The sequence below is a fragment of the Schistocerca piceifrons genome, chromosome 2 (assembly GCF_021461385.2).
Source record: "Schistocerca piceifrons isolate TAMUIC-IGC-003096 chromosome 2, iqSchPice1.1, whole genome shotgun sequence".
Lineage (NCBI taxonomy): Eukaryota > Metazoa > Arthropoda > Insecta > Orthoptera > Acrididae > Schistocerca > Schistocerca piceifrons.
The window spans coordinates 1,030,751,742-1,030,860,190 of record NC_060139.1 but is presented as its reverse complement, the minus strand read 5'-3'; the positions used below and the strand labels follow the sequence as shown (position 1 = coordinate 1,030,860,190).

Genomic DNA, 108,449 nt, shown 5'->3' with positions numbered 1-108,449 from the left:
CCAAGCCAAGCCGATTGCGATCCCCAAAAGGTTCAAGGACCCTACAGTCCCCACCACCAACAGGCCCATCAGCCTCCCAAACACTATAGCGAAGGTCCTTGAATCTGTGATCCCTCACCGACTTTCCCAACCTCTTGCGGCAGCTGGGACGATCCGTCCTGAACAGTTTGGATTCACTCTGCACTTTTTTGCTGAACTTCAGGTCCTACGCATCACTGAACACATCAGCAAAAGCTTCAACACTGCCAAGTCGACAGCTGCCGTTTTTCTGGACTTGCAAAACGCCTACGACAAGATCTTCTGGCATTTACTCCCCTCAGTAGAACCAAGCCAAGCTGATTGCGATCCCCAAGAGGTTCAAGGACCCTACAGTCCCCACCACTAACAGGCCCATCAGCCTCCCAAACACTATGGCGAAGGTCCTTGAATCTGTAATCCTTCACCGACTTTCCCATCCTCTTGCGGCAGCTGGGACGATCCGTCCTGAACAGTTTGGATTCACGTCGCACCTCTCTGCTGAACTTCAGGTCTTACGGATCACTGAACACATCAGCAAAGGCTTCAACACTGCCAAGTCGACAGCTGTCGTTTTTCTGGACTTGCAAAACACCTACGACAAGATCTGGCAAGACAACCTCGTACACAAGATGCTGACACAGACTCCTATACCGGATATTTATGTCAAGATCGTGGATGACTTCCTCCGTGGTAGGACTTTCCTAGTGGCTGAACGGGGAATGCCTTCTGGCATTCGCCAATTGTCGGCAGGCACTCCGCAAGGCTCGGTGCTATCTCCCATCCTTTTTAATATCTATGTCAATGATATGCCGGTCATCCCCGAGTGCCACCTTGCACAATACGCTGACGACACAGCACTATACACCACTGGCCGCATTACTGACGCCGTCGTCGCCCGCCTCCAGCGACAAGTGGACACCACTATCACCTGGTGCCGGACAAACAAAATAGCTCTCAATGCCGCCAAAACTACGGCAGTTTACTTCACGAAACGGCGCCCAGTCCTCCGTCGCAATATCTCGGTTGCAGGTGTGCAGGTGCCCTGGTCCCCGACAACCACCTATCTCGGGGTCCAGATGGACCACAAGTTGCTCTTCCACTGTCATGCGGAGTATGTCACCAACAAGGGGCAAAAGCTAACCAGGGCTTTGTACCCGCTCTTTCGCAGTAGGAAACTTAACCTGCATACCAAGCTCCGCATTTACCGAACGGTTATCCTGCCTGCCCTCACGTATGGATCTGCTGCATGGGCCACGATTAGTGTCACCAGGATGCGGAGATTGCAGCGCCTGCAGAACAAGGTGCTCAGGTGGAGCCTGCACGCCCCGCCACTCACGAGAATTGTCACTCTCCACGAGGAAGCGGATATCGTCCCCCTAAAGACGACCATACGCAACAACGCGCGGCGGCTCTATGAGAAAGTGGATGCCTTGCGGGACACTGTCCATGGGTTACGCCAGTTTGGGACCACACTTCCACGCCGCTGGCATCGACATCCGGTTCCCCTAACCATCCTAGAGGAATCGGATTCCGACCATGGCTAACGATAGGCCTGGCACGCCCACCACGGACGCATCCTTTGGCGGGACTAGCCCCCATTCTACACGTCCAATACTTTCCAATCATACCTGCCCACGTTAGGCTAAATTTTTCTGCCTGACTCATGTAGTACTGTCACCGTCAGAGGGTGGTACAGGACTACAAGTCCCACTGCCACACCTCCAAAGTGAATTGCAGTGACGCAGTCACTGCCCTGTGGATAAATTTACTGCCTCCCCAACACAGTTAGGCCGCAATAGACCGGTGACGCTGTATTGTAACATATCACAAAAAAAGGTAAGTCGTTAAAGCAATCAGCTAATCGATTTACTACAGCAAATCGTTCGAAGGGTATAAGGAATACCATAATGAGTGGCTCACCACTGCCACGTGGAAATCAAACCACTGATTTCATATGTGTACAATGAGTTTTAGACAAGAACTAAAGAATGTTACACTGATGGAAGAGTGCCTACTTGTGATGGAATGATTATAATAACCATTGAATTCAGGAAATGTTGTTGGAAATTAGATCTGTAATAAAAGTTATTAAAGCAGTTAATGCACATCATCCTCTTCTGTTGATGGTATCTCTGACGGATCGGTCTGTTGGCCTTACGGTAGCTGGAGGGGAGCCTAGTGTTACGGTAGTTCGCCGCTTCAGTTGTAACAAAGAGAGGAAGTATTCTCCATCTCACTCCACTCGATCTATCAGCAGTGTAGGTGGTGTTCGACCATTGTTGGTGAGCATGGTGCATGATTGCCCTGATTTTCCTGAATGCTATCTGTGGATTACCTGATCTCTCTCTCTCTCTCTCTCTCTCTCTCTCTCTCTCTCTTTTCCCCCAATCTCTCTCTTTCTCTATCTGTGTATCTGTCCACAGTAAACTGTGATTCCCCAACCATAAGCAGTTACGATATATACAGGGTGAGTCACCTAACGTAACCGCTGGATATATTTCGCAAACCACATCAAATACTGACGAACCGATTCCACAGACCGAACGTGAGGAGAGGGGCTAGTGTAATTGTTAATACAAACCATACAAAAATGCAAGGAAGTATATTTTTTAACACAAACCTACGTTTTTTTAAATGGAACCCCGTTAGTTTTTTTAGCACATTTGAACATATAAACAAATACGTAATCAGTGCTGTTTGTTGCATTGTAAAATGTTAATTACATCCGGAGATATTGTAACCTAAAGTTGACGCTTGAAACCTCCGACGTTCAGTTGCGTGTTGTAACAAACACGGGCCACGGTCGGCGAGCAACATCTGCAGGGACATGTTTACGATGACGACCGTGTTTACGAGTGTGGCTGTAGTGCATTGTTGTGGTTTGGTCTAGCTGTCGCAGTGTCCGCATGTAGCGCTTGCTGCTATTGTTATTCTGCATTCGTCTCCGCACGCAGACCAACTGTAGTACACCGTTTTACCAGACGTCTGTGATAGTGTAGTGTTGTAGGAACTGTGACCATGGTTTATTCGAACTCTGAAAAGGCGGAGATGATACTCACCTATGGCGAGTGTCGACGAAATGCAGCTGAAGCCGGCAGGGTGTATGCAGAACGGTACCCGGACAGAGAGCATCCAACGTGCCGCACATTGCAAAACGTCTACCGCCAACTGTATGCAACAGGTATGGTCGTAGCACGCTAACGGGTCCGTAACAGGCCCGTCACAGGAGAAGTGGGTGCAGTTGGTGTGTTAGCTGCTGTTGCCATGAACCCACACATGAGTATACGGGACATTGTGAGAGCCGGTGGACTGAGTCAAAGTAGTGTCATGCGCATACTGCATCGACACCGCTTTCATCCGTTTCATGTGTCGCTACATCAGCAATTACATGATGATGACTTTAATCATCGAGTGCAATTCTGTCAATGGGCATTAACAGAGAATGCGTTGCAGTTCTACCTGTTTACCGATGCAGCGGGTTTCACAAACCACGGGACAGTGAATCTACGGAACATGCATTACTGGTCCGTGAACCATCCTCGCTGGCTCAGACAGGTAGAGCGACAGCGACCGTGGACTGTAAATGTATGGTACGGAATCATTGGCGACCACCTCATTGGTCCTCACTTCATTGCAGGGGGCCAAACAGCTGCAACATACATCGCGTTTCTACAGAATGATCTGCCAACGTTGCTCGGAAATGCCCCACTGGAAACTCGTCGACGTATGTGGTATCAGCATGATGGTGTACCTGCACATTCCGCAATTAACACTAGGCTGACCCTTGACAGGATGTTCGACGGGCGTTTCATAGGTCGTGGAGGACGCATAAGTTGGCCAGCCCGTTCTCCTGATCTTACACCTCTGCACTTCTTCCTGTGGGGTACGTTAAAGGAGAATGTGCCTACAACCCCAGAGGATATGAAACTACGTATTGTGGCAGCCTGCGGCGACATTACACCAGATGTACTGCGGCGTGTGCGACATTCATTACGCCATAGATTGCAATTGTGTACAGCAAATGATGGCCACCACATTGAACATCTATTGACCTGACATGTCGGGACACACTCTATTCCACTCCGCAATTGAAAACGGAAACCACGTGTGTACGTATACCTCACCCCTCATGGTAATGTACATGTGCGTCAGTGAAAAAGACCAATAAAAAGGTGTTAGTGTGGTGTCACCGCCAGACACCACACTTGCTAGGTGGTAGACTTTAAATCGGCCGCGGTCCGTTAGTATACGTCGGACCCGCGTGTCGCTACTGTCAGTGATTACAGACCGAGCGCCGCCACACGGCAGGTCTAGAGAGACTTCCTAGCACTCGCCCCAGTTGTACAGCCGACTTTGCTAGCGATGGTTCACTGACAAATTACGTTCTCATTTGCCGAGACGGTAGTTAGCATAGCCTTCAGCTACGTCATTTGCTACGACCTAGCAAGGCGCCATTATCATTTGCTATTCATCTTGTGATGCATGTACCGTCAGACCGATGTTCATCAATTACGGATTAAAGTTAAGTATTCCAGAAGCTACGTACTTTTTTTACTAGACTCCTTTAACTGTTCCAGACCTCACGCCAGCCTGCGTGAGCTTAAACGCGTGCCTTTCGGCTATCTCATAGTGGCTTGGCTATCTTGCCAAGTCACAACAAGGAGAATATCTAAAAACTTTGTCAATCAATGCTAAGCAGAGTATCCTGTTGCATAAGGGCCAGATGTGGATCAACGCGTTATTGACTCCTCTTGAATAAATCTTTCAATTTTTCTGAAGTTGTAATCATTTGTCTGTACATGTCCATTACATCTACTGATTTCTTCCCATTCGGAAAATTCTTTCGTTGCGCGTTTCCTTTTTATTCGTAGAATATAGAAGCTCTTAAATTGTAGTGATACAGAAGAATGTTGAAGATTGGATGGGTAAATCCACTAACTAATGAAGAAGTACTGATCGAAATGCGCAAAAAACAAATTTACGGAACATATTCACGGAAAGAAGGGATCAGTTTGGAGATATCCCGAGGCATCAAAGAATTGGCAGTTTGGTACTGATGCGGCTTGAGAATAGTACAAAAAAGGAGACATAGGCTTCAATACCATATGTCAGTTGAAATGAATGCAGGTTGCAGTAGTCACACAGAGATGAGCAGGCTCCCACGGGTTAGGCTAACGTGAATAGTTGCAGAAAACAGCCTTTGTGCTAAATACAATAACAAAAGCAAATGTAACATAAAAATATGTTGACCCTAGAGCGTGTTCAATATATGTGTACGTGTAAGTAATTTGTGCATTTTATCTGCATAAGCAGGAGACGTTCCATCTCAGTTAGTAGTCACGTTTTGGCACGTTATGCCCAATATGAGCTGCGAATCGTTACCCTGCCGACACTGACGTGAACCCAGCTAATCATCGGAAACTAGAACCAGCTGTTTAAAAATCTGAATTGCCGTCTTACAAATTATTAATGAATAATTAACGTTTTAGGGTTGTTGGTGAACAAGGTGCCAGCCATATCATAAGCCTTACCTCAGAAAGGAAGAAAGTCCAGTAGATTGTATTCGACGATTGAAATAAATTCATCGATTACCTGCGAAATTTTTCGTTGGAATAAGACTAAATTTTGTACGTTACCTCTTACAGCATTCAAAATCCATACCATAAACGATGATCCAGAAATGTAGTATCATTTTGACTGTCTAACTGAAAGTTTGGTTGTGTAGAAAAAAATGACGCTCACTGTTTAACAAAAGGCTGTTTATTCTTTAAAGCTTTTCCGCTAATACAACAGTAACATAGCATTACTATTCTTACCCTAGCACATCTATACAAACGTTAGCAGATGGCAGCAGGACCTTGCTTTGTCTTAGAACGGAGTGCCAGTCGGTAATACAATTATATCGCGCACCTGCAACAGGAATTGAGAATGGTGTTAAGAGCTTGCAAATGATTAAGAATTACACTTTTCTTTTTATACAGAATAGATTGGCCTTCTGACATGAGGCGTCGTCTCACCGCCAGTCTCTCAAAATGCGAACGTAGCACAGAGGCGATAAGGAAACATTGCATGATAGTCATAGTTTTTTTCTTAATTCTTCTCTCTATTAGTGAAATCCACTAAAGAAGCCATTTTCCTCTCCATATGTTTTCTCATAATCCGCTGTATTCACAACTGCACGCTCTTCGCAGCCATTCGTCCATAGAAAATTACTTACCTTACAGACGAATAACTGTATGAACAATGCATAGCCACAAGCAGAAATGTTGTTGCATACGGTATGGATGACAGAGTTTTCGAAGACTATTACAATCAAACAGAAAAGACAAAAATTTGTCTGGTACCGCCGAGTATTACAGTGGTTAAGTAATCGGTTACCAGGTCATTATGCTGAATAGATGGTTTCCAACATACCCCACGAGTTTTGGTAATAGTTTTCCGCCCGATGCGCCTCCATATTAACGAAGCTATTAGTCGAATTGCGACTAACGCCTAACAATGCTCTAACGAAAAGCGGTACGGCCGTTTTAAGGGCAGACGTAGGCAAGAGTGTGAAAAAATTCGATTTTTTTTGTTGCGTAATTCATTAGATTGATTCTTTAAGAATAACATTGCACAGTTTCATAATCGAATTCTGGCTAGATGTATGTTTCAAATAAGTTTGTTTGGGCGTCTGCGCCTGCCGAGACCCTTCTTCCTGTGATCCATAACTTCTCTACGCCAGAAATTTTTTGTGGGTTAATTCTTCGTTTCCGCAATCGAAACTAACTGCAGATGAGTTTAGAAGGTTGTGAGAAGATTATCTTCGCTTGTTGTTTTGCTTACATCGTGGTTTTTAGAAGATGGAAAGCAGCTGGGAGATGTTGACAGACTGACAAGGAAATTCACACTTTATTATATTCACACTTTATTATATTACCTTTGTATACATTATGGGAGAGGCAGTGATCAATGTGTTACAAATATTTATTATTAAAAACAGTCTTGATCACGATTTATATTTATTAAGGTGACCGGTTTCGACCACTCTGTGGTCATCTTCAGACCTACAAGTAATATTCAAAGCTTTAATTAGAGGGCTACATACATTAAAGAAAATACATAAAGTTATAAAGCTATAAAACGATGAATTACCATTGAGTAGGAACCCCTTTCATCTGGAGAATCACTATTGGAGAAACCAGTGCACGTCTTACTATATACACTCCTGGAAATTGAAATAAGAACACCGTGAATTCATTGTCCCAGGAAGGGGAAACTTTATTGACACATTCCTGGGGTCAGATACATCACATGATCACACTGACAGAACCACAGGCACATAGACACAGGCAACAGAGCATGCACAATGTCGGCACTAGTACAGTGTATATCCACCTTTCGCAGCAATGCAGGCTGCTATTCTCCCATGGAGACGATCGTAGAGATGCTGGATGTAGTCCTGTGGAACGGCTTGCCATGCCATTTCCACCTGGCGCCTCAGTTGGACCAGCGTTCGTGCTGGACGTGCAGACCGCGTGAGACGACGCTTCATCCAGTCCCAAACATGCTCAATGGGGAACAGATCCGGAGATCTTGCTGGCCAGGGTAGTTGACTTACACCTTCTAGAGCACGTTGGGTGGCACGGGATACATGCGGACGTGCATTGTCCTGTTGGAACAGCAAGTTCCCTTGCCGGTCTAGGAATGGTAGAACGATGGGTTCGATGACGGTTTGGATGTACCGTGCACTATTCAGTGTCCCCTCGACGATCACCAGTGGTGTACGGCCAGTGTAGGAGATGGCTCCCCACACCATGAAGCCGGGTGTTGGCCCTGTGTGCCTCGGTCGTATGCAGTCCTGATTGTGGCGCTCACCTGCACGGCGCCAAACACGCATACGACCATCATTGGCACCAAGGCAGAAGCGACTCTCATCGCTGAAGACGACACGTCTCCATTCGTCCCTCCATTCACGCCTGTCGCGACACCACTGGAGGCGGGCTGCACGATGTTGGGGCGTGAGCGGAAGACGGCCTAACGGTGTGCGGGACCGTAGCCCAGCTTCATGGAGACGGTTGCGAATGGTCCTCGCCGATACCCCAGGAGCAACAGTGTCCCTAATTTGCTGGGAAGTGGCGGTGCGGTCCCCTACGGCACTGCGTAGGATCCTACGGTCTTGGCGTGCATCCGTGCGTCGCTGCGGTCCGGTCCCAGGTCGACGGGCACGTGCACCTTCCGCCGACCACTGGCGACAACATCGATGTACTGTGGAGACCTCACGCCCCACGTGTTGAGCAATTCGGCGGTACGTCCACCCGGCCTCCCGCATGCCCACTATACGCCCTCACTCAAAGTCCGTCAACTGGACATACGGTTCACGTCCACGCTGTCGCGGCATGCTACCAGTGTTAAAGACTGCGATGGAGCTCCGTATGCCACGGCAAACTGGCTGACACTGACGGCGGCGGTGCACAAATGCTGCGCAGCTAGCGCCATTCGACGGCCAACACCGCGGTTCCTGGTGTGTCCGCTGTGCCGTGCGTGTGATCATTGCTGGTACAGCCCTCTCGCAGTGTCCGGAGCAAGTATGGTGGGTCTGACACACCGGTGTCAATGTGTTCTTTTTTCCATTTCCAGGAGTGTATAATGGAGGTTGCGCCCACTTCTGACGGCATGATGTCATTACTAACCAATGAGTTATAAGTCGAATAACAATGTAAATTTTTTCTTAGTTAAAGAACATTGTCAAGAAATAAAAATAAACACACACTAAACTTAGCTTATTGAACAGCTATTGTCAATTAAGAAGCGTTAAAAATATTTAAATATGTAAGATAAATGAACTTCGGTTTGGCAGTTCATGGGTTGCCCTCTCAAGGCCTGTTAGTGAACCATTTGGAACCACTGGTTGCCATGGTGAAGTTGGACGCCGTTCCAAAGATGAGGCAGCAAGCTTCTTTCCACTAAAGTTGTAAATTTGATATCCGAACTAGTGGTTGTCATGGTGAGGACAAACGCCAGTGCAAAGATGTACCAGCAGGCTTCTTTCTAACGAAGTTGATGCAAAAGTGGAATGGCGAAGACTGTCATCGTCAGACGATGTACATTGTGCAGCAACATGTCTTTATTGAAACGATTTTCAGTGAGTAGGTTGCAATAATCTTTAGCTGACATGTATACTACATGCTGCACAAATACGATACGAAGTAGTTGTCCATATTTATGAAATATTGTCTATGAAGTTCGTATGTAGATTGCATTTTTTATTACATGTGACAATTTTTAAAAGGCATTGGTGTTCTTTAAGTTGTATGCCAGTCTTATAAACAAATAAAAATAATAAAAAAATGGAAGGAATATAAAATTATAATACTATGAGCCGTAAAAAATAAGGATGTGAATTAGCAATATGCAGTCTAAAAGCTTAAGCAAACATTCTAAAACAGATACTCAGTCATAAAATAATGTTTGGTGAAATAGAATTGAAAAGTAAAGATAAAATATTTCTTAAAGTCTTAATAATTTTAAAAAACATAGGACTGAAGAGTGAACATTCTAAAGCAGCTCATCGAAAAGCGCAAAGAAATGTTTGCCTTTGAACTGAACTTGTTCGTTTAAAACAGATAATGGATTACTTTTGTGAAGTGAAAAGATTTTAATTTCTTCTAAAGTATTTAGCAGTAGTCCTTTTGGCACAGTATGTAATATCTTCAAATTGTTAGAAATGGAACCCTCAGAATGATAGTATCACTCAAGATGATGACCAAATATTGATTTGGTACGTGCAGTACCAGTAGTATGTCCTTTAAAACGTGTTAGAAACTTACGGCCAGTTTGGCATATATACTGTTTCTCAGTCATTACATATTATTTTCTAAACGCCTGACTTTTGGTAATATTTGATTCCCCAATTGTGTGTTTCAGTTTCATCTGTAGTGGGTTATTGGTTTTAAATGCTATTGTCACGCTTGTATTCTTAAATAATTTATTTATTTTATCTGAAATAGGTCCCATGTATGTCATTTTTGTAAATCTCTTCTTGAAATTTATAACAGCATCATTTGTTTCTAGTACTTTTTGATATAAGAGATCAACCTGATGGGAATTATAATTGTTAGCAACTGCTATCTGTTTTAATGTATCAATTTCCTTCTGGATTGCATCAGGTTGAAGAGGTAATTTCAGTATCCTATGTATCACAGTTTTAAGAAAATGCCATTTTGTATCTTAATGGATGGCATAGTGTAGCATTTATTATTACATCGGTTGACGTGGGTGTTCTATAAATAGCGATATTATGTTTTCCATTCTTGTTTGCAATTGTGAGGTCCAGGAAATTAGTATTATTGTTACTTTCGTGTACTGCTGTAAATACAAGTTTTGGATGTAAATTATTTAAGTTGTTAGCGAAAGCATCAATTTCTTCCTTAGAACCGTTATATAATAGCAATGTGTCATCAACATATCTTATGTAGTACATAATTTTATTTGTTATTTCTGGATTATTTTTGAAAAATTGAATTTCAACATAATTGACCAAGATATCTGCTATAGTGCTATTATATAACTGATCTAAGGAAGAAATTGAACAAGATTTTAAGGGAGGTTCAAGGGAGATTTATTCACAATAAATTTCAGCTGCACCACATTTTCTTGCAACCGGTGACAATCGAGATCTAAATATTTAAAAATTGGCTAACTTCGCTTGTATTTACTGTGTTGTGTCGAAGAGCATCATGTTTTGGAGTAACTTTACAAACAAAGAGAAAGTCTTTAGAGAACAAAACCTTGTAGTAAGAATCTTGGTGTAAGTTCATGAACAGCATGACGAAACTTATACAAAGAATTGGATATAGTCACTTCTGCTTCTTAGTATATTTATTCCTTACCGACTTTTGCTGTAAGTAACATGTTTATTTTTCCAACCAACAGCTCAACACACTGTAACAGTACCAGGAATAAAAACAAGCGACATAAAGACTTGACGCAACTTATTTTGATCCCAAAAGGGGTCCAGTATTTAGGAACACATAGTTTTAGATGTTGCCAGCAGCTATTAAGAGCGTTGGCAAGTGCGGGCAGGTGAATATTACACCAAGAGTGCCATCTAGTAGCCGTAAATATAAGTAGGCACCTTAACATTTAAAATATCGACAGCTGAATGTTAAAATGAACAGTATTTAGTACATGAACCCACAGGCAAAGTTTTGTATGACAACAGCAGACGTGGTAACTTTTTGCTCATGTAGAAGCATAGAAATACAGTGTGAAACTGATTAACAGTACAAGAAGAAGCAGTACTTACACCTCATGTATAAAATAAATATTTAGCGAAAAAGCTTTAGTCACAATTTTAAAGTAAAGTGCGTGGAAAGCGAGCCTCTACGGGCTGCTCGCATATGTCGAGCTACAGGTAGCATCAGCCCCAAAAACTTCGGTCTCAATGTCAAATTCACAAACCTAATCGCCCGATACGGCCGATATCTAATAGTATGAATAGCGCGTACCATGATTTGGCCAAATTTCTGCATGAAACTCTAAAAAAAAAAAAATCATTGTTTTCCGAGAACAATTATTCCATCCCCAATAGTCACACCTTAGTCCATAAAATAAAAGATTTATAATGCAATTCAGACACCAAGTTATTTTCATTAGACACCAAAAATCTTAATCTAACGTCCCTGTGCAAGAAACGCTTACAATCGTAGAAAAAAATTAACATCATTTCAAAAATGATCTTTCAGGTGAACAAATCACGGACATCATGAATCTCATCACAGTTGTTGTCATAAACAACAATTTTGAATTTAATGAACTAATGTACCAGGAATCCGACGGTCTCGCTATGGGAAATCTCTTAGCTGGTATTTTTGTCAATATTTTCATCCACTCTCTAGAAGAAAAGTTTTTCAACTGTTATACAGTTACAGCATTGGGCATTCTCTCCTATTTCAGATACGTTGATGATATTTTAGTCTTCTACAAGGGACCTGCTGATGGCACTGAACGAATTTTGAATCTCTTCAATGAACTTCATGAGAAAAAACCTTTCACCATCGAACCAGAAATCGAGACCCGCCAATTAAAGTTTCTTGACTTGGTGCTTACAATCTCATAAAACCACTTTCTTTTACTCTGCCATTCAACGAGCTACTTCTATTCCACTTTCGAAAGAAAAATTCAATGATGAAATCAATTTACTCGAAACGATAGCAGTTAATAACGAATACGAACACGGCGTAGTAGATGACATCCTTAAAAAGGAAACTGTTAAATGAATTACTACGCTCGGCACCTCTATCATTGAATCTAACCCAAAAAAATATTCTTGGGGCCCATCTCCTATCAGATCCAACGCCTTCTTCGTAATAAATACAACTGCAACGCTGGCTTTTCTACCAATAATAATTTAAAAAAAAAAATTCTTTCATAATTTAAAATCGACTCGTTCCCCTTTAGAAAGTTCTGGCGTCTATAAGATTTTCTGCGACACCTGCTCTTCTTACTACGCAGGACAATAGGACGCGCCTTTACAGTCTGATACAAAGAACATCTTTTAAGAAAAAAATGACACTAGCACCCAAAACTCGTCTTTTGCCGACTACCTTGTGATTACAGGTCACGCGCCTCATGCTAGTGACGATATCAACATTTTGCACACCGAGAAGAAAAGACGTAGATTAGATATTCTTGAAGAATTAAAAATTTTTAAACATCTTTCTCGAAATGACAGCCTCATTCTCAATGAGCAGCTGCAGTTCTGTAATAAAAATATCTTCAACAATATAAAGCCGTTACTTGACGTTTAATTTCGGATCTCCTCCTGCTCTTACCGAAATCTTTTTTCCATCTAAGTCAACTCATAATTTTTCGTTTATTAAGTGGATTATTTGCTGTACTTAATGTTGTATCGTTTTCTACAAGCTGTGTCATTCAGCAGTTTTTGTATTTTCTATAATGATGTTTTCATACTTTAAGGTGTACTTCTAAGCTCTGATGTAGAAAAAATGTTACTTTATCTGCCGCTGTCAAACAAAATATTGCCTTTTACATCATGTACTGAATAATGTTCATCATAATATTCGTTTGTCTATACCCACAATTCCCGCCGTTAAAATATTTCATGTTACACCTACTACTTTGATGATCCCTGTCTCCTAAGTCGTACCAAGTGATACTACATCCAGGTAGAGTGTGGTGGCTATCTTAGAGTTGCCGAGTGTTGATGGGTTTGGTTTTCTGGAACTTGCTGTTAGTCCAATTAATTGAATAGCGGAGGCCAAAGCATAGTGATAAAACTACGCGAGCTAGAGCCGCTACACACAACTCCCACATAAAACTTTGTAGCTGGTACATGATAATTATTAAGCAAAAGAAGAAAAAAAAGTAGAAGTGCTCGATCTGAGCTATTAGATCACTTCACACTAGGTAGTCACCGTTCAAACATCTTATTACAGAGATTACTGGGTAAACATGGATGAAGTCCCGAATTATTTTAAAGTGAAATTATCAGTCTACACGGAATGAACCCGAACCTCCACTCCATCGATTCTATAGCGCATGGTACACACCTGAACGCGAGGATGCTGGGACAACATATAAAGAACAGCTCCTGCTACGTCTTCTGATTCCAAAGAAGGTATATCGTTCAATTTGGAGAAGAAATCGTTTCCCTTCGGAGCAGCAGCCGCTACGTTTGTTATTCCCTCAGTTAGCACTAAACCTGGAGAAACTTCCTGTAAGAAAACATGTGTCGCAATAAAAAGTATGTGCAGTCACAGAAATGAAATTTTGAAAAACACGCACGCACGTACACACACACACACACACACACACACACACACACAAACACAGACACGCCTGTGCTCATACATGTTTATACACAGAAAGATTAACACTACTCATCAGTACATTGGCAGTTCAGAGTAATCACAATTAACATTCTCTCTGTATACGATCAGCTATCCGTGAGTATAGTTACTACTGCGCGTGTAAAAAGGTAGTGTATGTGGGGAAGCAAATGAGGCTTCCTCATAGCTGCCATCTGTTTACACACAACTGACCACTCTGTCAACCGTCCATATCAAGATTCCAGTGATGACATCACAGCCCATTGTACATTCATTTTAGAATCGCTAATAAAAACTTGTGCAGTAAATATTACACGGTCAATGCAAGAAGCGCACCAAGAAAGCAAATTTCGACAAGTTTCTTCAAAATTGAGCATGTACTTAACGAGATATTAGCGACGGCGTTGCCTCAGTGGATACACCAGTTCCCGTCAGATCATCGATGTGCTGTCCGGGCATGGCTGGCTGTTGGATTGGTGACCATCTGGGCCGTCATGCGCTGTTGCCACTTTTCGGGGTTCACTTAGCCTCGTGATGCCAATTGAGGAGCTACTCGACCAAACAGTAGCGGCTCCGGTCAAAGAAAACCATCATAACGACCGCGAGATCGGTATGTTGACCACACGCCTCTCCTATCCACATCCTCACCTGAGTATGACAGGGCGGTCGGATGGTCCCGATAGGCCACTTGTGGCCTGACGACGGAGTGCTTTAACGAGATATTGGGGTTTTTATCGATATGATCATGGCTGCTAGAAAACGGCGTTAGAAAGCAGTAATTCAACAGCAATGTGTATGTCATATACAGCAAGCATTTCTCATGCCAACTTAGAAATATCACAGTTCTTTAATTAATGACTTCACTAAGTATAGTATAGCCTGTTCAGAATAACTGCCCTCCATTTTAAGCCCTCAGTAAATAGAGACTGTTAGAACATGATACTGATAAAATTTGAGGGGTTGTAGATGGTGTTGTGAGGAACAAATTGAGAATAGGAACCTGTGCCCGGAAACGTCATCCAACGAACGTACAGAGTGTTGAGGTTATAGGTGTTGGCGCCTGCTGATGGTCACCCCTTCAGCAGCAAACGTGACTTTTCAGGCTGACGGACCATAGGCTGAACGTCTCGCAATGCTTGTCGTTCTGGAACTGCGACTGATTGCCACGATCGCCAATGGAGAAGATGGAGCTAACTGCTATCTACATCTACATCTATACTCCGCGAGCCACCTTACGGTGTGTGGCGGAGGGTACTTATTGTACCACTATCTGATCCCCCCTTCCCTGTTCCATTCACTAATTGTGCGTGGGAAGAACGACTGCTTGTAAGTCTCCGTATTTGCTCTAATTTCTCGGATCTTTTCGTTGTGATCATTACGCGAGATATATGTGGGCGGTAGTAATATGTTGCCCATCTCTTCCCGGAATGTGCTCTCTCGTAATTTCGATAATAAACCTCTCCGTATTGCGTAACGCCTTTCTTGAAGTGTCCGCCACTGGAGCTTGTTCAGCATCTCCGTAACGCTCTCGCGCTGACTAAATGTCCCCATGACGAATCGCGCTGCTTTTCGCTGGATCATGTCTATCTCTTCTATTAATCCAACCTGGTAAGGGTCCCATACTGATGAGCAATACTCAAGAATCGGACGAACAAGCGTTTTGTAAGCTACTTCTTTCGTCGATGAGTCACATTTTCTTAGAATTCTTCCTATGAATCTCAACCTGGCGCCTGCTTTTCCCACTATTTGTTTTATGTGATCATTCCACTTCAGATCGCTCCGGATAGTAACTCCTAAGTATTTTACGGTCGTTACCGCTTCCAATGATTTACCACCTATGGCATAATCGTACTGGAATGGATTTCTGCCCCTATGTATGCGCATTATATTACATTTATCTACGTTTAGGGAAAGCTGCCAGCTGTCGCACCATGCATTAATCCTCTGCAGGTCCTCCTGGAGTACGTACGAGTCTTCTGATGTTGCTACTTTCTTGTAGACAACCGTGTCATCTGCAAATAGCCTCACGGAGCTACCGATGTTGTCAACTAAGTTATTTATGTATATTGTAAACAATAAAGGTCCTATCACGCTTCCCTGCGGTACTCCCGAAATTACCTCCACATCTGCAGATTTTGAACCGTTAAGAATGACATGTTGTGTTCTTTCTTCTAGGAAATCCTGAATCCAATCACAAACCTGGTCCGATATTCCGTAAGCTCGTATTTTTTTCACTAAACGTAAGTGCGGAACCGTATCAAATGCCTTCCTGAAGTCCAGGAATACGGCATCAATCTGCTCGCCAGTGTCTACGGCACTGTGAATTTCTTGGGCAAACAGGGCGAGCTGAGTTTCACATGATCTCTGTTTGCGGAATCCATGTTGGTTATGATGAAGGAGATTTGTATTATCTAAGAACGTCATAATACGAGAACACAAAACATGTTCCATTATTCTACAACAGATTGACGTAAGCGAAATAGGCCTATAATTATTCGCATCTGATTTATGACCCTTCTTGAAAATGGGAACGACCTGCGCTTTCTTCCAGTCGCTAGGTACTTTACGTTCTTCCAGCGATCTACGATAATACGGTGCTCTGTTGCCTTACTGGTTGGGTGGCGTCCAGTTTTGTGGGTTGGAGGGGGCATGGAGTTTGTGCCGTCAAACAGAGTTTTTGGGGTTCTTCTGATTTACTGCCGACCCAACTGGTCGCTCTAGCGCAGGTGTGGCGCCTTAATCATGGGAAACATGCGTCGGCGGAACTGGGATAGGCAGAGACACTCTGAGGTCTGCGGTGGCAAAACGACATGACTTGAAAGTAGCATGAACCAGAAGCCATCTCTGGATCCTGTCAGGAGAGGCAACAGATTATGTGTGTTATCAGTCTATGCAGGACATGCCATTGCGTCCTGTTTACATCATGGAGTTATTGGCTGTGAGAGATAGCCACCGAAAAGTGGAGCCTGGACAGACTGCTAGAGGTTCGATGCACAGGCAGGTGATAGCAGGTGGATATAGTGGTAGCTGTAGGGAGTGGAAGCTGCCACAGCAACTTGAGAGAGTACTGGGGGTGGGGGGGGGGGTGGGGGCTATGGCCAGACGATAAGCCTTGAGTTCCATGCCAGGCCTAACAAGGCGGATCTGCTATGCTCATCTTTTTCATTAGCATAGCTGGCCAAAGGGTTGGCCACAGTCGTCAGATGAGGGCACTGCAGTGGAGCGGCAGTGAATTTACGCTAGCAAACGAGACGGACCCTGGAGAAACAGTCAGTGCAGTGGAGTCAGAGAGACTGGTGGAGGAAGGAGAGCACTGGGACTGCAGTGGTTAACAAGCGATGTGGCCAGCTGTCATTTTGACATTTGGCTGGCGTAGCAAATGGTGTTTCCTCGGTACATTCAAAAAATACAGAAGCTTGGACTCGGGGAAGGATTGCAGAAGAAAGGTTCCATTACGACGACTGTAAAGCACTGCACTCCCTTCAGTGTGCCCACAGCAGTATGGGTGCTGTCATTAATGTGTGACAAGGATTTGAAATGCCAAGACACAGTGATGTCGTGTTGCTCCTATGTTGGCGGAGCTGGCTTAGATAGTGGTACTTGAATTGAGAAGGTACAGCGAAGCTGTGGTATATTCTGATTGTATTGTAGGCTGTGGTGTATCTACAGGGTGTTTCAAAAATGACCGGTATATTTGAAACGGCAATAAAAACTAAACGAGCAGCGATAGAAATACACCGTTTGTTGCAATATGCTTGGGACAACAGTACATTTTCAGGCAGATAAACTTTCGAAATTACAGTAGTTACAATTGTCACCAACAGATGGCGCTGCGGTCTGGGAAACTCTATAGTACGATATTTTCCACATATCCACCATGCGTAGCAATAATATGGCGTAGTCTCTGAATGAAATTACCCGAAACCTTTGACAACATGTCTGGCGGAATGGCTTCACATGCAGACGAGATGTACTGCTTCAGCTGTTCAATTGTTTCTGGATTCTGGCGGTACACCTGGTCTTTCAAGTGTCCCCACAGAAAGAAGTCACAGGGGTTCATGTCTGGCGAATAGGGAGGCCAATCCACGCCGCCTCCTGTATGTTTCGGATAGCCCAAAGCAATCACACGATCATCGAAATATTCATTCAGGAAATTAAAGACGTCGGCCGTGCGATGTGGCCGGGCACCATCTTGCATAAACCACGAGGTGTTTGCAGTGTCGTCTAAGGCAGTTTGTACCACCACAAATTCACGAAGAATGTCCAGATAGCGTGATGCAGTAATCGTTTCGGATCTGAAAAATGGGTCAATGATTCCTTTGGAAGAAATGGCGGCCCAGACCAGTACTTTTTGAGGATGCAGGGACGATGGGACTGCAACATGGGGCTCTTCGGTTCCCCATATGCGCCAGTTCTGTTTATTGACGAAGCCGTCCAGGTAAAAATAAGCTTCGTCAGCAAACCAAATGCTGCCCACATGCATATCGCCGTCATCAATCCTGTGCACTACATCGTTGGCGAATGTCTCTCGTGCAGCAATGGTAGCGGCGCTGAGGGGTTGCCGCATTTGAATTTTGTATGGATAGAGGTGTAAACTCTGGCGCATGAGACGATACGTGGACGTTGGCGTCATTTGGACCGCAGCTGCAACACGGCGAACGGAAACCCGAGGCCGTTGTTGGATCACCTGCTGCACTAGCTGCGCGTTGCCCTCTGTGGTTGCCGTACGCAGTCGCCCTACCTTTCCAGCACGTTCATCCGTCGCGTTCCCAGTCCGTTGAAATTTTTCAAACAGATCCTTTATTGTATCGCTTTTCGGTCCTTTGGTTACAATAAACTTCGTCTTGTTGCAACAACACTGTGTTCTAGGCGGTGGAATTCCAACACCAGAAAAATCCTCTGTTCTAAGGAATAAACCACGTTGTCTACAGCACACTTGCACGTTGTGAACAGCACACGCTTACAGCAGAAAGACGACGTACAGAATGGCGCACCCACAGACTGCATTGTCTTCTATATCTTTCACATCACTTGCAGCGCCATCTGTTGTTGAAAATTGTAACTACTGTAATTTCGAAAGTTTGTCCGCCTGAAAATGTACTGTTGTCCCAAGCATATTGCAACAAACGGTGTATTTCTATCGCTGCTCGTTTAGTTTTTATTGCCATTTCAAATATACCAGTCATTTTTGAAACACCCTGTAATTGTGGGCACTACAGTGGAGTCGAGTGACAGTGAATTTACGCTAGCAAACAAGACGGACCCTGGAGAAACAGGCAGTGCCGTGGAGTCAGAGAGACTGGTGGAAGAAGGAGAGCATGGAGACTGCAGCAGCTAACACACGATGTGGCCAGCTGTCATTTTGACATTTAACTGGGATAGCAAACGGTGTTTCTAGCACCATTTTAAGCTTGACTGTGCGTTGGCTTATTCTGCAAGTGTGCAATGTGCTATTCATATGTGTTGTCGCTCTGAGTGATTTTAAGGCGAGGGTTGTAGTTGGGTTTTGTTGTAAATTTTCCTAAACTAGCGTTGTTGTGCAAGAATATTTCTGTAGCCCCTGCAAAGCTACTTTCTGTTGGTTGGAGCTGATACGTATACATGTATCTTAACTGCTGCTGTATGTATTTAGTACCTCTTTTAAACTGTTATTATTTTATTACTGTGGGAAAATTACTTTTCGTAAGTATTGTGCCATTTGCAGCTATTGACTCGTAGCCGGGGTGCAAATATCAACTTCCTTATTTATGCATATACTCTGCATCGTAAATTGTTATTGTCATAATAAAACATTTATTCAAAAACCCATGGTTACACAGCATCCAGCCTAACACAGTTCCCACGAAAATCCTGTGCTGCACAATAAATTCATTACATGACGTGAAAACTTCAGTCGCACAATTCAATCACATAGAACAACTTTGGAATGGTCATGCAGAGGCTAGCTTTGTAAGATGAATGGCAGTCACGTCACATGGAGCACACAGCAATGATAAATGACACCACAGTTCGTTGTATGTGTAGTTCATTTGCTGAGGGTTGCAAAAATCCGCAAGAGTGTTATTTTACTTGCAGTAAACTATCTAGAATGTCTAGTGCATAAGGTGCTCTGCAGCTTGTGGAAAGTTTAAATAAATCATATTAATCATTAATTGTTTGACATAAGTTGTTGCCCGCATCTCGTGGTCGTGCGGTAGCGTTCTCGCTTCCCACGCCCGGGTTCCCGGGTTCGATTCCCGGCGGGGTCAGGGATTTTCTCTGCCTCGTGATGGCTGGGTGTTGTGTGATGTCCTTCGGTTAGTTAGGTTTAAGTAGTTCTAAGTTCTAGGGGACTGATGACCATAGGTGTTAAGTCCCATAGTGCTCAGAGCCATTTGAACCATTTTGAACATAAGTTGTTTGTTGGTAGCAGTTTATTTAACAGAACTAGTTTCTTTAATGATAACACACGTGTTTGTTCTTCTAAAAAAAGCTAATACAAATTAGAAGTGGTGTTATATATTCTATTATGTATAACAAAATCATTTTCGCGTTTACAGCAGTTACCAATGATAATTCTGTATATATTAGTAAAAAAACCTTATGCTGATTACATATATTTACATACAAATCCCAAAATGCGTTGTTACATGGATACTACTAAATACTGTTATTGGCATACGCTAGAGTGCATTACCATACTGGAAATCACTTTACAAAGAACTGAAAAGTCACATGTGCATAAAACACTACTATGCAAACCATAAGTAACGCATTATAAGAAATATGTGTCTTTTGTGTAGTAGAGAGAGCCTCGATGGTGGGCAACGCCTGAGACTAGTCCCGTCAAATAAACTACTGCCTACAAGCAGCTTATGTCAAAAAATTAACAGTTAATATGACGTATTTGAAACAAACTGCTCTATTTTTTATGTGGTGAACATAAACAGCATACTACACTCATCCTTCATTCAGAACTGTGTTTCCTTGTACAATTAACCTTGTGTCAAGTGTCTTATACTTTCGAAAAGTACGTTCTATACGACATTTTAGTTTTTTGATTGTAATCTGAGTTTTCCTTGTTTTATGAGAACCAGCGTACTTTTAGGAGATAGTTATATGCTACATTACTAAGGATGGCTGGAATATGAATATGTGAAAAACAAGTTGTGTCAGAAAAACAGAAAACGATAAAAGTACTCGTAACAGTAGTGATATGGAAATATAATTGACATGAAAACGACTGATATAGACCTGCTAGCCATGTACCACATGTAATGGATAACTTACCCCAACTCGTATCTTGCTACCCTTGCTCACGAGATCCTTTCTCAGCCCTTCGAGCAGGACTTTTACGGCGTGCTTGCTGGCAGCATACATCGCTTTACCATCTGTAAGCTGCAGTGTGTGTCCTGCAACACTGAAAATTAGGAACCAGATTGCAACATTAGATACTAGTTGCAACTTCCCAGGTGAATTGGAAGTCAGTATGTGCAGCATTACTTTGGATGATTAATCTCAACTAATAGTTTAATAGTGAAACACACATGTGATATTTATCTGCCTATTTTGTAGCGTGCTACTTCTTCACGCATCTTCCCCATCTTTCTTACTGTTGCTTTGATTTCCTTACTTTCCTCAAACTGAAGATACCACATCATTCAACGGTGATGACTTGCTGAACTGTGTTTAGATTTTTCTAGGCAATGTAAATAAACTCCACAGTCATAGCAATTCATATGACTGACAGGGAAAAATTACGTGAACTTAGCTTCCATGTTTGCCACACATTTCGACAAACACTCTCGTATGCAACCTTGCACCATAACCTGAATGTTCATGTAACGATCTAACATTAGCTTTGCTTACTGCTGGGCCAAATGTTTCAACAGAAGTAAATTCGATACAGTGGAAGTATGGGAGCAAAGTTCCCTTTGATGTTATCTTCGTGAAAAATGTTCTCGATCTTCTTGCGGTATTAAACTGGGGTAGAAAATCGAGCTTCTTGTTATTACCCGTAATCACCTTCATCAGGAGTAACGTCTACTGACGTGCCAAGAAGACTGAGAGCATTTTCTCACACCATAGTCACTACGGGTTGTTCAAAAAGCCTCTCCGCAGTGCCGTATGATTGTTCTCCTGCCTGGGTTACTTCCCTTCAAGAGGACTCTCCCAAATCCCACTGTTTCGTTTATCTCAGCCAGCGTCTGTAGCATCGTTGGTGTGTGTCGTTACGTGTTTACGTGAACGTTTAAGTTTAGTTCCTTTGTTCGTTTGTTTCGTTTTTGTCACTGCTGACATGCTAAGCATTGAAGAACGTGTGTTTTTAGTCGAACAAGTGTTCAAAGATGGCGGCAAATACACAGTTTCAGTTCGTCAAACATTTCATTCAGTTTCCCTGTAGACAACACTCCCACATCGCGATACTGTGCGAGATTTGATTAATAAATTTCGAAGTTCGGATTGAGTGACAGATGCACTGAGAAGTGGTCGACCTAGCGTTTTGTCTGAGGATGAACTACTCGATATTTCCAATGAAATGTCCATGAGGCCGAACACGTCAGTAAGAAAACTTGCCCAAGAAATCGATATTCATGTCGGAACGGTCCACACAGCTGTAAGGAAAAAAGTAGAACTTTTCCCATACAAAGTCACAGTCGTGCAAGAACTGAAAAATTCTGATCATGGCAAGAGACTGCATTATTGTCAATGGTTCCAAAAATTTCGTTCAACAAATGGAAGGGATATTCTTAATGAAACCTTTTTTCACTGATGAGGTGTGGTTTCATTTATCCGAGTACATGAACTCGCAAAATCCTCGTATGTGGAATACTGCAAATCCATTGTGTATTCATGAGGACCCACTTCATTCTGTGAAAATAGAAGTTTTAGATTGCATTTTCCAGACGTCGGATTGTGGGTCCGATATTTTTCAACGAAACAATAAACGCAGTGATATTCTGTACCCATTCATAGGGTAACTTGTGTTAAGTGAAATACTGAACGGCTATTTTCAACAAGATGGTGTAACCGCGCATACAGTTCGCGTTTCAATGTCACTGTTTGCTGATGTTTTTGGTGATCGCATAATTTTACAGGGACTTTGGCCTCTACGATCGCCTGACCTAACACTACTTGACTTTTTCTTCTGGGGTGCAGCGAAAGCAACTGTCCATAAAAACCGTCCCAAAACTATCGATAAATTGAAAACTGCAATATCCACTTTCACTGCTTCTGTCACAGAAGAAATGTTACAGCTTGTATTTGGAAAGATGGTAAGACGAATTGAATTGTGTATTCAACAACATAGGGGACACTTTCAACATTTAATGTAAAAATCTGTAAGTGAAACTGAATATTCAATAAATCAATAACTTGTATTTCAATGAGTTTCATTTCGGTGTATTCACTGCGGCATACGGCACTCGCGGCTAACAATCATACGGCACTGCGGAGAGACTTTTTGAACACCCCGTATTACTGCTATGGCTACTTCCTCTCTCAATTTGCATGCTGATCGAAGGACCTGCGAGTGGCATCTCTACTACTGTGACTGGGGTTGCTTGTATCGTCACTATTAAGGATCCACACAACCGTGATTATGACATATCCACATATTCTACGTTAGTATTTATAACTAGTAGTGACTCAGATTTTTTGCTGTACTACTGAAGAATTGGCTGCGTAGACGATACACGATAAAGTGCACCACATAGTTTATTGTATGTTAATATTAATGGTTTTCCACACTGGTAATTGTTTAAATCCCTTAGGACCAGTAACAGAAAAACGTGAGGTGGAGAAGCGATTCAGGATCTCTGGTATGTTTTTTTTTTTTTAGTAATTTAATTGAAAGCTTTGTTGCTTTGGTAAAAATAAAATTGGTTCTTTTTGTCGTGACAGAATAAATTACTATTAATCACACCAGATTTGTCGCAGAACAGCAGCAACATGTGTAATTGATCCAGCTTTTAGAAATTCTATTACCTTTTAGCGGAAAATTCGTGCGGTACTCTCCGACGTTAGAAGACTCGTGGTGTTCCGTTCGGAGCAGGAGGCGGCTGTCTTTTCTCATTCGCGATATCGAAAATTACTAAAAAAAAAATGAACAGAAATTTTTTTCGGAGGAAGATCGCGCGGAGAAAACAGACGGAAGTTACATGAAAGAAACCTAAGGGACCAACTAATTGGATTTGTACGAACGTATAAACGGAACTGAAAGAACTTGGAATAAATACTATAACGATGTCGTCACGACAGCCTCCTGTTCCGACAGAACACACGCTGGATCATAAGCTGCATAAATCTTTTAAACAGGAAAGATTATCACAAGTATAATTAATGAAAATAAGGTTGAGAGATTTTCTTTGAAATTAAATAAACTTCAAAGCTTCAAGTATTATATTATGAAACGGAAACTTACATTAACATGGCCACCCATTGTGGCGGTGGAGCGAATTTTCATGATACACATCCTCGCTTGTTTGTGGCTACATATATTTTTAATCACTTAAACTCTTAAATTTACAATAAAATGATTATATCAGTATGGAGCACAATACTTTTGCGTCCGACTCGCAACACATTCACAGAAGAACAGCTAGAGAGCGGCGCGGCTCCCTGCAGAAGTAAATATTGGCAATTGTTATTTTTAAACATACGTGCATCGTTTTTTTTTTTTTACTGATCGATAGCAGCGTATAACAGTTTATAGCTATCGTGATATTCTGCGCTTTTCAGGAGCGCGGCAAAGATATCTGGTTACAACATTCATTGGTATATGTTAATATGACGCGAATACAGAAAAAAAACTTTTACATGTTAAAAATCGCAGTGATAAAGGCTGTAATGTCACAGATCTTAAGAAAAAGAAAGCGATGGGTTGTAATTAAACTCCGTCTGAGGCTCTGAAGGCCTTAGGAAATGATTGCAATTACAAACCTGGTCAACAAAATATATAACATTGGTATTGGGCCCGAAGATCTCCTTAAGACCACAGTGGTTGAATTACCAAAGAAATGCAACACCAGTCAATGTAAAGATTATAGAATAATTAGTTTTATACGCCATTTTACCAAGGTTGTGACCACAACAGTGCTGACACGAATAGAAAAGAAGCTAGAGGAGAATGTACGAGGAGATCAGGTCGAATTTGTACAGTCCAGTCACTTTAATGTGACTGCTGCCTATGTTCGATGTCAACGTGCAATAACCACTCACATGAGGTAAACGGCAGCACCAATAGCGGGGGAGGGGAATGTGTATAAAGCATGTTCAGGGAATGTGGAAAACAGTGCAGTCGTTCTCGTAATGTGGAAACGGAGCGATTTATCTGACGGTCAAAACGGCGTGATCACTGGCTTTTGGGCGAAGAATGGAAATATTTCCGAAGCGGCGAAGTCTGTAAACCGTTCGCGTACCGCCATGATTAAAGTACAGGGTGAGCACAAAGTCTTGCCCTGATTATAAAAATTTATTACAGAATAACCGTTTGACATAATAAGTTACATTTGATGCGGTTACATAGGTTAGTGATACTAATTTTTTATGACCACTTACGTTAATAAGTCTCAACGTGTGCTTCCTTGGTACCTAGGAGAATGTCGAGGCGGTATTCCAGTTCCCGCCAGGTGTTTCGTAACATGTGTTCTGTCACAGTACCCACAGCAGCTTGTATCCTAGCCTTCAGTTCGTCGATATGGCAGAAATGTTTTTGGAAGGGAACAGACAAACATGTGTTTGGTTCGCCGACAGGGAAAAAAATACTTGACTGGGCGACCGTTATGTGCTATTGAAGATTTTGAAAAATACAGGTATAGATTGGAAAGATAAAGGGTTGATAAAGCAACTCTATACAGGACAAAAAATGTTAGTTCGAGTAGAAGTAGATAGAGGTAGGATTGGAAGAGATAAATAAATTGTGATCAAGACTGTTTTTGATAGTAAATATTTGTAACAACGTTGATCACTGTTTACTCGCACAATCTATTCAAAAATAATTACTTTTCAATATGTTTCCTGAAAAAACAAAAGGATTTGCACTGGGACAAGAAAGAATTAAAACCACGAAGTACACTGGCAATATGACTGTGCTAGCAGGAACGGAGGAAGAGCTCCAGGTAATGACGGGGAGTATTGTAAGTGTTTTGAAGAATGTGATGAGAATCGGAAAGGAAGGCGACTCAATTACTATATCACTTCAAGAAATGCTATTAGAACAGGTTCAGTCATTATAATATTTGGGAAGCTTGATAACTTCCAGCAGAAGTTGTCCAGAGGAAATGAAACGCAGAATCTCCATGGGAAAGAGAGTTTTCGGGAGAGTTAAGGGTTTGCTGACAGCCGGAAGCATGCCTATTAGACTTAGGAAGAGGTTCGCCAAATATTTTGTGTGGAGTGTGATGTTTTATGGTTCTGAAATGTGGACAGTGAGATAGAAAGAACAAAAATATGTAGAAAGTTTTGAAATGTTGTTATAGAGAAGAAAGAAGAAAACGAAATCGATCGACAGAATGAGAAAGGAGTAGGTGCTGAGCAGGGTACGAGAGGAGAGGTACTTCATGAAGATGATAAAGAAGAGGAAAATTTGTTTGATGAGAGATATATTACGTGGGAATTGTCTACTGCGGAGAATTATGAAGGAAAAAAGTAGAACTAAAAAGAGGGAGAGGGAGAAAATGGTTTGGAATGTCAACAGATATGAAGAGAGGAAGAAGTTACAAGCAAATGAAGGAGGACGTCCAGGACAAAGAGATATGGAGGACGTCGAGTTGATGCCTGTGTGACAACAGATTTACTGAAAGAAGAAGGGTTGATTAAAGTGAAACTACAAAGGTTTTTTGTTGTTTTCTTTTCTTGCATGGACATCTTGTAGATTGATTGACATGTGGACTCGGAAATTTACGACGCTGCATTCAGCTTTCACTTGGTCGACGGCCGTTCATCACAAGAAAAGGCTCTAAGCTGTGCTACATCTCCTGCAACGTTATTTGTACCATGAAACGAAATTAATAAAATGTATGAACGATTGTGTATCAACGTTGAAGCCAGTTTTTGTTCTCATCATGGTCAGGTCAGCTATTTTGTTATTACACCACTTGAATTTCGCAAACACACTGTGTGACACTGTATTCTGTGCTGGTGATTAAACCAACTTAGAGTTATTGTAATAATAATAAATAATTCATTGAGTTATCAATACATCCTAAAGTGAAAGAAATTTATCTTTCTGAGGAAGTAATAATTAACTGACTGCATAAGCTGAAAGAAGTATTTCAAATGAAAGTTGTACAAAAAGTGGTTTTAAAACAGTTCGCCAAGATATACGGGGTCTGAAGGGTATCAGTGCAAATATGTTTTTATGTGATACCTAAATATGTACACACATCAGTATGTTGGTTGTTTTCTCTCTGCGTCAAACAGTCTTCCCACAAACACATCAAATAGCTTCCACTATGTAATGTTTTGCCTATAGTCGTAACTGTACTACTAATGTGACTACACATGTCAGTGTATGCTAACCATTTTGTGCCCATGCGTCCACACTTCAACATGTGACCCGCTGCCCAGGGGAAAATGAGGATTAATAGCTTTCCTTGCTACGTCTACTTGAAGGTACCAACCAACCTAAAATATCATAGCTATAATTACGAGGGTGAGTCAAATGAAAACCTTAAATTTGTAATAACAAATGGAAATTTCGCGCCGTTATCCTGTAAGTTTGTAAGCATGCTACAAACAGCGTGCAGAATGGCCTGCAAGTGGCAGCATAGTGCACATGCACACATACCGTCGCAGTATCAGTATAAACATGGCCGCCCCAGTTACGACTTGCACCGGGGAAGAACAGCGTTCTGTTATTTGGTTTATGCGTAGTGAAGTTGTGAAACCTTTTGAAATTCATCGACGAATGAAGGTTCGGTACGGTGATGCATGTTTGTCACTGCAGCAACTCTACGAATGGAGTAGGAAGTTCGCAAATGGTGTGACTTCAGTGGAAGATGCTCCTCGTCCAGGTCAGGCACAACGAGTTCTGACTCCACAGAACATTGCACCAGTTGAAGGCATAGTGCAGAAAAACCGACGAGTGACACTGAATGACAGTGCAGCATGTTTACAGATCAGTCATGGGTCAGCACACCACATTGTGCATGATGTGTTCCAGTTTCACAAAGCGTCTGCAAGATGGGTGCCACGTCAGCCGACTCCTGAAATGAGAGAACGACGTGTTGATGCTTGTCATGAACTTCTTCGGCGCTTTGAGCGAGAAGCTGATGGCTTCCTTGCAAGAATCGTTACTGGGGACGAAACCTGGTTCACTTTCAGCAACAGGAAACGAAGAGAGCGAGCAAGGAATGGCGTCATACCTCATCACCAAAACCAAGTAAGATTATGACAGGACCATCAGCACGGAAGGTTATGCTGACACTCTTTTGGGACGAAATAGGAGTCATTTTGGAGCATTGCATGCCTAGAGCGACCACTGTCACCAGTGCATCATACACAGATCTCCTACAAAATCATCTGCGGCCTGCAATCAAATCAAAGCGACGTGGATTGCTATCAGCAGGTGTCCTCTTGCAACATGACAATCCAAGGCCCCACACTGCACGTACAACGGTTGCAACAATCACAGACTTGCATTTTGAGTGTCTTCCTCATCCACCATACTCACCAGACCTTTCCCCAAGTGATTTCCATATGTTTAGACCACTCAAAGACGCAACGGGAGGAAAGAAGTTCCGTTCTGATGAAGAGGTACGCCACGCGGTGCATGAGTGGTTGCGCGGACTACCAGAAGAATTTTTTTCTAAAGGAATTTATGCACTTCGTAAGCACTGGACGACTTGCATTGAGCTTGGGGGAGAATATGTTGAAAAGTGATACAGCTTTGTACCTCTTCTGCACAATAAATAATATTTAAAAAAAATATTTAAGTTTTTCGTTTGAATCACCCTCGCATTAGTCTGCAAATGAATTAAATACTGATGCAATGTTGTCCAGGACATTGATCTCAGTCACCAATAAAAATATCTGCTAAAAGCCTCTCAAAAGCCAAGGTAGCTTCAAATATACTTTTTATTCAAGACGGCAGGTTTCAACAGTGTTAGCTGTCATCTTCAAGTCTTAAACATCTCTTTGCAGTACATATGATACGTACACAGATGTGCAACTGTGCACTGTATCTGTATCATGTGACAAGCCCCTGTGAGCAATATGTATACGGACATGGCCTTTTCGACGGGGTGCTGTGTGTTTTCAAATATTTCAGAGATGACAAACGTTACAATGTATTGAGTATTATCCACCTGACATCTTGTGCATGAGGCTCAGCGTAAAATGAACGTGTTTTACTACAAAAGGATGATTAAGACCTGAAGATGACAGTTAATACTGTTGAAACCGGTTGTCTTGAATTTAAAAAAAAAATATTTTTTGCTGCCTTGGCTTTTGAATAGTTTTTAACAAATAAAAATGATAGAAGGGTCCTTGCCACTCGTTTCTTATAGGGTGCCTAAAGGATGCTGCTTTCTCGGATAGCTATACAACAGTTCAAGCAAATCACATGAATGGTTTTTATTACAGTAAAGTAGATCGACAATACTTAACTTTGGTTTACAAGAACGTGTCGCAACCGATTGACAACATGCAAATAATCAATGTCTTTCATTGTAATGCAATGTCCATCTAAGCACTTGACATAAGACACAAGTCTCAGTATAACAGTCAGAATCGCGGCTCTATTATGGTGCGCCTCCTACTCCGTGGTTTCTAGTCCGGATCTGATGGTGCCGGACTATTACTGCCCGCATCTTCAACTGTCCGGCCGAGGCTAGCAGGAGCGGCACTTGTATTCTCTTCTTGTAGAGGCCGCTGCTGTCGTGGTGCGGTCCCAGTAAGCTCGCTGTTGGCTGACGCCATGTCTCAGCTCTCGCGTTCTTCATCTTCGTGCCCGCGCTTGTCGGTACGCTGGCATACAGATCGCCCTTCAGTACTCTCATTATGAGAAAATTCAATCAAAGGTATCTGCACTAGTAACCATTATATCCAGTATTTTCAAAACACTGTTTCATTTTTTTAAAATATGAATGATCTATAAATGAAATGTGAATGAAAGTGATTTAACTTCAGTTGACTGAACGTAACCACAGATTACACTGAAGTGGAAAATACTTGATTGCTAGCGCATAAATCAGCAGAGAGCGACGTTAAATGTTGTCACTGTCTAGCTGAGAAATGCGGATAAACAGCAACTAGATTACGACCTCCCCTGACAGAAACTTTTATCACCTCAAGACAGACGAAACTGCAAATAAAGAAATGGTAGTGTACGCGTAATAGTGCACGGTCTTAGTAAAGTTCAAATACATTCAATAGTCGTAACGAAGTCATCTGCACTGGGTGAAATAACACTACTAACAGAGGCGTCGTCCATCTATCTAGGAATTAAAGATTGTTTTTGAAATTGCATTAAAGATAATATTAGCACTCCGTCTTCAGGCCACGAGTGGCCTACCGGGACCATCCGACCGCCGTGTCATCCTCGGTGGAGAATGCGGATAAATTTCTGTTCCGACACTGACAATGTTGAGTGTTTATGGAAAAAGTTCAAGGCAGTCGTAAAATGCGTTTTAGACAGGTACGTGCCGAGTAAAACTGTGAGGGACGGGAAAAACCCACCGTGGTACAACAACAAAGTTAGGAAACTACTGCGAAAGCAAAGAGAGCTCCACTCCAAGTTTAAACGCAGCCAAAACCTCTCAGACAAACAGAAGCTAAACGATGTCAAAGTTAGCGTAAGGAGGGCTATGCGTGAAGCGTTCAGTGAATTCGAAATTAAAATTCTATGTACCGACTTGACAGAAAATCCTAGGAAGTTCTGGTCTTACGTTAAATCAGTAAGTGGCTCGAAACAGCATATCCAGACACTACGGGATGATGATGGCATTGAAACAGAGGATGACACGAGTAAAGCTGAAATACTAAACACCTTTTTCCAAAGCTGTTTCACATAGGAAGACCGCACTGCAGTTCCTTCTCTAAATCCTCGCACAAACGAAAAAATGGCTGACATCGAAATAAGTGTCCAAGGAATAGAAAAGCAACTGGAATCACTCAATAGAGGAAAGTCCACTGGACCTGACGGGATACCAATTCGATTCTACACAGAGTACGCGAAAGAACTTGCCCCCCTTCTATCAGCCGTGTACCGCAAGTCTCTAGAGGAACGGAGGGTTCCAAATGATTGGAAAAGAGCACAGATAGTCCCAGTCTTCAAGAAGGGTCGTCGAGCAGATGCGCAAAACTATAGACCTATATCTCTGACGTCGATCTGTTGTAGAATTTTAGAACATGTTTTTTGCTCGAGTATCATGTCGTTTTTGGAAACCCTGAATCTACTATGTAGGAATCAACATGGATTCCGGAAACAGCGATCGTGTGAGACCCAACTCGCTTTATTTGTTCATGAGACCCAGAAAATATTAGATACAGGCTCCCAGGTAGATGCTATTTTTCTTGACTTCCGGAAGGCGTTCGATACAGTTCCGCACTGTCACCTGATAAACAAAGTAAGAGCCTACGGAATATCAGACCAGCTGTGTGGCTGGATTGAAGAGTTTTTAGCAAGCAGAACACAGCATGTTGTTATCAATGGAGAGACGTCTACAGACGTTAAAGTAACCTCTGGCGTGCCGCAGGGGAGTGTTATGGGACCATTGCTTTTCACAATATATATAAATGACCTAGTAGATAGTGCAGAAATTCCATGCGGCTTTTCGCGGATGATGCTGTAGTATACAGAGAAGTTGCAGCATTAGAAAATTGTAGCGAAATGCAGGAAGATCTGCAGCGGATAGGCACGTGGTGCAGGGAGTGGCAACTGACCCTTAACATAGACAAATGTAATGTATTGCGAATACATAGAAAGAAGGATCCTTTATTGTATGATTATATCATAGCGGAACAAACACTGGTAGCCGTTACTTCTGTAAAATATCTGGGAGTATGCGTGCGGAACGATTTGAAGTGGAATGATCATATAAAATTAATTGTTGGTAAGGCGGGTACCAGGTTGAGATTCATTGGGAGAGTGCTTAGAAAATGTAGTCCATCAACAAAGGAGGTGGCTTACAAAACACTCGTTCGACCTATACCTGAGTATTGCTCATCAGTGTGGGATCCGTACCAGATCGGTTTGACGGAGGAGATAGAGAAGATCCAAAGAAGAGCGGCGCGTTTCGTCACAGGGTTATTTGGTAACCGTGATGGCGCTAGGGAGATGTTTAATAAACTCAAGTGGCAGACTCTGCAAGAGAGGCGCTCTGCATCGCGGTGTAGCTTGCTCGCCAGGTTTCGAGAGGGTGCGTTTCTGGATGAGGTATCGAATATATTGCTTCCCCCTACTTATACCTCCCGAGGAGATCACGAATGTAAAATTAGAGAGATTAGAGCGCGCATGGAGGCTTTCAGACAGTCGTTCTTCCCGCGAACCATACGCGACTGGAACAGGAAAGGGAGGTAATGACAGTGGCACGTAAAGTGCCCTCCGCCACACACCGTTGGGTGGCTTGCGGAGTATAAATGTAGATGTAGATGTAGATGTAAATGTAGGAGGGGCGTGGGGTCAGCACCCCGCTCTCCCGGTCGTTATGATGGTATTCTTGACCGAAGCCGCTACTATTCGGTCGAGTAGCTCCTCAATTGGCATCAGGAGGCTGAGTACACCCCGAAAAATCGCAACAGCGCATGGCGGCCTGGATGGTCCCCCATCCAAGTGCCGACCACGCCCGACAGCGCTTAACTTGGGTGATCTCACGGGAACCGGTGTAGCCACTGCGGCAAGGCCGTTGCCGCATTAAAGATAATAGATCAGATTAAAATCATTTGCACAGAAATAGCCAACAGAGTACTGCATTACGTTCTTTGCTTTATTGTGATGACAATGAGCGCATTCACTCTGAGTACAACAGTACAGTGTTTGGAATGAAAAACAGCCCACAGTTGCACTAGTAATCTTTATACTAAATTTTGACCATGGTTTCAACTATAATAATATATCCTTCTTCAGAAGTCACAAGCTTTTAAAAATGAAAAACGTTTAGCCCAGCGGCTGCCTCACGATCAATAAAAATAACTTCAACGGACATAAGCCTGTTTCGATCATAAGTAAAATTACATACGGCACTTTATGTCCTCCGCCACTAGATCTGTTACTAGTGCATTAGTACAACTGCAATTAGTGCAACTGTGGGCTGTTTTTCATTCGAAACAATTTCGTAACGGTTGCTGCTGTTGCTGCCATGATGAAAATAATGAAACAGTATACTGCCCTACTGCAACTCTACCTTACATTGACCGATAAAAGTCCGAGTTACAATATCCGGACAAGACATGTATGGCTAGTATTGGGTTGCTTTGGTTGATTTTGCCTAGCGTACCTTGTTCAGCTGTTATTTTTTTTAAACCTAATTTCGAATTGCTAGCCAGAAAATTAAATACTTTGTACTGGTGAGCCTGTCCAGTTTACTTCATTTCTCCATTCTGTAGTCTTTTCGTGTATGGATTATTTAGTACTGTTTTGTTTGTTAAAATACCTGTATTCTTTACGTGCTTAAATTCAAGGGCTTTACCTGAGCTTGTACGTGATAAAACCTCTTAGCACGGTGCTGGTGCTACCTTGCGCCTGTTGCAACAGGTGTTCACTAGGTGTGAGAAACACTTTCGGACTTCCTTCACACAGTCGAAAAGCTGTACGAGAAACATGTTACACAAGACTGCAAGCTTATTTAACTAAATAAATAACATGAAATGTTATTGAATAAAAGTGAGAGTACGATGTTGACACAGGACCGGCCACAGACCCACCTGTTGATGTGGATGATGAAGCCGTCGTCGACGCCCCTGCCCAGCATGTCCTGCACGGCCTCCCTGGTGCAGATGCTCAGACCCAGCACGTTCACGTCCAGGATGCGCTTCCAGTCTTCCGTCTTGCCATCTGGTCACCACAAAGAAAAGAAATTGTACTGCACTTCTGTAAACATTTATACAGTATCCACTAGCTCATCCAGCTGTAGCAGCAGACGCTATTAGACAGGCTTACTTTTAAAATACAGAGAGAATAGTTCAAAGAAGAGTCAAACAAGACATGTTCATGTCCGGGAAGAGAATAACGCTGTCAGGGGTCATGCATGAGATGAATGCCAGCATCTGCAGAACCAAAAGCCAGACATTACTTGACTCGCCGCACACAAGTCGATGGCCACTGTCGTCTTGCACCGCGTGCATGGCACATAATGGTGATCACGCCATGTAGATCCGGTGGATACGCGACTGCAAAACCTGCTTCCCATTAACTGTCACATACTACGTTGATTTGACGTCCGACGCAAGCGATTGCGGCAAAGTATCCACTCTCTTGGGCGTCGCTAGACGAGGAAGGAGAAGCACGGACATGATGTAACTATATTCAAGAAAAAAATAGCTCAAGTAGAAAACGGGCGCTGGGACATCTATCAGCGGCACTGGGGCAATGACTGAGCTCGGGTTAAGGGCCCTCATCAGTAGCTATGTGGGGCATGTCGGAGAGCGTCGCCACATCTTAACATGCGCCCTTACAAAGAGGGCTGTTGCTCGATAGTGGACGAGACAGAGATTGAAACCTCCTTTGTCCTTTGGGAAGGTGATAGACTCATAGCTGACTTTAAATGACAAGCCTTGACTCACAAAGGAACCCAATGCAGCCAAGATGCATCTGGCCATTGACGGCGGGATGGGGAAAGTATGGGCCACAAGCGAAATTTGCGATGTGATATAAACATTAGAAAAACAGGTTCAAAATGGTTCAAAAGGCTCTGAGCACTATGGGATTTAACATCTGAGGTCATCAGTCCCCTGGACTTAGAACTACTTGAGCCTAACTAACGCCTGCCGGGATGGCCGAGCGGTTCTAGGCACTACAGTCTGGAACCGCGCGACCGCTACGGGCGCAGGTTCGAATCCTGCATCGGGCATGGATGTGTGTGATGTCCTTAGGTTAGTTAGGTTTAAGTAGTTCTAAGTTCTAGGGGAGTGATGACCTCAGAAGTCAAGTCCCATAGCGATCAGAGCCGTTTGAACCATTTGAACCTAACTAACCTAAGCACATCACACATCCATGCCCGAGGCAGGATTCGAAACTGTGACCGTAGCAGCAGCGCGGTTCCGGACTGAAGTGGTTAGAACCGCTCGACCACAGCTCCGTCGGAGCATGTCCAAGGTTCGCAGTCATTGGTCATGGGGCTCTGCTCGGATCTGGCGTAATGTCCGCCTACTGTTAAGGGTCACTGATCGCTGCAAGTCGGTTGTAAAAGCAGTACCCAGCGCAGATCCGCAGGGGAGCTTCCCATTCACTGGGCACTCACAGCCTGTAGGCAACACGGAAGATTTGCGAATTTTAAGGACGGTGCCCGAAGCAGCGCCGTAGGACCCCACACACTCCAGCGCTTCCTGAACATCATTGCCGTTGCGCAAGTGTAGTACCAAGTCCTCTGCATAGGCCGCGCAACGAAAAGGAGTCATCCTTGTGAGGCGTTGGTAGCGGCTGCAAAGCAACGGTTCTATGGCGGGAGCATACAGGATCGTGGAAAGAGGGCATCCTTGCACCCCTAATCGTTGTACCAGGATGGGCGGCGTAAGACGACCGAAGTTGAGGATCCTAGATGTCAGGCCCCATTGTAGACGCATTAAGACCTCCACGAAGCTGTCTGGCAATCCCATATTCCACATCACCAGAGTCAGATAGAAACGATCAACCTTGCCAGGGGCATGAAATCAAGGAAGGTTAGGACACCTCTGATGCGCCACATCCGCGCAAGCCCCATCACGTCACGTTATCGACATTAGGCAGTCCAGATGTTGTCATTGCCTCCTAAAGAGGCTTGATGCTGGGGCATAACGCGTCGGACGGATCTCCTGAAATCTGCTGCCAAATGCGCGGCTAAAAATCTTCATATCACAGTTCAGGAGCGATATGGGAAGGGGAGGTGATAGTCACTGATGGATGTTCCGCCGGTTGGACAGTAATGAGCAATCCTTTGAGAAATTGTAAAATTCTAACGGGAGGCCGTTGGGTACTGGCGATTTGTGAGGCGCGGCGGCCAGTTTAGCTGCAGTGACCTCCTCCTCAGTCACGTCCTCAAGTAGTGCCTCTGTGCATCCCGCGGTAGTGTGCCACATGCAAGGTGAGGGATTTCTTCAGTCGTGTCTGGAGGATGATGGCGGTCCACGACCAGTTGACTATAGTGAGCATGGAGAGCACTTCCGATCACATGTTGTGACACAGCGACCATCGGCTAAAGCATGGATCAGCGTCCGTCGTCAACGACGACGCTTCGGTCCATTCCATCAACGGTGCCCTTCGAGGTGGCACCTCGTGAGCCTGTGATCCGCGCTTTTGCGCGGTTCGTTGGTTGGTGACAGGCAACTGAGTCTGGCATTGTGGAACAATGACGCAGGATGTGATGGTAAAAATCTAGCGAGCGCCGCTTCCAGGCAGCGATCTTCCTGCCATGAGCAATAAATGCCTTTCTAAGAGCCGGCTTGGCACATAGCAGCCACCATGACAGTGCGGTCAGGTAAACCCCATGCCGATGGGTGCATGACGTCCACGTTGCTTCCACAAGCTGTCGGCATTCAGACGAGTGTAGGTGTGTAACGTTCAATTTCCAGGAGCCTCGCCCATACCGTACTATCTGGCGCCCAAGGTGACTGTGCACATGGTAGGAAAAAGCAACAGGCCAGTTTCAGCAGCCGGTTGGACCCGAACAATGGAACACGAGAGGCAGATATGGCCTACACGGCTGGAGAAGTGGCTGGTACAGTGCGTGAAACTCGCACTATTGCTATGTGCATACTCCCACGTGTCCACTAATCAGTCGGCCGGGTTTGTCGAGCGGCTCTAGGCGCTACAGTCTGGCACCGCGCGACCGCTACGGTTTGAATCCTGCCTAGGGCATTGATGTGTGTGACGTCCTTAGGTTAGTTAGGTTTAAGTAGTTCTAAGTTCTAGGGGACTGATGACCTCAGAAGTTAAGTCCCATAGTGCTCAGAGCCATTTGAACCATTTTTTTTTTTTTTTGTCCACTAATCGAAGGTTGGTTATGACGGTGGAGGGCGCCAGACATAGAATGTAGTGTGGCAATTGATCCTTCGGCACCTGGACTCCGTCTTCAGGCCACAAGTGGCCCGTCGGGACCATCCGAACGCCGTGTCATCCTCAGTCAGCACACCGCCCTCCCGGTCGTTACGATGGTTTTCTGTGGCCAGAGCCGCTACCATTCGGTCGAGTAGCTCCTCAATTGGTGTCACGAGGCTTAGTGCACCCTGAAAAAAGGCAACAGTGCATGGTCACCCATCCAAGTGTCGACCACACCGGACAGCGCTTAACTTCGGTGATCAGACGGGAACCGGTGTATCCACTGCGGTAAGTCCGTCGCCTTTTCGGCGCCTCAGTGGAGGTAAAAGCCGCACTGTACATTAAGGCATCCTAGCGTCCCACACAGAGGGGCGCGACTGCATCTGCAAAGAAAGCGGACCATTTATGGCGTCGTCCCGATTCGGAGGGCGCATAGGTATTAACGATTCTGACGTCATGGAGAGTGAGCGCAGTGCCTCTCTGCATGAGGCAGGAAAGCGACGCCTTAGGCAGTTAGAATATCACGTAGAAGCATTGGCACACTACTGCCAGTGGGAGACTTGAGCAGTGTACCCAAAAGTGCCGACGGAATCCTCGACAGAGACCTCCTGGAGGAGGACAATGTCTATATCCGCCGGATTAAGCGTACCCTGCTACAACGCCAGTTCATGGCGCGCACAGATAGCAATGATGTTGAGAGTCGGCAGTCGTGTTGTAGGGTCTCCATGGCCGCCAGGATGTGACGTCCACTCCGCTGGCGGCCGTCAGGGGTCGACCAGCCGCAGCATCCATCGCGTTTTCAGTCACTGTGTCGTAGCCCTTCATCAGGACGTGCCCTTCCGCGGCACCAGACAGTAGTACAGTGTCATCCTCGACGTCATCAGCCCAGAGCTCGTCGGTACGGATGTCACTCGACGGGACGTCAGCTGTGCACCCAGCTGCAGTTGGCACAGCAAGAGGAACGCCACCCAGGACACTTGCAGGAGGGTTTGGCGCGGCCCCGGCACTATGGCATTGAGCTGTCGTGGGTGGAGCTAGTGGAACATTACCGTCCCACACTACGTCATCGGACATGTTGTCGTCATCTTCTGTCCCCGTTCTTTGAAGATAATGATCCAAGGGCGTACGGTGCCGTTTCCGGCGCTTCCATGGGGCCTTTTGTCGCGTATACGCTGTTCTGTGTTAGAATGGGAACGGTTGGCTATCGCCTCCCTGGTAAATGGAAAGAAGGCAGAAGTCAGTACAACGCGAGGCGTCAGATCCGTGTCGCGGTCAGCGGTTCTAGGCAGGCGAGTGTCTCCTCCCGACAGTGGCTCTGTTTGCAGCGATGTGAAAAACGTCGGGCCGGCCGTGGTGGCCGAGCGGTTCTAGGCGCTACAGTCTGGAACCGAGCGACCGCTACGGTCGCAGGTTCGAATCCTGCCTCAGGCATGGATGTGTGTGATGTCCTTAGGTTAGTTAGGTTTTAATAGTTCTAAGTTCTAGGGGACTGATGACCTCAGAAGTTTTTGTGGCGGTATTCGTAGCGACAAACACTTGGCTGTAGAAATGGCTTACGAAGTCACCGCCACACTTTTAATAGCGGCCGACCGGTCCGCTGGAACAGTAAACAGAAAGATGAAACCCCAAACACTCTGATTAAATAAGTCGGTACTTATCTTTATTCATGAAGATACAGAAACACAGTAGTGAACTCGGTGTCTACAGAAATCTGTCTAGTTCGAGTCGGAGCGGCTAGGTCAGCGTCGGCTGACGACAAACAACAACTCTGCTGCGATGAACACACAACTGACTAGCAAGTACACGATTCGGTGGCGAGTATACAACTGAGCGGCGAATACAGAACTGTCCTAGCGCTCGCGACTCCAGCGCTTAAGAAGCCAGAAGCCAGCGGTGGCGCGCGCAGACTTGCGGCGATTTCCTGTATCGCTGGCGCTGCTTATGCGGACGGCGTCCGGACTTTGATGCTGCCAACCTTTTGGCAGCGGGCTCGGGTGGCATTACTGGCTAGGACATAACAGAAGTTAAGTCCCATAAAACGTCGGATTAGTCTCCACAACGGTAGTCATCACCTGCGATGGGTCGCGTGGGTCGTGCATAAGATCGGCAGTTGGTGTTGTGACCGCAGTATTGGTGATAAGAAGAGCTGAGGACGGCGCAGTGGAGGCGGCGTCGTTGAGTGGTGTCTGTACAGTCCGGCGCTGGAGACAGTTTTGGCCGCAGCCAGCGCAGGTAAGGGGGTGTCCGTCATACATAATGGCGGCCCTGCATCCTCCTATAACCAAGTAAGACGGCACAGGCTTCAGCAATTCCATTTTCACCTGACGGACGCCGTTTGTTGCAGAATAGGTCTCAAAGATTTTCCATTTTTTGACCAGGCGACTAAGCACATTGCCATATGGACCTCGAATGGGAGTTCGAAAACCGTGATCGTACGCAGGCCGAAACCCATGAGGTCAATCACTACTTCATCTAACTCTCCGTCGGGGTGATGAAACTTGAGGTTTCGCTCGTGGCGGCTCACGAGTTTCGGTGCACAGATCTCTTCAGCGCGCATCTGGACTTATACAGCGTTCCCAGTGATGGAAACGCCAATGACATCCTGCGGATCCAGGTGAAGATAATCCGGTATAAAGTTCTCAATTTCGTAAGGTCTTGGCCGTGCATATACTGCGTGGTATGTGATCTTGATCACTGCCCGCCGGTAAGGCTTTGCCATGGCTCGCTCGTAAGAGGGATTCAAAACCGCGGCGAGAAGTAAACGAAAGCGCGCTCCAGCTCCACCACAGCCAGGATCAGCAGACGTCCGCGTATCATGGCTGCACGAGCCGAACTAGCCTTACGCTATCAGACCACGACTGATGGCCAGGTCTGAACTCCCACATCCTGTAAACCATGTGTCTACAAGCTGTACTCGTACATACTTCATGTATATTTTCGTACATGGGTACCTCTTACTTGAAAGTCGAAGACCTGTGGTCGGCGGATAAATACAATAGTTCCTAATTACTGTGGAATAGCATGGTAGCATCGTACTAATTTTTAAATTATTTAGTATTTTCAAATGTCCGTATGTAAGTCGTACAAAGTAATGCAAGGCGTTGCTCTTACCCGTAAGGCTAGTAATGGGAAATACACCAGCGTTGTTGATGAGGATGTCGACGCCACCCAGGTTGTCCTTGACCCACTTGAAGGCCGCCAGGATGCTGGCTTCGTCGCTCACATCTCCGGCAACGGCGTACAGCTTCCCTGGCGCGTCTTTGAGTGCAAGCTCCTGTTGTGAGGCATAAACACTTTACTATATAAAACTCGTCATTAATATAATATTTTGCTCTGCGTGTTATAAATAGGCTGATTAGGTTTTTATATTGGTAACGCCACGTAGCGCTCTGTAAGAAAATCACTGATTGTGCTGTGTGCAGTCTGTGACTGGTTTGCATTGTTGAAATATTTGCTATTGTAGTGTTTGGCAGTAGGATGTGAAGAACGCGTAGCGTTGCGCAGTTGGAGGTGAGCCGCCAGCAGTGGTGGAAGTGGGGAGAGAGATGGCGGAGTTTTAAGAGCGGACGATCTGGACGCGTGTCCGTCAGAAAAGGGAAATTTGTAAGACTGGCTGTCATGAACTATAATGACTTTTGAACACTATTAACGTAAATACATTGTTTGTTCTCCATCAAAATCTTTCATTTGCTAACTATGCCTATCAGTAGTTAGTGCCTTCAGTAGTTAGAATCTTTTATTTAGCTGGCAGTATTGGCGCACGCTGTATTGCAGTAGTTTTAGTAACGAAGATTTTTGTGAGGTAAGTGACTCATGAAAGGTAAGGTTATTGTTAGGGCCATTCTTTTGTTCTCAGCTATTTGAAAATCAAATAACGTAAGAGGTTTACCAGCACAGTAATCCATAAAGTTTTCTAAGGGGATGTTTCAATGTGATTTGAAACATTTTCGTGATTACATAAGATTACTGATACATATTTTCCCTGATATTTCTACATCGTCAAACTGACGTAATCAGGTCTGTATTCATACCAGCTGATCAAGCCTAAATCTGTATTTTTACTAAGCGATACTTGCCAGACGAAACAGTTGTACGAGGCTGTTTCGCTCCATCATTTATATGGGGCGAAATCTCTCACGAAGTAATCAGTAAAAGGATGGGCCATAAGTGCGACATAACCATCTCGACGTGCTCTGCCGTATCTCTAGTTATTGGGACTGGGTTCGGTAGACACATATGAAAAAGAGAAAGGAAACGCAGTCATGTCACCACGGGCGATGGAAGGAAATACTCTGCGGGCGATACTAATATGGAAACCACCTTATGAGGGAAATGGCAATGGAATCCTTTGACCATACCACGTAAAATTTGATCTGCATCAAAGTAGAAGGTTTTTAGCATCTTGCATCGCTAATCAATACAAAAATTGAAAAAAATTAATAAGAATCTGCGAGAACCAGTAACCATCATAAAAAGGCCACCTGTGACACTGATTCATTTCAGTACGATATCAGTAAATACCCCAACGGTTTCTCATGGATTACTTAAAAGAAATTCTTTTTGGTCAATGATCATTTGACTGATTTAATGCGGCCCCCCACAACATCCCCTCTGTCCCACCCTCTCCATTCAGAGTGACATTACACACAATGTCCTCAGTTATTTGTTGAATATAGTGCAATCCGGATTTTCCTCTAGAGTTTTTATCCTTTACAGCCCCCTCAAGTACCACGGAAATTATTCACTGACGTCTTAACCCATTTTCCACCATCCTGTCTCTTTTTTCTTCCTTTGCCGATTCTGTGGAGAAACTCCTCATTTCTTATCAGTCCACCTCTCAAATGCTCTTCTTCTCAGTTCCCCCTCGGTCTATGATTCACTTATGTACAAAGCTGTGCTCAGTAGACTATCCATGTCATTAACTATGCCCTGTTATTCTTTCTCTCTCTTATCAGCGATCTAACAGTTAATATTCTTTGGCCCTGAATTTTAATCCAATTCTTGATCTAACTTCTATTTCTGTGATTGGTTCATTGATGTACAGATTGAACAGCAGAGGAGAAATACTTGCATCACATCTTTTTAATTTGAGTGCTTCGTGTATAATGTACATTACCCCTATTCTCCGACAGTTTAGAATTATTCCTCCGAGAATTTCGAACATCTTGAACCATTTTACACTGTCGTGAACTTTCTCTATTTCGGCATATTCTATAAAAGTCTCTTGATTTTTCTTAAGTTTTGCTTCCATTATCAACCGTAAAGTAATATCTGTCTACTTTATGCATTTAAAGCCAAACTGATCGTCATCTAACTTATCCTCAACTTTCTTATGTGTATTATTCATTTCATGAACTTTGATGTATGTGGTGTTAAGCTGAAAACGTGATAGTTTTCCCCCTAACCTCCCTTGCGATCTTCTGGATTGTGTGTACGGTATTTGTTCGAAATTCGGATGGTTTGTCTCCAGTCACACAGCTTCTACCAACTTGAACAGTCGTTTGGTTGCCGCCTCCAAGAAGGATTTAAGATATTCCGAAGGAATTTTATCTATCCCTTTTGCCTTATTTGATCACAAGGGTTCGAAAGCTCTGTCAAACTCTGATTGTAATATTGAATCACCCGTGTCATCTATATCGATTCCCAGTCCTCCTTAGATCACACCGTTATGTAGTCCCTCTTCTCTTAAAGGCCTTTAACGTAGTCGTTCTACCTATCTGCTCCCTCCCCTGCCTATAACGGTAGGAATCCTCTTCCACTCTTAATGTTGAGTCCTTTCATTTTTTCTGTATGCTGAAACAGTCGTCTTTCTATTTCTTCACATTTCCTGCTACCTTTTCGCCTTTGCTTCCACGCATTTGCTGTTAATTTTATTCCTGAGTGGCTTATTTTGCTGCACATGTGTGTGTGTGTGTGTGTGTGTGTGTGTGTGTGAAGTGTGTGAAATCTTCTAGGAGTTAACTGCTAAGGTCATCAGTCCCTAAGCTTACATACTACTTAACCTAAGTTATCCTAAGGACAAACGCACACACCCTTGCCCGAGGGAGGACTCGAACCTCCGCCGGGACCAGCCGCACAGTCCATGACTGCAGCGCCTCAGACCGCTCGGCTAATCCCACGCGGCTTGCTGCACATAAAAATCTAACTGTTCTCACTTGTGGTTCTACAGGCGTCCGCACTTCCACCGAGCAATAGACGTTTTATTTAATAGTTGAAGTTGATGTTAACGTTGTCTAGTGGTTAACTTTCCCCTTGCTGAATCCGAAATGAATCCAAACAACATTTGATAACTCGTAGATTAACGAGACAGAGACTCACATTTGTGCTTTCCAATATAAAGTTGGTATATTCAGTCGATATAACCCAGCAACGCCACAACAGCACATAGAAATGAATATAATGTCGACAAACCGCCGTCTGGAAGCTCTCGAAGTGACTTACCTTATTTACCAACCGAAACGGTTTTTGGTGAAAACTAGGCTTGCGATAAATATTAGAATATTTGAAGACTAATATCAAACAAGCCGATAACTACGGTAAAAAAAAATACCTCATCACATGGATTTCAAGATAGAAATTCGTTTTGTTATTTTATTTGAGTCTGTGACCTATAGTGTAAAAACATGTTTAGAAAGATATTCATTTCTGATGCTGTCCTACTTCCTTACAGTAACAACAGAAATGGGAGGCATTAAAACTATTGTATGTGCAGATTGGAAATACACAATAAGAGATAGAGGGGTTGTAGTCTGTGAATTATGTAGAGGAATTGTTGTCAACAATCGTACTTTTTGTTTGTCGCATAATCAAACCAACGTAATTGAAAGTGATAAGTGGTACGGTGCAAGTAGTTGCTGTATCATTTAAATTTGAAGAACTGTCTGCCACTTACCTGTTAGTGCAAGTTTAAGCAAAGCGCGCTGGTCTGTGAGAGTTACGGTAAAGCAGGCATGAGTCAAATCCGCATACCGAATGACGACCGCTGTTGTGGTACACCGCCAAGTCTCAATGTGGGTTTTGTAACAGGATGTAACAGGTGGTGATAAAGTGCAGCTACTCACAAGAGGTCCAGTGTGGGCTGTAGTCATCGTATGGAAGTGAAACCTGGTAGATATTACAATGCATAAATGCGGAATCGATTTATCCTGGAAGAAAAGTAGTTCCAATTTTGGCCACTTGTTTCAAACGTGGCGCTGTGAATGCAAGGAAGAATATGTAGAAATGTTTCCGTATGTAATGTATTAGGAATAGAATGTGGACAGGAAACTCCAAACAATCAGAAAGACATAATGTTGATTTTCTTATTAACGCAGACTGTCAATCCTAAGGGCCCGCGTTCGATTAGTTTGTTCAGTATGAGCACCAGAGACATCTAAAGGTGCGTTTACACTGTCATTTGTATCGGCACATGTATGAGATACATGTATATGCGACTTTGCGACATGTATCGCGACTTGTATGAGTTGACAAGTATCAACCTCATACATGTATGAGCGTGCGTTTACACTGGTTGATATGTATCACTGTGCGATAGCTTTCGACGACGATTTGGAAGATTTCACATTTTTATGTGCTGGTACACTTGCTCTTTTGGAAGATGATAGGAAGAAAAGGCGGAGGAAGCGTAGATGGTGGCAGAGAGAGTTTCTCGCGAATTAACGCTAAAGGATGGCGCATACTTTAGAAATTATGTTAGGATGGGTATGGAGGATTTCCGCGGTTTGTTATCACTTGTGGCTCCTCTTGTGTCCAAAACCAACACAAACTTTCGGGAAGCGATTCCACCAGAGGATCAGTTGGCAGTAACACTCCGTGTTTTGGCCACTGGGGATTCCTCTTGAAACGAAGATTTCATTACAAAACATTTGCATTGTCGCGCGATTGCTAATGCCAACGTCTCACACACGATTGTCGGCATCCGTTGTCAACATTATCGAGCGAGGCCGCCGGAATAATAGCAAAAAATTGATATACGTGGCAGATGCATGAAAAAATTATAGAATGTATTACATACTCTGATATATATAAAACTTTTACCTTCACTTCTTGGAATAAAACTTGCACAATAGCCTCGCAAACACGAAAAATAATGTTGCATATGGCACTTTTTGATGTTCTATGCAGATACATTAACGTCGAAACGATAGTCGGCACCTCCAAAACTCAAACAGCCACCAAAGAGCCTGGTACTACGCATGCGCTAATCGTCAAAATAAGCGGCAGGCGACAAGACGACAGGAAATGATAGTACTGCGCATGCGCGAGTTCTTCAAATGTCGCTCATACATGTCGCGTATATGGCCAAAAAGTGATATACAAAATGTATACGCGACTCGAGGGTCCGCATACAAGTTCCGTGAATTTTTGTATGAGGTGATGCATCGCGACATGTCAAATTGACATGTCGCTCATACATGTCGCGATACATGTATCCCAGTGTAAACGTACCTTAAGAGGCACTGTGTCCGCATTTCGACGTGATCAAGGTTGCTCGCAGCAGTTCCGGAGGAATCTGAGCAATGTGTTGCTGAATACTGGCCTTCCGGTTGAGACCGAACGTGTCCCTGGTAAATGCACTATTTTAGATGTCCCAAAGCCAAAGTGGCATGAATTCAGATCAGAAAACGTCTGGAAAACCTGTGGAGATAAGCATTAAGCAGATCTTTCACTAGGTTAGCGACAGAAAGAAAGGAAGAATGGGCTGAACGTCCCGTCGACATAGAGGCCATTAGCGATGGAGAATAAGCTCGGATTAAGTCAAGGTTGGCAAAGGAACCATCCCAGCTTTTGCCTAGATGAGCGATTTAGAGAAATAACGGAAAACCTAAATATGGATGGCTGGACGCGGTTTTGAACCGTCGTACTCCCGAATGCGAGTGCAGTGTGCTAACCGCTGCGCCACCTCACTCTTTCATAAGATCTGTGGTTTCCACACAGTTGCGCTCTCCCAAAGCAGGAATCACTTTCCGTTCAAGGAGGTCTCGATAATGTGCAGACGTCACAGTACACCTGACAGGCCCTTGCGTGTATTCCCTTCAAAGATGAACGGACGAAGAATAAAAGTGCTTGTGAATTCACACCATACAGTCACATGCGGCGAGTGCAGTGGCTCTTCGTGCACAATGCGCCGTTTAACAGTACCCCAAATTCGGCAGTTCTGTGTATTCACTGCAGCCAATAGTGTAAAATGTGCCTCGCCACTCCAAAGAATATTGCCCAGCCATAAGTCATCAACTTCGACCCGTGCCAGAACTGAAGAGGAAATTCAGAACATTGCTGCACCGTCTGGATTTTGTACAGGTATCAGTGTAAAACAGACCGCAGAATTCCCAACACTGTTGACCATGGGATGGACAACTGTAGTGACACTGCGCGAGTACTATCACTATAGTCTGGGAGACGAGTCTTTGGTATTAACAGCTCGGTAGCGTCTTTCCGTTGCCTAGCGACCACAGGCAGGCAGCCAATGACGGCCTGACTTTGAGCGGGTAGCAAGGGCCACGTTGCTGCTCTGAAACCCGGTCGCTCGCGCTTATGAAACTTAACCAGTGTCTCGCGTGCAGGCGGTGTGGTCGTTCGTCGTTTGTCTGAAGTTGAATTCGCAGTTTATTTCGTTTTTGTTGTTTTTAGTGTTTCTTTGTTTATGTTTCGTTGTAAACAATGTCTAGTGCGGCGGGTAGTACCAGCCCAACACAAGAAGTGAAACGGAGGAAGAAAAGTGTGCTACACACCCAGGCCCGTGAATTCGTGTGCTCTGTGAGGGATTACTTTGAGAAAGAAAAGGACAAAGGTGGGCCCTTAATTCCTGTTGTTCAGGTTGTGAAGAGAACTGCAGCAGCATTGAAAATAAGTAAGAACACTGTTGTAAAGATAGGGAAAGAACAGTATAATGTAGATTGTGACGAGAGTGGCACAACAAAGCTGCACACACCAGGAAAGAAGCGACCGAGAAATAAGCAGGTGACAGCTTTGGACGATTTTCAGAAAGACGCTATTCGTCGTCATATATACAGCTATTATAAGAGAAGGGAACAACCCACTCTATCTAAATTACAGGTGTTGCTTCAGAAAGACGATCTTTTTAAAGGGAGCAAATTTTCATTGCGTACCGTGTTGAAAGACATAGGCTTCAGCTATTCACTGTTTAACGGTCGCAAAATATTAATGGAAAGGACAGATGTAGTTGCATGGCGGTGCAGATTTCTGCGCAGGATCATGGGTGTGGAATTCGAAAGTATAGTGTGGTTAGATGAAACTTGGGTCAATGCCAGCCATTCTCTACGTAGAGGGTGGAATGATGGAACGCCCGAGGGGACAATGGAAGTGCCTGTTGGCAAAGGAGGGCGTATTATTGTCTTACATGCAGGAACATCGAAAGGTTTTGTGCCAAACTGCTTGATAATGTTTCGGTCAAAAAAGACGGGAGATTACCATGAAGAAATGAACAGTGTAGTATTTCAAGAATGGTTCGAGACATCGCTTATGACGAATCTGACAAGTCCATCAGTGATTGTTATGGACAATGCGCCTTATCATTCCGTTGTTCACGATAAGGCACCAACCTTGGCAACAAAAAAAGACCATATCATTCAGTGGTTGAAACGGCGAAAAGCAGATTTCAGAGAAGATTTAAGGAAGGCGGAACTGCTCGAAATTGGGGCACAAAAGAAACCCCAATTTCCAACATATGTAATTGACGAGATTGCTAAAAGGCACGGGCATGAAATCGTTCGGCTTCCTCCGTACCACTGTCACTTCAATGCAATTGAAGGAGTGTGGGCGCAGATAAAAAATTACATTGCTGCAAACAATAAAAAATTCACGATCTCTGAAGTGGAAACTCTCCTTCCAGCAGCTATCAATAAAGTGACAAGCGAGACGTGGGCTAAAATTGTAAACAGCACTGCAAGTGCCATCAGAGAGGCGGCCAAAACCGAAGGGGTTGTGGAAGAATGCATCGAAAATTTAGTTATACATCTGGGAGAGAGCAGTTATAGTTCGAGTAGTGCTGAGGAAGACAATGTCAAATCAGATTCTGACAGTGATGTGAGTAGTGTTTTTCCATTACAGTAACTACAACGTAATCAGGAATGTAAGGAGGGAGTTTGCTATCGATCTACAACCAGATCATCATATTGTGAGTACTTTCTTCAGATTATAACTCTTAATACACTGACCAATTATTCTGTAGCTTGTAGTAGAACAAATTAATAATGCTAATACTTAACAATGGAAACCAAAACTGCTAATGTTCAACAACTTGCGAAAGTAGTTTTCATTTCAGTTGTGAAGTTTAACAAATAATTTTATTATGTTTCAGCATCTTAGATACTTGTACTAAATAGCTCTTATCAGTTTTCGAGTTAATATATTTCAAGCATCAACTTTAAATAAATTCACGCGTACCAATACGACTTGTATTTTGTCTCGCTTTTATTTCTGCTGCTAGGGAATGCGTGTAGCAGACAGGGCGCCGCGTGCTGTGAGCCACGTTCGGCAACAGCGCCGTCTGCCCGCCGGAACTGTCAGTACCAATCACTCGTCTCACGGACTATGACTGGGGCACGTGCTGCATGGTCAGCTGCAGCAACAGCAACCTCAACAATAACTTCCATCGGGACAGGACGCCTTCCTCTTCCAGGTTCCACACCAAGCTCACCCATGTAATCGAATTTCATTACCATCTTCTTTAAACCATGCAATGACATCGGGCCTCTCCTCAAATCTTTCACTCGGCGACATTTCTCTGAATGCAGCACTGTAATTGCTGCCGTTCACGTGAAACTATTTCGCTAACAGCGAGCGGTCTCCCTTCTGGAAATCCACACTGTTCACTCACGTTACGGCTTGTCGAACGGCATCGTAGACGTTATACTGATCATACAAACAGTGTACAATGCCAGGCGACCAAAATGGGAACCATTTTTTTCCAGTGTAAATCAGTTTTGTATCATCGCTCTAGAATATCTACCAAGTCACGCTGCCATATGATAATTACAATCCATATTGGATCTCTATGAGTAGCTCGCTTCATTTATATCCACTTGGTATCTTAAATCGGACTATATCTTGTGATCTAGACGATACCGAAACGGTAGCTCAGAGTGTTCTGTCAGAGCCCTGGCCACACTATGTATTAAAAATAAAAAAAACTGAGTAAATTTTGCATCGATGAAATTTGAGAGACTATCATGCAACATCCGCAGATAGCTTCAGAAGAAAAACGGCAAAGCAATGGGTAGGGAAAGAACGTGATGTAGCAAATTTAATTAATAGCCAACACGCCCAGGATCCCAGGTTCTTCACCGACTGCTTTGAAATTTTCACTCAACGTTGCAATCGAATATGCACATGTTCTGTATACCTGCTGAAGCGCAATCTTATAATATACTGACAGAGAAAAACCGCTACACCAAAAAATAATTAATTAGAGGAATGAAATTTCGGGAATACCTTTATCTAGGTAGCGTATTTAAGTGATTAACATCACTAGATCACAGCTTAGTCTAAGCGCGAGATAAGTCATTGCAAATTTGAAATGCTGGTACATCAATAACCGGTGTATACGCCAGACTGTTGAATGCAAGCATGCAGACGTGCATGCATTGTGTTGTACAGGTGCCGGATGTCAGTTTGTGGGAAAGAGTTTCATGCCTGTTGCATTTGGTTGGACAATACAGGGACGGTTAATACTGTTTGTGGATGACGCCGGAGTTGCCATCTCATGATGTCCCACATGTACTCGCTTGAAGACAGATCTGATGATCAAGTAGGCCAAGACAACATGTCGACACTCTGCAGAGCATGTTGGGTTACAACAGCGGTAATTGGGCGAGCGTTATCCTGTTGGAAAACATCCGTGGAATGCTGTTCATGAATGGCAGGACGACAGCTCTAATCACCACACTGACGTACAACGTTGCCGTCAGGGTGTGTGGGATAACCGCGGGAGTTCACCTGCTGTCATACGAAATCGCACCCCAGACCGTAACTCCAGGTATAGGTCCAGTGCGTCTAGCATATGCACAGTTTGGTTGCAGGCCCACAACTGGCCTCCTTCTGACCAACTCACGGCCATCACTAGCACCGCGGCAGACGCAGCTTTCGTCAGGAAACACAAAAGACCTTACCCTCCAGCGAGCTCTCGCCTGACACACTGAAATCGCAAATGTGGTGGTTTGGGGTCGGTGGCATGCACGCTGCAGGGCGTCTGTCTGGCTCGGAGCTGGTACTGAAACAACCGACTTGTAGCAGTTGCTTGTTTCTCTGGGGTACCAACTGTTTCTCAAATTGCTGTTTCACGAGCAGTTACCATGCGGTAGAGCCACACGCACAACACTCTCTGTAGTGCCATCTGACTGTCCAGAACCTGGTCTTCTTGTGACTGTACATTCTCGTGATCACCGCTGCCAACGGTCATGTACAGCGGCTACATATCTGCCAAGTGTTCTTGCAGTATCGTAAAAGGAACATCCAGTGTCCCGTAACCCTATTACACGACCTTGTTCAAACCCAGTGTAAGTGCTGATAATGACGTCTTTGTCATCTTATAGGTATTCTTGACTAACATCAACTCACCACGTCCAATCTCAAAGGTAAATAGCGCGCACGACCGTATCTAAAGCAGACCTGATTTGCATCATCGTAGTGACGCTACTAGCACCACTTTTGTGCGGCTGTCCCGAAGTTTGAATAGACATCATCTTTCAGTTGTAGAAACACGCCTACCAATTGTCATTTATGTCGCACAAGTCCTTCTTGGTGTTGCGATTATTTTTTTTATCAGTGTATGTAAATACATATTTAATTAGAAAGGGGAAACATTGTTATCAAAAAAGTACTTGATCTTATCATTTGAATACATAATGTCTGGGAATGAGTCCGTGATCATATTTTTGGCACTTTATTTTACAGGTCCGTCTTGATCACATAATTTTTTTACATTTAACTATGACCGGGAGGCAGGAAAAGCAAAGGAGAAATGGCTGACGGAAAAGTGTCACAAGATAGAGAAATTAGAGAACGAAGGAAAAAATGATATGGTGTACAAAGAAGCAATGGATTTGACATCCAGGGAAGAGAGAAACAACAATGGGCTAAGGGAAGTAGAGGCAGCAGACGGTAAAACGGTGAATGAAACCCAATAAATAATGAGAAGATGGGAAGAATATATAGAATGGCTATACGCTGCAGACCAAGTGAAGAAAACCTTAGGATAGAAGAAGATGATAAAGTTGCAGATGATGACAAAGGAAATGCAATACTAACTAGTGAGATTGAAGAATCTATGAAGGAGATGAAAAAAAAGAAAGGCAATGGGAATTGATGATATTTCTGCAGAACTGTTAAAGTCATTGGAGAAAGAACGGAAAAGGGCGTTGACTGAATTGTGTAATCCAATATACATGACAGGAAAATGGCTAAAGGACTTTACAGAAATTATCTTAATACCTATAGAAAACAAAAAGAACAGCAAAAAGTGTGAGGAACATAGATCAGTGAGCCTTATATCGCATGTAGCCAAATTCTTGCTGTGGACGCTCAACAGAAGGCTATATGGAAAGCTGAATTCCGTAATAGGAGATTACCAATTTGGTTTCATGCGAGGAGTGGGAACTAGAGATGCCATTGGGCTACTGAGAGTGATAAGGGAGAGGTACATGGAGAAGAAAAGGAAGGTGTATTTTGTGTTCATTAATCCTGAGAAGGCTTTTCACCGTGTCAGATGAGAAACTGATGGAAACCCTAAGGAAACATGGAGTTGACTGGAGGGATAGATGGTTAATTAAAAATTTATCTTTGAACCAGAGAGCAAGAGCTAGAATAGGTGGTGTGATGAGTGAAGAAATTGAACTGGGAAGGTGTGTAAGACAAGGTTGTTATTTATCACAAACACTGTTCAATATATATCTGGAGCAAATTATTAGTGACTGTTTTGATGGAAGGAGAGGAATTTGTATAGGGGGTCGGAGAGTGGAGTGTGTAAGATTTGTACACGACATCGTTGTGATGGCAGAGAGTGCAAGAGAGATGGAACAAATGCTAGATGATCTAAACACAAAATGAGAAGAATATGGAATGAAGATTAAGAAGAAAAAAACGAAAAGCATGGTAACTGGAGGAAAGGCGAGAAAATGCCGTCTGAAAATAGGGGAGAGCAAGTGAATAACTTCAATTACTTGGGAAGTGTAATAACGGATGATATGTATTGCTCAACAGAAATTAGGAAAAGAATTGCAATGGCAAAAGAAGGATTCAAGAGGAAACAGAAATTACTTTGTGGACCACTGTACAAAGATCTGAGGAAAAGATTTGGCAAATGTTACATCTGGAGCGTTGCACTATATGTACGGAGACCTTGACATTGAGGAGGAAGATGAAAGAAGATTGGAGGCACTAGAGATGTGGATATGGAGAAGAATGCAAAAAGGGAAATGGGAAGTCCGAGTAAGAAGTATTAAGAAGATTTGGAGAAGAAAGAAACACGCTGAAAGTCATCAGAAAGAGAAAACGGAAATGGATTGGACATTGTTTGAGGAGGGACTGTTTATTGTATGAAGGAATAGAAGGAATGGCGGAGGGAAAAAGGGGAAGAGGAAAAAGAAGATATCAAATGCTGGACAATATCAAAGGGGACAAATATTCAGAAATGAAAAGACTGGCTATGGACAGCAAAAAGTGGAAGAGTCTTAACCCATGACGCGATCTGCCGTAAGGCAGAATACCATACTACTACTACTACGACCGGTTTCGGCTACTGCCATCTTCAGATCTGTTACAAAAACAAAAAGTGTTTACCCAACTAACCTAGTTTGCTGACATTAAATCTGTAAAAGTCCTGGTGCTACATAAGAAAGATAAAATGTTTGCATATATACCAGCTATACATACCATAAAATATTCTGATGTAGCATCAACGTCAAACTAAACATGTAGGTACATAGTAAGTGCTGGTAATGATCAGAATGCGTCTGATATTTATGCAAGGAAACTGAGGCCAGCAGAAGGCACTATAACTAGGCTACATGATCAACCAGTATCGCAATTGTAATGGTTAAAATGTGGTATGCGTAGTAATTAATTAATAGGTTTAACAAATTCTGTTTCGACGAGAAGATTGTTCTTAAATATGCTAATGTAAGGATTAATAATAATTCTACAGCAGCGAAACCTGTGAAACGCAAAAGTGAAGTTCTGTGGATAAGGACTGAGATAAGGGAAGCATACGAGAATAAAGAAAAATGTAATTTGGTAGCATTCAGGCTACAGTTACTTTTAGGCACGTTACTCTCGCCATTACAATTCTCATGTATGTTCAAAGGTGTTAAGAGTGTAGTTGACAATGAACAGAAAACGACTGCAATGAGACATAGGAAGAAAATCTCCAGTTAACAGACGAAGAATAATGTAAGATGAGACGAATAGCGGGAAGGCAAACATCAATTTGCGGACAGTGCGGTTAATTCACAAACATAAAAATTACGGATAATGAAATAGATCTCCTGAATAAGGGTTTACATTTTCCTATCACTCCAAAATTGGGCCCAGGCGTAATCAAAAACACTACAGCGGAAGTAAAAGTTGCTTGTGACGTGGCTAAACTCAGTGAATTTGATGAAATGGACATAGCAGTAAAAACTAACAAATGTATGTCCAAAGTAGGTCGCTACGAACGTAAAAATTCAAAACATTTAGAAGCACTTGAAAGCGGGCTGACAAAGGGAATTCGGTTGTCTTAACTTATGATTGCGATTACATCCAAAAAACCGAAAAAAATAATTCTTGAACAAATCTGAGTCAGGTATAAGGCAAAAAATTGAAAACTATATCTTTTTGTTTCCAGATGAAAAAGAGAAAATTACATTCAAAATGATAAATCCATCCATTCCTGTGCTTCGTTCGCAAAGTAAGTTACACAAGAGAGGACAACCGATTCGGTAGATTATTAATAATATGTCATGCTCCAATTGCAGATTGAACCGGGAATGCAACAGGAAACAGAGCAGCATATAAAAAAAATTGAATGTCATGAATAGTTATGAATTTGCGGATTAGATTAAGGATGAACCAATCCCAGCTGGCGCTATATTGGCTTCTTTCGACGTTGTTAACTTTTATACTGACGTTCCAGTAAACGATCCGACGGAGACTTTAGGAAAAAAGTTGCTTACGTATAAGAAGATTAGTCAGGGCGAAATAGTAGAACTTTTGAAAATTTTAATACTTGTGTTATCTTTCAATTATTAAAAGTTTAACGATAAATTTTTTGTCAGAAGGACGGTCTCGCAATGGGCGACAGTTTGTCAGGTACATGAGCTGAGATATTTGTAAATGAGCTAGAAAATATGTTTTTTGATCAAAATCCTGACATCTGCGAAAAAATTGTTTATTACAGACGTTACGTAGACGACATCATACTACTGTACAAAGGTGACGAAGTAAAATACACGAGGTAGCAGAAAGAATAAGTGGGATGCACGAGAAATCAAATTCACAGTGGAACTGGAAGAAGAAGGTAGTATAAGTTTTTTGGATCTTATGTTAACTAAAAGGGATGGAAGGCATAAGATTAGCAAAATTAGGAAGACAACAGCCACTGACACGATTATAAATGCGAAATCCTCTCACCATAAGAAGCATAAATGGGCATAGTTCAGAGCTATGATCAACAGGATGCTAAAACTGCCACTCACCCCTAATGACGAGGTTGAAGAATTAAGTGAGATTAGACATCTAGTCAAGACAAACGGACAAAATGATCGTGATATAATGAAACTTTATTATAAACTAAAATCAAAAGTATGTGACAGAAAGGAGACAATGGAACGAGAGGATAAGAATTTTGTTGCTATGTCATACAATGCTGCATTTTCCGACAGAATTGCGCAGGCTTTCAGAAAAACGAAAATAAAAATTGAATTTCAAATGAAAAGCATAGCTGTTGTAGGCTACGCCACAAAGTTGGCAACAACAGCAACAAATATTCGGAATCTGGTGTCTATAGGATCAACTACCAAGACTGACTGGTTTTGTATTGGTCAGACAAGAAGGAATTTCAAGAGTCGTTTTAGAGAGCATACATATGACCAAAATAAGAGCGCTTTCGGTACACATTTGGACAGAGAGAAACATTCGATGGGAAACAGAGAATAATATGAAAGTGTTGCATAGGGCGCCAAAGGGACGGTTACTGATCTTACTCGAAGAAATGGGGATTTATGTGCACAGAAAACATCATCCGGAATTATTGCTGAATGAACAAAATGAGTTCAACCTAAATGCTTATTTTGATGTATTCAGAAATATACTGGTTTGAGCAGCGTCGAGCGCCCCAGCTGTCCTTTGCGCTGCCGCCGGCGACGAGGAGACTGGGCCTACCTCCGCAAGGTCCGCCGCAGGAAAACAAGAATGTCATACAGAGAAGCCACGATGTGCCGCCAGTGAGACCACACTCTAGATGTATTATCGACTATCGATTTTTTAATTTTTAATTAGTGGTCACTGCTTTGTTAATTAACTTACAATTACGTTTATGCGAATTGATCTGTCAGGCTGCAAGATTTTATTTTATAGGTGTTTTTAATATTATACTTTTTATACTGGCTTTTATACAACTGTTTGTTTTACCTTTACATTATTAATATTTGCACTTTTTACGTGGATTTTAATTATGGTCCAACTCCACTTGGAGTATGTCAGTACATGTTTTATCATTGTCATGTGAAGTAATTTTAATTAGTGACTACGCATACCACATTTTAACCATTACAATTGCGATACTGGTTAATCATGTAGCCTAGTTATAGTGCCTTCTGCTGGCCTCAGTTTCCTTGCATAAATATCAGACGCATTCTGATCATTACCAGCACTTACTATGTACTTACATGTGTAAGTGGGCTGTTTAGGCTTTTATATTGGTAACGCCACGTAGCGCCATGTACGAAAATCATTGGCTGTGCTGTGTGCAGTCTGTGGCTGGTTGGCATTGTTGTAATACTCGCCATTGTAGCGTTGGGCAGCTGGATGTTAACAGCGCGTAGCGTTGCGTAGTTGTATGTGAGCCACCAGCAGTGGTGGATGTGGGGAAAGAGCTGGCGGACTTCTGAGACTGGATTATCTGGACGTGTGTCCATCAGAGACAGTAAATTTGTAAGACTGGATGTCATGAACTGCTATATATATTATGACTTTTGAACACTATTAAGGTAAATACATTGTTTGTTCTTTATCAAAATCTTTCATTTGCTAACTACGCCTATCAGTTGTTAGTTCCTTCAGTAGTTTGAATCTTTTATTTAGCTGGCAGTAGTGGCGCTCGCTGTATTGCAGTAGTTAAAGTATTGAAGATTTTTATGAGGTAAGTGATTCATGAAAGGTGTAGGTTATTGTTAGTCAGGGCATTCTTTTGTAGGGATTTTTGAAAGTCAGATTGCGTTGCGCTAAAAATATTGTGTGTCAGTTTAGTGTTGATTAGAACAGGTAAAGAGCGAAATGTCTGAGTACGTTCAGTTCTGCTCAGCTGTTTGAAAATCAAATAATGTAAGAGGTTTATCAGCACAGTAATTCATTAATTTTTGTAAGGGGACGTTACATATGGTAAGTATAGCTGGTATACATGTAAACATTTTATGTTTCTTATGTAGCATCAGGACTTTTGTAGATTTAGTGTCATCAAACTAGGTTACTTTTTACACACATTTTGTTTTCGTAACAGATCTGAAGATGGCAGTAGCCGAAACCGGTCATAGTAAAATGTAAAAAATTTATATGATGAAGACGAACCTGTAAAATAAAGTACTGGATCGATTTACTTCAAATTTTTACTCGACGCTCTAATGAACATTTGGATGGGCACACGCTATATATCGTTTTAATGTATACAATATGTAAATATATATGTAATGTATAAAGGGAATCATCTTTACCAACAATGTCGATAGGTTGTTGACTGATTTATTTGAAAATTTTACAAGTTACTCTAATAAACGTTGTGGTAGACATAGTCTATTTATTTTTTAATATGTGTAATACATGAATGAATATAAAATATAGAATAGGAAAAGTTGTTAGCAAACATCTCGAAAAATTGTTGAATATTTTACTTCAAATTTTTACAGGACGCTCTAATAAACATTCATATGCACATAGCCAACATTATTTTTTAAACAACAACGTATAGATTTCCGTTAAAACTGATTGTAAGAAAGAAAATGCAGTGCTTTGAATGTGTGCGGTCGTGTTTTCTACCCCACAATCTTTTTAACGACGACAGTAGTACATTTAAACTATTAGAAATATTGTTTCTCCCAGACATATGCATTCCCACTATATACATTTATAGACAAATATTATATATAAATCCATTTGCTGTTTTGATTTCTTCCTCACGATTAGTTTTCAAAGAAAAAGGAAAAGTTGTATTCGTAGCTTGTCAATTTACAATTAGAATACTAGTACGAAATAAGAATTTGCACTAGACAACATGAAGGGGGAGATGGACAGAGAGACGGGAAAGAGAGATGGACAGTGAGAGGTGAGGGGGACAGTTTTATGGACAGAGAGGACGGAAAGGATAAGGAGATGGTCAAAGAGAGGCGGGGAGGAGATGGACAGAGAGGAGGGAGACAGAGTTTACGACATATATCCAAATCGCATAATTATTTAGCAATTTCGAAGCATTGTTAGGTTCGCTAGTTTTGAATAAAAATCATCTGAAACGGCAGCCAAAGATTACCGGTATAAGGAGTCACCTTCGTTCTGCCAAAGTCCTCGTTAAAGAGGGCAAAGGAACAAACAGATGTTGAACGCACTCTCTAGCCATTGGGGTGGGAAACTGTTCCTAAAAGGCCGGAGAAGCAGTAACGATCAGCGACATGAGGTAACAGAAGACAATAGAAACCACTGTATTAAAAATACACAATGTGTATCCACAGGAAATATACCTTGTACTTGAAAAATAGTCTTGATGTTCTGTCCAGCAGCAAAAGACTCCGGACTAGTCCTCCATTCGGGACTGCCAAGCAGGAGGTCGCCATGAGAAAAGATTCGATTACAATGAAAGGCCAACGTTCTACCATTGGGGCGTGGAAGTTAGAACATGGTACAGAAGCAAGAAATTCTGAAAGAGTAAAGTTCAGACGCCCAGTCTATACGGTAGTGAGTGTTAGTGAAGTGAAATGGAAATGGTCAAACGAATACAGTGTTACGGCATAAAGTCAAGCGAGGGCGCGCCAGTCGGGAACGATAGAGAAGAGAAGGCTGTGAGAAGGCGTCAGCCAATCGCACGCTGACAGACCCCTCTCCAGGACGACAACGCGACAACAGTGGCTCCTATGTGAAGAGGACATAAGTGCCGCGACGGATTGGTGACGCCCCAATTCAATAGTAGCTTCAAGACTAGCGGCTTGGATAGAAGCGTCAACTCTAATTACTTTCTGTGTAATCTCTACGTAGCTTGGAATTGTATATAATGAAGAAGCTTGTTTATCTCGAATGTCGCCCTTTGCTTGCGACACTTCTGTATAATTGTCGGAGATAAGTGTTGTCTCTTTTTATTTTGTAATAAAAACTATCAATACGATTTGTTTGAGTGTTGTATAGCTATCGGAGTAAGAAGGTTTCCTAGACCCCCCCTATTTGACAACGATCAGGAAGACATAAAATATAGGGTACTATAAAACAGCAGCAGAAAATGGTACAAAGGGAGTAGAACTCGTTATGAATAGCACGGCAGGCCAGAGAGGGAGTTTCTGTGAACAGTTCAGTGATATGGTTGTCCTCCACAGAATAGACAGGAAAACAAACTCAAACAACAGTAGTTCAGGTATACATGTCGACGTCACAAACAGAAGGAAAAGAGACAAAGAAGTAAATATGTGGATTTGAAAAGGGTACTTCACTAAGTAAAGGGAGAAGAAAATCCAACAGTCATAGGGATTGGGACGTGATGATAGGAAAATAAATAGAAGACCAAGTTATGGGAGAAAGACTAATTGAGTTCTAAAAATCAGTTATTACTCGTAATAGCAAATACACTAATCAAAAAGCACAACAAGAGGTGATATACTTTGAAAAGACCCACAGACACAGGGGGATTCTAGCTGGGTTACATCAACATCAGAGTTTCCGAAATCAGATATTGAACTTGAAGGCCTATACAGGATAGAATACAGCCAGTAAACCAAAATTTAAGAGAATAGTCTGGAAGAATCAGTGTGGAAGGAAGTGGGATGCTGGGGTACTGAGGAATGATGGCGTGTGTTTGAAATTCTGGAAGGCTGTTGGTACTGCGATAAAGCATAACACAGTAGGCTGTTCAGCTGAAGAGGAATGGACATCTCTAAAAGGGCAATCACAGACGTTTGCCAAGAAACATGTGTAACAGAAGAAATATTTCAACTGACCGTCGAAAAAAGGAGGTAAAAAAAGGTTTAGGGTTGGATTGTGTTGTCTGGGGAAGGAGACCAGACATCGAGGTCATCGGTCTCATTGGATTAGGGAAGGACGGGGAAGGAAGTCGGCCGTGCCCTTTCAAAGGAACCATCCCGGAATTTCCCTGGAGCGATTTAGGGAAATCACAGAAAACCTAAATCAGGATGGCCGGACGCGGGATTGAACCGTCGTCCTTCCGAATACGAGTCCAGTGTAAAGGTTTAGGAAAAAGAAATACAGCAGTATAAGTCACTTAGGAATGGGATAAATAGAAAGCGAAAGGAATCCAAAGCTAAATGGTAGCACGAACAATCGAAAAAGGAGATGTAGTCTGGATACAGATTCACCACATAGGTAAGTCAAAACAACCTTCAGTGAACCTAAAACTACGGGCATCAACATTAAGACCAATGGGAATTTTATAGTCGTTTGAGGCCTCTACAAGAGGGATGACTAATCTGAAAACTTTGTAAAAGAAGAAATAGGAGTCGAGGTAGAAGACACAGGGGATTCGGTATGAGAGTTGGAGTTAAGGGAAATTTGCAATACCTGCTATCAAATAAGGAGAAGGGATAAACATCATACTTTAAGAATTTCAAGAAACGTTAGGGGAAGTGGCAACCAAATGTTAATTCAAGTTGGTGTGTACTGGCTATGAGACTGGAGACATGATATCAACTTCCTGATAAATATCATCCATACAATGCCAAACATAGCATGGACAGATAAGTCTGAGAACCATCCCATAACGAACTTGACGTCTACTGCATCCAAATGGCTGACAAGAATACGTCCAGTAGAGTAGGGTTTGGGAATGGTAACATACAAGAGTGGCAGTTCTGGCGTTGAACTTGACAGTGAATGCAATACTTAATAAAAATCAAGGCAAGTTCATTGAATATGTAGACCTAGAAAAAGGGTTCAACAATGTAAAATTGTGCAAGATTAGCCACGAAAATTCTGCTAACATCAAGTATAAGTCTCAACATGAGGAAGAATTTTCTGAGAATGTGCGTCTGGAGCGCTACATTGTAAGGTAACGAATCCCCATTGAATATGAATTCGTAGATAATGTCGCTTTCCTCCAGAGGTACTTTTGCGCTCTCTAAAACGTACTTTGCTTGTCCAAGTTCACATGCCTGTACTTTGGAAGCATTCCCTACCTTACTTTCCTTCAAATTCTGTTTTGGAGCCCACAATTCCCACACTTGCCAACTGCACTGTTCCCAAACCCTGCACTGCTTGCGTGCCCCGCCCACACTCTTCAAGGCCGACTGCTTCTCCACCCTGGCCAAGGTAGGTTGCCTGAACTCTCTGTCAGCTGTGTTACCTGGCCAACCAGTGGACCACTTGTCCCCATGTGTGCCTCCTTCACACCTTCAATGTCAGCTGGGGCATAACCATTTCACACTTCACGACCTTGCAAAATGTGTGATATTCACTGCAAGATTTCCTCTAAATGTGGAGATCTTGGACCTCACTGTCTCTGGCGTCCCCTCTCAGTGGCCCCCGTTTGGTCACACATTGCATGAGTCTGAACTGCTGCTGCAACCACGCTTAAGGCGCAACTGCCTACCACCACCCAACCCGAGTCTGGGCATTGTTGTTCCCGCCATCTTGTGTATGTAACATCCGTCCCATTCGTTACGCACTAGTCAGATTCCTTTCAGAGTATGCTGATACAGTAGCTCCACAGGTAGCAACCATATACAACCGCTCGCTTGTATGTAGATCCGTACCCAGAGACTGGAAAGTTGCATAAATCGTACCAATATCCAAAAAAGGAAACGGGAGTAATCCGCTGAATTACAGACTCCTACCAATAGCATCGATTAGCAGTAGGATTTTGGCGCATATCCTGTGCTCAAATATTATGAATCATCACAAAGAAAATGATTTATTGATAAATAGCCAGCACAGTATAGTCTGAACAGTGATTCTCGACGGATTTTCATCTGGCGTGAACCAGGAACCAGATACCAGCCCCTTAATGTCCTTAAAAGGGACCTGTATGGAGGTCGTGGTTTGATGGCGTGGGGTGGGATTATGATTGGTGCACGTACACCTCTGCATGTCTTCGACAGAGGTCGGGTGTATCGGGACAGGACGTCATTTTGCACCAGTATATCCGCCTTTTCAGGGGTGCAGTGGTTGCCATCTTCCTCTTGATGGATGGTAACGCACGGTCCCACGGAGGAGGAGTACCTTGAGACAGAAGATATCAGGCGAATGGAGTGGCCTGCCTAAACCCCATCGAGCACGTCTGGAATACTCTCGGTCGACGTATCACTGCACGTCTTCAAACCCCTAGAACACTTTAGGAGCTCCGACAGGCACTGGTGCAAGAATGAGAGGCTATACCGCAGCAGCTGCTCGACCACCTGATCCAGAGTATTCCAACCCGTTGTGCGGCCTGTGTACGTGTGCATGGCGATCATATCCCATATTGATGTAGGGGTATATGCGCAGGAAACAGTGGTGCCTTGTAAAACGTGTGTTTTGGGACGATTTTCTCAATTTATCACCAACACTGTGGACTTACAGATCTGTGTCGTGTGTGTTCCATATGTGCCTATGCTATTATCGCCAGTACTGTGTAGTGCCACGTTGTGTGGCACCACATTCTGAAATTATCCTTAATTTATGAGCATGAGTGTACATAAACGATTTCGGAAACAATCTGAGGAATTTTCTTGGAGTGTTTGCAGATGATACTGTCATTTGCTGTCATGTGATGCCATCAGATGATCATAATGAATTGCAAAAATATTTAGACACGATATCTGTATTCTGCGAAAAGTGGAAATTGACTCTAAATCATGAGAAGTGTGAGGTCGTCACATGAGCACTAAAAACAATCCTTTAAATTTAAGTTACGCGATAAATCACGGAAGTCTAAAGACTCTAAGCTCAATTAAATAGTAAGGGATTACACCTGCGAATATCTTAAATTAGAACGACGACATAGATAATGTTGTGGACAAAAAGCAAACCATAGACTGCGATTTATTGGCAGAACACTTAGAAAGTGTAACAGGTTTACTAAAGAGATTTCTTGAACCACGCTTGTCAGCCCTCTTCTGGAGTATTGCTGTCCTTTGTGGGATCTGTGTCAGATAGGATTGTTAGAGGACATCGAAAAAATTCAAAGAAGGACAGCTGGTTTTGTATTATCGCGAAATATGGGAGAGTGCCGACGATGTGATACACGAGTTGGGGTGGCAGTCATTAAAACAAAGGGTATTTCGCTAAGGCAGGGCCTTCTCATGAAATGTCAGTCACCAACTTTCTCCTCATTATAGAAAAGTATTTTGATGGCGCCCTGGTTCATAGGGAGAAGTGATCATGATAATAAAATAAGAATGTTCATTTTTCCTGTGCGCTGTTCGAGAGTTGAACGGTAGAGAAGAATCTTAAAGATGGTTCGATGAATCCTCTGTCACGCACTTAATTGTGAATTGCAGAATAATCATGTAGATGTACATAGTCTCTGGAAAAACCCACAGAAAAGAATTAATATTCAGTGGGGATTCGTTGAGATACAATGTAGAGCTATGGTAGTATGTTAAGAGATAGACTAATAAAGTAAGGCATCTCTGAAGTACTCGAGAGACAAGGAAACGGTGTCTTATTTCCAGTATCGATGAAAGGCTACTCATGATGCCCACCTCACCATGGTAGAGATGGGACAACGTTTGTGACAGACGGCTAACGAGCACAGGGACCGAATGATTCCCAGTACAAGGAATCGCACTCTACCACGTACCAACGGCCACTTTGGTGGTCGAATAAGCTGGTAGTGATCTAGGGCACCCTCTAACACTTAGAAGGAGAAATCCCTCCTAAAGATGGAAGATCCCTTCACGGCATAGGATGTGGAAGGCAAGAGTAAACCACCACATTAAAGATCCGGAGGGATTCCAAAAAACAGCAGTTCTGTTTCATTTAAGAAATGAAAGTGAAACGTTCCCTTGAAAAAGCTCCTGGAATAGTCCCACATTAGAATCTCCAGGAGGCGACTGCAGAAGTCTGTGCTTCCAATAAAATTGAGATTATGAAGAATACAAGGAAACACATCGCAAAATGGAATGTCTGAACATTTCTGAGGTGCGGCAAGCCAGAGAACATTTAGCTGGAAATGATAAGAATGAGGCTTGACATACTAGGAGTGAGTGAGATGATTTGGACAGATGGTGGAAACTACTGAGTTACACACACTGGGTGCATACAGGAACGACCGAGAGAAGGAGGGGTTGTTGTGGTTCTTTGCAAGGAGCCGGTTACCACTTACTACTTGTACAACTGGACAGAAACCCAAACAAGACAGTGACAATCCAAGTATACGTGCTGACATCAACCCATGATGAAGAAGAAGAAGTGGAAACAGTGTACAGTGAGATAAAAGGTGGTACAAACATTGACGAAGGACAACACAACCTTATCATCCGGGAAACTGGAATGCATCATTGGGAGAAGGCAGAGGTGGCACTATAGTGAGACTTTGGGCTCGGAGAAAAAAATGAAGGAGCAGATAGATTAGTGGAATTCTGTACAGAACATCAGCTAGTAATATGTAACACCATTCACGGAGGAGGTATACATGGAAAGCTCCCGGAACAGGAAGATATAACAGATTGACTTCATTTTAGTTAGGCAAGGATTCCGGAATGAAATAAGAGACTAGAAGCTATCCAGGCCCCGACATCGATAGCGCCCATAACATAGTGATGCGAGGATGTGATCTGAAATTAGAAAAACTTAAGAAATGAACGTGTGAGAAATGGGGTCTGAATAAACTAAAGTATGGTATGATTCGATCGACATACGAGGAACAAAGAAACATGGCTACAGTCATGAACAACACCAGAAATTTTGAAGCAAGATGGGAGTCCTTGAAAAGCAGTATCCTACCTGCAGCAAACGAAATAGTTGGGATACAGAAGGCAAAGCATAATAAACAATGGATAATAGGAAGCATAGCAACAAAAATTAATTTAATTCGTAACTTGAAACAAGCCATCACTGAGGTAGGTCAAAGGCAATATAGAGCATTGAGGAATGCAATCAACCCGTGAGTCAAAAAAGGTTAAACAACTACTCTTGGAGGAACAATGCAAAGAGGTGAATGAAGCGAACAAGGTAGGAAGACTGATATCTGCCTTTACATCAATTAAACAGTTCTTTGAAAGCAGACAAATATAATGCATTGGAATCTATGATGAAGATGGCATAGTATTAGATGAGCAGAAAGACGCAGGGGAAGGGTGGAAACAATACCCTGAAAAACTTTATGCAGAAAATAATGAAGACCTGGAAATGAGGTAATCGATCCGGAAGAAGAGGGAGATTATATCTTGCGCAATAAGTTCAACTTTGCAGTCAGGCAGTTAAAACCTGGGAAAGCCACTGGGTGATAGTATAGGGCAGAACTCATCGATGCTGCTGGAGAACAGCTACATGAAGAACTGTTCCATCTCATATATTTTATATACGAAACTTTGCAGCTCCCAACAGACCTTATAAAATATATCACAGGGCCAATACCAAAGAAAGCATCTGCAAACAGATGTGAACAATATGGGACCCTCAGTTTGGTAACATACGAATCCAAGTTCTTGACCTCTATCTGGCCAGGAGGACAGAAGGCAGGATAGATGCAACGATCACAAACGACTAGTTTGACTTTATTAGTGGTGTAGGAACACGAGAAGCAATAGTCGGCCTACGATTAATTCTTGAGAAAAGACTAAAGAAGGGTCAAGAAGCATATATGGCCTTCATCGACTTAGAAAATGCATTCGACAGGGTAGACTGGCGACAGCTTTTTCAGTTGCTGAGAGCGACTGGCATGAGTTATAAGAATACAAGAGTAATGCAGAGATTGTTTAGAGAAAAAGTGGCTTTGATAAGGTGTGTGGAACAATATGGTTCAAATGGCTCTAAGCACTATGGGACTTCACATCTGGGGTCATCAGTACCCTAGACTTAAAACTACTTAAACCTAACTAACCTAAGGACATTACACACATTCATGCCCGAGGCAGGACTCGAACCTGCGACCGTAGCAGCAGCGCGGTTCCGGAATGAAGCGCCTAGAACCGCTCGGCCACAGCGCCCGGCTGTGTGGAACATCAAAATGAAGCTAGGGTGCCCGCAAGGGCTGCTCTCTCTTTCCTGTCTTGTTCATTGGATATATTCAGAGGGAAATAGATGAAGCTAGGGAGATGCTAAGAGACGTAGGAGAAATTAAAGTCGTTGGACGGAAAATAGATATGCCGAGATTTGCTGATGATATCACAGTGTTAAGTGAAGATGCAGGACGATTAGAAGTGATGCTGCCCTACATGGAAACCATCATCAGCTCTTCCTATAACACGCAAATTAATAAAGGTAAAACAGAAATCTTTGGGGTGAGCAGACAAAACACCGCTGCCCAACGTTCACTTAACAATGAGCAACTGGAGACTGTTGAACACTTCGCCTAGCTAGGGAGTAACGTTACGTCAGACAGAAGGCCAAGGAAGAATATTGCAAGCCGAATGCACCAGGCAATAGCTGCTTTGAGCAAGAGAAGAAACCTTTTCACATCCAACAGCATAGACAAACATCTCAACAAAAACCTCATACAGATGTTAGTTTGGAGCGTGCTGCTGCACGGAAGTGAAACAGGTACACTTGGGGAAGGAAAAAAAGCATAAAATAACAGCGTTCGAGTAGTGGTGCCACCGCAGAATGCTGAAGATTTTCTGGGTAGGTAAGATATAAAACGAAGAGGTGCTGCTTAGAATGGAAGAAGAGAATCCTTGTCTCCTGAAGCTAATTTTACTCAGAAGGGACACATGAGTCGGCCATTAAAAGTGCCGTTGAAGGGACGGTGGGAGAAAAAGGCAGGCCCAGACTAAACACATCAACAGATCATGGAACCTACCATATACCGCTCTCAAGATGAAGGCCGAAGACAAAAATAATGGCGAACTGCTGCTAACCAAGCTGACTGTTGAACACGTAAGAAGTAGAATACAAATTAGGGAGTGAGGAATTTGCGAAGAAAGGGACGTAGAGAATACACAGACAAAAAGAAGGGACAGGATAACACGAAATTTATTTAGACGTCAGGGAATAACTTCCTTGGCACTAGAGGAAGCTGCAGAAAATGACAGCTGCAGGGGAAGACCGAGATTGGAATAAATCCAACAAATGATTGATGACATAAGGTGCAAGAGATACTAATATGTGAAGAGGGTGGCACAGGAGGGGAATTCGTGGTCGGTCGGATCAAACTAATCAGAAAAATGTATTGGTGAATTAGGCGAATTAGGGAGGCGCTTGAATCTGGAGAGCACCAAATTCTAACAGGGAATGCAGAAAATTTCAAGAATGTGACCTTTTTGTACGTTTTCGTTGTTTTGCCTCCTGACGAGCGTATTACAGCCTTACGTCACACAAATGATATCATTGCCGGTTTACGTTGTTACCTGGTCATCATCAGATCATTGATTAATTTGCATTATAAATTTACAAGGGAGCAGGTTCTGAGAAGCGCTGACAATGTGGACATATCACGGCGGCTTCTGAGCTGATGAGTTTCTATGTAAGATATTCTGTCACCAGATGATGACTTCATAAATGGCTAAACCGGTGATGTTATTAGCTGTTGATTTTACAATTGCCGACGGCGGAACGCAGAACCAAGCTTTGTTTATAGCATATTGACAAGGTCGAATGCGTCCGACAATACTCGACAGTATACGAAGGAAGCACGTGGCCCGACATTAAATAGTCACGTTGTTGTCATAGTGCGTTACTAATACTGTATTGTCTTAGCGTCTGCTGAAATGGACGGTGATCGCGCAAATATACATTATCTAAGAGTAAGCTCAGACGGAAAATTCGTGATTAATAATGCAGTTCAGTTCTGTCGAGAAGAAAAACCGAAAGGTTTGCTAGTATCGTTATTGAGAGGTCTGGAGGGAGTATCAGCCGCAGTGGGAAAGAGTGTAAGGAGAGTGCGTAAGTGCGTAATGTTGTGAACGATGTTAAGAAAGCCAGACGTAGTGGTCAGTAAATTGTGACACCAAGGAAGGAAAGACTGAGGATCAAAACGAAGTGTCTCGGGGACTTTGATGAGCGTTTACTGAAAAGAAAGTTCTTGGAATATTACGACGTACAAAGAGAAATACCTGCTCTCCGAAAGCTTTCCAATTGGGTGAAAGATGATACAGGCATTAATTCCATGGGGAAACGAACCACTTTCTGCAAAATTTCGAAGCATGTGGGGTTCCGTTTAAAAAAAATGTAAAAACAGACGAACATTTCTGCTTAATAAGGAGGACATTGTAGCAGGGCGTACACGCTTTCCTAGAACTTTGAGAGAAAACGAGAATGGTGCGAAGATACCCGTCGTGTATATTGGTGAAACATGGGTCCATACACACTGTACTGTCGGTAAATGTTGGCAGCATAGTGACGACCAGGTGTGCGGAAAAATGAAAGTTTTCGACAAAGAGCAGTAGAGGTTCACGCGGGAAGAGAAATGGGGTTCATTGAGGATGCTGAGCTCATCTCTGATTCGAGATCAACATCGGAAGGTTATCATAACGAAATGGACCGTGAAAATTATATAAAACGGTTCCTAGAGTGTCTAATACCAAATAATCCAGCTGGAAGTTTTGTTGTGGTGGTAGACAACGCACCCTACCATTGTGTGCACGCAAATAAAGCGCGAAACACATCTTCTCGTAAAGCAGATATACAATCACGGCTGCCTAAGCATAAAATCCCGTTCATTGCGGATTTAACGCGCAACGAGCCCCCGAAAGTTGTGAAACATTACAAACCCAAGCCAGAATATACAGTAGATAGCGTATTAAAAGAATTCAGGGAAGGAGTTACAGTCTCACGCCTTCCACCTTATAACTATGATCTGAACCCCATCGAACTTATCTGTAATTTAATGAAACAGAAAGTTTCATCGAACAACGTCAGTAGCGTTACTCTTTCCCAACTTAAATAAGCGACTACGGGTGCAATACAAAGCTGCAATATGAAGCATTACGAAAGAGCACTAAAAGAAGGCGTGTGATAAAGTAAAAATTATTGTGGACGAATACTGGCATGGAGACGCTCCGATGGACGAATGTATTTAGAGCGTAACTATTCAACTTCAACCAGACAGTGACAGTGAATTTTCATCGCATGGTTTTGAGGATACATCTGACGCGGCACATTCACACTCGACAGAGACATCTGCTACGGACATCAGCAACAGCTCTGCCGAGTTATCGAAAATGTTCAAATGTGTGTGAAATCTTATGGGACTTAACTGCTAAGGTCATCAGTCCCTAAGCTTACACACTACTTAACCTAAACTATCCTAAGGACAAACACACACACCCATACCCGAGGGAGGACTCGAACCTCCGCCGGGACCAGTCGCACAGTCCATGACTGCAGCGCCTGAGACCGCTCGGCTAATCCCGCGCGGCGCCGAGTTATCAGATGAGGCAGCCCTTACATACGAATTAAAAGTTATTGAAAACATTATATTAACGATAACTTTTTCATAATGTGGGACCACAGTCACAATATATTTCTTTAAAGTCAGTACCGCCATTAGAAAATGGTTCAAATGGCTCTGAGCACTATGCGACTTAACTTCTGAGGTCATCAGTCGCCTAGAACTTAGAGCTAATTAAACCTAACTAACCTAAGGGCATCACACACATCCATGCCCGAGGCAGGATTCGAACCTGCGACCGTAGCGGTCGCTCGGTTCCAGACACCGCCATTAGACTGTTGTTTATTTACACTTACACAATCACGATTTCGGTTTCAAAGTGCCATTGTCAAGTGTTATAAACTGCCTAGGATGGCATACTGTCCTATTGAAGTACATTAGTAGACATATCTGGCAGAGCTTACTGCTTTGTTTCATTACTGAGTACACTCCACTGGCCTCAGTAATGTACTCACTAATGAAACAAAGCAGTAAGCTCTGCCAGATATGTTTACTCTTAGACAATGTGTCCAACAGTGTACTTTAATACGACAGTATGCCAACTTACGCAGTTTATAACACTTAAAACACTTGATATTGGCACTCTGAAGCCGAAATCATGATTGTGTAAGTGTACATGTAACACTGTAAATAAAAAACAGTCTAATGGCGGTACTGTCTTTAAAGGAATTACATTAACGTTTTCCACTACGTCACATTTTTTTGCTCCTGTCTTTGTTGTTTCATTTAGAATCTTTGTGTATGCGATTTTAATTATTATTATTTATCTATCATAATATTTACGCGTTTTAAAATGCTGATGTATTTATTAAAAAACAAAAGTAGAATAATCTGTTCCTACTAGTTGTGCAACGGGGTCAAAAATTTATTTTCCGCCGCAAGATTTAATAATATTGTGCTCATAGTCATTTCGATAAAGATATGAAAATAAAAAATGTTACAGCAGCTGACAAAATTCGAATCCACAACCTCTTGTACAGTAAGCAGACGTGTTGTCCTCTGCACTAGTTCAGCTGAAAGTATTTGTTTTTTTTTATTTTAATGGTATAGATTCTCGCACGAAATTCCGAAACTTTTTTGTATGTGCATTTCTTGTAAACTGTGGCCCACTAGGATGAATCGCTCCAGGAGGTAATACCCACACCACCGTATAAACGGTTTCAATAGTCGATCCCCCCCTAGAGGGGACCTCTCTTTGTTAGTTATTAGACCCTACACCAAAATTTCTATTTCATCTTCATTTATCTTGCTCTTCTGTAGAGTAATGTATTAACAGCGAATGTATTTTTAATTGCTGCACGCCCAACTCGCGTTATTAGATCCAAAAATGCCTTCATTTAAATTTCCCACGGTTCTCTGTTCAAGAATGTGTTACTAGCAAATATATTACGCGTTCGCCTCAGTTATTAGATCGTAACACAACAGTTTACTTCATTTGTTACGTCTGCTTGTAGAAGAAAATATTAAAAGTGAATGAACCGCTCTATCCTAAACGAATGCACAGCTGCATTGTTCGATCGTAAAACAAAAGTTTTATATTATTAGTGTTCATTTCGATTGTTTTTCTGTAAAAGAATGTGTTAACAGAATATTTATTTGTTTTACCTGCTGCACGTATACCAAGTACAATTCACGAGCTGTGTTACATTTTCATTGAGCCAAGTTATGCCGCACGTGCGTCATCCGAAGCATCCAGTAGCAGATGGTTCAAATGGCTTTGAGCACTATGGGACTTAACATCTATGGTCATCACTCCCCTAGAACTTAGAACTACTTAAACCTAACTAACCTAAGGACAGCACACAACACCCAGTCATCACGAGGCAGAGAAAATCCCTGACCCCGCCGGGAATCGAACACGGGAACCCGGGCCTGGGAAGCGAGAACGCTACCGCACGACCACGAGCTACGGACATCCAGTAGCAGCACTCGTCAACAATGCGCAGCGCGCCCAGCTAAAACGGAAGTTGTAAACTGAAAGGGTAATACGGTTCCTGCGACCTGAGCCTCTAATAAATAGTAATAATAAAAAAAATTATAAGTCGATCACTGTTTCGCTAACACAGTACGCCCAGTCCATTTATTACATTGCTGCTGGAACCACGCAAGCACCAACAGTATATATTTCTGTTCCACGACGACACACATGGGTCAAAGTCTACATCTACGTATACATGGATACGCGGCAAATCACATTTAAGTGACTGGCAGAGGGTTCAACGAACCACCTTCACAGTTCTCTATTATTGTTATCTCGTACAGCGCGCGGAAAAAACAAACACCTGTATCTTTCCGTACGAGCTCCGCTTTCCCTCATTTTATCGTGGTGATCGTTTCTCCCTATGTAGGTCGGCGTGAACAGAATATTTTCGCATTCTGAGAGAAAGTTGGTGATTGAAATTTCGTGAGAAGATTCCGTCCTGACGAAAAATGCCTTTCTTTTAATGATGTCCAGCCCAAATCCTGTATCATTTCTGTGACACTCTCTCCCATATTTCGCGATAATACAAAACTTGCTGCCCTTCTGTGAACTTTTTCGATGTACTCGATCAGTTCTATCTGGTAAGGATCCCACACAGTGCAGCAGTATTCTAGGCAGTCTCCTTAGTAGATCTGCTACATTTTCTAAGCGTCCTGCCAATAAAACGCAGTCTTTGGTTAGCCTTCCCCACAACATTTCCTATTTGTTCCTTCCAATTTAATTTGTTCGCAATTGTTATACGTAGGTATTTAGTTGAATTTGAAAATAGATTAGACTGATTTATTGCGTAACCGAAATTTAAAGAATTCCTTTTAGCACTCATGTGGATGACCTCACACTTTTCGTTATTTAGGGTCAACTGCCAATTTTCGCACCAAACAGATATCTTTTCTAAATCTTTTTGCAATTTGTTTTGATATTCTGATGACTTTATTAGTCGATAAACGACAGCGTCATCTGCAAACGACCTAAGACGGCTGCTCAGATTGGTTCAAATGGTTCAAATGGCTCTGAGCACTATGGGACTCAACTACTGAGGTCATTAGTCCCCTAGAACTTAGAACTAGTTAAACCTAACTAACCTAAGGACATCACAAACATCCATGCCCGAGGCAGGATTCGAACCTGCGACCGTAACGGTCTTGCGGTTCCAGACTGCAGCGCCTTTAACCGCACGGCCACTTCGGCCGGCTGCTCAGATTGTCTCCCAAATCGTTTATATAGATAAGGAACAGCAAAGGGCCTATGGCACTACATTGGAGAACGCCAGAAATCACTTCTGTTTTACTCGATGACTTTCCGTCAATTACTACGAACTGTGACCTCTCTGGCAGGAAATCACAAAACCAGTCACATAACTGAGACGATATTTCATAAGCCGCTATTTCACTACAAGCCGCTTGTGTGGTACAGTGTCAAAAGCCTTCCGGAAATCGAGAAATACGAAATCGATCTGAAATCCCTTGTCAGTAGCACTCAACACTTCATGTGAATGAAAAGCCAGTTGTGTTTCACAGGAACGATGTTATTTAAACCCGTGTTGACTGTGTGTCAATAGACAGTTTTCTTCGAGGTAATTCTTAATGTTTAAACACAATATATGTTCCAAAATCCTGCTGCATATCGACGTTAACGATATGGGCCTGAAAATTAGTGGATTACTCCTACTACCTTTCTCGAATATTGATGTAACCTGTGCTACTTTCCAGTCTTTGGGTACGATCTTTCGTCGAGTAAACGGTTGTATATGATTGGCTAATGTATCAGTATACTCAGAATGGAACCTAACTGGTATACAGTCTGGACCAAAAGACATGCTTTTATTAAGTGACTTAAGTTGTTTCTCTACTAAGAGGACAGTTACTTCTACGTTACTCATTTTGGCAGCTGTTCTTGATTCGAATTCTGGAATATTTACTTCTTCTTTTGTGAAGGCATTTCGGAAGGCTGTGTTTAGTAACTGTGCGGCCGGCCGCTGTGGTCGAGCGGTTCTAGGAGCTTCAGTCCGGAACCACGCTGCTGCTACGGTCGCAGGTTCGAATCCTGCCTCGGCCGTGGATGTGTGTGATGTCCTTAGGTTAGTTAGGTTTAAGTAGTTCTAAGTCTAGGGGACTGATGACCTCAGATGTTAAGTCACATAGTGCTTGGAGCTATTTGAACCATTTGGAGTAACTCTGCTTTGGCAGCACTGTCTACGATAGTCAACAGACTTCCGCTCCGCTCTGCACTGATGTGAGGGCAACACGCAGAGGAGGAGGAAAACAAGTGATAACCAGTATCCTGATTAAAACTAGTTGTTGCTTGAGGTTTGTCACGTACCGCAACAGCGTTTGCCGTATCGGCTGTTAACTGACGCGCGTTTATGGGCAACACACGTGCAGCGGGTCATTTCAAAACTGCTGTTTCTCACGTTCCTCCCGAAACAATGCTATTATCGGCAGCTGATTTTACGTACCCAATAGGGAACAGCACGCACACGACGTATTCTGTTGCAATTAATCAGGGTAAGGTCGCATCCTAACCGAAACACAAACTCACGTTGTGCATTTAGTCGAGCAAAACGCTTATCAGCAACCAGCGGCAGCTAGCGTTGGACTGTTAAACACGTCCGCTGCGTGGAAAATGCGCTGTGCCAAGCTAACCTCAGCCTTGCCGCGTGCTACTATTAATACTGTAAGGCCTGAAATAATGTTCTGTTTGAAACAGAGACTCTTGGGAACGAGTCACAGCGACAATTATACTTTCGGACACATATAATATTGGAAGAAGTGTTCCTGAAGTAGAAGAGGTCCTGTCTACATTACTGAAGTACTATCCCAGGACCCAGTACCAGCTGCAGGTTGCCTATCTAACAGCTACTAGGGGCAACAAAAATTTAATTTTCAGTATTACGTGTAATTATTGACTGAATTTAAAAATTTAAAGTTCTATCGCAATCTGCTAAACTATACAGAGTGACAGCTATTGAAGTATAAGAAATAACTATGAAGATAGTAACTGTTCTCGAAAGAACAGATATAATTGATGACCGTGCAGCTTCTCTAGAATAAATGATAATTAATTGCAATAATGCGAGTAAAGAGTGGATGGGCAAATATCTATTAGGAACATTACGTATGTAGATTGTGGACAGTTGGGAACGTAGGCCTCACGGGAAGTGTGCAAGGGATAAGTCCCTGCAGTCGCACTATCCTCTGTGACGTCGGTGGCTCAGATGGATAGAGCGTCTACCATGTAAGCGGAAGATCCCGGGTTCGAGTCCCGGTCGAGACACACATTGTCAGCTGTCCCCATCGAGGTATATTAGCAACACTTGTCGGCAGCTGAAGGTTTCAAGTAATTATCATTTAAACGAAATAAAATCGTCATAACGTCTGAATGGATTGCGTCAGCACGTTCATAGTGCGCTGTAGGTCGCGAGACATGATAGGAATTGCTATGCGCATTGTTGTATAATTTAGCGACGAAGTCCACTTTCATTTGGATGGGTTAGTCGATAAGCAAAAATGGCGCATTTGGACGACTTAGAAACCGCACTTGGAGATCGAGAAGTCCCTTCACCCTCAGCAGGTGACGATGGTGTGCAATGTCCAGTCACGGAAAAATCTGTACGATATTCCTTGATGGGACGATGACTACCGAAAGTTCACGTGGAGTTACTGGAAGATGATTTCATTCTCATTATTCAAAGTGACACTGATTTCGACAAGATGTAGTTCATGCAAGACGGAGCTTGACCCCATTGAAGCCGGAGAGTGTTTGATGTCTTGGAGGAGCACTTTGGGGTCCGCGTCGTGGCTCTGGGGTACCCAGAATCCACTGGCATTGGCCTCGATTGGCCACCATATTCTCCGGATCTGAACACACGCGATTCCTTTTTGCGGGGCCATATTGAAGAGAAAGTGTGCAACAATAACCGTAAAACCATCACTTGAGCTGAAAACAGCCATTCAGGAGGTCAACGACAGCATCGATATTCCTACACTTAAGCGGTTCATGCAGGATTTCGCTATTCGTCTGTGCCACATCATCGCCGGTGATGGCAGGCATAGCGAACACGTCATAACCTAAATCCGAATGTCTGTAGTGACGTTTAGATGTTGAATAAAGTTTTTGCACGCCGTAGTTTGTAACTAATTTACATTTTTTTCATATAGATCAATAATTGTCACCCTGGAAGTATGATATTATGTTAAAAGTGTAACACAATAAGACAGTATGAGAGTTATAAACTGTGTATTTGTCTTGAGGCAGCTCAACTGAATACCGCAGATATCCAGTATCTGTGAATGAGAGCACTTAGCGGCTTTCGAAAAACCTTACACACAATTTCTAATCTTTACGAAACTTGTCCTCGTGCTGAAACCCCCACAAAATAACGAAAGGAAAAAAATTTGTGACTTACTGCATTTTCGCTGTTCATGCAGTCGAACTTCAACATCAGTTATGACGTTTTAATTTATTACTTCTTAATCATCAAGTATTTCCGTAACACACAGTGAAATGATCGTACGGCCTTGTTGGCTGGGAGACCCCATGCGGGGTGTTCGGCCACCGAAAGTGTAAGTCCCTTTTTTTATTATTTTTTTAGCTGACACGATTTCGGCGACTTGCGAGTCAGTGATGATGAAATGATGATGAAAGACACACAACACCCAGTCATCTCGAAGCAGAGAAAATGCCTGACCCCGCCGGGAATCGAACCCGGGACCCCGTGCGCGGGAAGCGAGAACGCTACCACAAGACCGGAAGCTGCAGACATTCTCAGACAGTATTTGCATATATCACTAAATATGCCTGTATATTACATCGTTGTGTACGGCACCGAGTTCCGGACATATGACGTCATAACACTGAGATGCGTGAGAAACTAGCTTTTACTTAAAATAGGCCTCAAATTACCCAGGCCATATCATTCAGCGTTTCATAATCGGAACACTTTGCATCTTCCAATAAAATTGAAACGTAATTTCAAACATGTTGTAAACTTTTTCTCGCTTACGTGGTTAAAGTTAAATTAACTCATTTGTAAAGTAATCAGAAGTTTGGAGCCGTCGTATGCATGGGAGCTCGATTCTTTCAACAATCGGGGGGTTACTGGTGATTATCTAAGTATGATAACAGCGTACCTAACGTTGAATCGTGAGATATGAGGAATGATCCAGGTTTGTTGTTCTGTTCCTACCTGTAGTTTCAGAACATGAAGTCTGCTCACTGCCTTTCTATCCGTATTTTTCATTGTGAAGTCGACTGACAACCATCACACTATACCAAACCGTGCCTGCAGTTCATAAGAATACTTTGGAAATAGCACAGACATTGAGACTTATTATCCTTTTGTAACACTTTCTTTTTTCGTTTGAATCCCGTGCCCTGTGTCTGTTTCTTCGTATTTCAACATGCACCATAATCGCACCGAAAACAGCAACAGAAACGAATGATATGGATACAACACACAAATGACGGAAGAGTTTGCTTTCAATATCCCGGGTCTCAAGGGCTGATCGTGACTTTATCCTGGCCCCTCTGTTGTTGCCAGGTTCTTCCATTTCTCTGTAGCCAACTGTTGAACAAAAAAGTAGCCAAAATATCGGTATCTTCTTATCAATAAAAATAAACTGTCGCCATTTTTAATCAGTTAACTTAGTTCGACTGGAAAAACCGACAAACCTTCTTCAAAAAACCATTTCTCGATTCCCGTCTGGAGCTGAACCCAGTCGTACTACCAACTGAGCTATGAAGCCAGTCAAAATACTGTCATATTACTGCAATAGTGAGAAACTGGAAAGTACAATAGTTACTAAATTCAGATACAGTTACATTTAATTATCATATTTATTAATTTAAGAACTTATAATATTCATAACATGAAATGGTTCATGAATCGTTATACCACCTTGTGCGAGGGATATGCTCACGCATAGCTTCGATTACAAAACAGACACTTTCATATACTTCAATATTGCTGTTTACAGCTGTTGAATAAACTGAGTTATTCAGTCGTTCAAACATTTCATTGGTTCACACAAAGATGGTACAACCCTTAGGGCTGATATGGACTTTAATTCGTAACAATGCACTTAGTTTTTCTGCTTTCAGTCTATTTCTGACTTTCCATAATAATGAACATTCCACTGCAGCATTAGAAATAGGTAGTGATACCAGCAATAACGCAAATGCAGATAACTCTCTGAAAATTAATGAGCCTCCAGCATCTCTACGGTATAAAACTGTTGACCAAAATTTGTACTAACTCTTCAAAACGTCGCATCCACAAAAACTCAACCCAGTTAACTTGACCAATGAAGTTAAACTGATTCTCAGTAACATCCATATCATTTGTTAATCAACTATCTAGGAGTGGCAAATCCTTGAAATTCGCCTTTGATGCTTTTGACAGGCATATCTTAGGACTGAGGTAATGGAGTTTCTTAAAATGATTGAAGCTTGTGGGCAACCTTTTTAGGACCTCACATGAATACAGAGATATATGTCCCCCAAATATGTGCTCTCGTCAGTAATTAACGAGTACGGTTCATTGCTTCACGCAATAAAGCATCAAGTAATCATGATGCAGTAACATTTTTGATGAGAGCAAAGCATTTGATTCTGTGAATTATTTCTTAAGTCATCTTATTTATCAAAACTCTTAGATGATCAACGGTTTTTATCGAAGAGTTCATTATACGCAAACAGATACAAATAGCTACTTTTCCTTGCACCTCATCAACGACTTGTACAAAACTATTTAATCTCTGCTGTTGCTTTCGAGGGTACCGACTTTTCATTTTTTGAGACATGGTTTCTGCATGATTCTGCAGATACGTCTTGTGGGCGCGTAGATTTGCAATAGCTGTCTTCGAAGATGCTGGCATCTTTTGAACTGTCAGTGACCCAGCTACAATACAGTAGTATATATTGTAGTCTAAATTAATGTTGAGTAGTATAATTGTTTAGTTGAAGTATAAATATGTAAGGACGCACCACAATTGAACAATTAATAATATATGTAGGTACTACATTCCTTTGGCCCAGTCCTTTGCTTCCCATTCTCGGCGATATTTTCTAAGGCTCATTGTTGCATGGATTCAAGAGTGCGCTAGTGACAACCCACAGTCAACAAATTCTTCTCTACATGAGCACGTACAACTGTTAACTGGTGGGTCAGTTCAATACCAATAGGCGAGATCTGGGTTTGAATGTTACTGCACCGTGAAAGAAAGCGATCAGCGCAGGTTAGAAGGGAGTACCGTTGTTTTGGTAGCAGAGTGTCTGGTTTTCTTAGGTCGTGACATAATACAAAATCACCCATACGAACGACAGGAAAATTGTCGTATGTTTAGCCGGTATAGTTAACAGTCATGGCCCAAGTGGGATGTTTTATATTTAATTTTATTTGTATTCAAGGAAAATAAATAGCCATTAAGACATCAGGTAATTCTTTTACTCACCAAATTTAATCGCCAGTCGTTAGAAAGTTACACTGGCTGCTATTCTAACAAAAAGATACCAGGCTGACTTCGTGCCGCTCTCCGGCCGGTGTGGCCGTGCGGTTCTAGGCGCTCAGTCCGGAACCGCGTGACTGCTACGGTCGCAGGTTCGAATCCTGCCTCGGGCATGGATGTCTGTGATGTCCTTAGGTTAGTTAGGTTTAAGTAGTTCTAAGTTGTAGGGGACTGATGACCTCAGACGTTAAGTCCCATAGTGCTCAGAGCCATTTGAACCATCGTGCCGATCCAGAATGTGTACGCTCGTTGCCAACCTTAGGCTTAGGACAGTATTGTGCGCCGTAACAGTAAGCAGCCCTTGTAAATATAGTGTTGATCCTTGTGACCATCATTGTTTATATATTTTAGAAATATGAGATAAGAGGCAGTAACTGGTCCTTCTACCGACTTGCCATCAATCTTCTGTGGAGCATCAACTCATAGGGTTGCCACGTTTCAAACTAAAAATACAGGAGATTTTTGAAATGATGGCCAAAATGGTTCCATCGTGGCATTATCAGCATGTTTTACCATTACGTAAATGTTACATACAACTGCACACAAAAGTGTACACAAATAATTAGTGTACCAAGTAATAAATTTTTACTTTACCTGCAGTCGATGCGTGGTGCAGACAATCTCTTGCTCACTCATGTACTATGCTGAATTCAATTCTGCGTAAAAAACATAGAAATTTATGCTCGCTTTTTTTACTGATCCCACCCAAATAAAGTTTTTTCCAGTGGGGTAAATGCGCGCACATAATCAGGGTGCACCGCTCAAATCCCGACAAATTTCGATTTGAATTTCCTGCCATATCGACGTTCCGGCGGAGGTCGTTATTGGCGTTCTTGAAAGCCATAGGCCTCTGGCAGTGGCGGATACACAGAGGGGCGCCCCCCCCCCCCCTTGCCACCCGCGCAACCCACGCCAGTCAGCCCGCACGCTATTCGTTTTCTTTTCCTTTTCTTTTTTTTCAGTCGACTCGACTGAATCGAGTTGTCGAGTAGTTGTACTTTCCTGTGTAGGATGCGCGTCCGCGTCGTCGTGTTTGACGATTCATTAACCAATTTGCCAAGAAGAATAGGCGGGAGACCCGTACCGCCGTACTAGGCAAGGTCCTAGCGGAGGTGGTATGTCATTGCCTTCCTCCAACCGTAGTGAGGATGAATGATGATGACGGAAACGACACAACACCCAGTCATCTCGTGGCAGGAAAAATCCCTGACCCACCGAGAATCGAACCAGTGATCCCGTGCGCGTGAACTGAGAACGCTACCGCAAGACCACGAGCTGCGGACTCATTTAAGCGTGAGAACCACAATTGTAACTTTTTTATATCATAAGAGGGGGTTATCTTGTATATGTGTATAATCAGTTTAAATACAACTTTCTTCAACTTTGCATGTGACTTGATTATTTTTTATTACGGAAAAGTAAAAGTAGCTCAAGATATATTTAGCACCCCCTCCTTGAGGTTTTTCTGTATCCGCCACTGGCATCTAGTAAACAGTCAGAACCTCAAAATGGTGGAGATGTTAAGGACAAGTGCGGAGTACAACCCGAGAGTCGCGATTATCGAAAGTGTTCGTGCTGTTCTTTCACTCACAGAAATAGTTCGATTGTTCGGGTACCCTAGATCAACTTTTTACATTATCGCGGCAAAGTATAGTGCCTCGGAGAAGTCCGGGGGAGGTTCCGCTAACCCGGTGAGGAAACCTCATTCGAGGAAACCCGTGTCACGAACTGCGGCAGTCATCGAAAAGGCTCAGGCGCTGATTTCGGAGGACTCGGGGCAATCGCTGAGAAAACTGGCGTCAGTATTGAATGTCAACGAGCGAACAGTGCGTCAGATGGCAGAGGAGGACCTCACACGAGCCATTTAGTCCACAATTGGCTCTCGGATAACGCTTAGAGCGTAGTCGAAAGAGTTACCAACGAAACGAAGCACCTTAACGTCGCTTCTCTACGCACCGCTATCGAAGCAGCATTAGCAAATATGGACAGCGTTGTTTTAAAGAGAGCATGCCATCGCTTCAGGACAAGTGTGGCGGTCACTGCAGCTGAAGGGGGCTGCACCGAGCCATGTTAGTCTTGAATGATACCACTACTTATATGTAAAAGGATCTTCAATTGTAGTTTGTTTTAATAAATTTGCTTTTAAAAAAAAGGTTTGATTTCTCCGGATTTAAGTGCTGCACTCTTTAGTTGAACCTCTTCATGGTGGTGTCTTCGAGTCATCCTCGTCGTCACTCCCTATGCACAGTTAAACAGATGTACTATATACAGTACAAACTGCACACTGAAATGACACCGAGCTACACTTCTACATGCTACCGAAGCACAAGATGAAAATTTCGTCACGGAAGCTTCAAGGTTCAAGCTGGCCAACATGAAAAAGAGAGAATTCAAAAATGTAAACTGGACGATTGTTGTTTAAGCAACGATAATCCTTAAATGATGTGAAATGTTAGCATACAGGGTGTCCCATTTATCTTGACCACCCTAAATAACTGTTTGTCCAGACGCAAATTACAAAATGTTTCAAGAACATGTTCTTTAGCAGTCAGGGGGACATAAACCAGCATGATTGCCTTCGTTGTAGCTTTGTTTTTTACAAAGATATGAACAGCGGTATGAGTTTTTTAAATGGCACCCTGTATTTTTTATTCGGTACTTCATTTCCTCTCCTAAAGGCCTATTCAAAAATGTATCACAGTGTACTATTCACTGAAACTCAACCTTATTAATTACATAACACAACATTGACGTTGACGCTCCCAGCGCTTGGAACAGGTACTCGGGGTAATGGAACACACCCACTTACTGACGTTGACAGATGACAAATGTTAACATAAGTCGAATGCACACCCGTCATTCTGTCAACCATCATCAGTTGAAGAGTTGTGTGAGTAGAATGTACATCAACGAAGAGAAGTTAGAAATGCTACTCATCTATGGGGAATGTAAGTAAGCAGAACAGTAACTGCAATACTGTTTTCTTAAGTACGGGTACATTCAGTAAGTAGTTTAGTCCTTTTAAATACTGTTTTGTACAGTAGGCATACGGTAAAGGCTGTCCTTCCTTCCAACTGCATCGACATAACGTTTCTTATATTGTTGTTGTTGTTGTTGTTGTTGTTGTTGAGGGCAGGCGAAATGCTACGCAGGCAGCGGAACCGTACAGAGAGCGATATCCTGACAAGAACCCACCTTCCCGACGGATGTTTTCTCGTCTTGTTGCGCCGCTTCAGGAAACGGGAAGTTTCAACCCACGACTAGGCAATCGGCGTAGCACTGGCACAGACGAAGCTGCCGAAGTTACTGTTCTCGATCCCATTGCTATGAATCCACCCGTGAGCACACGACAGCTTGAACACGAGCCGTCCGGTGTGGCCGAGCGGTTCTACGCGCTTCAGTTTGGAACCACGCGACCGCTACGGTCGCAGGTTCGAATCCTGCCTCGGGCATGGATGTGTGTGCTGTCCTTAGGTACGGGTACACAGGTTTAAGTAGTTATAGGGAAGTGATGACCTCAGATGTTAAATCCCATAGTGCTCAGAACCATTTGAACCTTGACAACTTGAACCACTTAGGAATCTAACTGGAGTACTACAGCAAACATCGACCACCAAATGTTCCAAGTCCTATACAGGCGTTTACCGGGTTGGATGTGGGAAACCTCTCAGAAACCACATGCAGGCTGGCCGGCTCACCAGCTCTCGTCGTGTATCCGCGCGGTGGATTCGATCCGGGGCAGACTCACCTACCCGACTCCCCATAGCGGCGCGTTAACGCGCTCGGCTATCCGTGCAGGTCAATACTGCTAAGTTTGTGACTCATGTTGAGGGCTAGCGCACACCCTGTATTACTAGCAAAATAATCACCGTTATTTGCGGATACGTCAGAAGCACACTGCAAATGCACCCAAACATTGCTTCTGAGTCTTATGCTTTTGAAGATACAGAATGTCTTACATGGTAAATTAAAATTTTAAACTCGTCAAGAGGCGATTTCCTCAACTGTATTTCATGGAACACGTATTAAAACCATCCGTTTATGTATGTCTGACTATACGAAGGAAGGTTCAAACAACTACTCTCTTCAGAACTGCATGGGAGTAAGCTGTCAGCTTACTTGTGAAAAGACACGAGATTTCTTCAGAGTCAAAAATACAAAGGAGGTTGTCATGTATAGGGAAACAGCCTCTCAAAACAACCTTAGCGCTATCTTCAGTGCACCCCCGGAGCAGCCTAACCCTCACCAACCCTTACTAGTCTTGCTTAGTGGAGCACCAGGATTCGGATCTCCAACCGGCCTTCCAGATCTTGTTTTTACAAGGTTTCATTGAACATATTAAAAGAAAAGAACATTGCCGATTTCTTTCCCAAATACTACGCTATGCGAGCTCGCACTCCGTTCCTAATGACGTCGTACACGACAGTACGTTAAACAGTAATCTTCCTTACTTTTTTTCGTATTTCGTATACAGTTTAGTGCTAGCAGAGTAAACACTGTGAATGGTAACCAAAGGTCAGACAGTATTATTTCAGTTATTGTTCACTGACTAACTGGTTCTGGCACTGTGCCACTTCGGTAATGTTGGTCTGTTTTTCTTTTGTTTAGTCAGATCCCACACTAAACCACATAAAGGCACATTACAATTTGTAGTACGTATCTGAGCAACAAGCTATTAAAATTTAAATATGTTTTGGTTTGACTGAGCGAGGTGAGATTTTTTTCTTTTTTTTGGGAGAAGAAAGAGGCAGGGCTGTACCAAATGTACTAAAGGTGTAGAGTAACTTACTACTTAGCGCAGGCTCTCTCAATGTATAGGTGTTCCAAATAATTCTCGTTTAAGAGTATCTCTTCCACCTGGACAGAAATAACTCTTCAGGGAACCTGGAGACAGTTATGGACCATCTCTTAAAATACAATGGACTCACAGTTGCAGTCTGTGACAAGGTATCAGCATCACGTCATTCACTACAGGATACATCAATAAGCATTTCCTGCCGATCTTCGATAGAAACTCGTAGAATGATTAATACTTTTCGTAATTCGTTATTCTGTTCCTACTTTTCAAGTAGATTCGTATGAAAAATTCATGCCGGCTGGAACTGGCGTTGAATGGTTGTGTGCGATACCTTTGTGACTTTTGGTGTTTGACCCAGTCACTCCTTACTACGAACAATTTATGCATTGGCACGGGAAAAGTAGTAACTGGCAAAAAGAAAACTTCTCAGCCGAAAAACAAATTTATGAATTCGTTTTTCCTAAGATTATTACACATACTGCTTGAAATGGAAGACGTACACTCATGCATTGTATTACATATGATATCTGAAAAGCCGGCCGCTGTGGCCGAGCGGTGCTAGGCGCTTCAGTCTGGAACCGCGTTGCTGCTACGGTCACAGGTTCGAATCCTGCCTCGGCCATGGATGTGTGTGATGTCCTTAGGTTAGTTAGGTTTAAGTAGTTGTAAGTCTAGGGGACTGATGACATCAAATGTTAAGTCCCATAGTGCTTAGAGCCGTTTGAACCATTTTGACATCTGAAAAATTTGGCGTATTTTTGTCTATGAAATCCCACTTTCTGTAAATGAAATACACAAAATCACTCCTTATCCAAAATCAGAATTACTGTTACTTCTCGTTTATGCATAAATTTTGCAGTTAGATGCATGATGCTTCTCATCAAGGAAGTTCTCCATAGATAGTAAGTATTTTTTCTTTTTTTTTGTTACATAGGTGATAACTGGTCGTCTTTGAACGTGTTGCAAGCACTGCAGACTACTGATTGAGCTGAATTACTGTCCTTTTCTTAAAAAATTCTGTGCTGTGTCCACATTTCAACGTCATTCACTGACTGTCTTGTTTTTATTACGGGAAAATTAATACAGTTGAGGCAACTGATTTTAAATGAGCTGTGTCCAAAAACGCGTAAAATTCTGCATAAAAATCAATGAAGTCCTCATCCTTCATCATTATTACATTATTACCTTACATCTTTAGCACTTCGAATCATTTCCGCTACCTCTTCTGGAACCATGCCCTTGCATTTCTTTTTCTTTTCTCAATGCTTCAAAATTCCCTACCACACGACATATAGGAATCTCCTGAAACTAGAAATTTCATATCCACAGGATCAAAACAGGTCTTTCAATAAGTTAAATTAGGAGCATTAAAATCACACGCTTCTTATTTTGCCCTGCACAGTTGTTGGTCCATATTTGTAAATGTCGATTGATGGTGTTGAAAGGCGACAGCACTTTCAGAACATAGGATTCGACCTCATTTCCTCCATGACAAACAATTCCCTTGCTCCACAAGCATAAAAAACTTTGTGCTATTTCACCAACATACAGGCACAGGTTATAATTTGATAACTCTCTCCTATTACATATATTTGCATTAATGAAGGGGGTAATCCAGTACAAACTGTACTTGAGGGCATACGTGACACCCTCTTAACATTGTTTAGAGTGGTGGATCATGGTATTTTACATCACGCCTTCTCTGAATAATCATGATGTTAATTAGATCCATCAGATATGTTCCTAGTGTCCTTGTGCATTAGCTGTCTGTTTCCAAAACTCTGTATGAAGATTTCGTATAGCTTCATCAGAGTGGATTCAAGACACTTATAAAGGCACTTACATGTTGCCTAGGAAGGAATTTTGTGTATAGACGAATTTGGTTACACACACACACGAAGCAGTGAAGTAAGAGCAAAACGTCAGCAATTTCAACTTACCATTCTAAATGAAAGAGGTAGTTATGTGTGTGTGTGTGTGTGTGTGTGTGTGTGTGTGTGTGTGTGTGTGTGTGTGTGTGTGCGTTTCTGCAATATATTTCGTTGTATGTTGTTCTTGGTGCGATTAAGAGAGGGACTTAAGGCCCTTTTCTGGTCAGGCCAATTCTGGAACATGGCCGTCTTATAAACGTCTTGTAGATCGCCTGCCAGAAGAACAGCGAGCAATGAGTGCAGACTACAAGGCATGTTGTGTGTACTGTAAACTTTCCAGAGGGCCGCTCCATGACAGGTAAACACGTAAAAACACTGGCTGGCCTCTCTGTCGCTGTGCATCTGCCAGGTGGTCGACAGAGTGTTTCTATGATCGTCATCTTCCAGAATTTGCCGTTAACGTTATGAAGGATAACGGACTTTCTAAACCATGATGTTGGCGCAATTCAGTGAGAATTTATTATGAAAACTTTTGGCTGTGTGCGTTGTATATAGAATATAAAAGTAGTTTTTATCCAAATTTTTGTTTTGTTGTACAGGTAACCTATTGATGTACTTTTGAACGTAACTATAGATAATATAATAAATGTATATCAATACATTTGTGATGTTTTCTGACTAATATTAAAACCAACCAGTCGCCGAGTTGAAGATGATGAAGATTATTTCATTGCACTGTGGTGCAGACGACGCTGTTCAAATGTGTATGGGGTTTTTGTACACACTATTCGTGAGTTTCTTAACAATATGCATTCGATTATTGGAATGAACTTCGCTTACAGCTTTGAGCAGATAAACACAACGCCATTTCACATCTTTGCGCCAATTTTGACAGTTTTTTCTTTGTTCTAGAAAAAGTAGGGGTAGCTGCCGGTATTTTAGGCTTTGTATTGCATTTTATTGTATTACAAAGTCTCTATTATAAATAATTATGTGACATGGCTTCCTCGTCAAAGAATAAATGTCACGAAAATCATCGATTTGGGGCATGGCACGCAAGACATCAGTGATTTGTTACAGTTTTTGTCAGATATTAGAAAGGGAAAAATTTTGTCCAAAAAAGTATTTCTATCTTTTAAACCTTCGTTCATTCTTGGGAACGCTTTAACATTAATCGGACGTAATCATTCTCTTCGTAAAATGTACAAGGAATACAGTTCCTATTGTGACAACCTTAAAATAACCATAACATTTTTGAGATCTGTATAATCCAGAGGAAATGACTCTCCTATGTAAACGTTAGTTGGGTGAGTTCCAGCACGCTGCCACACTATCCAATTTATCTGGCACTTCAGTAGTAACTATAAGACCATGCGGTATCATAAATTAGTCTTGCGACGGTAATCTTAATTACGCGTTGTCTCGCTACATTTTCAACATATTAAGCGCCATTCACTAGCGTGATAGCCGTGATTCTACGTTTGTGGTACACATAATTATTCACTATTCCTGTTATTAATAACAAAATGTCTGTAAAACAGAGAAAAAACTAGTAATAGTAAGTTTCCGTTCTTATTGAAGAGTGGAAACGACGAGTGTTTCACGAAAGTCACGTAGCAACGCTAGTTTGATGTTGGTGACATGCGCAGTGCACTAAACTCACATCATATCTACTACATTCTGCATTGCTCGTACGCAACATCACCTGATGATCGAAACGTGTCGTGCTGCACAGAAGACACCCTCTAAATTTTAAAAATATCCATAGTTGCACTCTGCACCAAAAATTATGAAAAGAGAAACCCTTGCTCAAAGTTCATCATGGACGAATGCTTCCGTTTTATGAACTCGCTGCATGCCTTTATTACACTCCGACTGACAATCACAGCACTGTTTGTAGAATCCTTTTATGAGATACGTAAATACAGCAGCTAATATTACTGCTAAAGAACCGTGGATCTTCTTATTACCTACTATGAATTAGCAGTAGCCTGAGCATAGTGTATTGAGCGTTTAAATGCTTTCTTGATAACAGGCATGTTATCCAGAATACATTGCAGTGCTGGAGAGTCCTTACCTTAACTTTTTCGACCCTCCTGGCCATTCCCACAACGGTGAGTCCATGCTTCAACAGCGCCTGCACTATGGCAGCACCGATGCCTGCGCTGGCGCCAGTAACCAGTGCGACGCGTCCCTCGTATTTCTCGATGCCCATCGCTGCGTGAACTGACCTCCTGCCACAACTGAGTGACTAGCTAGACTAGTCCGCGGAGGCTGCAAAGATTTCTGCAGGTACCGGTGGTTTACGTTTTGTAACGCTAAGTTTGCGTCATGCCTCAAGCGCACTAGTTCCCTTATCTCTGCCACACCGTTTAGCCAACAAAGCGACTATCCACTAGTTAAACGCTTAGGCAGACAAAAGATTTAGTCAGATCCTAATAATTGATTTAACTGCCACATCACCAGCTTACTTTGGTGGTAAAAAGACGTATAAACTTTTTGATGGTTAACAGAATATACGAATCGCATTTATAGCTTTTCGTCTCGATATACTCCATTGCTTATTATTAGAGACCGGATTATGTGAATTTGCATGTTGTGTATTCATTTGCGTATCTGGCTCCTTTTCACCGGTTATTGCATATTTTAACTAAAAACTAGTGACACTGCAAATTTTCTCACTATGTTTACAACATTTCAAAAATTTAGACGGGCTGTCTCTAGCTCGATCTAGTTTGGATGTCTCAAAGATTGACCGCGACCTAGAACAGCGTGCAATCGCTAACCGAGAGCGAAATCATTACAGAAGAGGAACAGCCAGACACAATCAATGCTCATGCGCTCGCGCCCCCTGTCGGTCCCCATACCGTACGCGTCGGCAACAAATAAATTAAACTACGCAAGCTTTTAGTCGCACATCTATTGTTTCAGTTTAGCTTTCTGTTCACTTGTACACAGTTGAACGTGATTACGACGTGTGGTGTGTAACGTGTAGTGCGCCGTGTCGTCCGGAAAAAGAAACGTCGTTTCGTTGATACCTGACCATCCTGGAACATTTACATATAATAGAACTGTTTTATATTGTCGAGTTTGCCAGAAAAAAGTTTCTTGCAAAAAAAAATAAAGTTCGGAGACAGCATATCAAGACAAGTCTTCATATCGTAGCAATGCAGAAGGAAGGACACCAACTTCTGACAACAGCAAGTTGCAGTAGCAGGAATTTGTCCAAATGTAACCAAAAACGTTGGTTTAACATGTATCTATATGAAGCATTCATTGGAAGCAAACTTACAAGCCGTATCCTCAAAGGATTTCTGCCCAAATATTGCTTAAATCAAAATATACAAATGAATCAACGTCGGGTAAAAATTACATACCGATAATTTACGTAAATATTCTGGAAGAAATACGCAATGAACTCAAAGACAGCATTATCTAGATTTCAGTTGACGAAACTACAGATACTTGTGGCCGTTGAACTGCAAATTTAATTGTTGGTGCTGAAAGAAGAGCCTTCTTCATCCTATTTAGCGGCCTGAAAAGAACTTGAAAAAGTAGATCATTCTATGTTCGAAAGATTTGTGAATGAGGATATCCGAAAAATATTTTCAGAATCTTCTGCAGATGAAAGGGTGTTTGTGTTTATTTCAGATACTGCTCCCTATATGATCAAAACAGGAAAATCCCTCCAAGTATTTTATCCCAATTTGATTCGTGTGACGTGCTTTGTTCATGGAGTACACCGCCTTGCTGAAGAAGTACGTTCCACGTTTGTAAATGTAAATAAACGTATTTCACCCACAAAGAAAGTGTTTTTAAAGACTCCTGCTCGCATCAAGGCCTGCAAAGGAAAACTACCAAATGCGCCTTTACCTACCGAACCAGTGGTAACTCGTTTGGGTACGTGGGTCGAAGCTGTATTGTTTTATAATGAACATTTCGAGACCCGTAGAGGGGTGGCAAACAATACTGCAGAGCCTTTGGCAGTTTGCCAGTGCAAGGAAGCTTTTAATGATTCCGGCATTAAAGAAGAAATTGCTGTGATTAGCACGCATTTTCCCCATATACTTGCAAGTACTACAAAGCTTGAAACTCAAGGTTTGGCGCTGAATCTACCCAGTTAACGAATAAAATTATTCTAGTTAAGTCCTCCTCTTTTTTAAGTAGGGTTGCTATCACACCCGATATATCACAACCGTCACCGTTATGGACTTCCTTTTCCTACATACCGACAAGACCCAATTTTATCCCGATTTTGCCGGCTGCGGTGGTCTAGCGGTTCTAGGCGCGCAGCCCGGAACCGCGCGGCCGCTGCGGTCGCAGGTTCGAATCCTGCCTCGGGCATAGATGTGTGTGATGTCCTTAGGTTAGTTAGGTTTAAGTAGTTCTAAGTTCTAAGGGACTGATGACCACAGATGTTAAGTCCCATAGTGCTCAGAGCCATTTTTTTATCCCGATTTTGCAAAATACTGTTATGAGCTTGGCTCAAGTGCCGAAGTAACGCCGACTGATTGAACAACTTGTAAATGCAGCCTCAATTTGTTTTATTTATGTCAACAATTTGATGTTGACAAGGTCGCCTCACAGATGGCGTTACACGTTGCTTATTCTGTATTGACAATGCGAACACTTTTCCAGATATAGTGTCATCATTCGAGAAAATACCAGACTTCTCCAGTAGTACGGAGCCGGAACTATTTAAGCAGCGCCACGCTAAAGAATCCGGCAGTTTCCATTTCAATAGCGATCAGATGAGACGATTCTTTCTAAACCTAATACGAACAATGAGTGCAAGTTAGTAATGTTTAAAGTGTTTACTACGGGTATAGGGCGTGAAGCGTGTAGTGACATGTACTCGGATGACTAAAGTGTTATTGTTGACTATTTACCGTCTAACAAACTTATCATAGCTCACGAAAATGTGTACGTATGGAAAGCGAAATTGTCACTATTCGGATGACAACACAAAAAGAGTGGCCTTTTGTCAAGAAAGTACTTACGGATCAGGAAGCGTTGTGTGAGATTTGCAGCTGTTTCATTTCATCAAGGAGATGAGGCAGATGTGAGGCATCACATTTCTATGGAGAATGATACAAATAGATTCGTGGCAGCATAGATATGAAAGCCTATCTCTACACTCATGATTAAAGAAGATACCCAGCAAGAACTGCTCGTTGCCGATGCGGAACTAACAACAGCTTATAAAGGTGTCAAGCATCATCAAACACTTCAGTTCTGTTAACTGTACCGTAAAACTGAATGCCACAATGTGATCCTCACTCCAATATCGCCGCAAAGCAGTCCACTGCTAGGACCAAAACTATTTCTGTCGCAACAGGTTCCATCCAACTGCGTTCTAAATGAGAAGTTATTATATCAAACAAAATTTTTACTTCGCTTCTACACCACTATCTCAGAGTCTCCCGACGAGGTCCCAGCTAGATATGGCGACCCAGTCCTTCGACTAAGGAAAGATGATGTGCAAAAAGTATTCATAAAGACGAAAAGATGATATACAAGAAATATTCATAAATAATTCCATTTACTTATGTTCGAATGAATAAATATTTTATTCGATGTTCTGTAAACTATATCTTACGGAAGAAAAGATCCACTCGCATAAGAATGACAGTACTCGCGTCGGTTGAGACGAGCAATAATGGAATTTTATTGTGAAACAATAATATCAGCAATGATACGCATAACTGAGGGAAGATCGAATTACACGGAATGAACGCTCTACTGCAGTGCTCGTTAAACCGTATTATGTGTTTGTGCAGTCGGGGTTCTCAGCCTATTTTATAACAATTTGATTCTCGCATCTAACAAAACGACAACTAACGTTAACAGGTTCTGAAGAGCGTATTTTGCTTGTTCAGTAACAAACAAATATACCTACAGAGACAGTAATATTGTAAGACGTGCCTAATTTTAATTGACGCAGGGGCTGTGTGGCGTAGACTGGGCGGTTTTTTAGGTCAGACAGTCTCGGGAAAAATCAAAAAGGGCTCCAGTCTCAAAAGGTACAGGGAAAAGAAACGACGAGAATCGACCAAGCAACAGACGATATTGTAAATTGTCGTAGCTGCGTTGGAAACTTACCTGAGCTTCAGGCGCTGATAGAAAGCACTGAAGATGAAGTAGTTATAGGAACAGAAAGCTAAAGCCGGAATTAAATTCTGCCGAAATTTTTACAGAGGCGCTAACCGTGTTCAGAAAAGATAGATTAAATAAAGTAGATGGTGGGGTGTTTGTCCCTGTTGGTAGTAGTTTATCTTGTAGTGAAGTTGAAATAGGTAGTTCCTGCGAATTACTATGGGTAGAGGTTATACTCAACAGCAGTACCAAAATAAAAATTGACTCCTTCTACCGACTCCCCGACTCAGATGATATAATAGCTGAACGCTTCAAAGGAAACTTGAATCTCATTACAAATAAGTACCCCATTCATACAGTTGGTGGAGACTTCAATCTACCCTCGATTTGTTGGCGAAAATACATGTTCAAAGCCCTGGTAGACAGAAAACATCTTCCGAAATTGTACTAAATGCTTTCTCTGAGAATTAATTTGAACAATTAGTTCATGAGCTCACACGAATTGTAAATGGTTGCGAAAACACACTTGACCTCTTAGCCACAAATAATTCCGTGTAGCGAGGTTCAAAACCATATCAACCAAAACCACTAAAAATAAAAGCAAAATTTATCTATTTAAAACAGCAGATAAAAATTCTGCTTGATGCCTTCCTAAGAGAGAGTCTCTATTCCTTTCAAGCTAATTATGCAAAGTGTGGGCCAGATATGGCTCAAATTCAAATATACAGTATCGACAGTAATAGATAAATTCATACTGCATAAGTTAATAAGCGACGGGACTGATCCACCATGGTACACAAAACACGTCAGAACACTGTTGCAGAAGCAGCGAAAAAAGCACGCCAAATTCAGAAGAAAGTAAAATCCCCAAGACTGGCTAAGTTTCACGAAGCTCGAAATTTAGTGCGGACGTCAATGCGAGATGCTTTTAATAATTTCCGCAATGAAACATTGTCTCAAAATATGGTAGAAAACCCAAAGTGATTCTGGTCGTATGTAAAGTACACCAGTGGCAAAAAATAGTCAATACCGTCACTGCGCGATAGCAACGGAAATGTTACGGATGATGGAGCCACTAAAGCGGAGTTACTAAATAAAGTTTTCCGTAACTCCTTCACGAAAGAAGACGAAGTAAATATTCCAGAATTCGAAACCAGAAAAGCTGTTAACATTAGTGACAAAAAGTAGATAGGTGTTGCGAAACAACTCAAATCACTTAAGACAGGCAAATCTTCCGGTCCAGATGGTATACCAATCAGGTTCCTCTTAGAGTATGCAGACACAATAGCGCCTTTCTTGGCAATCATATACAGCCGCTCACATGACGAAAGTAGCACAGGTCACACTAATATTCAAGAAGGGAAATAGGAGTAACCCATTGAATTACAGACCCATATCACTGTCCTCAATTTCCATTAGGATTTTGGAGCATATACTGTACTCGAACATTATGAATCACCTTGAAGAAAATGACTTGTTGATAGATAACCAACACGGATTCAAAAAATATCGTTCTTGTGCAACGCAGCTATCTCTTTATTCCCATGAAGTAATGAGTGCTGTCGACAAGGGATCTCTGATCGATTCCATATCTTTAGATTTCCAGAAGGTTTTTGATACCGTTCCTCACAAGCGACTAATGATGAAATTGCGTACATATGGAGTATCGTCTCAGTTGTGTGACTGGATTCGTGATTTCCTCTCAGAGAGGTCACAGTTCATAGTGCTAGACGGTAAATCATCGAGTAGAACAGAAGCGATATCTGGCGTTCCGCAAGGTAGTGTCATAGGCCCTCCGCTGTTCCTGATTTATATAAATGATCTAGGTGATAATCTGAGGAGCCCTGTTAGATTGTTTGCAGATGACGCTGTAATTAACCGTCTAGTAAAATCATCAGACGATTAATTCCAATTACAAATTGATCTAGAGAGAATTTCTGTATGGTGCGAGAAGTGACAATTAGCACTAAACAAAGAAAAGTGCGTGGTCATCCTCATGGGCACTAAAGAAATCCGATAAAGTTCGGGTATACGATAAATCGCACAAATCTAAGGGCTGTCAATTAGACTAAATACCTAGGAATTATAATTACGAGCAACTTAAATTGGAATAACCACATAGATAATATTGTGGGGAAGGCGAAACAAAGACTGCGCTTTGTTGACAGAACACTTTGAAGATGCGACAAACCCACTAAAGAGACAGCCTACATTACACTTGTCCGTCCTCTGCTGGGATATTGCTTCGCGGTATGGGATCCTTACCAGGTAGGATTGACGGAGGACATCGAAAAAGTGGAAAGAAGGGCGGCTCGTTTCGTGTTATCGCGCAGTAGGAGTGAGAGTGTCACTGATATGATACGCAAGTTGGGGTGGCAGTCACTAAAACAAAGGCGGTTTTTTTGCGGCGAGATCTATTTACGAAATTTCTATCTCCAACTTTCTCTTCCGAATGCGAAAATATTTTGTTGGCACGCACCTACGTAGGGAGACATGATGGTCATAATAAAACAAGAGAAATCAGAGCTCGAACGGAAACATTTAGGTGTTCATTTTTCCCACGCGCCTTTCGAGAGTGGAATGATAGAGAAGTAGTACGAAAACTGTTCGAGGAACCCCCTGCCAGCCACTTAGGTGTGAATTGCAGAGTAACGATGTAGATGTAGATGTAGAATTTGACCGTGAGTTACGTAAAGTTTGGCGCAGACCTCAGCGGCTGAGAGTAAGTAGCGTGGCCATTGCGGGGTTTAATGGAAGTGAAAAGAGGGATATGTTGCTGTTTGACTTCCATTGCAGACAACTCACGGCATTGTTTAACTTGTACCGATCAACTACTCTCGCATTAATGTCAAACGGCAGCAACAAGGAGCGTCATGGTCAAATCTGGTACATCAGAAAATGTTTGCAGTTTGTACCAAGTGATACGTATGAACTCATATCAAGGCTGCCCTAATACAATGCAATGAGGATAAGAAAAATGACATCTAAAACATTTAGTACATTTTTGATGATTTCTTACATCACAGTTTTGTTATTAACTAATATAACTTTGATTATATAGATTATCAATTAATAGTAAGATCAGCAGGGGAAGGTGTGGTAACATTGTCGGGACGGGAAAAAGGCCACTGCATATTTGTCGCCCTGAACAGGGGTGCCGCCTACCGAGAAATGATAAGACCGGTTCTAAACCATATCGCCATTGTTGTCAGTGAGACTGTAAAAACTGTTTTATTTTGAGACGTCTGATGCAAGGTAAGTCATTTATGTTATTATTGTTATCTTAATTGTATATCAAAGTTTATACTGCGCCTTTTGTCCTACTAATGCAGTTACTTTCATTTCCTTTATTTTGATAGTATTGTCTGTCGATTACTCGTGCCGACATGAAGTCCTAATGGAAAAAGTGTCCACACTGCTCGTTAGGAAAAGCGGCCAAGTTGGTTATCAAAATAAGAGTTAGTTACTTCCAACAACACGCTTGCAATAGATGAAACTGACTTCTAAATCCTTTTATACATACGTAGGGATTCGTGACAATTACGAATCAATTTTCTTCTGTTATTTAAACCCGCCTGTGTTCTGTTATTTTCGGCCTAATACAAAAGTTCGTTTGAATACGATCTGTTGCAACCGCTTGGTAGCCTTTCAGATACTGGGAACTGAAGATGCCTGGAAAGTGTACCTGGAAGTCAACAAACATGCGATCACGTTGCAATGGCTCTGGCCACATTGTTCGCTTATGTACGGAAAATTGTTCACTATGTAATACTTAAAAAATGTTTCTGGTTCCTATACGTTATTTTTATTTTAGTTAAAATATATTTGGTGTGGTACCTTGGATTCAGAGTGTGTAAGTGGTAAGCTTCCATTGGCACCCACAGTTTGGTGAAAATGCAATTTTCCTTGAGCGGCCCCTATAGCCCCATCTCTCTTCCGCACTCACCCCCCCCCCCCCCCCCTCCACCTCCAATGCTTACACGGCTGAAGATGTCCCCCCACCATATCAGTATGAACGATAATGATTGATGGCTGTGTGCAGAATGTGGACTGAGAGTAAACCGAAGATAGACGGAAAGATGAGAAGTAACAGCGATGAGATTACCGATGAAATTAAAATCAAAGTCGGAGACCTGAAGTCATGAAAGAATTATGCTATGACAGCCAGAGAGGGCTTCCCTGGCTAAATTAAGTCTACCAGCATCAAACATTGGTCTTAATCTAAGAAAGAAATTTCTGAGATGTACGTCTAGAGCATAGCACTATATGCAAACGGACTGTGGGGGAGCACAGAAGAAGACTCAAAGTGTTTGACAGATGGTACTATAGAAGGAGACTGAAAATTAGTGGACTGTTAAGATAAGCAATGGCCAACGGCCTTGCCGTGATGGATCACCGAAGTTAAGCGCTGTCGGGCGTGGCCGGCGCTTGGATGGGTGACCATCGAGCCCGCCATGCGCTGTTGCCATTTTTCGGGGTGCACTCATCCTCGTGATGCCAATTGAGGAGCTACTCGACAGAATAGTAGCGCCTCCGGTCAAAGCAAACCACCGCAACGACTGGGAGAGAGGTGTGCTGACCACACGCCCCTTCTGTCCGCATCCTCATCTGAGGATGACACGGCGGTCGGATGGTCACGATGCGCCATTTGTGGCCTGAAGAGGAGTGTCTTTGCTTTTTAAAGATAAGCAATAAGGAGTTTCTCCACAGAATCGGTGAGAACAAAAATTTGGGGAATACACTAACAAGAAGAAGGAACAGGATGACAACACGGGTTCAGCATCAGTAAACACCTAGCGTGGTACCAGAGAGAGCTGTAGAGGGTAATAACTTTGGGGCGTGACCGAGATTACAATATATCCAACATATAATCGTAGACATTGTGTGTAACTGCTACTCTGAGATGAAGAGGCTGGCAAACGAGTAGAACACGTGGCAGGCTGCATCAGTCAGACAAGTGGAGGCAAAAAAATAATAACAATAGGAATAATGATAATAATGAGAGGCGAACATCGGCAGTGTTCTTTTCGAAGGAACCATCCCAGCATTTGCCTTAAGTGATTAAGAGAAAGCACGAAAACCTTACATGTGTATGACCAGACAGGGAGCAGAATTACTGCCATTGTGATTTCAATGTCATAAGCACAACAGTACCCTGTTCGGTGTTATTTCCAGAGTGGATTAATAAAAGCTGATAGACACTAAGGAGAAAAATTGAACGGATGAGTAGATGGATTTAGGAACTGCTGAGAGAGACAGGAAAATAATAACAGTGGTCAACGAACGGTATGGAGGGAAAACGTAGTCACGATTGTAACTGAAAATTAAAAGAATATTCCTGTAGTCATAACGCTTTTATTGTCATCTGGTAGGATTGACCAGGGAGGATTGACGAAGGACATCGAAAAAGTGCAAAGAAGGGCAGCCCGTTTGGTGTTATCGCGCAATAGGAGTGAGAGTGTCACTGATATGATACGCGAGTTGGGGTGGCATTCACTGAAACAAAGGCGGTTTTCTAAGCGGCAAGATCTATTTACGAAATTTCAATCACCAACTTTCTCTTCCGAATGCGAAAATATTTTGTTGAGACCCACCTACGTAGGGAGAAATGATCATCATAGTAAAATAAGAGAAATCAGAGTGGAATGGTAGAGAAGTAGTATGAAAATGGTTCGATGAACCCTCTGCCAGGCACTCAAGTGTGAATAGCAGAGTAGCCATGTAGATGTAGATGTAAAAATAAACTTGCATAATTACTGTGGTGTCACCACCAGACACCACACTTGCTAGGTGGTAGCCTTTAAATCGGCTGCGGTCCATTAGTATACGTCGGACCCGCATGTCGCCACTATCAGTGATTGCAGACCGAGCGCCGCCACACAGCAGGGCGAGAGAGACTTCCTACCACTCGCCCTAGTTGTACAACTGACTTTGCTAGCGATGGTTCACTGACAAAATACGCTCTCATTTGCCGAGACGATAGTTAGCATAGCCTTCAGCTACGTCATTTGCTACTACCTACCAAGGCGCCATTATCAGTTGCTATTGATATTGTAAATAATATACAGACAAGAGCTACGTTCAACATTAATGGATTAAAGTTAGGTATTCCACCATCTGTGTCCGTTTTTATAAGTTCTAATTTCCTTGTCCTGCTCCAGACCTCACGCCAGCCTGTGTGAGCTTAAACGCGTGTCTTTCGGCTTCCTCTATTCATACGGGTTGGCTCTCCTGCCAATCCACAACATTTTGGCGACGAGGCCAAACCGCGTTCGTACCTATATTGCCCTGATTTACTTGTGTAGTGGCTTCGCCATCATCTCCAGATGTACTGTCCGAATTTTATCGCTTACAGAATCAGCAGACGCAGGCCTTACTGGATGCCCTTGGACAGCTCGTCCAGGGTCAACGTGCAATGCAAAACGATGCGGCAGCCACCGCTCCACCGCTACCGCAGCCACAACATGCTGTTGCACCACCTTTTCGTCCTTTTGATGCTGCACTGTAAAGCTGGACAGAGTGGTCATGCCAATTTGGATTCCGTCTCGCCGCCTACAGAATTCAAGGTAATGAGCGGCAGCCTTTTCTCCTTTCCTCCGTAGGGGTGACCACGTACCATGTGATAGTCAAATTATTTCCCCGGCGCGATGTAGCAACTCTGTCCTACGACGAAAGTTTGCCTACATTAGATGCATATTTCAAAGAATCAGTCAATGTAGTTGCCAAATGGTATACCTTCTTTCATACAAAACATACGGCAGGTCAGACTAATCGGGAGTGGGTTGCAACTTTGTAAGGTCTTACTAGGGATTGTGCTTTCGAGTGTCAATGTGGACTCCCTTATTCAGATACTATAGTACGTGATGCAATTGCACAGAACGTTTCTGATGTTCGTATAAGGGAACAGATTTTGAAACTAGTCAATCCCTCCCTTCAACAAGTGATGGACATATTGGATCGGCAGGACACACTTGACTTTGCTCAGGAATCATTTGAAACGTCGCTACCCGTGTGTCAGGTTAACCGGCGTGCCGGGCGAGCTGCACGGAGCGGTAAACAGTCCTCGCGCCCGTCCGCGCAGCTGCCACCAGGCTCTCAGCCACATGTGCCGCACAGGCAAGCAAATGCAGTGCTAAAATCATGCCCGCGGTGTGCTACTAGACATTCGCGTGAGAACTGCCCGTCACGCTGAGCTATTTGCTTTTTCTGTAATAAAAAAGGACATGTTCAAAGTGTTTGCCAGAAAAAGCTCAGATCGGACACTCACAACCATTCCAGGCTCTTTGCTTCGTGCCGGAATCGGAATCGAACCAAGGATACTCAGGCTCGTGAAACTTCGCCTATGGATATTCATGTAGTTCATTCCACTCCGCCCAGTGCCACTCTCTCTAACAGTGACTGTGTTCGTCCCACTAATAGTGTGCGTCGACATCGCCGGAAATCCCGTCAAGTCGCAAGTGATTATGTACGAGTGTCAGTTCAAGTTGCACGAGACAGTCGCTCTTGTCGTCAGCAGGACAATAAACTTTTTGTGGGTTTGGACATTAACAGCAAAGTGATACCATTCCAGCTCGATACCAGAGCTGCAGTTTCACTGATCAATCAAGACATGTACAAACAGCTGGGCACGCCTCCGTTGCGTGCCGCAAATGTTAAGCTAAGTAGCTATTCTAGTCAGCATATCCCTGTGTTAGGACAGTGCAGCCTTCTTGCAACATACAAGGGACAAACAAAACTTGTGTCATTGTACGTCCTTTGTTCTTCTTCTGCAGTGAACTTGTTTGGTTTCGATTTATTTCAGTTGTTTAACTTGTCTATAGTAAATCAGGTCCTATCAGTGAACCAGACTGTGCCTTCAGACAGTGTTTCTCGTCTATGTGAAGAATTTGCAGAAATTTTTGCACCGGGCCTTGGTTGTGCTAAGAACTATAAAGCACATTTGGAACTGAAAGTAAACGCGCAACCGAAATTTTTCAGAGCGCGCAATGTTCCCCACGCATTGCGTGATGAGGTCGCAAAAACATTACACGATTTGGAATCACAAGGTGTAACTGAACGTGTGCAGGCTTCTCTCTTGGCATCACCCTTAGTAATTTTGCCAAAACCTTCTAGAGAATTGAGACTTTGTGTGGACTTCAAGCCAACAGTGTATCCACAACTAGTGATTGCAACTTTCCCTTTACCCCACCCGGAAGATCTTTTTGACAAACTGTGCCCGGGTAAATATTTTTCGAAGTTGGACCTAGCAGATGCGTACTTGCAAATACCGGTGGACGACGACTCCCAGCGCGTTTTGGTGGTTAACACGCATCCTGGTTTGTATCGATTCAAATGACTGCCATTCGGGTGTCCATCCACCCCTGCATTGTTTTAGCAATATCTACAAACTGTTTGTGCGTCGGTCCCTACTGCAGCAAACTATCTGTACGATATAGAGATCACCGAAAAGACGGAAGAAGAACATTTAGCCAATGTCAGAACATTATTTAAGGTCTTGCGACAAAATGGTCTTCGCTTGCGGAAGGACAAATGTGTGTTTTTGTTCGTGACTTACCCTACCTGGGACATGTACTCAACGCCCAAGGCATACATCCCAGTCCCGAGCACCTCCGTGCCATACAAGACTTGCCTTCGCCGCAGAATTTGGAGCAGCTACAGAGTGTGCTGGAAAAAATTAATTATTATCATCGCTATGTTCCCCATGCCTCTTCCATTTCAGCTCCGCTTCATCGCTTACGCCGTAAAGGTGTTCTGTTCGTCTGGACGACGGACTGCGAACGCGCCTTTCGCCAGTTGAAATCGGCGTTGCTTTCCAATACTTGCCTTACGCCATTCGATCCCCAGAAACCCCTTCTGTTGATGGTGGATGCATCGGATTTCGGGAGCGGTGCTGTGCTTGCGCACAAAGATGGATCGCACGATCGCCCTCTTGCCTTTGCGTCCAAATTGCTGTCGTCTGCGCAAAGAAATTATTCACAGATCGAGAAAGAAGCATTGGCTCTCGTATTTGGTGTTTCATGATTTCTTGTATGGTCGTCACTTCACCATCATCACAGACCACAAACCTTTGACATCGCTTTTTCATCCGACCAAGCCTGTACCTCCACGTACAGCGCAGAAATTCATTCGCTGGTCTATTTTCCTCTCGCAGTACCGCTACGATATCTTGTATCGGTCCGCTGCTAAGCGCGGAAACGCCAATGCGTTGTCCCGTTTGCCTGTTGCTGAGGATAGAGCATTCGATTCCTCCGAACTTGCTTGCATGTTCTTTGATGCGGAAACCGATGACGTGGTCGAATCGTTTCCGATTGATTTTCGTCGTGTAGCTACAGCCACAGCTGCTGACCCTGTCCTTGCTACCGTTCTGCGTTTTGTTGCTATGCAATGGCCCTTGTCAAAGTCACGAATCGGGGATCCGTTGGTTCGCGAGTTTTTGCTCACAAGGAGAGACTTTTTGTACGACGTGGTGTTTTGCTGATAATGATCAGTCCAGGGTCGTGGTCCCACGTTCGTTACAGTCCTCTGTCTGACGGCTTCTCCACTAAGGACATTGGGGTATAGTGAGAACGAAACAACTTGCTCGTCAGCACTGTACTTGGTTCGGAATCGATGCTGCGATTACGAATATGTGCTCTTCTTGCATGGCGTGTGCCGAACGACAATCCGCACCACCGCGGAAATTCTTTGCATGGCCAAAAGCCACTTTCTCTTGGCAACGCTTACACATCGATTTTGCTGGTCCATTCTGGAATGCTCGATGTTTGGCTGTGGTAGGTTCATTCAGTCATTTTCCTTTTGTTGTCCGGATGTCTTCCACGACGTCTTCTGCCACCATCCAAGCGTTATCTGCTATCTTTTGCATTGAAGGTCTTCCACAGACTGTTTCCGACAATGGCCCAAAATTCATCTCCGCAGAATTTCAGTCATTCTACAAGGCCAATGGTATTCAACATCTGACGTCCGCGCCGTTTACGCCACAGTCAAACGGTGCCGCTGAACGATTGGTCAGGACTTTCAAGTGACAGATGTTGAAGTTGAAAGAGTCGCATTGTTGCTCTTTTTGTCCTCGTATCGCTCTCAGCCCCGAGATGGTCGCTCGCCGGCTGAATTGCTGCGCGGTCGTCCTCATCGAACCTTGATGTCTTTGCTACATCTGCCGCATTAGGTTCCTGTGCAGCGGCAGACACCTGATTTTGCTCCAGGCGACGTTGTCTACTATCGCCACTATCGAGGTTCACGGCATTGGCTCGCAGGGCGCATTGTTAGCTGCCTCGGCCGCGCTATGTATCTGGTTTTGGGGGCCTCTGGTGAGGTGCGCCGGCATCTCAACCAGCTGCCCCTCTGTCGTCGCATGGGATCTGCCGCTCGCCGTCTGCTTTCAGCGACGGTGCCGTCCGGTCAGCGCCCTGGGGACCCACCTACTGGCTCGCCTCAGCCCCTGGTGTTACCGACGCTGCCTTCCAATTTGCCCCATGGCGACGCGCCGCCGCCGCCGCCTGTTCTCCCTCCGGCGACGCCCGCAGTGGACGCGTCGCTGCAACCGCCGGGCGCCTCCCTGGGTCACGCGCCACCGATCGCTTCCCGTGACCAGTTGTCCTCCGACATGGACCTCTTGCCCGCTCCGGACCATATGGCGTCTTCGCCCGTCGGGTGCCCCGGCCCGATGGAGGTCGACCCTTCGGCCCCTCCTGTCTCTCTGCGGGCGCATACAGCGCATGTTGGCGTGCACCCTGGAGCAGGTTTTCAGGCGTTTCCTAGCTCCCCTCGGACCGAATGGCAGGGTGCGGGTGGCACAGCCTCGCCTGTTGTTAGGCTCCCCACCTCGTCGCATACGTCAACATGGGGTCCTCCCCACGGCGGGCAGAAGCCTTATAACATAACCGTACGCCGATTTGCGGGGGAGGAATGTGGTGTCACCACCAGATACCACACTTGCTAGGTGGTAGCCTTTAAATCGGCCGCGGTCCATTAGTATACGTCGGACCCGCGTGTCGCCACTATCAGTGATTGCAGACCGAGCGCCGCCACACGGCAGGTCTAGAGAGACTTCCTAGCACTCGCCCCAGTTGTACAACCGACTTTGCTAGCGATGGTTCACTGACAAAATACGCTCTCATTTGCCGAGACGATAGTTAGCATAGCCTTCAGCTACGTCATTTGTTACTACCTAGCAAGGCGCCATTATCAGTTGCTATTGATATTGTAAATAATATACAGACAAGAGCTACGTTCAACATTAATGGATTAAAGTTAGGTATTCCACCATCTGTGTCCGTTTTTATAAGTTCTAATTTCCTTGTCCTGCTCCAGACCTCACGCCAGCCTGTGTGAGCTTAAACGCGTGCCTTTCGGCTTCCTCTATTCATACGGGTTGGCTCTCCTGCCAATCCACAACAATTACTTTCTAACTTTTATGTAACATTCGCCATTGCAAAATATACCAGTGTCTAATGGTGCATTGCACCTTCACATGAGTAAAAAAAAAAAAAGGTTCAAATGGCTCTGAGCACTATGGGACTTAATTTCTGAGGTAATCAGACTAGAACTTAGAACTGCTTATACCTAACTAACCCAAGAACATCACACACATTCATGTCCAAGGCAGGATTCGAACCTGCGACCGTAGGGGTTCCAGACTGTAGCACCTAGAACCGCTCGGCCACCCCGGCCGGCACACATGAGTAAACCTGAACTGTGTGTTGTGAATACAAAGGTGAAACAAGGAGCTACTGGTTATAGAATAACTAATTTCTACGGCGTTTAAAATGCAGACGACAAATAGTTGTGTTCCTGAGGATATAGATGTATTAAGACTGTTCAACATAGTTTAATACACGAAACATGTATCGGCATAAATAGCCACATTAAAAGGAGAAGCTAAATAGGGTATTTGTTCAAGGAGCTGATCGATCACTAGCACGAGTTACTACAAGAGAAGAGCGCTGTCTGTTATACTGGTACATCGACATAATCTGGCATACCTACGGACGCTGAGGGCCCCATTTCGTGATCATCACAGCCGTTTTATTATCTGTTGCTGATAATGAACATTCGCAGTCGCTAAGTAATTATGCAGCTAGACGTGAATGTGTATTAATCCTGTCTCAGGTGGTAAAATTTTGACTGTATGAAGTTATATCTAGTCTGCGTAGTTTCTCGAACAGCGCCGTTGAAGAAATCTGAGGGACATCTGGAATAAGAAAATACTGCAAGACTACTGGTATTGAGATAAAGGGCTATAAAATTCGTGTCACAGCAGAACTCTGTGTGCCTCTGTCCAGGATTAAATTACTGTTATTTGAGGAAATAAATTTGTAAGCTAACTCCCCCAGTCCTGAAGCCCGAAGAGATCCTACGCTGATAAAGAAAGCGTGAGAGATAAGACCACGAGGCCGCTTCGCACTTCTGCTTAGTCACACATCTTGAGCTGTATGCGGCTAAAAAGACGTAGTCATCCAACCTTGCAAAGGAAAGAGACACTCCGTATAAGGAATGGAAATAAAAACCTACATTTAAATCAATTAATTACATAAAAACAATGATCAAAGTCTTTTCGATAACATTAAATACTGCACTGGACCTGGCAAGATTCGAACCCACAATATATTCTTTTTGTGGATCTCATTTTATTCGTCCAGATTCATCGTTGATTCGTTCACTCAGTAATTATTTTTTTATTACAGAGGGCAGCTAATGCTCTGACCGAAAACGCTGAGCTACCGTGCCAGCAATCCATTACACCACTCAACGAGACTGTTTGATGCAATGTTTCTACGCTTTTGCGGGTCATATAAAATTCTGAATTTTTTTTCCTCAATTATTCGCTAATGAGCACCCACCAGGGTGAATGACTGCAGTGTGTGATACCTGGGATGTTAGCCTACATAACCGTATAAATGCTTTCAAACGGTCGATCGCACCACTGAAGACCTTTCCTTTTTACATCTAAAGTATGTAAGAGGTAAGCCTCTATCAATACTCACAGATCGGTGAAAATGCAATTTCCGCTTGTGGCCTCTTTATACCCATCTCTCTTCCCCCCTTTCCCTTCCACCCCCCCCCCCCCCCCCACCACCGCTCTCCGTTGCTTACTCTGCCGCCGGAGATGTCGCCCCACAATATAAGTATAGACTTCTGAACGAAAAAGATTGACGACCACTCCTGTATTGTGAACAGAACGTGGACTGAGAGTAAACCGAAGACAGACGAAAATGATGAGAAGTAACTGAGCATAATGATGAAGTTAACATAAAAATTGGAGACCTCAAGTAGCGAAGGAATTATGCTATCATGGAAGCATAATATCCAGTGACGAACAAAGCAAGGAGGATATAATGGCAAATGGTTCAAATGGCTCTGAGCACTATGGGACTTAACATCTGTGGTCATCAGTCCCCTAGAACTTAGAACTACTTAAACCTAACTAACCTAAGGACATCACACACATCCATGCCCGAGGCAGGATTCGAACCTGCGACCGTAGCAGTCCCGCGGTTCCGGACTGAGCGCCTGAACCGCTAGACCACCGCGGCCGGCGCAAGGAGGATATAAAAAACTAGCACAACCAGAGGGGACATTCCTGACCAAACTAAGTGTACTAGTATCAACATCGGTCTTAATCTGTGGAAGAAATTTCTGAGAAGGTACTTCTGGAGCATATCACTAAATGCAAGCGTACTGTAGAGGAAGCGAAGAAAAAGAGACTCGAAGTGTTTGAGAGATGGTACTATAGAAGGAGACTGAAAGTTAGGTGGACTGTTAAGATAAGCAATGAGAAGGTTCTCCACAGAATCCGGTGAGAATAGAAACTTGTAGAAAACATTGACAAGAGGAAGGGACGGGAAGGTACGACGGGTTAAGACATCAGTAAATACCTTGCGTGGTACCGGAGAGACCTAAAAATGGTAATAACTCTTGAGTATATATCCAACACATAATCGTAGACGTTGTGTGTAACTGCTACTCTGAGATGGAGAGACTGGCAAAGGAGAAGAACATTTGGCAGGCCGCATCAGTCACATAACTGGAGGTTAAAAAAAAAAGTAATAATAATAGGAATAATAATAATAATGAGGGGCGAAAATCAGTAATGTCCTTTTCGAAGGTACCACCCTAGCATATGCCTTAAGTGATTAACAGAAAGCAATTAAATCTTATATGTGGATGACCAGACAGGGATTTGAATTATTGCCGTCCCGATTGTGATTTCAGTGTCAAAAGCACAACAGCAACCTGTTCGCTGTTATTTCCGGAAGGCCTTAATATAAGCTGATCATCACCAAAGAGAACAATTGAATAAACGGAGACATGGATTTAGAAACCGCTGTGAGAGACAGGGAAATAATAACAGTGGTCAGGAAACGGTGTGGAGGGAAGCTGAAGTTATGACTGTAATTGAAAATTACAAGAATTTTTCTATCCTCATAACGCTTTAATTATCTTCTGAAAAAATAAACTTGCATGATTATCTTTTTGTTTATTTGCAACATTCACTAATGTTCAATATTCCAGTGTCTAATGGTGCACTGCATTAATGCATCAGTAAATCTCGAAGTGTGTGTTGCGAGTACAAATGTGAGACAAGGAGCTACCAGTTACAGAATAACTGATTGCTGCAAAGTTTAAAATGCAGCCGACTTTAAGTTGTACTCAAAAATGGCTCTGAGCACTATGGGTCTTAACATCTGAGTTCATCAGTCCCCTAGACTTAGAACTACTTAAACCTAACCAACCTAAGGACATCGCACACACCCATGCCCGAGGCAGGATTCGAACCTGCGACCGTAGCAGCAGCGCGGTTCCAGACTGAAGCGCCTAGAACCGCTCTCCCACAGCGGCCGGCCCAAGTTGTACACCTAAGAATATAGATGTATTACGGCTGTTGAACATAGGTGAAAACACGAAACGTGTCTTGGCATAAAGTCAAGCAGAGAGAGAGAGCTAGTTACGGGATTTGTTCAGTTGTCATTCATATCCACGGAGCTGAGCCGCCACATCGAATTACTTACTGTTATACAATGATATAGGCACGCATACCTTCAGGCACTAAGGACTTCCATTTCGTGATCATCATCACAGCTGTTTTTTGTTGTGTTGGCAGAAGAGCCAACACCGTGTTACGAGTGGAGGCCGAAATGCACGCGTTTTAGCTCACGCAGGCTGGCGTGAGGAGGGAAGAACTATACCGACGTGAGGTCTGGAAAATGACAAGGAATTAGAATTCAGAAAGCGGACGTAATTAGTTTCATACTTAACTTTAATCCATTAATGATGAACGTCGCTCTTGACGGTACATGATTCACAATATTATCAGTTCAGAATACATTCTTGAAAAATATGGCGCCTTGCTAGCTCGTAGCAAATGACGTAGCTGAAGGCTATGCTAAACTGTCGTCTCTGCAAATGAGAGCGTATGTAGACAGTGAACCATCGCTAGCAAAGTCAGCTGTACAACTGGGGAGAGTGCTAGGGAGTCTCTCTAGACTAGACCTGCCGTGTGGCGGCGCTCGGTCTGCAATCACTGATAGTGGCGACACACGGGTCCGACTTATACTAACGGACCGCGGCCGATTTAAAGGCTACCACCTAGCAAGTGTGGTGTCTGGCGGTGACACCACAGTTTTATTATCTGCTGTTTATGATGAGCACTAAATAATCATGCTGCTAGAAATGAATGTGTAGTAATCGTGTCTGAAGTGGTATATTGTTAAATGTATGGAAGTTAGAGATAGTCCGCCTAGTTTCGCGAACAGGGCCGTTGAAGAAATCTCAGAGACAGACTTGAATAAGATAATGCCACAAGTCTATGGGTATTGAACTTGCTTAGCAATAAAGGGCTATAAAATTCGTGTCACAGGAGAGGTTGTGTGTGTCTCTGTTCAGGATTAAAGTACTGTTAGTTGAGAAAACAAATTTCTAAGTTAACTCTCGCTTTTCGTACCCGAAGAGATCCTACGCTGATAAAGACAGCGTGAGAGATAAGGCCATGTCGCTGCTACGCACTTCGGCTGTCACACTTCTTGATCCGGTCTGCGGTTAAAAAGACTTAGTCATCCAACGTTGCAAGAAAAGTCAGCCTTCACAGCAACTGGCCTTGCATACGAGTATGGTGCAACTCACTGTAACTCGTCTAGTTTCCAAATTTCCATGCGTTATTGGAAATACTAACTTTCAAAGATTGTACCTATGATTGGGTACTTCGTTTGCAGTGACAATCACTGGAGATCTAAGTAGTACTCGTTGTACGTGTGTACATGTATTCTATTGCTCACGTGTGCACTATATCATGAACAGTTATGCTTTCCTACGTTTTACACATTACGATGGCGTCTTAAAAACTCAAAACTAGTTGAACGAAAAAACAGAAACTACCTCCATTCTCTAACTTTCGTTTATCAAACCTTACTGCACTTCGCCTCCGTCGTACTAATAGATATGTACGTCCGACAAAAGATATTTAAAATCTTCGAAACAGCCTAATACTGAAAGTATGTGTTAACTGCAGATTTACTGCCCTATTTAACTAGTCACTTCTAAGACAGTTAGACTTCACATACTGGTATGCAGACATTACTTAATGTCAAAAATAAGTGTTATTACCTTCAGGCACTCACTTTAAAGACTATACGTTGTTAACTTTGTGATGTGTAAGGAACAGGAAAGAATAAGAGTACTCTATTGAAAATGAAAGTGAAAGCACAGAAAAACAGAAAAAAAATATCTATTTCGAATATTAACAATCTGTATTTGCAGCCTTTTAGAACAAAAAGGATTATTTTATTTTAAAAATACATGAAATGCGGACTGTTAGTAGAGCAAGATTAAGTTTCAATGGCGTTTGGGTTAGGTTCAAGGTTATGAATAATATAATACTACTGGCGGCAAGTTATCGCTGAAACGTGTTTCAACGAGAAGAAGAGATTAATTGAGTGCATAGCGGGTGAACAGTCAATATAGTTGGTTAAAGCTTTCCTGGAGATATTAATGTATATCTAGAACACAAAAATATACCATCTGGAAACGTGCAATACATCACGACGTGGTAAATAACCTTCCGCAGCTTCAAAGAAACACAAATTCCGAAAACACCTGCAAGACTGTGAACGACCGGTGATGCAGTTTCATTCGCGGCGCTAGCAACGATTTATTTCGATATATCAATGACGTTTCGAACGATACAGAGACTTTAGAAATAAGACTAGAGAAGCTACGCACTTTCAGCCTATCATACCCTACTCATTTTCAGTTA

At 42.9% G+C, this 108,449-nt stretch overlaps 1 protein-coding gene across 1 annotated transcript; it reads right to left on the bottom strand.

Annotated features, from left to right (window-relative positions):
* Positions 1 to 5,886: 5,886 nt before the first annotated feature.
* LOC124776092 (dehydrogenase/reductase SDR family member 11-like) lies at positions 5,887 to 87,320 on the bottom strand. The gene is made up of 6 exons (XM_047250934.1): positions 87,183 to 87,320; positions 45,067 to 45,072; positions 40,114 to 40,276; positions 33,696 to 33,825; positions 21,120 to 21,249; positions 5,887 to 5,928 (listed from the first exon to the last, which is right to left on the bottom strand). The coding sequence occupies exons 1-6, from the start codon at positions 87,318 to 87,320 to the stop codon at positions 5,887 to 5,889; spliced, it is 609 nt and encodes a 202-aa protein (XP_047106890.1).
* Positions 87,321 to 108,449: the final 21,129 nt, after the last annotated feature.

Bases quoted from the DNA above. Each gene is read 5' to 3' on its own strand.
- LOC124776092 (XM_047250934.1), bottom strand. From the start codon at position 87,320: ATGGGCATCGAGAAATACGAGGGACGCGTCGCACTGGTTACTGGCGCC. The intron at 33,826-40,113 runs GTAAGAGCAACG...TGTGGTGACCAG, and splicing joins TCCCATTACTAGCCTTACGG to ATGGCAAGACGGAAGACTGG. The intron at 21,250-33,695 runs GTGGGTCTGTGG...CCTAATTTTCAG, and splicing joins TTCATCATCCACATCAACAG to TGTTGCAGGACACACACTGC.